This window comes from Hemiscyllium ocellatum (assembly GCF_020745735.1).
Source record: "Hemiscyllium ocellatum isolate sHemOce1 chromosome 27 unlocalized genomic scaffold, sHemOce1.pat.X.cur. SUPER_27_unloc_7, whole genome shotgun sequence".
Lineage (NCBI taxonomy): Eukaryota > Metazoa > Chordata > Chondrichthyes > Orectolobiformes > Hemiscylliidae > Hemiscyllium > Hemiscyllium ocellatum.
In genome coordinates this window covers 502,545-638,742 of record NW_026867516.1, presented here as the reverse complement: position 1 = coordinate 638,742, position 136,198 = coordinate 502,545, and the positions used below count along the sequence as shown (strand labels likewise).

The 136,198-nt window shown below is 48.5% G+C and overlaps 2 protein-coding genes, 2 long non-coding RNA genes and 2 pseudogenes across 6 annotated transcripts; 3 read left to right on the top strand and 3 right to left on the bottom strand.

The window, feature by feature from the left end:
• Positions 1 to 6,821: 6,821 nt before the first annotated feature.
• LOC132808530 (gastrula zinc finger protein XlCGF8.2DB-like) lies at positions 6,822 to 10,495 on the bottom strand. The gene is made up of 2 exons (XM_060822160.1): positions 10,432 to 10,495; positions 6,822 to 9,624 (listed from the first exon to the last, which is right to left on the bottom strand). The coding sequence occupies exon 2, from the start codon at positions 9,372 to 9,374 to the stop codon at positions 8,271 to 8,273; it is 1,104 nt and encodes a 367-aa protein (XP_060678143.1). The 5' UTR covers positions 9,375 to 9,624; positions 10,432 to 10,495; the 3' UTR covers positions 6,822 to 8,270.
• A 4,247-nt stretch (positions 10,496 to 14,742) lies between these two features.
• Positions 14,743 to 74,821, top strand: LOC132808544 (uncharacterized). Of its 3 annotated transcripts, none has more exons than XR_009642111.1 (3): positions 14,743 to 15,350; positions 36,982 to 37,087; positions 73,591 to 74,821. It is a non-coding gene; the product is annotated as an uncharacterized LOC132808544 (long non-coding RNA). The 3 variants fall into 3 exon arrangements; XR_009642110.1 differs by lacking the exon at positions 14,743 to 15,350 and adding an exon at positions 33,725 to 33,994; XR_009642109.1 differs by lacking the exons at positions 14,743 to 15,350; positions 36,982 to 37,087 and adding an exon at positions 68,273 to 68,577.
• Positions 50,000 to 64,073, bottom strand: LOC132808535 (zinc finger protein 850-like; annotated as a pseudogene).
• An 11,889-nt stretch (positions 74,822 to 86,710) lies between the features above and the next one.
• LOC132808553 (zinc finger protein 850-like) lies at positions 86,711 to 114,619 on the bottom strand. Its single transcript, XM_060822171.1, has 6 exons — positions 114,430 to 114,619; positions 108,937 to 110,185; positions 102,309 to 102,517; positions 101,381 to 101,402; positions 91,463 to 91,577; positions 86,711 to 88,399 (listed from the first exon to the last, which is right to left on the bottom strand). Exons 2-6 carry the CDS (start codon positions 109,816 to 109,818, stop codon positions 87,081 to 87,083), a joined length of 2,547 nt encoding a protein of 848 aa, XP_060678154.1. The 5' UTR covers positions 109,819 to 110,185; positions 114,430 to 114,619; the 3' UTR covers positions 86,711 to 87,080.
• On the top strand, positions 104,090 to 108,075 carry LOC132808543 (uncharacterized). The gene is made up of 2 exons (XR_009642108.1): positions 104,090 to 105,225; positions 106,445 to 108,075. It is a non-coding gene; the product is annotated as an uncharacterized LOC132808543 (long non-coding RNA).
• A 16,711-nt stretch (positions 114,620 to 131,330) lies between the features above and the next one.
• Positions 131,331 to 136,198, top strand: part of LOC132808536 (zinc finger protein 208-like) — a 45,938-nt pseudogene continuing 41,070 nt past the window's right edge.

The window sequence follows — 136,198 nt, the reverse complement described above, 5'->3', positions numbered from 1 at the left end:
GGAGGTATGGGCCTGTGTTCATTAGAAAGGAGGTGGAGGTGCTGCTGTTGGACTAGGTGGGACAAGGTTGAAAAATCACAACAGTGGGTTATAGTCCAACAGATTTATTTGGAAGCACTAGCTTTCAGTGCGCTGCCCTCAGCGGGTACTGTGGAGCAGGATCAGAAGACGCAGAGTTAAGAGCAAAAGGTCACAGTGTCATGCACCTGATATGATATATTGACAAATGTAGATTGAGTGTTAAACATTCAGCACACTTACCTTAATGTTCACACACCATTGAACAAAGGAGTGGGGACATCATGTTGAAGGTGTACAGGATGTTGGTGAAGTCACTTGTAGAGTACTGAGAAGGCATTCTGGTGGCCCTGTAATAGGAAGAATACTATTACAGAGAGTCCAGTAAAGATTTACCAGGATGTTGCCAGGACTGGAGGGTTTGAGTTATAAGGAGAAGCTGAAACTGTCTTCACTGGAGCACAGGAGGTTGAGGGGTGACCCTCATTGAGAATTGATATGATCATGAGGGTTCTAAGTAACATGAACATCAAATAGCGAGGAGCCTGCACGGTTATGTCAAGTGAGGTGGGGGAGAAATTGTGGCATTTGGACACTTTAAATCCAGCAAAAACAGCATCTCCATAGAGCATACTGTGCATGTCAGGTGAGGTGCCAGAAGACTGAGGTTGCTAACGTGGTGCCACTGTTTAAGAAGGGTGGTAAGGACAAGCCAGGGAACTATAGATCAGTGTGCCTGACATCAGTGGTGGGGCACATTGTTGGAGGGAATCCTAAGGGACAGGATTCTACCTTCATCTAGGTGGATGGGCTGGGACTTTTTCACTGGAGCATTGGAAGTGGAGATGTGACCTATCAACGTTTATAAAATCATGAGGGAGAGATGAGGTGAACAAAGGGTGTCCTTCCCCTAGGGTTGGGGTTTCAAGATTAGGGAGCAAACTTTGACGGTGACAGGAGAAGGATTTTAAAAAGACTTGAAGGGCACAATTTTTTTTTTACACAGTAGTTCACGTGAGGACTAAATGTCTAGAGGATGTGGTGGATGCAGGTACAGTAACGTCATGAATAGGAAAGGTTTGGAGGGATATGGGCCAAAACACTGCCAGGTGGGACTGGTTTAGTTTGAGAACATAGTCAGCATTGACTAGTTGTACTGAAGGGTCTGTTTCTGTGCTGTCTGACTCTGGAACTGTCTTAAAACTGGATACTGGTCTTACAACCATTTTTTTGCCTTCCCCCACAAGCATCCACATAAAAATCACGTGAACTCAGCCTTGAATATATTCTATGACCTCCTAACTGCTGGAAGACATTCCCACTTCTGAACTTAATTCCTCTTGCTAATATGCCACTTGCCTTGCTCATTGCCTGCTGCACCTGTCTGACAACTGGCACAGAAGGACGCTGATGCCCCTCTGAACATCCACGCATCATTCCTGATGAAGAGCTTGTGCCTCAAACTACGACTGTCCTACTGCTCGACCCACTGTGCTTTGCCAGTTATGGTCTTCTCTACGTCAGGAAGACCGAGCGTAAACTTGGGGAATGGTTTGCCGAGCATCACAGCCAGGTCCACAGAGGCTGAGCGGACTTCCCAGTCTCCACCCATTTTAATGCCCCTTCCCACTCCCCTTCTGACAAATTGGAGGAACAAAACCTCATCTTGTCTGAGCAGTCCACAGTCCGAAGGACTCGACACTGAGTTCTCCAATTTCAAATAATCTCCCATCCCATCCCCCAACTCACTTCCCAGCCCTTTCCACTCTTCCCTGCCAACTAGATTCCTTCCTCCCATTCACCAACCAGGTTATGGGGATAAGGCAGGAACAGGATACTGATTGAGGATGATCAGCCACGATCATAATGAATGGTGGTGCTGGCTCAAAGGGCAGAAGAGCTGACCTCCTGCATCTATTGTACCTTCTACCTGTCTCCACCTATCCTCACTTCATCACCCTGCCCCAGCACACCCTTGTTCCACAGCTCTCCCTATTCCCACCCCCAATCCTGAACAAGGGTTCCACCAGATACCTCAACTCTTCCACCTACTGATACTGCCTGGCTTGCTGCATTCGTCCAGTCTCCTGCCTGTCTATTTTGTCAATTGAGACAAAGGCTTGGACTAATTTTTCCAGAGTCTGTCCCCTCACTGGATTCACTCCCATTCCTTTCAGTTGCTCCAAGTCAACAATTGAACCCCAGAATGAAATGTAAATGGAAAAGGGGGTGAGAAAAGAGAATGCTGTACTCACAGATGTTGGACAGAGGAAGGAAGCTGCAGTCTGAGTGAAGCTCAATCTTCATTGAGAGAGGGGAGGGGCAGGAACTTCAGAACCTCATGGCCCAACTTCCGCGTTCACCAATAGGGGAGCTCCGAATGGCAGGAGGACAAATCTCCTTCCGGTCCTCCGGTGAGCCTTATTTGTCCATCAAAAGTAGGTTTTGCCCCTTTTCTGCCGACAATGAGGAACACGCACAATGTTTTGATGACATTGGCAAACATGTGCCCTGCTTGTTGACACCGAGGAGTGTACACAATATGCTCTGTAGCAATGCTGGTGTTATTGACAGATTTTCAGTTTCCAAATGTCTATTGGAGATCAAAAAGGGCAGAGCGATATTTTTTCCCCCATGTGGCTTGATATTTGATTGCTTTTGCATTTGTTTGGCTGCTCAATGTTTTTAAGTCTTTTCCTCTGTGTTGGGGGTGACCTTCACAACTAGAGGACATAGGTTTAGGGTGAGGCCACAAAGATATAAAAGATACCTGAAGGGCAATGTTTCCCTGCAGAGGGTGGTGTGTGTATGGAATGAGCTGCCAGAGGAAGTGGAGGAGGCCGGTATAATTACAGCCTTTAAAAAGTATCTGGATGGGTATATGAATAGGAATGGTGTAGAGGGATATAATGCTGGCAATGGGGACTAGATTAATGTAGGATATCTGGTTGGCGTGGACAGGTTGGACTGAGGATCTGTTTCCGTGCTGAAAATCTCTACGACTCTAAATAATAAAAAGTCAACTTTTCCAATGAACATATCCATGTTAACAAGGCTTAGTGCACAACCTGCTTTACTACCCGATCTCAACAGGTCCTGCCCCTTCAATAACTGAGGAACATATACATGCTGGTGCATAGTATCCTTCACTAGTATTTACACACTACCCTCAACAATTGCACAAGTAACAGTGAGGGGTAAACAGCACAAGGATTAAAACACAGTGAGGGGTAAACAGCACAAGCGCCAGTAAAAGCAGATGGAAAGTGAGTGTAAAATGTGACTATGACAGGACAGGCCCCACATTCCTTCCCCTCCGTCCCCCCCACAACCTGCCTCACCTTTCACCTCCCGGGCCCAGTACCTTCCAGGTGGCCCCATAGTTGACACAGGGGCCGCCCCACGACCAGTAGAACTCCACCACCCAGGCGGCCGACCAGTTCCCAAACAGGCCCTTAACCCCATCCGCCTCCAGAATGGTCACCGGCTCCTGCCTGCTGTACAGCCGGCCGGTGTGGCCGTGACACAGCAGCTGCGCCAGGAAGGCGGCGGTGACCAGTGACGGGGGTCTGCCCCGGCCGCACGGCGCCATTTTCCTAACGGCCGCCGCTTCCCCGCTCGAGCGACTTCTCCTCCCAACCGCCTTCACCCCCGCGTGACGTCTGCACGGGGGGATGGGCGGGGCCGGGGGAGCCTCACCGTCACCAAGCAACAGCCACCTCGCGCTACAACTGCTCATTCACAAAAACAAACTCTCCTGTCTCGCTCTGCAGCTGCAGGGGGGACACTGCCACGTTTCGAGGAGCCCTGTCTACATTGGGAAAGCTCACGGCTCCATTTAAACAGATATTCCGACATCTGATACAACGATGTTAACTTTCAACTGCGTTCAGGGAACATGTATTTTGCTCTGAGTAAGTCTATTGAGTTTAACTGCAGCATGGCTGTAGTTTTAAACTTGTTTGCTTTCCTGAACAGCTAGGTTTAAATGTTTTATTCGTTAGAAGAAAATTAGTGATAGTTCACATATCCACCCTGAAATGGGGTGGGTAACTGGATTGAGTGGGTAGGCGCCATACTAAGTTTAACTTTGGGGACAGCCTTTGAGCTGCATATGAACAAACTGCTTACATGTTGCACTTATCGACTGCTAAATATCGGCTCTTGTTATCTTAACACTTAGCCTTCTGATTGGACATTGCAAAGGTTCACCTCCCGCCCACACCCCGCCAGCACCCTTCCCAAGGGTCTGACCCTCCCTCTCTCCAGGCACACAGTCTGAATAATTGACGAAGCAAAATTCACTGTCAAATCCCATCAACATGGAAGATCCCAGCCCACCCTACCTCCCACTCTGTACCCAACCCATCCAAAAACCACAAAACATCATCTCATCTTTAAAAAACAAAAGAAAAACTGGACCGCATCAAAACGTTCAACAACGGTCAACGCTATGACTGTTACACAACACTTTACGGAGCTACATTTCAACTTGAGTTCGTTTGCACTCCCTCATGAGAGTTCACATTAAAAGCTCATTGTACCAAATCAACGGCATGCCACAGCTCTCTGGAATTCAGCGGAATTCTTCCTGGTATCCCTCATGTTTTCTGGTTTTTTTGAGAAAGGAGACCCTCCCGTGAGCTTCGCCTTCAGATCTCCTTGGCTACGCCCAAAGTTTCGGCTGATCAGTTCAAGCACAGGGTCGCAGCCTTTTCTTGCTAAGCTCAGCTGGCTTAAACGTTAGCAACGCCTCTGGTTCCCGTTGGGATTTACGCTCCCGAGCGCAGACCTGGCCCGCAGCCTCTAGTCCCACAGGTCCTGCTGACTGCAAACTGTCCTTCTGTCAGCAAAAATACAAACACGACGGGGACAGTGTTCATTTCGCTATTCTCAATGTCAACTCTGACCCCACGAAAGGTTCTCTTTTCAGGGGCGGGCATGTCAATTGCCTACTTGGGGTTTGGTGAAATGTCTCAACAAGTGTTTCCGTTTGTCTATATTTACAAGAATTCTAACCCCAACTAGACATTTACATGTAAAATCTAAGAATTATGCAACGTGACACATGAAAGCATGATGAGGAGCATCTCCTGTGTCCTCTCTCAGCTCAGAGAAGACTTAAACCCCGCTCCCCCCTGTCACATTCCTCCAGGTGACAAAAGGAACTTAACGCAGGCGGATTATAAGGGGTTGCTCAGTGGTCACAGCGCCAATGGACCCGGGTTCAATTCCAGCCTCAGGGGCAACTGTCCGTGTGGAGTTTACACATTTCCAGCCTGCGCCTGCGGTGCTCCGGCTTCCTCCCACAATCCAAAGATGCATAGGTGAGGGTGGATTGGCTATGCTAAATTACCCATAGTACCTAGGGATGTGTACGTGAGGGTGGATTGGCCATGCTAAATTACCCATAGTACTGTTAGGACGGAATTTGTCCTTGCATGTTCGTTTTAGGAGGAGAGACAACAGACGCTCAATTGTTTGGCACAAGCAGACTTTATTGCAGAATCGTAGGTGATACAGTGAATCACCATGCATTCACTGGAGAAGGCGCGTTCTGCCTTCCCCTCCCAAATCTGCTCCTGCTATACTCTTTGCTAAGCAGAGCTTCGCGGAGCTACTAAGCATTGCCTTATTAGGACATTTCGCGATTGCTAGGCGTTTCCTGTTATTGAGCTCATTTGGGCATTGGCAGCTGAGCTGGCCACGTAAGCAACAGTTTCAATTTCCCAATCAGCAGCTACAGCTACAGTTTCGATTCCCCAAACAGCAGCTATAGCTCCACCCTCCCTTGACCTATTTTATCCTAACAGTACCCAGGGATATGTAGGATTGGGTAATTTAGCATGGCCAATCTACCCTAACCTACACATCCCTGGGTACTATGGGTAATTTAGCATGGCCAATCCACCCTTAGTGTAGGATTGGCCAGGCTAAATTGTCCTATAGTATCCAGGGAACGTGCAGGTTTGGGGGGACTGGCCGTGCTAAATTACATAGTGTTTGGGGATGTGCAGGTTAGGGGGCATTGACCATGCTAAATTACCCATAGTGCCCAGGGATGTGTAGGCTAGGTGGGTTAGCCAATGGGAATTGCAGGGTTACGGGCAGAGGTCTGGGTGAGGGAGGGTTGGTGTGAATTGGATGGGCTGAAGGGCCTACTCCTACACTGCAGGGGTTCTAAGCGTGAGATGAGGTGCTTGACAGAAACGATGGGGAAGAGGCAGTGAAAACACAACGAGACCGTTTGAAAGTGGGAGCATGACAGGAGGGGGTGGGTAAATGGGATGTGGTGAGGGAGGGGGCTTAGGAGAGAAAGAGACACAGAAAGAGAGGGTCACACACAGATACAACTGGTGAAAGTGGGGAAGATTGTGATAGGTTCAGATAAGGTGGAGGAAGAAAAGCTGTTCCCTATTCACTGATAGTGACAAGGTCAGGGGCGGCCTGAAGGTCAGGGGTTTGAGCAGGAGAGAGAGGAGGAAAACAGAGGAAAAACAGGTTTACCCAGCAAGCAGCAATACGCTGGAATCCGCTGTCACCTCAGAGAGACAGACAGACGCAGAGAGAGAGAGAGACAGAGCCAGAGACGGGGAGGTAATCAGATGAAAGGCCTCCCTGTGCTGTGAGATCCAAAAGGAGCACGCGAGCAGCTGCCCCAGTGTTTCTGGCGGTCTGAGGCATCTCCCCCTCGCCCCATTACCGGTACCGCTCTCCCGTCCCATTGGCACCTTCCCGGTGAACGGCCCACTCTCCCAATACACTCAAGCTGCCCCTTCCCCCACCCCCCCCGGGGCTGGAAGAGGACGGAACAGCCCGTTCCGGAGCGGGGCTCGGGAACGCTGCCCATGTCCGCGACGTCCTTTCCGAGAAAGGAAACAAAAAGGACAACAGACAGGGGACCACCCGCATCAACGGGAATGACAACATTTCACCCTCAGACAAGGCTTTGTCAAGAGATGTACAGCATGGAAACAGACCCTTCGGTCTAACCCGTCCGTACCGACCAAATATCCCAACTCAAACTAGTCCCACCTGCCAATACCCGGCCCATATCCCTCCAAACCCTTCCTATTCATATACCCATCCAAATGCCTCTTAAATGTTGCAATTGTACCAGCCTCCACCACATCCTCTGGCAGCTCATTCCGTACACACACCACCTTCTGTATGAAAACGTTGCCCTGTAGGTCTCTTTTATATCTTCCCCTCTCACCCTAAACCTATGCCCTCTAGTTCTGGATTCCCCAACCCCAGGGAAAAGACTTCGCCTATTTATCCTATCCATGCCGGTCATAATTTTGTAAACCTCTATAAGGTCATCCCTCAGCCTCCGACGCTCCAGGGAAAACAGCCCCAGCCTGTTCAGCCTCTCCCTGTAGCTCAGATCCTCCAACCCTGGCAACATCCTTGTCAATCTTTTCTGAACCCTTCCAAGTTTCGCAACAGCGGGGAGACCCAGAAATGGAAAAGACTGAAGGGGGAAGTCAGCGGTTAATCTTTTGAAGAGGTTACAAAGGAGAGACCTCTGTCTGCAGCGGGAATGACCCCCACAGTAGCAGGTCGAGGTGAACGGCATTTAAAGAGAAGCTGGATACAGACGTCAGGGAGAAAGGAACTGAAGGGAATGCTGCTGTAAGGGAAATCAAGTGTGAGCGAGTGAAGGGGAGGTGCGTAGAGGCTCACATGGGTCAGAAATAGAGAGAGAGAGACCAGTTGAGCTGAAGGACCTGACTGGAGACTCAATGGGACAGAGAGTGAAATCTTGGATCCACCTGCAAGAGAAGGAGAAACACGTGATTTACCTTCCAGGATTAAGCAAGTCCCGCAGATTCTGCAGATCACTTTATTGGCCAGAGCACTGAGTATAGGGGTTGGGGTCTGGACAGGACATTGATTCGGCCACTTTTGGAATACACAGGAACCTCGATTATCCAAAGGACACATGCAGGGTGTATTTCAGTCACTTGACGATTAGATCCCTTACAGTGTGGAAACAGGCCCAACCAGTCCACACTGAGCCTCCGAAGAGTAACCCACCCAGACCCATTTCCCTCTGACTAATGTACCTAACACGACGGGCAATTTAGCATGGCCAATTCACCCTGACCTGCACATCTTTGGACTGTGGGACGGAACCGGAGCACGAGGAGGAAACCCACGCAGACGCGGGGAGAATGTGCAAACTCCACACAGTCTGTCGCTTGAGGCAGGAATGAAACCCGGGTCCCTGGTACTGTGAGGTAGCAGCGCTAACCACTGAGCCACCGTGCTGGTTCATCTAATTCTGGATAATCGAAGTTCCTCTGTATTATGTGCACTTCTGGTCTATCGGAAGGATGTTCCCCCGTGTGGACCTGCTGGTGGATCTGGAGGCCGGACGAGTGGGGGAAGCCCTTGCCGCAGACCAGGCAGGTGAAGGCCCCCTCGCCGGTGTGGACCTGCTGGTGCCGCAGCAGGTTGGACGACTGGGTGAAGCCCTTGCCGCAGAGGGAGCAGGTGAAGGGCCGCTCCCCGGTGTGGACCCGCTGGTGCCGCAGCAGGGTGGACGAGCGAGTGAAGCCCTTGCCGCACAACGAGCAGGTGAAGGGCCGCTCCCCGGTGTGGACCTGCTGGTGGGTCAGCAGGGTGGACGACTGGGTGAAGCCCTTGCCGCAGACGAAGCAGGTGAAGGCCCCCTCGCCGGTGTGGACCTGCTGGTGCCGCAGCAGGTGGGACGACTGGGTGAAGCCCTTGCCGCAGACGGAGCAGGTGAAGGGCCGCTCCCCGGTGTGGACCCGCCAGTGCTTGAGCAGGTGGGACGAGTGAGAGAAGCCCTTGCCGCAGTCGGAGCAGGTGAAGGGCCGCTCCCCGGTGTGGACCTGCCAGTGCTTGAGCAGGTAGGACGAGTGAGAGAAGCCCTTGCCGCACACCGAGCAGGTGAATGGCCTCTCCCCGGTGTGGAGCCGCTGGTGGGTCAGCAGGTGGGACGAGTGAGAGAAGCCCTTGCCGCAGACGGAGCAGCTGAACGGCCTCTCCTCGGTGTGGACCCATTGGTGCGAGAACAGGTTGGACGACTTGGTGAAGCCCTTGCCACAGACGGAACAGGTGAAGGGCCGCTCCCCGGTGTGGACACGCTGGTGGGACAGCAGGTGGGACGAGTCAGAGAAGACCTTGCCGCAGACGGAGCAGGTGAAGGGCCTCTCCCCGGTGTGGACCCGCTGGTGGGTCAGCAGGTGGGACGACTGGGTGAAGCCCTTGCCGCAAACGGAGCAGGTGAAGGGCCGCTCCCCAGTGTGGACACGGCGGTGGATCTCCAGCACGGAGGGGGAGCGGAATCCTTTCCCGCAATCCCCACACTTCCACGGTTTCTCCATGGCGCGCGGAATGCCTCCTGAGACTTCCTTTCCCCACAGTGGGCAAACTGGCTCAGGCACGTGCCCCTGTGGTTCAGGTAAAGATGATACTTTAAGAGCCTACTGAAGCAGACAAAAACGTTCAAAGAATTTTCCCCTTCTGGACTGAAAGAGGGACGTCTCTCCTGTCCCACGAATCAAGGGGCTCTGTCAGACCTTCACATGGTACTCAGTTGGGAAGCTCTACCTGCAAAGCTGCTCTTCTCATATCCTGTGAAAAGGGGATTACAAAAGTCATTGCTGCCTGCACATGACAGGAATTCAGAACAGATCATTCTAGTTTCTGTAGAACTTCCCTAAAACAATCAAGTTACAATATGCAGATGCCAGTGTTGGGCTGGGGTGTACAAAGTTAAAAAAAAATCACATCACCAGGTTGTAGTCCATTAGATTTGTTTAGAAGTTCGAGCTTTCAGAGCTCTGCACCTTCATCAGGTAGCTAGTAAAACCTCCAGGCGAAAAAGACAGCAGATGCTGGAGATCAGAGTGGTGCTGGAAAAGCTCAGCAGGTCAGGCAGCATCCGAGGAGCAGGAACAAAAAAAATCAACGTTTCGGGCAAAAGCCCTTCATCAGGAATGAGGAAAGAATGAGGACACTTTCCTCATTCCTGAAGAAGGGCTCATGCCCGAAACGTCAAATCTCCTGTTCCTTGGATGCTGCCTGACCTGCTGCGCTTTTCCAGCAACACATTTTCAGTTCTGATCTCCAGCATCTGCAGACCTCATTTTCTCCTATAACCTAGAGTTGTGTGATTTTTAACTTTAAAAAGTGTTGCAAATCTCCACCCCCTCTCTCTCTCTCTCACACACACACACACACACACACTTTTCTTCAATTCTCACTCTGCTGTCTCTGATATTACCCATCCCCCAGTATTGTCCAGAAAGGGACTTATTACCAAAAAAAGCTGTAAATCTCCATCCCACATACTCTTTAACTCTTGCTGTACCTAATATCCCACCTCCCCCCATGCTCCAGCAGGGTCTGACTGATGCTCATTGACTGAGCCACACTCACCTCTTCCTGGACACAGGGACCCTCCAGACCAACACAACATCAGCTCCCCTTAACCGCCCCCCCCGTAACGGCGCATGTGCAGGAGCATCCGGTCACGTGAATGGAGGGACCGCCGTCGTCACAAAGGCCGCGCGTTGATTGGAATGAGTGCCCGCCCGTGCGGCGTTCCAGCCTTTCCCATTGGTCCACCGCGCCGTGCGTCACGCGGCGGCGCTGGTCTTTGTGACGCCCACGCCCACGTGACCTCTCTCCTCCACCACCACCCCCAACGCGCCCCTCCCTTCACCTTGACACGGGGAGGCATGACCAATGGGGAGCCTTGGAGGACCGGAAGGAAGGTTGGTCCTCCTACCAATCAGAGCATCCCCTCATTGTCTGAATGCGGAAGTTGGAGCATGAGCTCCTGCTGCTCTCTCTCTCTCTGAATGAAGATTGAGTGTTACCCCAGACTGCACCAACCTCTGTGAGTACAGCACCCTCTCTTCTCACCCCTCCTATTCCATTTCTTTTCTCATTTTGGGATTAAACTGTTGGTTTGTAGGAAGTGAAGTGAAAGGAGGTGAACTTAGGAAAGGTGCATATGCTGGATCGCTCTCTCTGTCTCTCTCGTGTCCTTCATCAGGAATTGCGGAGGGGTTGGGGGGGTGGAAAGGGTGCTGAGAGATAAATAGGAAGGTGGGAGTGGGGCTGGGGGTAAGGTAGATGCAGGTTGGGTGGGGGGTGATGGCGACAGGGTGGAGCAGATTGGTGGGAAGGAAGATGGACAGGTGGGACAGTTCAAGAGGGTGGTGCTGAGTTGGAGGGTTGGAGCTGGGGTGGGTGGGGGGAGGGAATGTGAGGAAACTGATGATATCGATGTTGATGCCATGTGGTTGCAGGGTCCTAGGCCACCTGATACCTGGAGGAAGAATGCCTCTGCATTGGGACCCTCCAACCATACAGGATCAATATTGATTTCACCAGTTTCCTCATTTTCCCCCCCCAGCCCAATCCCAGATACAACCCTCGAACTTGGGACTGTTCTTTTCAACTGTCCCACCTGTCCATCTGCCTTCCCATCTATCTGCTCCACCCTCCTGTCTGACCTGTCACCACCTTCCCCCACTTTCATCTCCCCATAGCATTCTCAGCTCCCTTCCCCCAGTCCCACCTCCCTCCCATTTATCTCTCAGTCCATTTGGGCCCACCCCACATTCCTAATCAAGGGGTTATGCCCAAAACGTCAAACCTCCTGCTCCTCAGATGCTGGCTGACCTGCTGTACTCTTGCAGCACCAGACATTTTGGTGCTTATTTGTCTGGATGTTCTGATGTGACCCTTCGCAGATGTGAAGTCACATTCGAGATAAACTCCTTCATGGAATGTGGGCTTTTTTTTTGGCAAGGCCAACAATGTTTTCGTCCCTAACTGCCCTTCAGACAAGCAGATTGCCAGACTTTAGGGGGCATTTTAAAAGTCAAGCATGTGAGCCATCATATGCAGGCAGCACCAAGTTAATGCTAGCGGGTTTCCTTCCCTGAAGAGCGTTATTGAATCAAATGGGTTTTCAGAAAAGTTTCATTCTCTCAATGACTGAGACTAGTTTTCAATTCAGATTTTAAAAAAATAAATTTAATTTCCCCAAGGTTTTTTTCTTACTGGTATTTGAACCCATGAGCCCAGATTATTTGCCTGGGGCCTCTGGATTGCTGGTCCAGTGTTGTTGTTACAACATCACTGACTCGCCTGGACAGCATTGAGAGTCATACAGATGTATAGCACACAAAGAGACCCTATGTGCAACTGGTGCATGCCGAGCACATAGCCAAAATTAATCTAGTCCGATGTGCCAGCACGTCCCTCCAAACCCTTCCCATTCATATTCCCATCCAGATGCCTTTTAAATGTTGCAATTGTCCCAGCCTCCACCACTTCCTCTGGCAGCTCATTCCATACACGCACCACCCTCTGACTGACAAAGTTGCCCCATAGGTCCTTTTTATGTCTTTTCCCCTCTCACCTCTAGTTCTGGACTCTCCCAACCCAGGGAAAAGACCTTGTCTATTCACCCTATCCATGCCCCTCATCATTTTATAAACCTCAATAAGGTCACTCCTCAGCCTCCGATGCTCCAGGGAAAACAGCCCCAGCTTATTTAGCCACTCCCTATAGCTCAAACCCTGGCAACATCTTTGTAAACATTTTCTGAACCCTTTCAAGTTTTGTTTAACTGAACAGTAAAAGTCATACTGGACAGGGATATATCATAGTGTTACTATGCAATATGTATTTATTTACGACTGTATAAATTTGATTTACAATTATTTCTAGTTATATCATAGTGTTATAGCCATGTTATGTATTCAAAGTTTGGGAGAATATTTGTAGCTCGGCTGATCATTGTTGTGGTTCTGTTTGCCGAGCTGGGAATTTGTGTTGCAGACATTTCGTCCCCTGTCTAGGTGACATCCTCAGTGCTTGGGAGTCGCCTGTGAAACACTTCTGTGTTGTTTCCTCCGGCATTTATAGTGGTTTGTCTCTGCCGCTTCCGATGGTCAGTTCCAGCTGTCCGCTGCAGTGGCCGGTATATTGGGTCCAGGTCGATGTGTTTATTGATTGAATCTGTGGGTGAGTGCCATGCCTCTAGGAATTCCCTGGCTGTTCTCTGTTTGGCTTGTCCTGTAATAGTAGTGTTATGGATGCAGATCATTAGCTGTCTTCCTGTTTGTCCTATGTAGTGTTTTGTGCAGTCCTTATTGTGTACAAAATCCCATGCAAGGCCTGCACAAAACACTACATAGGACAAACAGGAAGACAGCTAACGACCTGCATCCATGAACACCAACTAGCCATGAAACGACACGACCAGCTATCCTTGGTAGCCATACACGCAGATGACAAGCAACATTAATTCGACTGGGACAACACTACTATTATAGGACAAGCCAAACCGAGAACAGCCAGGGAATTCCTAGAGGCATGGCACTCATCCACAGATTCAATCAATAAGCACATCGACCTGGACCCAATATACCGACCATTGCAGCGGACAGCTGGAACTGACAACCGGAAGCGGGCAGAGACAAACCACTATAAACGCCGGAGGAAAGATCACAGAAGCGCTTCACAGGAGGCTCCCAAGCACTGAGGATGTCACCTAGACAGGGGACGAAACGTCTGCAATACAAACTCCCAGCTCGGCGAACAGAACCACAACATGTCATGTATTTCCAGTCATACCCGTTACAGGACAGGAGAATACTGGGCTCAATGCTGACTCTGTGGATGAATCTAGTCAGACTCATTCCTCTCTATATCCACAGAGTCCTGTAAGTGTATTCCTCTATAGGATCCCTCCAGTCTCACTTGCGTATTGATCGACTCCACTACAGTCATCCTCAGAGCGAGTATGTTCTAGGTCTTGTTACCAAAGCAAAGTTCTTGCTCTGATTCTCTTCCCCACCCCCCCCACCCCCACCCCCATCCCCATCTTGGTCTGTCAATATGGTAGAAAGAGAGGGGGGGGCAGATAACTAGGTTAGCAAACTGCATGAGGGTGGCATGGTGGCTCAGTAGGTAGCACCGATGCCTCATAGTGCCAGGGACCTGGGTTCAATTCCAGCCTCGGGCGACTCTCCGTGTGGGTTTCCCCCGAGTGCTCCGGTTTCCTCTCACAGTCCAACCTTGTGCAGGTGAGGGTGGGTTGGCCGTGCTAAATTGCCCAGAGTGTTCAGGGATGTGTAGCTTAGGTGCACGTGTCAGGGGTAAATATAGGGGAATGGGTCTGGGTGGGATACTCATCACAGGGTCGGTCTGGACTTGTTGGGTCAGTATGGACTTGTTGGGCCGAAGGGCCTGTTTCCACACTGTAGGGGTTCTAATTCTTAACTTTTCTTGGAGCTAGATCTGCCAAATGTCAGGAATCAGAAAAATTGGGAGGGAGCGTATCAGGTACGGCAGTAGGGAGAGTGTGTGGGATGGAGACTCTCAGGTTTTGGGTTATGGGCGTGGAATGAATATTCCGTGAAATCGATCTGTTAAACTCTGAGATTCTACGTGATACTGACAGCGATGACTTTCTAATTGACAGGCTTTCACAGGAGGATTTACCTGCATATCTTGAACTAATTGCCTCAGCCAGCTTGACTCATTGGGACTGGAATTTTATCGATCTTTTGAGTGGAGAAGGAGGATTGTCCCGCCTGCTTCCAGAGATCTGACTGGTAAAGCACTGAGATGCCGCTGTTCGAGGGTGGAGGGAGCTTTACTGGAGCGGAGAGTTAGCCAGCCGGCCACCCGCAGCAGAGTAGGACGTCAGAGGGAGCGTCGAACCTGGAGGGAGCCTGCGCCGTGGGGAAACCGTGGAAGTGTGGGGAATGCGGGAAGGGTTTTCGAGTCCCCTCTGAGCTGGAGATCCACCGGCGCGGTCACACCGGGGAGAGGCCGTTCTCCTGCCCCGAGTCCGGCAAGGCCTTCATTGGGTCCTCCAAGCTGCTGAGGCACCGGCGGGTCCACACCGGGGACAGGCCGTACCCCTGCCCCGAGTGTGGCAAGGCCCTTCACCCAGCTGTCCCACCTGCAGACGCACCGGCGCCTCCACACACCAGGGAGAGGCCTCTCACCTGCCCCGAGTGCGGCAAGGCCTTCAATCGATCGCCGACCCTGCGGACGCACAGGCGCCTTCCCAACGTGATCGCACGGAGTTGAAGTCTGCAGCGAATCCCACCCAGGACTGGGGGGATCGTGCCCGTGGGGGGATTGTGCCCCGTTCGAAGACAGTGGGTGAAGCGGGAAGGGAGCGAGGCTTCCTTTCTGCCGGACTGGCCGCTCTCGCTCCCTTTGCTTCCCGTGGGACCGATGCTGTTTGAGGCTGGGACTGCACGTTCCCCGGGCCAAAGATCTGCAGGAGCTGAGGAAGTGCACTCCTTTCACACCGGATGGTAAATCATGTTTGTCCCATCTATTTCAGTCTTAAATACCCTCCGTGACCTGGCCTCCCAGCCTCCTGTGGCAGTGAATTCCCCAGATTCCCCACTCTCTGTCTGAAGAGGTTTCTCCTTATCTCCGTTCTAAAAGGTCTAAGGCTGTGCCCTCAGCTCCTGGTCTCTCCTACCAATGGAAACATCTTCCCAATGGCCACAGATAGATCAAAGTCAAATACAATAGCCTCTATTCCATCAAGTGTCCAGCACACTTTATAACACTTTGTAAAATCAGGAGGGCCATTGATGAGGTGAGTGGCAGGTGTCTTTTCCCGATAGAATAAAGAATATTCCAGCACAGGAACAGGCCCTTCGGCCCTCCAAGCCTACACCGATCCAGATCCTCTATCTAAACCTGCTGCCTATTTTCTCAGGATCTGTATCCCTCTGCTCCCTGCCCTTTCATGTATCTGTTGAGATACATCTTAAATGACGCCATTGTTCCCGTCCCTACCATCTCCGCTGGCAACACATTCCAGGTACCCAGCACCCTCTGCATAAAGAACTTTGCATACATATCTTAAATCTTTCCCCTCTCACTTTGAACTCATGACCCCAGGTAACGGAGTCCTCCACTCTGGGGAAAAACATTTCTTGCTATCCACCCTGTCGATACCTCTCATGATTTTGTTGGCCTCAATCAGGTCCCACCTCAACCTCTGTCTTTCCAATGAAAATAATCCTGATCTATTCAACCTCTCTTCATAGTTAGCATCCTCCATACCAGGTAACATCCTGGTGTACCTCCTCTGCACCCTGTCCAAAGCATCCACATCCATTTGGTAATGTGGCGACCAGAACTGTACATGGTATTCCAAATCTGGCCAAAACAAAGTCTTGTATAACTGTAACATGACCTGCCAACTCTTGTACTCAATACTCTGTCTGATGAAGGAAAGTGTGCCATATGCCGCCTTGACCACTCTACTGACCTGCATTGCCATCTTCAGGGAACAATGGGCCTGAACACACAGATCTCTCTCTACATCAGTTTTCCCCAGGACTTTTCCATTTACTGTATAGTTTGCTCTAGAATTGGATCTTCCAAAATGCATCACCTCACATTTGTCTGGATTGAACTCCATCTGCCATTTCTCTGCCCAACTTTCCAGTCTATTCTCCATTCTGCTGTATTCTCTGACATCCTCTTCACTATCTGCTACTCCACCAATCTTAGTGTCAACTGCAAACTTGCTAATGAGGCAACCTACATCTTCCTCCAAATCATTTAGATATATCACAAAGAACAGTGCTCCCAGCACGGAGCCCTGTGGAACACCACTGGTCACCTTCTCAGTTTTGAGAAACTCCCTTCCAATACTACTCCCTGTCTCCTGTTTCCCAACCAGTTCTCTATCCATCTGGCTAGAATACCCTGGACCCCATGTGATTTCACCTTTTCCATCAGCCTACCATGGGGAACCTTGTCAAATGCCCAAATAAAGTCCATGTCTATGACATCTGCAGCCCTTCCCTCATCAATCAATTTTGTCATTTCCTCGTAGAATTGTATTGAGTTGCTAAGACATGACCTTCCCTGAACAAAACCATGCTGCCTATCACTCGTAAGCTCATTTTCTTCCAAATGTAAACAGATCTTATCCCTCAGTATCTTCTCCAGCAGCTTCCCTACTACTGACATCCAGCTCACAGGTCTGTAATTACCTGGATTATCCCTGCGACCCTTCTGAAACAAGGGGAAAACATTATCAATTCTCCAGTCCTCTGGGACCTCACCTGTGTTCAAGGAAGCTGCAAAGATATCTGTTAAGGCCCAAACTATTTCCTCTCTTGCTTCCCTCAGTAACCTGGGATAGATCCCATCAGGACCTGGGGACTTTGACCACCTTAATGCCTTTTTAGAATACCCATCACTTCCTCCTCCTCATGCCGACTTGCCCTAGAGTATTCAAAGATCTATCCCTAACCTCAACATCCACCCTGTCCCTCTCCTCTGTGAATACTGACACAAAGTACTCATTAAGAATCTTGCCCATTTTTTCTGACTCCACACACATCTTTCCTCCTTCGTCCTTGAGTGGGCCCACCCTTTCTCTAGTTACCCTCTTGCTCCTTATATATGAATAAAGGGCTTTGGGGTTGTCCTTAACCTTGCTCGCTAAGGATATCTCATCGCCCCTTTTAACCCTCTTAATTCCTCATTTCAGATTGGTCCTACTTTCCCGTTATTCTTCCAAAGCTTAGTCTGTCTTCAGTCGCCTAGACCTTATGTATGCTTCCTTTTTCCTCTCAGCAAGTCTCACAATTTCACCTGTCATCCATGGTTCCTTAATCTTGCCAATTCCATCCCTCATTTTCACAGAGACATCTCTCTCCTGAACTCGAATCAATTCTCTTTAAGAGCATTCCAAATATTGAATATGGATTTTCCTTCAAAAAGTGCAATCCACACTTCCCCAGCGCCTGCTGAATTTGGGTATAGTTGGCCTTTCCCCAATAAGCACTCTTCCTTTCGGACCACTCTCGTCTTTGTCCATGAGTATTCTAAACCTTACGGAATTGTGATCCCTACCCCCAATGTAATCCCCACCTGAAACTTCACCCACCTGGCCGGGTTCATTCCCCAACACCAGGTCCAATATGGCCCCTTCCCGAGTTGAACTATTTACATACTACTCTGGAAACCCTCCTGGATTCTGCTTACAAATTCTGCTCCTCTAACAGTAAGTGAATCCCAGTCAATGTTGGGAAAATTAAAATCTCCTCTCACCACCACCTATCCTACATCTTTCCATGATCTGTTTACATATTTGTACCTCAATCTTACGCTCACTATTGGGAGGCCTGTAGTATAGCCCCAACATTGTTACTGCACCCTTCGTATTTCTGAGCTCTGCTGAAAATGTGTTGCTGGTTAAAGCACAGCAGGTTAGGCAGCATCTAAGGAATAGGAAATTCGACGTTTCGAGCATAAGCCCTTCATCAGGAATGAGGCGAGTTTGCCAAGCAGGCTAAGATAAAAGGTAGGGAGGAGGGACTTGGGGGAGGGGCGATGGAGATGTGATAGGTGGAGGGAGGTCAAGGTGAGGGTGATAGGCCAGAGCGGGGTGGGGGCGGAGAGGTCAGGAAGGAGATTGCAGGTTAGGAGGGCGGTGCTGAGTTGAGGGAACCGACTGAGACAAGGTGGGAGGAAGGGAAATGAGGAAACTGGAGAAATCTGAGTTCATTCCTTGTGGTTGGAGGGTTCCCAGGCGGAAGATGAGGCGCTCCTCCTCCAGCCGTCGTGTTGTTACGTTCTGCCGGTGCAGGAGTCCAAGGACCTGCATGTCCTCGGTGGAGTGGGAGGGAGAGTTAAAGTGTTGAGCCACGGGGTGGTTGGGTTGGTTGGTCCGGGCGTCCCAGAGGTGTTCTCTGAAGCGTTCAGCAAGTAAGCGGCCTGTCTCCCCAATATAGAGGAGGCCACATCGGGTGCAGCGGATGCAATAGATGATGTGTGTGGAGGTACAGGTGAACTTGTGGCGGATATGGAAGGATCCCTTGGGGCCTTGGAGGGAAGTGTGGGCGCACGTTTTACATTTCCTGCGGTTGCAGGGGAAGGTGTCGGGAGTGGAGGTTGGGTTGGTGGGGGGTGTGGACCTGACGAGGGAGTCACGAAGGGAGTGGTCCTTGCGGAACGCTGATAGGGGAGGGGAGGGAAATATATCCCTGGTGGTGGGGTCCGTTTGGAGGTGGCGGAAATGACGGCGGATGATACGTTGTATGCGGAGGTTGGTGGGGTGGTAGGTGAGAACCAGTGGGGTTCTGTTTTGGTGGTGGTTGGTGGAGCGGGGCTCAAGGGCGGAGGAGCAGGAAGTGGAGGAGATGCGGTGGAGGGCATCGTCAATCACGTCTGGGGGGAATCTACGGTCCTTGAAGAAGGAGGCCATCTGGACCGTGCGGTGTTGGAACTGGTCCTCCTGGGAGCAGATGCGGCAGAGACTAAGGAATTGGGAATATGGGATGGAGTTTTTACAGGGGGCAGGGTGGGAGGAGGTGTAGTCCAGGTAGCTGTGGGAGTCAGTCGGTTTATAGTAGATGTCTGTGTTGAGTCGGTCGCCCGAGATAGAGATGGAAAGGTCTAGGAAGGGGAGGGAGGAGTCTGAGACAGTCCAAGTGAATTTGAGGTCGGGATGGAAGGTGTTAGTAAAGTTGATGAACTGTTCAACCTCCTCGTGGGAGCACGAGGCAGCGCCGATACAGTCATCGATGTAGCGGAGGAAAAGGTGGGGGGTGGTGCCAGTGTAGTTGCGGAAGATGGACTGTTCCACATATCCTACGAAGAGGCAGGCATAGCTGGGGCCCATGCGGGTGCCCATGGCAACTCCTTTAGTTTGGAGGAAGTGGGAGGATTGAAAAGAGAAGTTCTTCAATACACGGAAGATAACAAATGTTCATCACATTGATTCCTGAGAGGAGAGGATTCATGGATCAGGAGGGATCGAGTCGATTGGCAATGAATTCAATAGGTCTGAACAGAATGATGGGGAATCGCATGGGAACCGATAAAATTCCAGGAGGGATGGGTTCAGATTTTTGGGACATTGGGGCCAGTTCTGGGGGTGGAGGGACTATTACAAATCAGACGAGCTACATCCGGGCCAGACTGGAACCAATATCCTTGGGGGTGCTTTTGCTAACGCTGCTGGAGAGGGTTTAAACTAATGTGGCGGGGGATGGGAAACAAATGAGGAGGTTCGTGGTCAGGAAGGAGGTAGTAACTAAAGCCTGTAAGGAGCGAGATAATAAAGTCAGTGTGACAAAGGGGAAGAGTCACAGGGAACAGATGATGAACGCAAAGGGACAGGTGGTCTGAGGTGCATTTGTTTTAATGCAATAAGTGTAGTAGGTAAGGCAGATGAACTTAGGGCTTGGAGTCGTACCTGGGAGGATGATGTTATTGCTAATACTGAGACTTGGTTGAGGAAAGAACAAGATTGGCAACTAAATATCCCAGGATATCGATGCTTCAGGTGGGATGGAGAGGGAGGTGAAGGAGTTGTATTACTGGTCAGAGAGGCTATCACAGCTGTGCTGAAGGAGGGCACTATGAAGGACTCGAGCAGTGAGGTAATATGGGAAAGGTCCTGGGGAAAACTGATGTAGAGAGAGATCTGTGTGTTCAGGCCCATTGTTCCCTGAAGATGGCAATGCAGGTCAGTAGAGTGGTCAAGGCGGCATATGGCACACTTTCCTTCAGCGGACAGAGTATTGTGTACAAGAGTTGGCAGGTCATGTTACAGTTATACAAGACTTTGTTTCGGCCAGATTTGGAATACCACGTACAGTTCTTTTTTTAGATTTAGATTTTTTTAGATTACTTACAGTGTGAAAACAGGCCCTTCGGCCCAACAAGTCCACACCGACCCACCACCCACCCATACATTAACCCCTTACCTAACACTACGGGCAATTTAGCATGGCCAATTCACCTGACCCGCACATCTTTGGACTGTGGGAGGAAACCCACACAGACACGGGGAGAAAGTGCAAACTCCACACAGACAGTCGCCTGAGTCGGGAACTGAACCCGGGTCTCAGGCGCTGTGAGGCAGCAGTGCTAACCACTGTGCCACCGTGCCGCCCACATTACCAAATGGATGTGGATGCTTTGGAGAGGGTGCACAGGAGGTTCACCAGGATGTTACCTGGTATGGAGGATGCTAACTATGAAGAGAGGTTGAATAGATCAGGATTATTTTCATTGGAAAGACGGAGGTTGAGGGGGGGGACCTGATTGAGGCCAACAAAATCATGAGGGGTAGAGACAGGGTGGATAGCAAGAAATGTTTTTCCCCAGAGTGGAGGACTCAGTTACCTGGGGTCATGAGTTCAAAGTGAGAGGGGAAAGATTTAAGATATGTATGGAATGTTCTTTACGCTGAGGGTGCTGGGTACCTGGAATGTGTTGCCAGCGGAGATGGTAGGGAGGGGAACGATGGTGTCATTTAAGATGTATCTCAACAGATACATGAAAGGGCAGGGAGCAGAGGGATACAGATCCTGAGAAAATAGGCAGCAGGTTTAGATAGAGGATCTGGATCGGTGTAGGCTTGGAGGGCCAAAGGGCCTGTTCCTGTGCTGGAATATTCTTTATTCTATCGGGAAAAGACACCTGCCACTCACCTCATCAATGGCCCTCCTGATTTTACAAAGTGTTATAAAGTGTGCTGGACACTCAATGGAATAGAGGCTATTGTATTTGACTTTGATCTATCTGTGGCCATTGGGAAGATGTTTCCATTGGTAGGAGAGACCAGGAGCCGAGGGCACAGCCTTAGACCTTTTAGAACGGAGATAAGGAGAAACCTCTTCAGACAGAGAGTGGGGAATCTGTGGAATTCACTGCCACAGGAGGCTGGGAGGCCAGGTCACGGAGGGTATTTAAGACTGAAATAGATGGGACAAACATGATTTACCATCCGGTGTGAAAGGAGTGCACTTCCTCAGCTCCTGCAGATCTTTGGCACCGGGGAACGTGCAGTCCCAGCCTCAAACAGCATCGGTCCCACGGGAAGCAAAGGGAGCGAGAGCGGCCAGTCCGGCAGAAAGGAAGCCTCGCTCCCTTCCCGCTTCACCCACTGTCTTCGAACGGGGCACAATCCCCCCACGGGCACGATCCCCCCAGTCCTGGGTGGGATTCGCTGCAGACTTCAACTCCGTGCGATCACGTTGGGAAGGCGCCTGTGCGTCCGCAGGGTCGGCGATCGATTGAAGGCCTTGCCGCCCCCGGGGCAGGTGAGAGGCCTCTCCCTGGTGTGTGGAGGCGCCGGTGCGTCTGCAGGTGGGACAGCTGGGTGAAGGCCTTGCCACACTCGGGGCAGGGGTACGGCCTGTCCCCGGTGTGGACCCGCCGGTGCATCTCCAGCTCAGAGGGGACTCGAAACCCCTTCCCGCATTCCCCACACTTCCACGGTTTCCCCACGGCGCGGCCTCCCTCCAGGTTCGACGCTCCCTCTGACGTCCCACTCTGCTGCGGGTGGCCGGCTGGCTAACTCTCCGCTCCGGTAAAGCTCCCTCCACCCTCGAACAGCGGCATCTCAGTGCTTTACCAGTCAGATCTCTGGAAGCAGGCGGGACAATCCTCCTTCTCCACTCAAAAGGTCGATAAAATTCCAGTCCCAATGAGTCAAGCTGGCTGAGGCAATTAGTTCAAGATATGCAGGTAAATCCTCCTGTGAAAGCCTGTCAATTAGAAAGTCATCGCTGTCAGTATCACGTAGAATCTCAGAGTTTAACAGATCGATTTCACGGAATATTCATTCCACGCCCATAACCCAAAACCTGTGAGTCTCCATCCCACACACTCTCCCTACTGCCGTACCTAATACGCTCCCTCCCAATTTTTCTGATTCCTGACATTTGGCAGATCTAGCTCCAAGAAAAGTTAAGAATTAGAACCCCTACAGTGTGGAAACAGGCCCTTCGGCCCAACAAGTCCAGACCGACCCAACAAGTCCAGACCGACCCTGTGATGAGTATCCCACCCAGACCCATTCCCCTATATTTACCCCTGACACGTGCACCTAAGCTACACATCCCTGAACACTCTGGGCAATTTAGCACGGCCATCCCACCCTCACCTGCACAAGGTTGGACTGTGGGAGGAAACCGGAGCACTCGGGGGAAACCCACACGGAGAGTCGCCCGAGGCTGGAATTGAACCCAGGTCCCTGGCACTATGAGGCATCGGTGCTACCTACTGAGCCACCATGCCACCCTCATGCAGTTTGCTAACCTAGTTATCTGCCCCCCCCTCTCTCTCTCTACCATATTGACAGACCAAGATGTGGGGGGAGGGGAAAGCGAATCAGAGCAAGAACTTTGCTTTGGTAACAAGACCTAGAACATGCTCGCTCTGAGGATGACTGTAGTGGAGTCGATCAATACCCAAATGAGACTATAGAGGAATACACTTACAGGACTCTGTGGATATAGAGAGGAATGAGTCTGACTAGATTCATCCAGAGTCAGCATTGAGCCCAGTATTCTCCTGTCCTGTAACGGGTATGACTGGAAATACATGACATGTTGTGGTTCTGTTCGCCGAGCTGGGAGTTTGTATTGCAGACGTTTCGTCCCCTGTCTAGGTGACATCCTCAGTGCTTGGGAGCCTCCTGTGAAGCGCTTCTGTGATCTTTCCTCCGGCGTTTATAGTGGTTTGTCTCTGCCCGCTTCCGGTTGTCAGTTCCAGCTGTCCGCTGCAGCGGTCGGTATATTGGGTCCAGGTCGATGTGCTTATTGATTGAATCTGTGGATGAGTGCCATGCCTCGAGGAATTCCCTGGCTGTTCTCGGTTTGGCTTGTCCTATAATAGTAGTATTGTTCCAGTTGAATTCATGTTGCTTGTCATCTGAGTGTATGGCTACGAAGGATAGCTGGTCGTGTCATTTCGTGGCTAGTTGGTATTCATGGATGCGGATCGTTAGCTGTCTTCCTGTTTGTCCTATGTCGTGTTTTGTGCAGGCCTTGCATGGGATTTTGCACACAATAAGGACTGCACAAAACACTACATAGGACAAACAGGAAGACAGCTAATGATCCGCATCCATAACACTACTGTTACAGGACAAGCCAAACAGAGAACAGCCAGGGAATTCCTAGAGGCATGGCACTCACCCACAGATTCAATCAATAAACACATCGACCTGGACCCAATATACCGGCCACTGCAGCGGACAGCTGGAACTGACAGTCGGAAGCGGCAGAGACAAACCACTATAAATGCCGGAGGAAAAAACACAGAAGCGCTTCACAGGAGACTCCCAAGCACTGAGGATGTCACCTAGACAGGGGACGAAATGTCTGCAACACAAATTCCCAGCTCGGCAAACAGAACCACAACAATGATCAGCCGAGCTACAAATATTCTCCCAAACTTTGAATACATAACATGGCTACAACACTATGATATAACTAGAAATAATTGTAAATCAAATTTATACAGTCGTAAATAAATACACATTGCATAGTAACACTATGATATATCCCTGTCCAGTATGACTTTCACTGTTCAGTTAAACAAAACTTGAAAGGGTTCAGAAAATGTTTACAAAGATGTTGCCAGGGTTTGAGCTATAGGGAGTGGCTAAATAAGCTGGGGCTGTTTTCCCTGGAGCATCGGAGGCTGAGGAGTGACCTTATTGAGGTTTATAAAATGATGAGGGGCATGGATAGGGTGAATAGACAAGGTCTTTTCCCAGGGGTGGGAGAATCCAGAACTAGAGGTGAGAGGGGAAAAGACATAAAAAGGACTTAAGCGGCAACTTTGTCAGTCAGAGGGTGGTGCGTGTATGGAATGAGCTGCCAGAGGAAGTGGTGGAGGCTGGGACAATTGCAACATTTAAAAGGCATCTGGATGGGAATATGAATGGGAAGGGTTTGGAGGGACGTGCTGGCACATCGGACTAGATCAATTTTGGCTATGTGCTCGGCATGCACCAGTTGCACATAGGGTCTCTTTGTGTGCTATACATCTGTATGACTCTCAATGCTGTCCAGGCGAGTCAGTGATGTTGTAACAACAACACTGGACCAGCAATCCAGAGGCCCCAGGCAAATAATCTGGGCTCATGGGTTTAAATACCATTGGGGAAATTAAATTTATTTTTTTAAAATCTGAATTGAAAACTAGTCTCAGTCATTGAGAGAATGAAACTTTTCTGAAAACCCATTTGATTCAATAACGCTCTTCAGGGAAGGAAACCCGCTAGCATTAACTTGGTGCTGCCTGCATATGATGGCTCACGTGCTTGACTTTTAAAATGCCCCCTAAAGTCTGGCAATCCTCTTGTCTGAAGGGCAGTTAGGTACAAAAACATTGTTGGCCTTGCCAAAAAAAAAGCCCACATTCCATGAAGGAGTTTTTCTCAAATGTGACTTCACATCTGCGAATGGGTCACATCAGAACATCCAGACAAATAAGCACCAAAATGTCTGGTGCTGCAAGAGTACAGCAGGTCAGCCAGCATCTGAGGAGCAGGAGGTTTGACGTTTTGGGCATAACCCCTTGATTAGGAATGTGGGGTGGGCCCAAAGGGACTGAGAGATAAATGGGAGGGAGGTGGGACTGGGGGAAGGGAGCTGAGAATGCTATGGGTAGATGAAAGCGGGGGAAGAAGGTGACAGGTCAGACAGGAGGGTGGAGCAGATAGATGGGAAGGCAGATGGACAGGTGGGACAGTTCAAAAGAACAGTCCCAAGTTCGAGGGTTGTATCTGGGATTGGGCTGGGGGGGTGGGGGGGGGAAATGAGGAAACTGGTGAAATCAATATTGATCCTGTATGGTTGGAGGGTCCCAATGCAGAGGCATTCTTCCTCCAGGTATCAGGTGGCCTAGGACCCTGCAACCACACGGCTTTAACATCGAGTTCACCAGTTTCCTCACATTCCCTCCCCCCTCCCACCCCAGCTCCAACCCTCCAACTCAGCACCACCCTCTTAAACTGTCCCACCTGTCCATCTTCCTTCCCACCAATCTGCTCCACCCTGTCGCCATCACCCCCCCAACCTGCATCTACCTTACCCCCAGCCCCACTCCCACCTTCCTATTTATCTCTCAGCACCCTTTCCACACCCCTCCACCTCCGCAATTCCTGATGAAGGACACGAGAGAGACACAGACACACACAGAGACAGCGATCTAGACCAATGCATCCAGCATATGCACCTTTCCTGAGTTCACCTCCTTTCACTTCACTTCCTACAAACCAACAGTTTAATCCCAAAATGAGAAAAGAAATGGAATAGGAGAGGTGAGAAGAGAGGGTGCTGTACTCACAGAGGTTGGTGCAGTCTGGGGTAACACTCAATCTTCATTCAGAGAGAGAGAGAGAGAGAAGCAGGAACTCATGATCCAACTTCCGCATTCAGACAATGAGGGGATGCTCTGATTGGTAGGAGGACCAGCCTTCCATCCGGTCCTCCAAGGCTTCCCATTGGTCATCCCTCCCCGTGTCAAGGTGAAGGGAGTGGCGCGTGGGGAGTGGTGGAGGAGAGAGGTCACGCGGCCTTTGTGACGACGGCGGTCCCTCCATTCACGTGACCGGTTGCTCCTGCACATGCGCCGTTGTTGGGGGGGGTGTTAAGGGGAGCTGATGTTGTGTTGGTCTGGAGGGTCCCTGTGTCCAGGAAGAGGTGAGTGTGGCTCAGTCAATGAGCATCAGTCAGACCCTGCTGGAGCATGGGGGGAGGTGGGATATTAGGTACAGCAAGAGTTAAAGAGTATGTGGGAAGGAGATTTACAGCTTTTTTTAGGTAATAAGTCCCTTTCTGGACAATACTGGGGGATGGGTAATATCAGAAACAGCAGAGTGAGAATTGAAGAAAAGTGTGTGTGTGTGTGTGGTGGAGATTTGCAACACTTTTTTTAAAGTTAAAAATCACACAACTCTAGGTTATAGGAGAAAATGAGGTCTGTAGATGCTGGAGATCAGAGTGGTGCTGGAAAAGCTCAGCAGGTCAGGCAGCATCCAAGGAACAGGAGATTCAATGTTTCGGGCATAAGCCCTTCTTCAGGAATGAGGAAAGTGTCCTCATTCTTTCCTCATTCCTGACGAAGGGCTTTTGCCTGAAACGTCTTTTTTTTCCCCTGCTCCTCGGATGCTGCCTGACCTGCTGTGCTTTTCCAGCACCACTCTGATCTCCAGCATCTGCTGTCTTTTTTGCCTGGAGGTTTTACTAGCTACCTGATGAAGGTGCAGAGCTCTCAAAGCTTGAACTTCTAAACAAATCTAATGGACTACAACCTGGTGATGTGATTTTTTTTTAACCTTTGTACACCCCAGCCCAACACTGGCATCTGCATATTGTAACTTGATTGTTTTAGGGAAGTTCTACAGAAACTAGAATGATCTGTTCTGAATTCCTGTCATGTGCAGGCAGCAATGACTTTTGTAATCCCCTTTTCACAGGATATGAGAAGAGCAGCTTTGCAGGTAGAGCTCCCCAACTGAGTACCATGTGAAGGTCTGACAGAGCCCCTTGATTCGTGGGACAGGAGAGACGTCCCTCTTTCAGTCCAGAAGGGGAAAATTCTTTGAACGTTTTTGTCTGCTTCAGTAGGCTCTTAAAGTATCGTCTTTACCTGAACCACAGGGGCACGTGCCTGAGCCAGTTTGCCCACTGTGGGGAAAGGAAGTCTCAGGAGGCATTTCGCGCACCATGGAGAAACCGTGGAAGTGTGGGGATTGCGGGAAAGGATTCCGCTACCCATCCGATCTGGAGATCCACCGCCGTGTCCACACCGGGGAGAGGCCGTTCAGCTGCTCGGTGTGCAGCAAGGGCTTCTCTGACTCGTCCACCCTGCTGGCCCACCAGCGGGTCCACACCGGGGAGCGGCCCTTCACCTGCTCCGTCTGCTGCAAGGGCTTCACCCAGTCGTCCAACCTGCTGACCCACCAGCGGGTCCACACCGGAGAGCGGCCCTTCACCTGCTCCGTCTGCGGCAAGGGCTTCACCCAGTCGTCCGCCCTGCTGACCCACCAGCAGGTCCACACTGGCGAGGGGGCCTTCACCTGCTCGGTGTGCGGCAAGGGCTTCCCTCACTCGTCCACCCTGCTGCGGCACCAGCAGATCCACACCGGGGAGCGGCCCTTCACCTGCTCAGTCTGCGGCAAGGGCTTCACCCGCTCGTCCTGCCTGTTCTCACACCAGCGGGTCCACACCGGGGAGAGGCCGTTCACCTGCCCCGAGTGCGGCAAGGGCTTCACCTGCTCCTCCAACCTGCTGTCGCACCGGCGGCTTCACAGCGGCGAGCACTCGTTCATCTGATCCGTCTGCGGCAAGGGCTTCACCCGGCTGACCAGCCTGCGGACACACCAGCGGGTCCACACCGGGGAGTGGCCATTCACCTGCCCCGTCTGCGAGTGGGGCTTCGCTCACTCCCAGCACCTGCTGCGGCACCAGCGGGGGCACAAGTGACGGGGCCAGCTGCTGTGAGTCACCGCCCAGGGCTGAACCCTGGGTGGGAGGGTGGAGGGTCACTGCAGTTGCTGTGCTGTCATCCCCTTGGCAGCCAGTGGCTCTGCGAGCCTGCGACTGTGCATTTCCTCCTGAAGTAGAGATGCACAACACAGAAACAGACCCTTAGCTCCAACTCCTCCATATCCTCAACTAATCAATCCCATTTGCCAGCAATTGGCCCTATCCCTCCAAACCCCTCCTTACACAGATACCCAAGTGGATGCCTTTTAAATGTTGCAATTGTACCAGCCTCCACCACTTCCTCTGGCAGCTCATTCCACACGCACACACACCACCCTCTGTGTGAAAAATGTTGCCCCTTAGGACCCTTTTTAAATCTTTCCCCTCTCACCCTAAACCTATGCCCTCTAGTTCTGGCAAAAGACTTTGTCTATCCCTATCCATGCCCCTCATGATTTTATAAACCTCTCTTAAAGTCAACCCTCAGCCTCCGACGTTCCAGGGAAGACAACCCCAGCCTGTTCAGCCTCTCCCTGTAGCTCAAACCCTCCAACCCTGGCAACATCCTTGTCAGTCTTTCTGAACCCTTTCAAATTTTGCAATATCCTTCCGATAGACCAGAAGTGCACATAATACAGAGGAAATTCGATTATCCAGAATTAGATGAACCAGTACGGTGGCTCAGTGGTTAGCGCTGCTACCTCGCAGGACCAGGGACCCGGGTTTCATTCCTGCCTCAGGTGACAGACTGTGTGGAGTTTGCACATTCTCCCCGCGTCTGCGTGGGTTTCCTCCTAGTGCTCCGGTTCTGTCCCACAGTCCAAAGACGTGCAGGTCAGGGTGAATTGGCTATGCTAAGTTGCCCGACGTGTTAGGTACATTAGTCAGAGGGAAATGGGTCTGGGTGGGTTACTCTTCGGAGGGTCAGTGTGGACTGGTTGGGCCTGTTTCCACACTGTAAGGGATCTAATCGTCAAGCGACTGAAATACACTCTGCATGTGTCCTTTGGATAATCGAGGTTCCTGTGTATTCCAAAAGTGGCCTAACCAACGTCCTGTCCAGACCCCAACCCCTATACTCAGTGCTCTGACCAAAAAAGTGATCTGCAGAATCTGCGGGACTTGCTTAATCCTGGGAGGTAAGTCACGTGTTTCTCCTTCTCTTGCAGGTGGATCCAAGATTTCACTTTCTGTCCCATTGAGTCTCCAGCCAGGTCCTTCAGCTCAACTGGTCTCTCTCAGTATTTCTGACCCATGTGAGCCTCTACGCACCTCCCCTTCACTTGCTCACACTTGATTTCCCTTACAGCAGCATTCCCTTCAGTTCCTTTCTCCCTGACGTCTGTATCCAGCTTCTCCTTAAATGCCGTCTACCTCGACCTGCTACTGTGGGGGTCATTCCCGCTGCAGACAGAGGTCTCTCCTTTGTAACCTCTTCAAAAGATTTACTGCTGACTTCCCCCTTCAGTCTTTTCCATTTCTGGGTCTCCCCGCTGTTGCGAAACTTGGAAGGGTTCAGAAAAGATTGACAAGGATGTTGCCAGGGTTGGAGGATCTGAGCTACAGGGAGAGGCTGAACAGGCTGGGGCTGTTTTCCCTGGAGCGTCGGAGGCTGAGGGATGACCTTATAGAGGTTTACAAAATTATGACCGGCATGGATAGGATAAATAGGCAAAGTCTTTTCCCTGGGGTTGGGGAATCCAGAACTAGAGGGCATAGGTTTAGGGTGAGAGGGGAAGATATAAAAGAGACCTACAGGGCAACGTTTTCATACAGAAGGTGGTGTGTGTACGGAATGAGCTGCCAGAGGATGTGGTGGAGGCTGGTACAATTGCAACATTTAAGAGGCATTTGGATGGGTATATGAATAGGAAGGGTTTGGAGGGATATGGGCCGGGTGCTGGCAGGTGGGACTAGTTTGGGTTGGGATATTTGGTCGGTATGGACGGGTTAGACCGAAGGGTCTGTTTCCGTGCTGTACATCTCTTGACAAAGCCTTGTCTGAGGGTGAACTGTCGTTCCCGTTGATGCGGGTGGTCCCCTGTCTGTTGTCCTTTTCCTTTCTTGGAAAGGATGTCGCGGACATGGGCAGCGTTCCCAAGCCCCGCTCCGGAACGGGCTGTTCTGTCCTCTTCCAGCCCCCGGGAGAAGGGGCAGCTTGAGTGCATTGGGAGAGTGGGCCGTTCACCGGGAAGGTGCCAATGGGACGGGAGAGCGGTACCGGTAATGGGGCGAGGGGGAGATGCCTCAGACCGCCAGAAACACTGGGGCAGCTGCTCGCGTGCTCCTTTTGGATCTCACAGCACAGGGAGGCCGTTCATCTGATTACCTCTCTGGCTCTGCGTCTGTCTGTCTCTCTGAGGTGACAGCGGATTCCAGCGTATTGCTGCTTGCTGGGTAAACCTGTTTTTCCTCTGTTTTCCCCCTCTCTCTCCTGCTCAAACCCCTGACCTTCAGGCCGCCCCTGACCTTGTCACTATCAGTGAATAGGGAACAGCTTTTCTTCCTCCACCTTATCTGAACCTATCACAATCTTCCCCACTTTCACCAGTTGTATCTGTGTGTGACCCTCTCTTTCTGTGTCTCTTTCTCTCCTAAGCCCCCTCCCTCACCACATCCCATTTACCCACCCCCTCCTGTCATGCTCCCACTTTCAAACGGTCTCGTTGTGTTTTCACTGCCTCTTCCCCATCGTTTCCGTCAAGCACCTCATCTCACGCTTAGAACCCCTGCAGTGTAGGAGCAGGCCCTTCAGCCCATCCAATTCACACCAACCCTCCCTCACCCAGACCTCTGCCCGTAACCCTGCAATTCCCATTGGCTAACCCACCTAGCCTACACATCCCTGGGCACTATGGGTAATTTAGCACAGCCAATGCTCCCTAACCTGCACAGCCCTAGGCACTATGGGTAATTTAGCATGGCCAATGCCCCCTAACCTGCACATCCCCAAACACTATGTAATTTAGCACGGCCGGTCCACCCAAACCTGCACATCCCTGGATACTATAGGACAATTTAGCCTGGCCAATCCTACACCAAGGGTGGATTGGCCATGCTAAATTACCCATAGTACCCAGGGATGTGTAGGTTAGGGTAGATTGGCCATGCTAAATTACCCAATCCTACACATCCCTGGGTACTGTTAGGATAAAATAGGTCAAGGGAGGGTAGAGCTATAGCTGCTGTTTGGGGAATCGAAACTGTAGCTATAGCTGCTGTTTGGGGAATCGAAACTGTTGCTTACATGGCCAGCTCAGCTGCCAACGCCCAAATGAGCTCAATAACAGGAACCGCCTAGCAAACGCGAAATGTCCTAATAAGGCAATGCTTAGTAGCTCCGTGAAGCTCTGCTTAGCAAAGAGTATATCAGGAGCAGATTTGGGAGGGGAAGGCAGAACGCGCCTTCTCCAGTGAATGCATGGTGATTCACTGTATCAGCTACGATTCTGCAATAAAGTCTGCTTGTGCCAAACAATTGAGCGTCTGTTGTCTCTCCTCCTAAAACAACCATGCAAGGACAAATTCCGTCCTAACAGTACTATGGGTAATTTAGCATAGCCAATCCACCCTCACCTACACATCCCTAGGTATTATGGGTAATTTAGCCTGACCAATCCACCCTAACCTACACATCTCTGAGCACTATGGGTAATTTAGCATAGCCAATCCACCCTCACCTACGCATCTTTGGATTGTGGGAGGAAGCCGGAGCACCCGGAGAAAACCCTCGCAGATGCAGGCTGGAAATGTGCAAACTCCACACGGACAGTCGCCCCTGAGGCTGGAATTGAACCCGGGTCCCTTGGCGCTGTGACCACTGAGCAAGCCCTTATAATCCGCCTGCGTTAAGATCCTTTTGTCACCTGGATGAATGTTACAGGGGGGAGCGGGGTTTAAGTCTTCTCTGAGCTGAGAGAGGACACAGGAGATGCTCCTCATCATGCTTTCATGTGTCACATTGCATAATTCTTAGAATTTACATGTAAATGTCTAGTTGGGGTTAGAATTCTTGTAAATATAGACAAACGGAAACACTTGTTGAGACATTTCACCAAACCCCAAGTAGGCAATTGACATGCCCGCCCCTGAAAAGAGAACCTTTCGTGGGGTCAGAGTTGACATTGAGAATAGCGAAATGAACACTGTCCCCATCGTGTTTGTATTTTTGCTGACAGAAGGGCAGTTTGCAGTCAGCAGGAACTGTGGGACTACAGGCTGCGGGCCAGGTCTGCGCTCGGGAGCGTAAATCCCAACGGGAACCAGAGGCGTTGCTAACGTTTAAGCCAGCTGAGTTTAGCAAGAAAAGGCTGTGACCCTGTGCTTGAACTGATCAGCCGAAACTTTGGGCGTAGCCAAGGAGATCTGAAGGCGAAGCTAACGGGAGGGTCTCCTTTCTCAAAAAAAGCAGAAAACATGAGGGATACCAGGAAGAATTCCGCTGAATTCCAGAGAGCTGTGGCATGCCGTTGATTTGGTACAATGAGCTTTTAATGTGAACTCTCATGAGGGAGTGCAAACGAACTCAAGTTGAAATGTAGCTCCGTAAAGTGTTGTGTAACAGTCATAGCGTTGACCGTTGTTGAACGTTTTGATGCGGTCCAGTTTTTCTTTTGTTTTTTAAAGATGAGATGATGTTTTGTGGTTTTTGGATGGGTTCGGTACAGAGTGGGAGGTAGGGTGGGCTGGGATCTTCCATGTTGATGGGATTTGACAGTGAATTTTGCTTCGTCAATTATTCAGACTGTGTGCCTGGAGAGAGGGAGGGTCTGACCCTTGGGAAGGGTGCTGGCGGGGTGTGGGCGGGAGGTGAACCTTTGCAATGTCCAATCAGAAGGCTAAGTGTTAAGATAACAAGAGCCGATATTTAGCAGTCGATAAGTGCAACACGTAAGCAGTTTGTTCATATGCAGCTCAAAGGCTGTCCCCAAAGTTAAACTTAGTATGGCGCCTACCCACTCGATCCAGTTACCCACCCCATTTCAGGGTGGATATGTGAACTATCACTAATTTTCTTCTAACGAATAAAACATTTAAACCGAGCTGTTCAGGAAAGCAAACAAGTTTAAAACTACAGCCATGCTGCAGTTAAACTCAATAGACTTACTCAGAGCAAAATACATGTTCCCTGAACGCAGTTGAAAGTTAACATCGTTGTATTAGATGTCGGAATATCTGTTTAAATGGAGCCGTGAGCTTTCCCAATGTAGACAGGGCTCCTCGAAACGTGGCAGTGTCCCCCCTGCAGCTGCAGAGCGAGACAGGAGAGTTTGTTTTTGTGAATGAGCAGTTGTAGCGCGAGGTGGCTGTTGCTTGGTGACGGTGAGGCTCCCCCGGCCCCGCCCATCCCCCCGTGCAGACGTCACGCGGGGGTGAAGGCGGTTGGGAGGAGAAGTCGCTCGAGCGGGGAAGCGGCGGCCGTTAGGAAAATGGCGCCGTGCGGCCCGGGGCAGACCCCCGTCACTGGTCACCGCCGCCTTCCTGGCGCAGCTGCTGTGTCACGGCCACACCGGCCGGCTGTACAGCAGGCAGGAGCCGGTGACCATTCTGGAGGCGGATGGGGTTAAGGGCCTGTTTGGGAACTGGTCGGCCGCCTGGGTGGTGGAGTTCTACTGGTCGTGGGGCGGCCCCTGTGTCAACTATGGGGCCACCTGGAAGGTACTGGGCCCGGGAGGTGAAAGGTGAGGCAGGTTGTGGGGGGGACGGAGGGGAAGGAATGTGGGGCCTGTCCTGTCATAGTCACATTTTACACTCACTTTCCATCTGCTTTTACTGGCGCTTGTGCTGTTTACCCCTCACTTTTTTAATCCTTGTGCTGTTTGCCCTTTGCTGTTACTTGTACAATTGCTGAGGGTAGTGTGTAAATACTAGTGAAGGATACTATGCACCAGCATGTATATGTTCCTCAGTTATTGAAGGGGCAGGACCTGTTGAGAACGGTTAGTAAAGCAGGTTGTGCACTAAGCCTTGTTAACATGGATATGTTCATTGGAAAAGTTGACTTTTTATTATTTAGAGTCGTAGAGATTTTCAGCACGGAAACAGATCCCCTCAGTCCAACCTGTCCACGCCAACCAGATATCCTACATTAATCTAGTCCCCATTTCAAGCACTATATCCCTCTACACCATTCCTATTCATATACCCATCCAGATACTTTTTAAAGGCTGTAATTATACCGGCCTCCACCACTTCCTCTGGCAGGTCATTCCATACACACACCACTCTCTGCAGGGAAACATTGCCCTTCAGGTACCTTTTATATCTTTGTGGCCTCACCCTAAACCTATGTCCTCTAGTTGTGAAGGTCACCCCAACACGGAGGAAAAGACTTAAAAACATTGCTTTTGCATTTGTCTGGCTGCTCAATCAAATATCGAGACACATGGGGGAAAAAATATCGCTCTGCCCTTTTTGATCTCCGATAGACATTTGGAAACAAAATCTGTTAATAACACCAGCATTGCTACAGGGCATATTGTGTACACTCCTCAGTGTCAACAAGCAGGGCACATGTTTGCCAATGTCATCAAAACATTGGGCGTGTTCCTCATTGTCGGCAGAAAAGGGGCAAAATCTACTTTGATGGATAAATAAGGATCACTGGAGGACCGGAAGGAGACTTGTCCTCCTGCCATTCGGAGCTCCCCTATTGGTGAACGCGGAAGTTGGGCCATGAGGTTCTGAAGTTCCTGCCCCTCCCCTCTCTCAATGAAGATTGAGCTTCACTCAGACTGCAGCTTCCTTCCTCTGTCCAACATCTGTGTGTACAGCATTCTCTTTTCTCACCCCCTTTTCCATTTACGTTTCATTCTGGGGTTCAATTGTTGACTTGGAGCAACTGAAAGGAATGGGAGTGAATCCACGAGGGGACAGACTCTGGAAAAGTTAGTCCAAGCCTTTATCTCAATTAGCAAAATAGACAGGCAGGAGACTGGAAGAACGCAGCAAGCCAGGCAGTATCAGGAGATGGAGAAGTTGAGGTATGTGTGTAACCCTTGTTCAGGATTGGGAGTGGGTATAGGGAGAGCTGTTGAACAAGGGTGTGCTGGGGGCAGGGGGATGAAGTGAGGATAGGTGGAGACAGATAGAGGGTACAATAAACAATAGGTGCAGGAGTCGGCTCTTCTGCCCTTTGAGCCAGCACCATCATTCATTATGATCATGGCTGATCATCCTCAATCAGTATCCTTTTCCTGCCTTATCCCCATAACCTGGTTGGTGAATAGGAGGAAGGAATCTAGTCAGCAGGGAAGAGTGGAAGGGGCTGGGAAGTGAGTTGGGGGATGGGATGGGAGATTATTTGAAATTGGAGAACTCAGTGTCGAGTCCTCCAGGCTGTGGACTGCTCAGACAAGATGTGGTTTTGTTCCTCCAATTTGTCAGAAGGGGAGTGGGAAGGGGCATTAAAATGGATGGAGACTGGGAAGTCCGCTCAGCCTCTGTGGACCCGGCTGTGATGCTCGGCAAACCATTCCCCAAGTTTACGCTTGGTCTTCATGATGTAGAGACGATCACAACTGGCAAAGCACAGTGGGTCGAGCAGTAGGACAGTCGTATTTTGGGGCACAAGCTCTTCATCAGGAATGATGCGTGGATGTTCAGAGGGGCATCAGCGTCCTTCTGTGCCAGTTGTCAGACAGGTGCAGCAGGCAATGAGCAAGGCAAGTGGTGTGTTAGCAAGAGGAATTAAGTTCAGAAGTGGGAATGTCTTCCAGCAGTTAGGGGGTCATTGAATATATTCAAGGCTGAGTTCGCATGATTTTTATGTGGATGCTTGTGGGGGAAGGCAAGAAAATGGTTTTAAGACCAGTATCCAGTTTTAAGACAGTTCCAGAGTCAGACAGCACAGAACCAGACTACAACTAGTCAATGTTGACTATGTTCTCAAACTAAACCAGTCCCACCTGCCAGTGTTTTGGCCCATATCCCTCCAAACCTTTCCTATTCATGACGTTACTGTACCTGCATCCATCACATCCTCTAGACATTTAGTCCTCACGTGAACTACTCTGTGTAAAAAAAAAATTGTGCCCTTGAAGTCTTTGTAAAATCTCTTTCTCCTGTCACCATCAAAATTTGCTCCCTAATCTTGAAACCCCAACCCAAGGGGGAAGGACACCCTTCGTTCACCTCACCTCTCCCCTCATGATTTTGTAAACGTTGATAAGGTCACATCTCCACTTCCAATGCTCCAGTGAAAAAGTCCCAGCCCATCCACCTAGATGAAGGTAGAATCCTGTCCCTCAGGATTCCCTCCAACAATGTGCCCACCACTGATGTTAGGCACACTGGTCTATAGTTCGCTGGCTTGTCCTTACCACCCTTAAACAGTGGCACCACGTTAGCCAACCTCCAGTCTTGTGGCACCTCACCTGACATGCACAGTATGCTCTATGGAGATGCTGTTTCTGATGGATTTAAAGTGTCCAAATGCCACAATTTCTCCCCCACTCACTTGACATAACCGTGCAGGCTCCTCGCTATTTGATGTTCATGTTACTTAGAACCCTCATGATTATATCAATCTCAATGAGGTCACCCCTCAACCTCCTGTGCTCCAGTGAAGAGAGTCTCAGCTTCTCCTTATAACTCAAACCCTCCAGTCCTGGCAACATCCTGGTAAATCTTTACTGAACCTTCTGTAATAGTATTCTTCCGATTACAGGGCCACCAGAAGCCTTCTCAGTACTCTACAAGTGACTTCACCAACATCCTGTACAACTTCAACATGATGTCCCAACTCCTTTTATTCAATGGTGTGAACTATTAAGGTAAGTGTGCTGAATGTTTAACATCAATCTACATTTGTCGATATATCATATCAGTTGCATGACACTGTGACCTTTTGCTCTTAACTCTGTGTCTTATGATCCTGCTCCACAGCTACCCGCTGAAGGAGCAGTACTCCGAAAGCTAGTGCTTCCAAATAAAACTGTTGGACTATAACCCGGTGTTGTGATTTTTAAACCTTGTCCCACCTCCTTTCTCATGAACACAGCCCATACCTCCCGGTGCTGCTAGTAAACTGCCGATGAAACGATGCAGTGCCTGCACTCCTGAAAAGTTTATAATTTCTAATGAAACTAGCTACTCATTCACTGCTCCATCTGATACACGACATTGGAAACTTAGTGCAGGAGGCTGCAAGAAATGAGCAGCTTTAAAACAAAAACCACTTGGAGCTTTCAATGAGAGCCTGAGCCCAGCAGTATGTTCTGGTTACCTTTATTGTGGCCCAACATTGTTACAGCTTCAGATTCAAAGGGCAGAGAAAGAGTAGTTGTTTTTTAGACAACTCAACAACAGGGGGAGGTGCAAGGGGCAGGGCAAGGCCAACAGCAGGCCCCCACATGATGCCTGCGTTGCCTGCACAGTTTACAAAAATCCCTTCCCCTTCAGAGACTCCCCACAGTGTGGAAGCTGGCCACTCGACCCAAAGACGACACACCGATCCTCCAAAGGGTAACCCACCATGCAATTCCCCTACCCCTATTGCTCAACATTTACCCCTGACTAATGCACCTAACCTGCACACCCCTGGGCACTATGGGTATTTCAGTACTGTCAATCCACCTGAACCTGGACAACTCGTATATGCCAACCAGATATTCCAACCCAATCTAGTCCCACCTGCCAGCACGGGGCCCATATCCCCCCAGTTGCCTTTTAAATGTTGCAGTTGTATCAGCCTCCACCACTTCCTCTGGCAGCTCATTCCATACACGTACCACCCTCTAAATGAGAAGGTTGCCCCTTAGGGGAAAGATATGAAAGAGACCTCTCACCCTAAACCTATGCCCTGTAGTTCTGGACTCTCCCATCCCATAGAAAAGACTTTGTCTATCTATCCTATCCATGCCCCTCATGATTTTATAAACCTCTATAAGGTCACCCCTCGGCCTCTGACGCTCCAGGGAAAACAGCCCCAGCCTGTTCTGTCTCTCCCTATAGCTCAAATCCTCCAGTCTTGGCAACATCCTTGTAAATCTTTTTAGATTAGATTAGATTACTTAGAGTGGAAACAGGCCCTCAACCCAACAAGTCCACACCGACCCGCTGATGCGTATACCACCCAGACCCATACTCCGGGGGTTTGCAAGGACTGCCACAAACACTACGTCGGACAAACAGAAAGTTAGCCACCAGGATACACGCACACCAGCTAGCCACAAAAAGACACGACCCTCTATCCCTCGTAGCCCTACATACAGATGAAGAAAACCACCACTTTGACTGGGACAACATCTGTCCTGGGACAGGCTAAGCAAAGACATGCCAGAGAATTCCGAGAGGTCTGGCACTCCAACCACAACGCCATTAGCAAACACATCGATCTAGATACCATCTATCAACCCCTCAGAAAATGAACAGGAAATGACATCACCACAAACCCCAGGAACCCTATCCAGGACAAACATTTAAATCGAAAGCAGGAAACAACAGCTTCGCTTCACTTGGAGGTCGCCACTGATGATGTTACCTAGCCAGGTTATGAAACATCTGGATATCAAACCTACAGCTCAGTGAGCAAACCTACACCCTAAACCTCAACCTGAGCTACAAACCTTGCAAAGTAGAATGTATTTGCAAACATCATGCTGCAAATACAAACCCACCCCCATGGATGATCTATCTCGTGTGTGCATGAGATAGAGAAACAGTCTATTTCCGTGCTGTTTATCTCTATTTGATAACCGTTGCTTTATTTCTGTTGGTGTAAATGTTGTTGTAATTCATAGCTGGATCCTCATAGGTGTAAGGGTGACAGAATTCCTCAAGTAGGGCACTGTAAGATTCCTGGGAGATCCCTATTTCTGGTTTACTTCCTCATGAACAAACATTAAGCACGTGCACCTATTTATTTGTGATTTTGTTTCATTTTTCTTGTTTGATTCCCTGCTATGACTACACCTTGTATTAGGATAATTGAGAGGTTGGGAGATTGTGGCTTGGGTCTTGATTGAATATTTTATCGTTCCAGAAGTTATAAAAGGCGGGGTCAAAGCTTTAGCAGAAATCCAGCAGAGCTGAGAACAGACCGACATCTTAGTCTGTGGGAACAGGGAGATCAACAGAGGATTGAGAAATCAGGTCCTGAAACCAGACCAGCCTGTGATCAGTGCTTTGATTAGCAGCATCCTTCTACATCAGTCAATGCCAGTTGTCAGACAGGTGCAGCAAGGCAAGTGGTATATTAGCAGGCTGATCTGAGATTAGAAGTGGGGATGTCTTCCTGCAGTTAGGGGGTCATTGAATTTATTCAAGGCTGAGTTTATCTGAGTTTTGAACAATAAAGTGTGGATTTTTATAGCTTACTTAGTGTGGAAACAGGCCCTTTGGCCCAACAGGTCCACACCGACCCGCCGAAGCGCAACCCACCCATACCCCTACATTGACCCCTTACCTAACACTACGGGCAATTTAGCATAGCCAATTCACCTGACCCACACATCTTTGGACTGTGGGAGGAAACCGGAGCACCCGGAGGAAACTCACGCAGACACAGGGAGAATGTGCAAACTTCACACAGTCAGTCGCCCAAGTTGGGAATTGAACCCGGGTCTCAGGCGCTGTGAGGCAGCAGTGCTAACCACCGTGCCGCCCATGTTGTGTGCATGAGGGTTTTTTTTGTGGTTTATGTGTTGGATGCAGGTACAGTAATCACATTTAAAGTGGAAGGCAAGAAAATAGTTTTAAGACCACGACAGAACAGTTACGGTCAGACAGCACAGAAACGGACCCTTCAGTCCAACTATTCCATGCTGACTATATTCTCAAACTAAACTAGTGCCACTTGCCAGTGTTTGGCCCATAAACCTCCACACCTTCCCTATTCATGTACTTATCCACATGTCTTTTAAATGTTGCATCTGAACATGCATCCACCACATCCTCTTTACATTCACTCAATACATGAAACATACTGTTTATAAACAAACTTTTCCTGATCTGTCCATTCCATGGATTCATTCTCTTTCCTTTCAGTTGCTGTAAGTCATAAATTGAAGCCCAGAATGAAAAAAATGGAATAGGAGTTGTGAAGAGAGTACCTTACTCACAGATGGTTGACACAGTAAGGAGGGTGCAGACTGGAACAAACCTGAAATGTCGATTTTCCTGCTCCTCGGACGCTGCCTGACCTGCAGTACTTTGCCAGCACCACTCTAATCTTGACCCTGATCTCCAGCATCTGCAGTTCTCACTTTCTCCTGTGAGAAATCAGCAGTTTTAAACCAAAAACCTGTTGCAGTTTAAAGCTCTCATTGAGAATCTGAGCTCAGTGTGAAGTTCAGGTAATCTTTATTGTGACCCAACTTTGTTACAGCTTCAGAATCTCCCAGCAGAAAGGTGTAGAAAATGTAGCAATTTTTTAAAAACAGCTCAAGGTCAAAGTGCAACCCCTCACTTTCTTCATTATTGGTCACCACTGAGTTGTCCCTTTGTAATTGGATCCTTGATATCGCCTTAACCTGGAGGAAGTATTGCCTCACTCAGCAATTTCAACCTGTATCCAAGTAAGTTGGATGAGCAGCGTAGCGTCAACCAGACTATTGTGGGTCTGGAGTCACGTGTAGGCCAGACTGGGTAAAGGATGCAGCTGGGACGACTGCTCTAATAACTGCTCAAGTCTTCCCTAAAAAAGAACTGAGTGAATCAGATGGGGGTTTTTTTCCACCCCCACCCCACTGACAATGGTTTCACCATTAGATGCTAAACTCCAGATTTCTGACCAAATTCCAATTCCACCATCTGTCGCAGTGGGAATCGAACTCGGGAGTCACTGGAACTGGGTTGATAGTCCAGTCGGTAAAGGCACTCGGCCGTCTTTCTTTCAATCCCCCTGCAATGCCACGTGATCCCGCTGGTAGGTCAGCAAGGAGACGGCCTGGGTAAAGGCCTTCCCGCACTGTGTGGATCCACTGGTGGGTCTGGAGGTAGGAGGAATCGCTGAAGCCCTTCCCGCAGTCAGGGCAGGGGAACGGCCTCTCCCCAGTGTGACTGCGCCAATGAGTCTCCAAGGCAGACGGGAAACAAGCCTTTCCCACAATCGCCACACTTCCATGGTTTCTCCACGGGGCGGGATTCCTCGGGTTTCTGCATGGCTGAAGCTTCAGCCGCACACAAACGCATGTGGAGCTTCTGTCCACCGTGAATTCCTCTTTCCAAACTGTAGAGCTGTTACACGCTCCTCACTCACTGCATTACAACGGTAGGGTCTCTCATCGAGTCCCACTGACGCTGAAAACGTACCCAAATAGGAACCAAAAAGCTTTGCTCCTTCTCACAGAATCATAGTTGAAAACTGTTGCGGTCCCGATGGATTGAATGACTGTCAGACATGAATGTCAAAGTAAGGACTGCAGATGCTGGAGAGTCAGAATCAGTAAGTGCAGTGCTGGAAAAGTACAGCAGGTCAGGCAGCATCCGAGGAGCAGGAGAGTCGACGTTTTGGGCATAAGGCCTTCATCTGTTGATTTTGAAACTTCCATCCTCAGATCCTGAAATGTTAAAAGAGATTACAAAAGTCATCACTGTCAGTGCAGAGTAGAAATTCTGAACAAGGAATTCTGCGGAATATTTTCTTTTGTTATTCCACAAAATTGAAAGCACCATCCCACTCTCTCTCCCCCTCTCTTCTCACTCTGATCTAACTAATTCCCCTGAAGGTGCTGATTCAGGATCTTCCAGGGGCAGAAAGGCAAAAACGTCAAGACTGACATCTCTCTGAATTTTGGATAACTCCACCTGAAAGTTAATATCTTTCACAACATTGGGATACTGCTGAGAGGTGAGGAAGTCTGATTTTGGGAAGCCAAAAAAAAATAATGAGTTTGTGCCAATCCCTTCTCTTCAGAGAATCCCCAGAGCGGTGAAAGCAGGCCACTCAGCCCCACAAATCCACACCGACCCTCTGAAGGGTAACAGACCCACACCTATTCCCCTACCTCTATTGCTCTACATTTACCCCCTGATTAATGCACCTAACCTGCACATCTCTGGGCACTGTCAATCCATCCTAACCTGGACAAAGTGAAAAATCACACCACCAGGTGAGTATTCAACAGGTTTATTTGGAAGCACTCGCTTTCAGAGCCCTGATCCTTCAGGTGGTTGTGGAGAATAAGATCATAAGACACAATTTATAGAAAAACATTATAGTGTCCTGCCACCAAAATGATATATTGAACAAACCTGGATTGTCAAGTCTTTCATCTTTTAGACTGGGTTGCAGCTATCATTCACATGTAAATCCCAGACCTTCCTGCAAGGCACCATATCAAGATAACTCGAGGTTTTATAGCAAAATGTGACATCTCAGTTCACATAATGCATTAAAGGTGTGAGGTCAGAGTCTGTCTGTGTCCCAGTCTTGAGTCAGACTGGTTCTACTTCCAAAGTGGAATTTACAAAATCTTACATGGATTGACTGCTTACAGATTGTGTATTTTTTGAGCAAAATAGAATGTATCTGCAAATATCATTCTGCAAATACAAATTTAACCCCATGGACTTGTTATGTGCGTCTGTGCATGAGAGAGAGAAAAAGTCAATGTCCGTGCTGTATAGCTCTATGCCAATTTGATAACAGGTGCTTTAGTCCTGTTGATGTAAATGTTGTTGTAAATCAGAGCTGCATACTAACAGTTCGATGTAAGACAGAAAGAATTCCTCAAATAGGACACCATACCAATCCTTGGGAGAGCCCTATTTCTGGGGGGGGTCAAAGCTTCAACAGAAATCCAGCAGAGCTGAGAACAGACCGACATCCACATGCCTTTTAAATGTTGTAATTGTGCCAGTCTCCACCACTTCCTCTGGCAGTTCGTGTTCATGCCAGACATGCACCACCCTCTGTGTGAAAAGGTTGCCTCTCAGACCCCTGTTAAATCATTCTGCTCTCACCTCAAACATACGCCTTCTAGTTTTCTTGGACTCCCCTACCCTGGGGAAAAGGTAGGGTTTCCCCCCCTATCCATACCCATTACAAAGGTCTATAAATTTACCCCTCAGCCTCTGATGCTCCATGGAAAATGTCCCTGGCCTATTCAGCCTCTCCCTATAGGTCAAATCTTTTCTGACCCCTTTCAAAGTTTCATAACATCTTTCCTACAGCAGGGATACCAGAACTGAACGCAGTATTCCAAAATTGGCTTAACCAACATCCTGGACAGCCACAACATGAGCTCCCAACTCATCTACTCGATGCTCTGACCAATAAAGGCCATCCTACCAAATGCCTCATTCATTATCCTGTCTACCTAAGACTCCACTTTCAAGGAACTATGGAACCTGCACTCCAAGGTCTCTTTGTTTTGCAACACTCCCCTTAACTGTGTCAGTCCTGCCTGGATTGCTTGACCAAAATGCAACAACTCACATTTCTCAAAATTTAATTCCATCTACCACATTTTGGCCCATCCGATCAATTCTAATTTATAGCAAACTCACTTTTCTCTCTCATTCTCTAGAAGCTGAAAATCTCCATCCCACACATTCTCTCTCCAGTCTCAGTTTACTGAACCTAATCCCTGCTGTACCTCATCCTGAAGGGTCTGGTTCATGCTGATTAATAGGCCCACACTCGGAAGGGGGCGGGGGTGGGTCTAAATGAAACCTACATAATCCTGAACAGCCCAGACAGAGTGGATGTTGCGAAGATGTTTCCATTGGTAGGACAGACTCAGACGAGAGGCACAGCCTTAGAGTAAAGGGAAGTCCTTTTAGAAAGGAGAAACTTCTTCAGCCAGAGAGCGGTGAATCTGTGGAATCTATTTCCAGAGAAGGCTGTGGAGGCCAGGTCACTGGGGATATTTAAAACTGAGACAGATAGGTTCTTGAGTATCAAGGGGATCGAGGGTTATGGGGAGAATGGGGTTGAGAAACCTAGCAGCCACGATTGAATGGGGTGATTAGACCTGATGGACTGAATGGTCTAATTTCTGCTCCTCTGACTTAGGGCCTCTTGCTGTCCTGGACACAGAGCAAGAGAGTTGGGAGCAAGACTAGGCCATTCGGTCTTTCGAGTCAGCATCAGCATTGAACAATTCATAACTGGATATGAATATACCTACAGCTAGGTGGATAGGCTGGGACTTTTTTCACTGGAACACATGAGGTTGAGAGGTGACTTTAAAAGAGGTTCATAAAATCATGAGGAGGGTAGATGAGGTGAACCGCAGGTGTCCTTTCCCTAGGGTGGGGGTTTCAAGATTAGGGAGCAAATGAAGAAGGTGAGTGGAGAAAGATTTTCAAAAGACTGGAATAGTGCCTTTTTTTGATTCCACACACAAACTACTCTCAATGTCCAGACACGGTGGTGGATGCAGGTACAGTAACAAGGTTTAAAAGACATTTGGGTAAGTACATGAATAGGAAAGGTTCAGAGGGATATGGGCCAAATACACACAGGTGGGACTAGTTTAGTTTGTGAACACAGTCAGCACGGTCTAGTTGGACTGAAGGGTCTGTTTCTGTGTTGTCTGACTCTGGAACTGTTCTAAACTGGTCTTAAAACCATTTTCTTGCCTTCCGCAATAAACATCCACTTCTTTCTTGTTCAAAAATCAGATTAACTCAGCCTTGAATTTATTCAAATGACCCCCTGACTGCAGGAAGACATCCCCATTTCTGAACTCAATTCCTCTTACTAATTCTTGATGAAGGGCTTCTGCCCGAAACGTCGAATTTCCTGTTCCTTGGATGCTGCCTGACCTGCTGCGCTTTTCCAGCAACACATTTTCAGCTCCTCTTACTAACACACCACTTGCCTTGCTCATTGCCTGCTGCACCTGTCTGACAACTGGCACAGAAGGACGCTGATGCCCCTCTGAACATCCACGCATCATTCCTGATGAAGGGCTTGTGCCCGAAACTTCGACTGTCCTACTGCTCGGATGCACCTTGAATGAATCTACCGTCCCTACCTCTGCTGGCAATGCGTTCCAGGCACCTATCACCGTCTGAGTAATGTACTTTCTGTGTGCATCTCCAAAATAATGTCCCAACTCCTGTACTCAGCATGTGAACAATGAAGGCAAGTGTGCTGAACACCTTCTTCACCCCCCTCTATCTACCAGTGATGTAACTTTCAAGAACAATGAACCTGAACACCCCCCAGGTCTCTGTTCTACAACATGACCCAGAGCCCTACCATTACCTGTTCAAGTCTTGCCCTCCTTTATTTTAGCAAAATGCAACCCCTCACTTATATCCATACCTCTCTCATACACACACGCTCTCTCTCAGACATACACATACACCACCCCCTCAAAACTCTCACCCTCTCGCAGACTCATACTCCATCACAATCTCACTTTATCAAGCAGGCACAAATGCAAATAGACACTCACAGTGCACAAACAAACACACACACACACACACACACACACACACACACACACACTTCCCTGAAAGGAGTTTCCCTGAAACGTCAATTTTCCTGCTCCTCGGATGCTGCCCGACTTGCTGCAGCACCACATGCTCGATTCTAAACTTATTACCCTCTAGTTCTGGATTGCTACATCCAAAGGAAAATACCACGTCTATTTACCCTATCCATGCCCCTCATGATGATATAAAAGTGTATAAGGTCACTCCTCAGACTCTGGCAAGCTACGGAAAACAGTCTAGCCTGTCCTTCTGTCTCTCCTCACCCAGGTAACCAAGACACATACCTGAGGTCCCAAAGTCTGCTCCCTCTCTGGATTCACTCCAGTTGCTACAAGTGAGCCTGCTCCGTCATTCATTAAGATCATGGCTGATCTATCCATCGTTTCATCTTCTCCTCCCTGCACTGTCACAAGGAACCCCTTAATTCCCCAACCAGACCAAATCCCACCCAACTGTGTCTTGAATAGACTTAATGAAGCTGCCTCTATTGCTTCCTTGGCCAGAGTATTCCCTAGATTTTGATGAAGGGCTTTTGCCCGAAACATCGATTTTCCTGCTCTCCGGATGCTGCCTGACCTGCTGTGCTTTTCCAGCACCACTCTCATCTAGACTATTCCATAGATTCACGACCCTCTGGGAAAAGCAGTTCCTCCTCATCTCTGTCTGAAAGCTACTCCCTCTAACCTTGAGGCCTAGTCTCACCCACCAGAAATTACTGGACAGGCTAGGGCTTCATCCCCACAGTGCAATGACATTGGGAAGATGTTTCCATTGGTAGGAGAGACTAGGACCAGAGGACACAGCTTTAAGAATAAAGGGAAGACCTTTAGGAACAGAGATAAGCGATGTCTCCTTTTCTGCCGACAGCGAGGAGCATGGACAATGTACTGGTGACACCAGCGAGCAGGTGCGCTGTTGTTCACACCGAGGAGCAGACACAATGTGCTCTGTGGCGATGCTGGTGTTATTGACAGATGTTAAATGTTCAAATGCCAAGAGGAGAAATAAAGGGTAGAGCCACAGTTCTTTTTCCCCACGTGGCTCAACATTTTATAGCTTTTGTCTGGCTGCTCAACTTTTTTTTTGATGTCTTTTCCCCAGAGTAGGGGTGAGGTTCACAACTACAGGGCATAGGTTTAGGGTGAGAGCAGAAAGATATTAAAGGTACCTAAGGGGCAACTTTTCCATGCAGAGGATGGTGCACGTATGGAATGAGCTGTGAGAGGAAGTAATGGAGGCTGTATAATTGCAGAGTTTAAAAGGCATCTGGATGGGTATATGAATAGGAAGGGTTTAGAGGGATATGAACCAAGTGCTGACCAATGGGACTAGATTAATTTAGGATATCTGGTTGGCATGGGCAGGTTGGACCAAATGGGTGTGTTCATGTGCTGTACATCTTTATGACTGTAAATAATAAAAAAGTATATTTTTCCAAATCCCAAACTATCTCCATGTTAACAAGGCTTAGTTCACCACATACTTTACTAACCATTCTCAACAGGTCCTGCCCCTTGAATGACTAAGAACATACAATGCTGGTGCATAATCTCCTTCACTACTTTTTACACACTACCCTCAACAATTGTACAAGTAACAGCAAAGGGCAAACAGCACAAGGATTAAAAAAAACAGTGAGGGATAAACAGCACAAGTGCCAGTAAAAGCAGATGGAAAATGAGTGTAAAATGTCACTATGACAGGACAGGCCGCGCCCCAATGTTTCTCCCGTTTCCCCCGTCCCCCCACCCCCCCCATTCAACATGCAAATCACCCTCTTTCAAAATGTTGCCCCTCCGGTTCCTTTTGAATCTCTCTCCTTACATTAAACAAAATGGCCCCCTAGTTTTGAGTTCCCCTACGCTAAGCAAGAGCCATTTTCTATTCACCTTACCTCCACTCCTCATGATTTTATCAATCTCAATAATGTCACCCCCCAACTTCCTGTGCTGCAGTGAATAAAGTCCCAGCCTCTCCTTATAACTTCAACCCTCCAGTCCTTACAACATCCTGGTAACTCTTTATTAAACCCTCTCTAACAGTATTCTTCCTATTACAGGGCCACCAGAACTGTACTCAGTACTCTGAAAATGGCCTCACCAACATCCTGTACAACCTCAACATGATGTCCCAACCCCTATCCTCAATGGTGTGAACAATGAAGGCGATGTTGCAAAATGCCTTCTTAATCACCCTGTCTACCAATGATGCAACTTCCATTGAACTCAGTACCTGAACACCACCATCCCCCACCTCCCCCATGTCTGTCTGTTCTAGAAGTGACTCATGGCCCGACCATTATCTGCACAACCCCCTGCGTTTATTAAGCCTCTCCCTCACACCTCTCAGAGAGGCGCACATTCCTCAACACTCTCTCAGACACTTGCAGTCTCATACTCCATCTCACACACACACTTTCCCAAGCATGCACATACTCTCACATGCACATACTCTCACATGCACATACACACACACTACTCTTTGGGGTGAAATTGTATTGGCAGAATTATATTTGCAGATACATTCAATTTTGTTCAAAAAGCACACAATCTGCAGGCAGTCAATGCATGTAATATTTTACAAATTCCGACTTTGGAAACAGAACCAGTCTGATTCAAGATTGGAACACTGACAGACTCAAATCTCACACCTTTAATGTATTGTCTGAGCGGAGATGTCTTTTTTTATAAGACCTTATGTCATTTCAAGAACATTGTTACATATTAATGAACCAAAGCCCACACCCATTCTAAGAGATGAAGACTATTTAAGTTTGTTCAATATATTCTATCAGTTGCATGACACTGATCTTTTGACATAAGTTCTGTGTCTTATGATGCTGTTCCATGAGGCTTATGTATTGATGAAGCAAGATGGTACAAGAGATAAAATTTATAATCATCCAGCAAGTAACAATTTGACTTCAGATGGTCAACATGATTTCGTCAAGGGCAGGTCGTGTCTCACAAACCTCACTGAGTTTTTTGAGAAGGTGACTAAGCATGTAGATGAGGGTAGGGCAGTTGATGTGGTATACTTGGACTTCAGTAAAGCCTTTGATAAGGTTCCACATGGTAGACTGATGGAGAAAATGCAGAGGCATGGAATTGAGGGTGATTTAACAGTTTGGATTAGAAACTGGAAGAAGGCAGCAAGTGGTGGTTGATGGAAAATATTCAGTCTGGAGTCCAGTTCCTATTGGTGTTCCACAAGGATGTTTTGGGACCACTGCTGTTTGTCATTTTTATAACTGACTTAGATGCAGGCATAGGTGGATGGATTAGAAAATTTGCAGACAACACTAAAGTCGGTGGAGTACTGGACAGTTTGGAAGAATGTTACAGATTGCAGGGGGAATTGGATAAACTGCAGAATTGGGCTGAGAGGTGGCAAATGGAGTTCAATGCAGCTAAATGTGAGGTGATGCACTTCGGGAAGAATAACAGGATGGCAGGGTAGTTGGGCAATGGAAAGATCCTTGGTCGTGTGGATGTGCAGAGTCCATGTACAGAGAATCCTGAAAGTTGCCACCCAGGTGGATAGTGCTGTTAAGAAGGCATACGGTGTGTGAGGTTTCATTGGGAGAGGGATTGAGTTCCGGAACCACAATATCATGCTGCAACTATACAAAATACTGGTGCGGCCACACTTGGAATATTGTGTACGGTTCTGGTTGCCCCATCATAGAAAGGATGTGGAAGCATTGGCAAAGGTGCAGAGGAGATTTACCAGGATGTTGCCTGGTCTGGAGGGAAGGTCTTATGAGGAAAGGCTGAGAGACTTGGGTCTTTTCTCATTGGAAAGAAGACGGCTAAGGGGGGATTTGATGGAGACATACAAGATGATCAGAGGATTAAATAGTTTAGACAGAGAAAGACGTTTTCCCAGGATGATGATGTTAGCTTGTACGAGAGGGCATAACTACAAATTGAGGAGTGATAGATTTAAGATGTCAGAGGCAAGTTCTTTACCCAGGGAGTGGTAAGGGCGTGGAATGTCCTACCTGCTAACGTAGTCAACTCAGCCACATTAGGGAGATTTAAACAATCCTTAGATAAGCGCATGGATGATTTTGGGATAGTGTCGGGGAATGAGCTGAGAATAGTTCACAGGTCGGCGCAACATCGAGGGTCGAAGGGCCTGTTCTGCGCTGGATTGTTCTATGTTCTAAACTTAGTGCAGGAGGCTGAAAGAAATGAGTAGCTTTAAAACAAAAACCTCTTGGCGCTCAAAGCTTTCAATGAGAGTCTGAGCCCGGTGGTAAGTTCAGGTAACCTTTATTGCAACCCAACTTTGTTACAGCTTCAGATCCCCCCAACAAAAAGGCAGAGAAAAAGTAGTTGCTTTTTGAACAGCTCAAGGTGAAAGTGCACACACCACACCTCCCCTGTCCCCTCCTCACTGTCTTTACTATTGGTCAGCACCAAGTTGTCCCTTTGTAATTGGATCCTTGGTACAGCCGTAACCCGGAGGAAGTATTGCCTCACTCAACAATTTCAACCCATACCCTGTCTCCAAGTAAGTTTCTCCCCGCTCCTTTGCCAGTGGGGCGAGGGTAGTGTAGAGTCAACCAGACTGCTGTGGGTCTGGAGTCACGTGTAGGCCAGACCGGGTAAAGGATGCAGCTGGAACGACTGAGTGTATCCTTTCCCACAATGGCGGTTCCCTTCCCTAACAAGGGAGAGAGAGAATCAGATGGGGGCTTTCTCCCCTGCACCACCCCCTCCCTGAAATGGTCTCATCGTTAGATTCCAAAATCCACATTTCTGACCGTATACCAATTCTGCCATCTGTCGTGGCGGGATTCAAACCCGGGAGTCCCCGGAACTGGGTTGATATTCCAATCGATAATGGGACTCGGCCGTCACTCCTTCAATCCCCCTGTGAAGGCACGTGAACTCGCTGGTGGCTCCGCAGTTGGGAGGAGTAGGTGAAGCCCTTCCCGCACTGAGAGCAGATGAACGGCCTCTCCCCGGTGTGGATCCGCTGGTGCCTCAGCAGGGAGGAAGATGTGCTGAAGGCCTTCCCACACTCGGGGCAGCTGAAGGGCTTCTCCCCCGTGTGGACCCTCCGGTGGGTCAGCAAGTGGGAGGAATACCTGAAGCCCTTCCCACACTGAGAGCAGGTGAATGGCCTCTCCCCGGTGTGGACCCGCCGGTGGGTCAGCAGGGTGGAGGAATCACTGAAGGCCTTCCCACCTCCGGGGCAGCTGAAGGACATCTCCCTGGTGTGGACACGCTGATGCCTCAGCAGGGTGGAGACCTGGGTAAAAGCCTTCCTGCACTCTGAGCAGCTGAACGGCCTCTCCCCCGTGTGGATCCGCTGGTGGGTCTGCAGGGTGGAGGAGGAGGTAAAGCCCTTCCCGCACTGAGAGCAGGTGAATGGCCTCTCCCCCGTGTGGACCCGCCGGTGGGTCAGCAGATGGGAGGAGCAGGTGAAGCCCTTCCCACACTGACCACAGCTGAAGGGCCTCTTCCCCCGTGTGGATCCGCTGGTGGCTCCGCAGGGTGGAGGAGCAGGTGAAGCCCTTCCCACACTGAGAGCAGGTGAACGGCCTCTCCCCAGTGTGGACCCGCTGGTGGGTCAGCAGGGCGGAGGAATTGCTGAAGGCCTTCCCACACTCGGGGCAGCTGAAGGGCTTCTCCCCCGTGTGGACATGCCGATGTCTCCGCAGGTTGGAAGAGCAGATGAAGCCCTTCCCACACTGAGAGCAGGTGAACGGCCTCTCCCCGGTGTGGACCCGCTGGTGACTCCGCAGGGTGGAGGAATCGCTGAAGGCCTTCCTACACTCAGGGCAGCTGAAGGGCCTTTCCCCCGTGTGGACACGCTGGTGCCTCAGCAGGGTGGAGGCCTGGGTAAAGGCCTTCCCGCACTCTGGGCAGCTGAAGGGGCTCTCCCCCGTGTGGACATGCTGGTGGGTAAGCAGGGCGGAGGAATTGCTGAAGGCCTTCCCGCACCCGGGGCAGCTGAAGGGCCTCTCCCCGGTGTGGACCTGCTGGTGCCTCAGCAGGGTGGAGACCTGAGTAAAGGCCTTCCCGCACTCTGGGCAGCTGAAGGGCCTCTCACCGGTGTGGACCCGCTGGTGGGTCTGGAGGTTGAAGGAGTGGGTGAAGCCCTTCCCGCACTGAGAGCAGGTGAATGGCCTCTCCCCCGTGTGGATACGCTGGTGGGTCAGCAGGGAGGAGACGTGGGTAAAAGCCTTCCCGCACTGAGAGCAGCTGAAGGGCCTCTGCCCTGTGTGGACATGCTGGTGGCTCCGCAGGGTGGAGGAATCGCTGAAGGCCTTCCCGCACTCAGGGCAACTGAAGGGCCTTGCCCCCGTGTGGACACGCTGGTGCCTCAGCAGGGTGGAGGCCTGGGTAAAGGCCTTCCCGCACTCTGGGCAGCTGAAGGGCCTCTCCCCCGTGTGGATCCGCCGATGGGCCAACAGGGCGGAGAAAAACATGAAGGCCTTCCCACAATCGGGGCAGCTGAAGGGTCTTTTCCCCGTGTGGTCCTGCTGGTGGGCCAGCAGGTGGGAGGAATGTCTAAAGGCCTTCCCACAGTCGGTGCAGGGGAATGGCTTCTCCCCGCTGTGACTGCGCCGATGAGTCTCCAGGGTAGACGGGACACGGAAGCCTTTCCCACAGTCACCACACTTCCACGGTTTCTCCACGTGGCGGGATTCCTCCGGTTTCTCCATGGCCACAGCTTCAGCTGCTCACAAACACATGTGGAGCCCCTTTCTGCCTTGAAATCCCCTTCCCAGGCCATATAACTGTTTCAGGCTCCACACACAATGCGCTGCAACAGTGGGGTCTCTCGTCCAGTCCCACTAATGCTGAAAACATACTCAGACAGGAACCAAAAAGCGTTGATCCCTCTCACAGAAATCACAGTCAAAAACTGTCCCGATGGATTGAGTGACTGACAGACATTGACATCAAAGTGAGGACTGCTGACCCTGGACAGTCAGTCGAAAAATTTGGCGCTGGAAAAGCACAGCAGGTCAGGCAGCATCCGAGGAGCAGGAGAGTCAATGTTTCGGGCATAAGCCCTTTATCCGTTGATTTTGAAACTTCAGTCTTCAGATTTTCAAATACTCTGCAAAAAGAGATTACAAAAGTCATCACTATCAGTGCAGGGTAGAAATTCAGAACAAGCAATTCTACTTTCTGTGGAATATTCTTTTACTGTTCCACAAAATTGAAAGCACCATCCCACTCTCCCTTCCCCTCTGTTCTCACTCCGCTCTAACTAATTCCCCTGAAGGTGCTGATTCAGGATCTTACAGGGACAGAAAAATCAAAAACATCAAGACTGACATCTCTCTGAATTTTGGATAACTCCACCTGAAAGTTACTATCTTTCACAACACTGGGATCCTGCTGAGAGTGAGCAGGTCTGATTTTGGGAAGCAAAAAAAAAGTGTCAATTCAGGGTGAACCTGCAATGCAGCTTCTTGAGGAAGGACCAGACACAAAATGGTTAACGACCCCGGGAAGGTGGGAGCAAAATGAGACATCAAGGCATTAACACCAACACACTTCAGTCAAACTCTTCTGCTTCCCAGTCAGGGTAAAATATGCTCTGAAAGTCCAGCCTTCACAACCACACTTTGCTTTCACCGAGGACAATTAGAATCTCACAGCACGGAAACAGACCCTTTGGCCCAACCTGCCCAGATATCCTAAATTAATCTAGTCATGTTTGCCATCACTTGGCCCCTATATGGGCCGGGTGCTGGCAGCTGGGACTAAATTGGGTTGGCTATCTTGTCAGCAAGAACGAGTTGGATCGCAGGGTCTATTTCCGTGCTGTACATCTCGATTACTATAGTCGCATTTGCCATCACTTGGCCCTGACCCATCTGAACCCTTCATATTCAGATGTCCGTCCAGGAGCCTTGTAACTTGTCATCTTACCAGCACCCACCACTTTCTCTGGCAGCTCACGCCATCGCTCAAACGACTCCACGTTGAAAGCGTCTGGTCTGGTACACCAGATGACATCAGGATAATCTCAGATCGTTCCAGATCGCATCGATACTCAGTCAGTGGCTTTCCCGATCAGGATGTTGTACGTGATCATACAGGTCAGTGGGTAGGCGATCCCCCACCTCTTAGTTCAAGTATCTCTACGAGAACTCCCTTGCTGGAGGGTCCCTTGGAGACACTTCAACTGGACTTCATCGAGTTGTAGAAATGAGTTGAGTTGCTATAAATATGTTGTGCTTATTATCGATGTCTTTTCGAAGTGGACTGAAGCCTACCCTCCTCCTAATGCGACTGCTGAGACTGTGGTGAAGATTTTATTTAAGGAAATAATTCCTTCAGTATACCTGCGTGCATTAGCTCGGACAATGGACCACACTTTGTAGGTAATATTAACGGAGAACTCTGTTCCCAGCTTTGTATTTGTCGGCAACTGCATGGTGCTAATCCTCAGGTGGCTGGCCTTGGTGAATGTTTTAACCAGACTCAAGACTAAACTTGCCAAATTAATAGCCGAGTCTGGCCTCTCCTGGTTATGCTAATCCCTGTGACCTTATTCCAGATGGGATCCATGTCTGCGGGCAAGACACGACTATCTCCAGCAGAGAGTCTCTCTGGTCACCCTCTCCGTACCCCTTGGAACGATTCGGCTCCCTTCTCAGTCCACGTCCACCACATGACTGAAGCAATGATTGGTTATGTTCTTGCTCTAACTAGCATTATGCGTGCCTGTCACTCCCAGGAGCGTGCAGCCTCCAGTGATGTTCCCTCCCTTTCAGCCTTGTTACGGGTAGAGCCTGGTTCGTTGGAGCTCGTCAGAAATTGGACTGGCAAAGGTCTCCAACCTCGTTGGGATGGCCCCTTCCAGGTTTTACTTCCCACCCCTACGGTGGTCAAAGTCGCTGGGCGCTCAGCTTGGGTCCAACTGCACCATTGTAATTTGATTGCTCGCACCAATCAAAAGTGAGGAAGAGGAGGAGAGAATCCTGGAATCCCAACAAAAGGAGTGGACCCTGTCCATTTGGGTTTTTGAATTTTGCTGTTCTAATGTTAATCTTTTTACAGATACTTGAACTAAGAGGAGGGACATGTGGGAGATCGCCTATCTCCTCACCTTTCTGATCACGTACAACATCCTGATGGGGAAAGGCACTAAGTGTAAAAAATGAGGTCTGCAGATGCTGGAGATCACAGCTGAAAATGTGTTGCTGGTAAAAGCACAGCAGGTTAGGCAGCATCTCAGGAATAGGAAATTTGACGTTTCGAGCATAAGCCCTTCATCCGCTTATGCTCGAAACGTCGAATTTCCTATTCCTGAGATGCTGCCTAACCTGCTGTGCTTTTACCAGCAACACATTTTCAGCGGGGAAAGGCACTAAGTTTGGATGCAACCAGGAATGATCAGAGATTATCCACCTCCCATGCTGAGGAGATGCCGTCCAGTGCACCGGACCAGACGCCTTTGACGTGTGGGACGTGATGAAGATTGATTATTGCAATGGACTCATATCAGAAAGACCAGATGGTCCATCTGGACAGTAGAAATCAGTGGGAGTTACCATGTCGTTACTATGTTTTTTTGATTTTACCTGCAGACACAAGCCTAGTGAAGATAAAAATGATCAACCCCGTTATTATGGTAAATATTTTAAGAGCGCCCAGGAACACCTTCCCTTTTTGCAAGACGGGCCGACTCGAGAAAAGGGAAGCCTGATAGGGGAAACTCCACAATCCACAAACAACTTATTTATACAGGCCCACAGAACACTCTTCACCCCAGAGGCAGTAGTATGTTACTCCTCTCTATCGGGAGATGACTTACTTGCCTCGTCCCCAATTACATTCTATTCGTCAGACCTCCTACTGCTGACCCTGCAAAGTGAAATATCACTTTCCAACAGCTCCGGTCTGTGTATACACACAGCTGGTGTAACACTGGCTGGGGTACAGCAGGCCTTATGCGGCACATGGATCTGGAACGGAACCCTTCCCTTGCGCATTTATAGGCCTTTTCTCTTTTCAGAATCTGATATTGTCACCAAGACCATGTACAATAGAGTTAAGGGAGAGCCCAATGGCAACAGCATTCTGAGGACCATTGTCTCCCATACAGTGCGAGTGCTTGAGTCACTTGGCCCATTTTTATAGCGCTCAAGTGACTCCACTTGCAAATCGTCGACCCTTTACTCCTGTAGACCTGACCAGACTCCCTGCTGGAACATTTCAGTCACCTATTTTAACAAACTCTCCCTAATATACATCAAACCAGACTATTATTTCTTCAGCTAAGGTAAATCTACCAATTTCCTTGTCCTGGATGGCAAAGATGTCCCTCTTAAGGTCACTATCGGAGACCTTGTTCCCACAATAGTACCTTGTCCTGGCCAGTGGACAAATTGATGAAACCTTTATCTGAGGAGGATGCAACGGTCGGTCTTAGCCAACCTTACTCCAACTGGAAGGATCCCAAGGGATTGGGTGACAATACAGGACACCCACTAGGCTGGGGAATCCAAAGTACCCTGAGGTTGGAAGGATCGGCATGGGTGACAAGTCAAAAGAACCGCAATTCCCTCTTTTGCGGCCTGACCATTCGAGGAAATAAGACTAAAGAGGCTCTGGAACAGAGTAAACTGGGATTATCAGACCTGTGTCTTTACTCTGTGCAGAATCGGGATGCCTTAGACTATATACTCGCCTGGGAGGATGAGGTCTGCACCATTGTCCAAGATAAATGCACTATGGGCATTCCTGATCTCACTGGCAATATTACTAAGATACAAGAAGAGATCCAGGTATTCCTTGACAGAATGACTGAAGGGACCAGTTGGGGAAACTGCAGGTCGGGCTGATGGTACAATTGGTTGATCAATTTAGCTATTTATGTTAGAATACTTTTCCTCTGTGTAGGTATTGGTATTGTTAGATATTTAATTGCTAGGCTTATGAGGTCCCTTAGTCATAGAGATTTGCCCCAGAAGATGCTCCTTTTGCGTTCTGATGACTCACCCACACGTGTCGATGGCGATGATAAATATGACCAGATGAGCTGCGAAGATGGTGGTGCCGCTCTACAGGATGTTGATGGCTGGACCACCTTGAAGGGCATTCGTTTGGACTAGCCTTCTCTTTCAGTGATCGCGGTGCAATCAAAGGGAGGAATGAGGGTGTGGGCATTTGCATGATAAAGTCTCCAGCCTTAAAACTTGTCATTAAACATTTAGACTAAAATGTAATGCTGAATTATTGAATACATTTACTGCACTAGAAAATAAACAGGCAAGAAGGCTCAGAAAGAGGAGAGAACTTAAAGATAGGGACACCTGGGCTCACCAAGTGATAACAGGATGCTGTAAGGCAATTAAGAAGGTTTGCCTCAGCATCGGTGAATCTGTGTGAACAGGACACCAGCCGTTCCCTTGTGAGACCATTTTAGTGCTGAGGCTGTTGAATCCCATTGAAAATTAACTCTTAGTGCTTATCTGCAATGGATTGAAATGAATGGCATTTTGGGACGTTATGATGATATTGAGTAGCCATTACTGGTTATTAAATACAAACTCTGTAAAAGGAAATATTGATAAAGCTTTACCTTACTTGCTGCAGCCGAGACTCCAGCGGAGGCAATAGGCTGCGGACACAGTTCCGTCTTCGGGACGGCCCCGCCCCCTCCGGCGCCAATGCGACACGTAAACCCCGCCCCTTCCGAACAAAGCTCATAATATCCGCTCCTTCCGAACGCAGATAGTGAATCTCGCCCCTTCCGAACAAAGCTCATAATATCCGCTCCTTCCGAACGCAGATAGTGAATCTCGCCCCTTCCGAACAAAGCTCGTAATACCCGCCCCTTCGAGACAAAGCCCCGCCTCTTGGAGCCACACCTCTTTCCCCCTCCCGCACCAAAACCCACCCCTTCCCTGGTCCCCGCGCGAATAAAAACCACGCCCCCTTCCCCACGAGCAACCGCCCACAAAGCCGCGCGCCTCCAGGCTCAACGCGCCGCATCGCCCGCTGAGCCTCGCCCCGCCTACTAGCGCGCGTTCCTTTCACGAGACACGCCCCGCCAATGAGCAACGCCCTCCCGCTAAAACCCGCCCCCAGACTAAACCCCGCCCACCCAGGTATATTTGGAAGCACTAGCTTCTGCAGCGCTGCTCCTTACGCGGGTAGCTGTGCTGCAGGATCATAAGAGACAGAATTAATAGCAAAACATCACAGTGTCATGCAACCGACGCAATATTTGGAACAAATCTGGATCACTGCTGAGTCCTTCATCTTTTAAAATAGGTTGCAGGTTTTAGTTCATCAATATATAAATTCCAGAACATTAGATCAGAATCCCTACAGTGTGGAAACAAGCCCTTCGGCCCAACAAGTCCACACCGACCTGCCGAAGAGCAAAACACCCAGCCCAATTCCCCGTCAACCAAAACACGGGGCAATTTAGCGTGGCCAATTCACCCTAACCCGCACGTCTTTGGACTGTGGGAGGATACCCACGCAGATGTGGAAGGGGAATTGAACCCGGGGCTCTGGCGCTGTGAGGCAGCAGTGCTAACCACAAATAAAGGTGACATTTTCTGTTTTTCAGTGGCAGCAGCAACCCAGGAGTGGGGAGTCACTGATTTGAGGTTTTAAATTTGCAGTCGGAGAGCAGAGGTTCCTGGGAGAGGAGGGACGACTTATTTTTATTTCCTTCCTGAGTATAAGTCAGTGTGTACTGTTGAGGCGGGAAAATGACCTACCAGGGGTATGCACTGGGGCCCAGGTCTCTGGCACAGAGCCTGTCCCCTGTTGCACCAGAAGGGAAGGAGGGAAAGCAGGAGAGGGTTAGTCATTAGGGACTCGATAGTTAGAGGGTCAGATGGAAGGTATGTTGGGAACGGACAAGACTCGCAGTTGGTGTGTTGCCTCCCAGGTGCCAGGGTGCCTGATGTCTCAAATCGTATCTTTGAGGTCCTGAAGGGAGAGGGTTTCCAGCCCCAAGTAATGGTCCATGTAGGTATCAATGACAAAGGTAGAAATGTGAGAAACTGAACTCACTCATAAATCAATCAGCCTGAGACAAAGCCTTGGAAACAAAAACAATTTATTACAGTCTTGCAGGTACCGGACGCTTCTGCAATCAAGCAGAAATGCTCACCAAACAGAGCACGTTAGCTTTCTTATTCAATTTACAAGTTGCGGAATCACGCCTCCTTTTTCCCATCCTATCATAAGCCGATTACCTCACTTGTTAGTTGTTTTTTTATCTGGCCAACCTGCTGTCCTTGTCTGCATTTTTTGTTCCTTGTTTGTTACGGCTTGTTCTTTTGTCCACTTTCTCTTATCATACTATAAGCTTTATTGTGAAATGCCCCTGTTCCTTCTTTTTCTGGTCAACTACAACACTTTAAAGTTATTTCCTAGCTTAAAACTGTTTTCTTTAAAAGTCCCTCTATATTCATTAAAGTCTTAACCTGGAGTATGCTACATGCTACAAGAATTCCGCGACCGTTTGGATAATGTTCCCCTTCCCTTCCCCCACTACACCCCGTCACCCATCTGCAAAAACATTTCTAATCTCCCACAGAATGAGGGAGAGGGAAGTAAGGCAGGATTTCAGGGAGCTAAGGTGGAAACTGAGGGCTAAAACAAACAGATTGGTTATCTCTGGTTTGTTACCCGTGCCACGTGACAGCAAGGCAAGGAATAAAGAGAGATATCAGCTGAACACGTGGCTGCAAGGATGGTGCAGGAGGGAGGGTTTCAGACTTTTGGATAATTGGGGCTCATTCTGGGGAAGGTGGGACTTGTACAAACAGGGCAGTCTTCACTTGAACCAGGTGGGAAATATCCTTGGTGGGAAATTTGCTGGTGCTATTCGGCTGGGGTTTAAACCAGCCCAGCAGGGGAATGGGAACCAGGAGTGTAGCTGCAGTCCACAGGAGGATGAGTGTAGAGAGGACAGGGACAGGATTTCAGAGTCACAGGAATGTGCTGGCAGACAGCGAAGTGGTTTGAACTGTGTCTACTTCAATGCCCGAGTATCCGCAATAAGGTAGGTGAGTTTGCAGCACGGCTAGGTACCTGGGACTTGGATGTTGTGGCCATTTCGGAGACATGGATAGAGCAGGGTGAGGAATGGATTTTGCAGGTTCCAGGGTTTTGATCTTTCATTAAGAACAGGCAAGGTGACAAAAGAGGGAGTGGCGTGGCCTTGTTAGTCAAGGATAGGAAAACGGTGGCTGACAGAACTTTTGATGAGGACTTGTCCACTGAGGTAACGTGGGCTGAGGTTAGAAACAGGAGAGGAGAGGTCACACTGCTTGGAGTTTTTTTTTAAATAGGACTCTGCAGAGTTCCAGGGAAATGGAAGAGAGGATTAGCAAAATTATTCTGGGTAGGAGTGAATGGAACAGGGTGGGCATTATGGGGTCTTTAACTACCCCAACATTGACTGGAAATGCTTTCACTCTAGTACATCGTATGGATCAGTTTTTGTCCAGTGTGTGCAGGAGGGTTTTCTGACACAGTATGTCGAAGGGCTGACAAGAGGGGAGGTCACACTGGATCTGGTGCTTGGTAATGAACCAGGCCAGGTGTTTGATTGAGTGGTAGGTGAGCACATTGGAGAGAGTGACCATAATTTAGTTAGATTTCATTTAGCGATGTAAAGGGATAGGAACATGCCACAGGTCAAGAGTTATCGATAGGGCAAGGGCAATTATAATGCAATTAGGCAAGACTTAGGATGCATAGAATAGGGTAGCACAATGCAGGGGATGGGGATAATTGAAATGTGGAGTTGGTTTAAGGAACAGATATTGTGTGTCCTTGATAGATATGTGCCTGTCAGGCAGGGAGGAAGTGATAAGATAAGGGAACTGCAGTTTACAACAGAAATTGCATCTCTTGTTACAAAGAAGCAGGAGGCTTATGTGTTGATGAGGCAAGATGGTTCAGATGAGGCGATGGAGAGCTACAGATCAGCTAGGAAGGATTTAGAAGAGAGAGTTAAGAGCAAAGAGAGGACATGAGCAGTCTTTAACACATAGAATAAAGGAGAACCCGAAAGCTTTGTGTAGGTATCTGATGTATAAAAGGACGATTAGGGTAGGAAGAGAGCCAATCAAAGACAGAAGTGGGAAGTTGAGTGTGGGCCCTGTGGAGATTGGAGAGGTGGTAATGAATCTCTCTCATCGGTCTTCACTCAAGGAAAAGGAGAATATTGTAGAGGAGAAGAATGAGGTACGAGATATTAGACTCAAAAGGATCGAGGTTAGTTGCACACAGGTGTTATCAATTCTAGAAGAGTGAAAGTAGACAAGTGCCCTGGGCCAGATGAGATTTATCCGAGGATTCTCTGGGAAGCTAGGGAGGAGATAGCAGAGCCTTTGGCTTTGATATTTGAGTCGTCATTGTCTATGGGTTTAGTACCAGAGAGGAGGATTGCAAATGTTGTGCCCCTGTTCAAGAAGGGCAGCAGAGATGACCCAGGTAATTATAGACCAGTGAGCCTTACTTGTATTATAGGAAAGCTTTTGGAAAGGAATATTAGAGATAGGATTTATAATCATCTAGCAAGCAACAATTTGATTTCAGAGAGTCAACATAGTTTTGTCAAGGGCAGGTCATGTCTCACAAACCCCTGAGTTTTTTGAGAAGGTGACCAAGCATGTAGATGAGGGTAGGGCAGTTGACGTGGTACATGGACCTCAGTAAAGCCTTTGATAAGGTTCCACATGACAGGCTGTTGAAGAAAATGCAGAGGCATGGGATTGAGGGTGATTTAGCAGTTTGTATTAGAAACTGGCTTTCTGAAAGAAGGCAGCAAGTGGTGGTTTTTGGAAAATATTCAGCCTGGAGTCCGGTTACTAGTGGTGTGCCACAAGGATTTGTTTTGGGACTATTGCGGTTTATCATTTTGATAAATGGCTTAGATGCAGGCATTAGTGGATGGATTAGTAAATTTGCAGACGACACTAAAGTCGGTGGAGAACCGGACAGTTTGGAAGAATGTTACAGGTTGCAGGGGGACTTGGATAAACTGCAGAATTGGGCTGAGAGGTGGCAAATGGAGTTCAATGCAGCTATATGTGAGGTGATTCACTTTGGGAAGAATAACAGGATGGCAGTGATCTAGGAGTCCACGTGCATAGATCCCTGAAAGTTGCCACCCAGGTGGATAGTGCTGTAAAGAAGGCATACGGTGTGATCGGTTTCATTCGTAGAGGGATTGAGTTCCAGAACTGCAATATCATGCTGCAACTATACAAAACGCTGGTGCAGCCACACTTGGAATATTGTGTATAGTTCTGGACCCCATATTTCAGGAAGGATGTGGAAAACATTGGAAAAGGAGCAGAGGAGATTTATCAGTTTGTTGCCTGGTCTGGAGGGAGGGTCTTATGAGGAAAGGCTGAGAGACTTGGGTCTGTTCTCATTGGAAAGAAGAAGAACCCCTTACCTAACACTACGGGCAATTTAGCATGGCCAATTCACCTGACCCGCACATCTTTGGACTGTGGGAGGAAACCGGAGCACCTGGAGGAAACCCACGCAGGCACGGGGAGAATGTGCAAACTCCACACAGTCAGTCGCCTGAGTCGGGAATTGAACCCGGGTCTCAGGCACTGTGAGACAGCAGTGCTAACCACTGTGCCACCGTGCCGCCCACAAATTGATTTTGGGATAGTGTAGGGGGACGAGCTGAGAATAATTCATAGGTCGGCGCAACATCGAGGGCCGAATGGCCTGTTCTGCGCTGGATTTTTCTATGTTCTAAACTTAGTGCAGGAGGCTGAAAGAAATGAGCAGCTTTAAAACAAAATCTCTTGGAGCTCAAAGCTTTCAATGAGAGTCTGAGCCCGCTGGTAAGTTCAGGTAACCTTTATTGCAACCCAACTTTGTTACAGCTTCAGATCCCCCCAGCAAAAAGGCAGAGAAAAAGTAGTTGCTTTTTGAACAGCTCAGGGTCAAAGTGCACACACCACACCTACCCTGTCGATAATGGGACTCGGCCGCCACTCCTTCAATCCCCCTGCGATGGCACATGAACTCGCTGGTGGCTCTGCAGGTGGGAGGAGCGGGTGAAGCCCTTCCCGCACTCTGGACAGCTGAAGGGCCTCTCCCCGGTGTGGATCCGCTGGTGGCTCCGCAGGTTGGAGGAGCAGGTAAAGCCCTTCCCGCACTGAGGACAGGTGTACGGTCTCTCCCTGGTGTGGACCCGCTGGTGGGTCAGCAGCGTGGAGGAACTGCTGAAGGCCTTCCCGCACTGAGAGCAGGTAAAGGGCCTCTCCCTGGTGTGGATCCGCTGGTGCCTCATCAGGGAGGAGGTGTTGCTAAAGGCCTTCCCACACTCGGGGCAGGTGAAGGGCTTTTCTCCGGTGTGGACTCGCTGGTGCCTCATCAGGGAGGAGATGTCGGTAAAGGCCTTCCCGCACTCAGGGCAGCTAAAGGGTCTCTCCCCGGTGTGAACCCGCTGGTGGCTCCGCAGGGCGGAGACGTGGGTAAAGGCCTTCCCGCACTTGGGGCAGCTGAAGGGCCTCTCCCCTGTGTGGACACGACAGTGGCTCCGCAGGTTGTAGGAATAGCTGAAGGCCTTCCCACACTCAGAGCAGCTGAAGGGCCTTTCCCCGGTGTGGATCCGCTGGTGCCTCATCAGGGAGGAGGTGTTGGTAAAGGCCTTTCCGCAGTCGGGACAGCTGAAGGGCTTCTCCCCGGTGTGGATCCGCTGGTGCCTCAGCAGGGTGGAGACGTCGGTAAAGGCCTTCCCGCACTCAGGGCAGCTGAAGGGCCTCTCCCCGTGTGGACACGCTGGTGGCTCAGCAGGGTGGAGGAATACCTGAAGGCCTTCCCGCACTCGGTGCAGCTGAACGGCCTTTCCCCCGTGTGGAAACGCCGGTGGGTCCGCAGGGTGGCGGAAGACCTGAAGGCCTTCCCACACTCAGGGCAGCTGAAAGGCCTCTCTCCTGTGTGGATCCGCCGATGGGCCAACAGGGCAGAGAAATATATGAAGGCCTTCCCACAATCTGGGCAGCTGATGGGTTTTTCCCCCATGTGGCCCCGCTGGTGGGCCAGCAGGTGGGAGGAATGTCTGAAGGCTTTCCCGCACTCGGTGCAGGGGAATGGCCTCTCCCCGGTGTGACTGCGTCGATGAGTCTCCAGGGCAGACGGGACACGGAAGCCTTTCCCACAGTCACCACACTTCCACGGTTTCTCCACAGGGCGGGATTCCTCAGCTTTCTCCATGGCCACAGCTTCAGCTGCACACAAACACGTGTAGAGCCCCTCCCTGCCGTGAAATCCCCTTCCCAGGCCGTATAACTGTTTCAGGCTCCACACACACTGCGCTGCAACAGTGGGGTCTCTCGTCCAGTCCCACCTGATGCTGAAAATGTCCTCAAACAGGAACCAAAAAGCGTTGATCCCTCTCACAGAAATCACAGTCATAAATTGTTGTGGTCCCAATGGATTGAGTGACTGTCAGACATTGACATCAAAGTGAGGACTGCAGACACTGGAGAATCAGTCAAAAAAATGTGGCGCTGGAAAAGCACAGCAGGTCAGGCAGCATCCGAGGAGCAGGAAGAGTCAATGTTTCGGGCATAAGCCCTTCATCTGTTGATTTTGAAACTTCAGTCTTCAGATTTTCAAATACTCTGCAAAAAGTGATTACAAAAGTCATCACTATCAGTGCAGGGTAGAAATTCAGAACAAACAACTCTACTTTCTGTGGAATATTCTTTTGCTGTTCCACAAAATTAAAAGCACCATCCCACTATCCCTTCCCCTCTGTTCTCACTCCGCTCTAACACACTTTGGTCAAAGTCTTCTGCTTCCCAGTCAGAAGAAAGTGAGGATTGCAGGGCCCTTCAGGGCTCACGCCTGAAACATCGATTCTCCTGCTCCTTGGATGCTGTCTGACCTGCTGCGCTTTTCCAGCAACACATTTTCAGCTACTTCCAGTCAGGGCAAAACATGCTCTAAAAGTCCAGCCTTCACAACACACTTCTGCTTTCACTGAAGACAATTAGAGTCACACAGCACAGAAACAGACCCTTTAGCTCAATCTGTCTGAGTTGACCAGATATCCTGAATTAACCTAGTCACGTTTGCCATCACTTGGCCCCTATATGGGCCGGGTGCTGGCAACTGGGACTAAATTGCGTCGGCTATCATGTGCAATAGAGCTAAGGGAGAGCCTACTGGGAACAGAATTTTGAGGACCATTGTCTACCAGATGTACAGCACAGAAATAGTCCCTTCGGTCCAACTCATCCATGCTGATCAGATATCCTAAATCAATCTAGTCCCATTTGACAGCACATGGCCCATATCCCTCTAAACCCTTTCTATTCATATACCCAGCGAGATGCCTTTTAAATGCTGTAATTGTACCAGCCTACACCACTTCCTCTGGCAGCTCATTCTTTACATACACCACCCTCTGAATATAAGGGACCTTTTAAATCTCCCCCAACCCTAAATCTATTACCCTCTAGTTCTGGACTCCCCCATTCCAGGGAAATGCCTTGTCTATTTATCCTATCCATGCCACTCATGATTTTATAGAAATCTGTAGGGTCACCCCTCAGCCTCTGGTACTCAAGGGAAAACAGCCCCATCCTGATCAGCTCAAACCCTGACAACATCCTTGCCAATCTTTTCTGAACCCTTTCAAGTTTCACAACATCCATGACATCCTTCCTACATCAGAGAGACCAGTACTGCACACAATATTCCAAATGTGGCCTAACCAATGTCCTGGACAGCTACAACGTAATCTCCCAAATCCTGTACTCAGACGATTGGGAAAGTTTTCAAAACCCACAAAAGACAACCGGGAAAACATTGAGGTATCAACACGGGGGGAGGGGGTGGTGGTGGAGTGGAGAAGGGAAAGGAAGCCAAAAGTGCTGGAGCCAAGGCAGAGGAAGAACACAGGATGCACAGCCGGCTTGAAGCTGCATGTGCTGTTGCATTTACTTGTGGAAATCGGGTGCATTTTGAAAAGGAAAACAGAAAAGATATCTCCTCCTCCCAATCTGTCCTCCTCACCTGGTAATTAAGTCCCATACCTGAGCTGACAGAGTCTGCTCCCTCCCTGGATTCACTCCCGTTGCTACAAGTAAACAGATTTTCCCGCGCCAGGATTTGCCCAGACGAGGGATTTTCATTCATTGTCACTTCCGTGTTGTGACGTCACGGAAGGGACGGGTGGGCGTGGCCAAGCGCCTGCGTTGTCCTGCGCTGTTTGTTAATATTCATTCGCTTCAGAGAATCCCCACAGATTGGGAACAGGCCACTCGGCCCAACGAGTCCACACCGACCCTCTGAAGGGGAACCCACCCATCCCGCTCTACATTACCCTGACAAATACACTTAACCTGCACATCTCTTTGCTCTTCTTAACTCTCTCTTTAAATCCTTCCTAGCTGATCTGTATCCTTCTCTATCGCCTACTATGTACCATTTTGCTTCATCAATACATAAGCCTCATGGAACAGCATCATAAGACACAGAACTGATGTCAAAAGATCAGTGTCATGCAACTGATAGAATATATTGAACAAACTTAAATAGTCTTCATCTCTTAGAATGGGTGCGGGATTTGGTTCATTAATATGTAACAATGTTCTTGAGATGACTTAAGGTTTTATAAAAAAAAAGACGTCCCCGCTCAGACAATGCATTAAAGGTGTGAGATTTGAGTCTGTCAGTATTATAATCTTGAATCAGACCGGTTCTGTTTCCAAAGTCGGAATTTGTAGAATATTACATGCATTGACTGCCTGCAGATTGTGTGCTTTTTGAACAAAATTGAATGTATCTGCAAATATAATTCTGCCAATACAATTTCAACCCATAGAGTAGTGTGTGTGTATGCATGAGAAAGTGAGTGTGTGTGCATGTGAGTTTGTGTGTGAGAGTGCGCAGAAGTGTGTGTGTGCATGCTTGGGAAAGTGAGTGTGCTGGAGTATGAGGCTGCGAGTGTGATAGAGTGTTGAGGGGTGTGTGCCTGTCTGTCTGAGATAGAGTATGTGTGTGAGAGAGACGCTTAATAAACGCAGGGGGTTGTACAGATAATGGTTGGGCCATGAGTCGTGTTGTAGAACAGACAGTCGTTGGGCGGGGGGTGGGGGTGCAGGGGGTTCAGGTACCTAGTTCTTTGGAAGTTGCATCACTGCTAGACAGGATGGTTTTCAGACGGCATCTAGCAACATTGCCTTCATTGTTCACACCATTGAGTATAGGGGTTGGGACATCATGTTGAGGTTGTACAGGATGTTAGTGAGGCCACTTTCAGAGTACTGAGTACAGTTCTGGTGGCCCTGTAATAGGAAGAATACTGTTAGAGAGGGTTTAATAAAGATTTAACAGGATGTTGTAAGGACTGGAGGGTTTGAGTTATAAGGAGAGGCTGGGACTTGAGGAGCACATGAGGTTGGGGGTGACCTCATTGACATTGATAAAATCATGAGTGGAGGTAAGGTGAATAGAAAATGGCTCTTGCTTCGCGGCGGGGAGCTCAAAACTCGGAGGGTATTTTTTTAAATGTGAGGAGAGAGATTTAAAAGGAAGCGGAGGGGCAACATTTTGAAAAAGAGTGATTTGCATGTGGAATGAACTTGCTGAGGATGTGGTAGTTGCAGGTACAGTTACAACATTGAAACAGCATTTGGATGGGTACATGAATAGAAAGGTTTAGAGGGAAATGGGCCAAATGCAGGCAAGTGGGACTGGTTTAGTTTGGAATCTTGGTCGGCATGGACGAATTGGACCGAAGTGTCTGTTTCTGTGCTGTATACCTCTATTGAAACCAGTCGAATTCTGAAAGGGGCTTGACAAGATAGATGCAGATAAAATGCCCCTTTGTGGGGAGGGTCTCGAATTCCGACAATGTGGAAGCAGGCCATTCAGCCCAAATATTTCACTCTGGCCTCTGAACAGTATCCCACCCATACCCAACCCCTTTCTCAGTATTTCCCATGGCCAATCCACCCTAACCTATACATCCCTGGTCACTATGGGTAACTTAGCACGGCCAATTCTCCCTAACCTACACTCTAATCTGTAAATTACCTTCTCAAGAATGTAATTTAAGTGCAGAGCTTTTCTAAGTAAAATGTCAGTTTGACTCAACATTGGGACACAGACAGAATTCACACCTATTGTCTCTACTTATAAATAGGGCAACGTCTCTTCGAAATGTAGATTCATTTAGATATAACTGCGTTAGCTTACATATTAAGATATCCCTTTGAATGTGTCTCATCCCTTTGAAATGTAATCTCGTCCATCTACATCTCTGTATTTGCGGAAATACCCGTTAAAATGTCCATGTCCCTTTAAAATACAGATTTCCCCCTTTAGATATGAGGCCGTTCCGTTAGATGTCGGAATATCTGTTTAAATGGAGCCGTGAGCTTTCCCAATGTAGACAGGGCTCCTCGAAACGTGGCAGTGTCCCCCCCTGCAGCTGCAGAGCGAGACAGGAGAGTTTGTTTTTGTGAATGAGCAGTTGTAGCGCGAGGTGGCTGTTGCTTGGTGACGGTGAGGCTCCCCCGGCCCCGCCCATCCCCCCGTGCAGACGTCACGCGGGGGCGAAGGCGGTTGGGAGGAGAAGTCGCTCGAGCGGGGAAGCGGCGGCCGTTAGGAAAATGGCGCCGTGCGGCCCGGGGCAGACCCCCGTCACTGGTCACCGCCGCCTTCCTGGCGCAGCTGCTGTGTCACGGCCACACCGGCCGGTTGTACAGCAGGCAGGAGCCGGTGACCATTCTGGAGGCGGATGGGGTTAAGGGCCTGTTTGGGAACTGGTCGGCCGCCTGGGTGGTGGAGTTCTACTGGTCGTGGGGCGGCCCCTGTGTCAACTATGGGGCCACCTGGAAGGTACTGGGCCCGGGAGGTGAAAGGTGAGGCAGGTTGTGGGGGGGACGGAGGGGAAGGAATGTGGGGCCTGTCCTGTCATAGTCACATTTTACACTCACTTTCCATCTGCTTTTACTGGCGCTTGTGCTGTTTACCCCTCACTGTTTTATTTAATCCTTGTGCTGTTTGCCCTTTGCTGTTACTTGTGCAATTGCTGAGGGTAGTGTGTAAAAAGTAGTGAAGGAGATTATGCACCAGCATGTATATGTTCTTAGTCATTGAAGGGGCAGGACCTGTTGAGAATGGTTAATAAAGTATGTGGTGAACTAAGCCTTGTTAACATGGAGATAGTTTGGTATTTGGAAAAATATACTTTTTTTTATTATTTAGAATCATAAAGATGTACAGCACATGAACACACCCATTTGGTCCAACCTGTCCATACCAACCAGATATCCTAAATTAATCTAGTCTCATTTGTCAGCACTTGGTACATATCCCTCTAAACCCTTCCTATTCATATACCCATCCAGATGCCTTTTAAATGCTGTAATTATACGGCCCCCACTACTTCCTCTCGCAGCTCATTCCATACGTGCACCATCCTCTGCATGGAAAAGTTGCCCCTTAGGAACCTTTAATATCTTTCTGCTCTCACCCTAAACCTATGCCCTTTAGTCGTGAACCTCACCCCTACTCTAGGGAAAAGACATTAAAAAAAAGTTGAGCAGCCAGACAAAAGCGATAAAATGTTGAGCCACATGGGGAAAAAGAACTGTGGCTTTATCCTTTATTTCTCCTCTTGGCATTTGAACATTTTAACATCTGTCAATAACACCAGCATCGCCACAGAGCACATTGTGTCTGCTCCTCGGTGTGAACAACAGCGCACCTGCTCGCTGGTGTCACCAGTACATTGTCCATGCTCCTCGCTGTCGGCAGAAAAGGAGACATCGCTTATCTCTGTTCCTAAAGGTCTTCCCTTTATTCTTAAAGCTGTGTCCTCTAGTCCTAGTCTCTCCTACCAATGGAAACATCTTCCCAATGTCATTGCACTGTGGGGATGAAGTCCTAACCTGTCCAGTAATTTCTGGTGGGTGAGACTAGGCCTCAAGGTTAGAGGGAGTAGCTTTCAGACAGAGATGAGGAGGAACTGCTTTTCCCAGAGGGTCGTGAATCTATGGAATAGTCTAGATTAGAGTGGTGCTGGAAAAGCGCAGCAGGTCAGGCAGCATCTGGAGAGCAGGAAAATCGATGTTTCGGGCAAAAGCCCTTAATCAAAATCTAGGGAATACTCTGGCCAAAGAAGCAATAGAGGCAGCTTCATTAAGTATATTCAAGACACAGTTGGGTGGGATTTGGCCTGGTTGGGGAATTAAGGAGTTCCTTGTGACAGTGCAGGGAGGAGAAGATGAAACGATGGATAGATCAGCCATGATCTTAATGAATGACGGAGCAGGCTCACTTGTAGCAACTGGAGTGAATCCAGAGAGGGAGCAGACTTTGCGACCTCAGGTATGTGTCTTGGTTACCTGGGTGAGGAGAGACAGAAGTTCAGGTTGGGACTGTTTTCCGTAGTTTGCCAGAGTCTGAGGAGTGACCTTATACACTTGTATATCATCATGAGGGGCATGGATAGGGTAAATAGACGTATTTTCCTTTGGATGGGGCAGTCCAGTACTAGAGGGTAATAAATTTAGGATTGAGCATGTGGTGCTTCAGCAAGTCAGGCAGCATCCGAGGAGCAGGAAAATTGACGTTTCAGGGAAACTCCCTTCAGGGAAGTGTGTGTGTGTGAGTTTGTGTATAAGACTGTGTGCTGTGAGTGTGTATTTGCATGTGTGCCTGCTTGATAAAGTATGATTGTGATGGAGTATGAGTCTGTGAGAGTTTTGAGGGGCTGGTGTATGTGTATGTCTGAGAGAGAGCATGTGTGTATGAGAGGGGTATGGATATCAGTGAGGGATTGCGTTTTGCTAAAATAAAGGAGGGCAAGACTTGAACAGGTAATGGTAGGGCCCTGGGTCATGTTGTAGAACAGAGACCTGGAGGTGTTCAGGTTCAGTGTTCTTGGAAGTTAAATCACTGGTAGACGGGGGTGAAGAAGGTGCTCAGCATACTTGCCTTCATTGTTCACATGCTGAGTACAGGAGTTGGGACATCATTAGATTAGATTATTTGGCCCATATTCCTCTGAACCTTTACTATTCATGTACTTATCCAAATGTCTTTTAAACCTTGTTACTGTACCTACATCCACCACCGTGTCTGGACATTAATTCCACACACAAACTACTCTTTAAAAAAAAAGGCGCTACTCCAGTCTTTTGAAAATCTTTCTCCACTCACCTTCCTCATTTGCTCCCTAATCCTGAAACCCCCATCCTAGGGAAAGGACACCTGCGGTTCACCTCATCTACCCTCCATGATTTTATGAACCTCTTTTAAGGTCACCTCTCAACCTCGTGTTCCAGTGAAAAAAGTCCCAGCCTATCCACCTAGCTGTAGGTATATTCATATCCAGTTATGAATTGTTCAATGCTGGTGCAGACTCGAAAGACCGAATGGCCTGCGTCTTGCTCCCAACTCTCTCCCTCTGTGTCCAGAACAGCAAGAGGCCCTAAGTCAGAGGAGCAGAAATTAGGCCATTCAGTCCATCACCCCATTCAATCGTGGCTGCTAGGTTTCTCAACCCCATTCTCCCCGTAACCCTCAATCCTCTTGATACTCAAGAACCTATCTGTCTCAGTTTTAAATATCCCCAGTGACCTGGCCTCCACAGCCTTCTATGGAAATAGATTCCACAGATTCACCGCTCTCTGGCTGAAGAAGTTTCTCCTTTCTAAAAGGACTTCCCTTTACTCTAAGGCTGTGCCCCCTGGTCTGAGTCTGTCCTACCAATGGAAACATCTTCATAATGTCCACTCTGTCCGGGCTGTTCAGGATTATGTATGTTTCATTTAGAACCCCCCACCCCTCCCGAGTGTGGGCCTATTAATCAGCATGAACCAGACCCTTCAGGATGAGGTACAGCAGGGATTAGGTTCAGTAAACTGAGACTGGAGGGAGAGTGTGTGGGATGGAGATTTTCAGCTTCTAGAGAATGAGAGAGAAAAGTGAGTTTGCTATAAATTAGAATTGATCGGATGGGCCAAAGTGTGGTAGATGGAATTAAATTTTGAGAAATGTGAGTTGTTGCATTTTGGTCAAGCAATCCAGGCAGGACTGACACAGTTAAGGGGAGTGTTGCAGAACAAAGAGACCTTGGAGTGCAGGTTCCATAGTTCCTTGAAAGTGGAGTCTCAGGTGGACAGGATAGTGAATGAGGCATTTGGTAGGATGGCCTTTATTGGTCAGAGCATTGAGTAGATGAGTTGGGAGCTCATGTTGTGGCTGTCCAGGATGTTGGTTAAGCCAATTTTGGAATACTGCGTTCAGTTCTGGTCTCCCTGCTGTAGAAAAGCTGTTATGAAACTTTGAAAGGGATCAGAAAAGATTTGAGCTATAGGGAGAGGCTGAATAGGCCAGGGACATTTTCCATGGAGCATCAGAGGCTGAGGGGTAAACTTATAGACCTTTGTAATGGGCATGGATAGTGGGGGGGAAACCTAGGTCTTTTCCCCAGAGTAGGGGAGTCCAAGAAAACTAGAAGACATATGTTTGAGGTGAAGGCAGAATGATTTAACTGGGGTCTGAGGGGCAACCTTTTCACACAGAGGGTGGTGCATGTATGGCACGAACTGCCAGAGGAAGTGGTGGAGACTGGCACAATTACAACATTTAAAAGGCATGTGGATGTCGGTCTGTTCTCAGCTCTGCTGGATTTCTGTTGAAGCTTTGATTTCCCCCCCCCCCCACCCCCAAAAAAATAGGGCTCTCCCAAGGATTGGTATGGTGTCCTACTTGAGGAATTCTTTCTCTCTTACATCGAACTGTCAGTATGCAGCTCTGATTTACAACAATATTTACGTCAACAGGATTAAAGCATCTGTTATCAAATTGGCATAGAGCTATACAGCACGGACATTGACTTTTTCTCTCTTTCATGCACAGACGCACATGACAAGTCCATGGGGGTGAATTTGTATTTGCAGAATGATATTTGCAGATGCATTCTATTTTGCTCAAAAAGTACACCATCTGTAAGCAGTCAATCCATGTAATATTTTGTAAATTCCACTTTGGAAATAGAACCAGTCTGACTCAAGACTGAGACACAGACAGACTCTGACCTCACACCTTTTATGCGTTGTGTGAACTGAGATGTCACATTTTGCGATAAAACCTCGAGTTATCTTGATAAGGTGCCTTGCAGGAAGGTCTGGGACTTACATGTGAATGATAGCTGCAACCCAGTCTAAAAGATGAAAAACTTGACAATCCAGGTTTGTTCAATATATCATTTTGGTGGCAGGACACTATAATGTTTTTCTATAAGTTGTGTCTTATGATCTTATTCTCCACAACCACCTGAAGGATCAGCGCTCTGAAAGCGAGTGCTTCCAAATAAACCTGTTGAACACTCACCTGGTGTTGTGATTTTTAACTTTTGTCCAGGTTAGGATGGATTGACCATGCAGAGATGTGCAGGTTAGGTGCATTAATCAGGGGTTAAATGTAGAGGAATAGGTGTGGGTCTGATACCCTTCAGAGGGTTGGTGTGGATTTGTGGGGCTGAGTGGCCTGCTTTCACACTCTGGGGATTCTCTGAAGGGATTGGCACAAACTCATTTTTTTTTTTGGCTTCCCAAAATCAGACCTCCTCACCTCTCAGCAGTATCCCAATGTTGTGAAAGATATTAACGTTCAGGTGGCGTTATCCAAAATTCAAAGAGATGTCAGTCTTGAATTTTTTGCTTTTCTGCCCCTGGAAGATCCTGAATCAGCACCTTCAGGGGAATTAGTTAGATCAGAGTGAGAACAGAGGGGGAGAGAGAGTGGGATGGTGCTTTCAATTTTGTGGAATAACAAAAGAAAATATTCCGCAGAATTCCTTGTTCAGAATTTCTACCCTGCACTGACAGTGATGACTTTTGTAATCTCTTTTTACATTTCAGGATCTGAAGATGGAAGTTTCAAAATCAACAGATGAAGGCCTTATGCCCAAAACGTTGACACTCCTGCTCCTCGGATGCTGCCTGACCTGCTGTGCTTTTCCAGAGCCGCACTTTCTGACTCTGACTGACTCTCCAGCGTCTGCAGTCCTTACTTTGACGTCCATGTCTGAGAGTCATTCAATCTATCGGGACCGCAACAGTTTTCAACTATGATTCTGTGAGAAGGAGCAAAGCTTTTTGGTTCCTGTTTGGGTACGTTTTCAGCATCAGTGGGACTGGATGAGAGACCCTACCGTTGTAATGCACTGAGTGAGGAGCGTGTAACAGCTCTACGGTTTGGAAAGAGGAATTCACGGTGGAGAGAAGCTCCACATGCGTTTGTGCAGCTGAAGCTTCGGCCATGGAGAAACCCGAGGAATCCCGCCCCATGGAGAAACCATGGAAGTGTGGCGACTGTGGGAAAGGCTTGTTTCCCGTCTGCCCTGGAGACTCATCGGCGCAGTCACACTGGGGAGATGCCGTTCCCCTGCCCTGACTGCAGGAAGGGCTTCAGCGATTCCTCCAACCTCCAGACCCACCAGTGGATCCACATGGGGGAGAGGCCCTTAAGCTGCCCCGAGTGCGGGAAGGCCTTTACCCAGGCCGCCTCCTTGCTGACCTACCAGCATTGCAGGGGGATTGAAAGAAAGACGGCCGAGTGCCTTTACCAACTGGACTATTAACCCAGTTCCAGTGGCTCTCGAGTTCGATTCCCACCGCGACAGATGGTGGAATTGGAATTTGGTCAGAAATCTGGAGTTCAGAATCTAACGGTGAAACTATTGTCGGTGGGGTGGGGGTGGAAGAAAACCCCCATCTGATTCGCTCAGTTCTTTTTGAGGGAAGACTTGAGCAGTTATTAGAGCAGTCATCCCAGCTGCATCCTTTACCCGGTCTGGCCTACACGTGACCCCAGACCCACAGTAGTCTGGTTGACTCTACGCTGCTCATCCAACTTACTTGGATACAGGTTGAAATTGCTGAGTGAGGCAATACTTCCTCCAGGTTAAGGCTATACCAAGGATCCAATTACAAAGGGACAATTCAGTAGTGACCCATAATGAAGAAAGTGAGGGGTTGCACTTTGACCTTGAGCTGTTTTTAAAAAGTTGCTACTTTTTTTACGCCTTTCTGCTGGGAGATTCTGAAGCTGTAACAAAGTTGGGTCACAATAAAGATTACCTGAACTTCACACTGAGCTCAGACTCTCAATGAGAGCTTTAAACTGCAACAGGTTTTTGGTTTAAAACTGCTGATTTCTTACAGGAGAAAGTGAGAACTGCAGATGCTGGAGATCAGGGTTAAGATTAGAGTGGTGCTGGCAAAGTATTGCAGGTCAGGCAGCATCCGAGGAGCAGGAAAATCGACATTTCGGGTTTGCTCCAGACTCCACCCTCCTTACTGTGTCAACCATCTGTGAGTAGGGTACTCTCTTCACAACTCCTTTTCCATTTTTTTCATTCTGGGCTTCAATTTATGACTTGCAGCAACTGAAAGGAAAGAGAATGAATCCATGGAATGGACAGAATTGGGAAAAGTTTGTTTATAACAGAGTGTTTCATGTATTGAGTGAATGTAAAGAGGAAGTGGTGGATACATGTTATGATGCAACGTTTAAAAGACATGTGGATAAGTACATGAATAGGGAAGGTGTGGAGGTATATGGGCCAAACACTGGCAAGTGGCACTAGTTTAGTTTGAGAACATAGTCAGCATGGAATAGTTGGACTGAAGGGTCTGTTTCTGTGCTGTCTGACCGTAACTGTTCTGTCGTGGTCTTAAAACCATTTTCTTGCCTTCCACTTTAAATGTGGTTACTGTACCTGCATCCAACACATAAACCACAAAAAACCCTCATGCACACAACATAAAATCCACACTTTATTGTTCAAATATCAGATGAACTCAGCCTTGAATAAATTCAATGACTCCCTAACTGCAGGAAAACATCCCCACTTCTAATCTCAGTTCAGCCTGCTAATATACCAATTGCCTTGCTGCACCTGTCTGACAACTGGCATTGACTGATGTAGAAGGATGCCTCTAATCAAAGCACTGATCACAGGGTGGTCTGGTTTCAGGACCTGATTTCTCAATCCTCTGTTGATCTCCCTGTTCCCACAGACTAAGATGTTGGTCTGTTCTCAGCTCTGCTGGATTTCTGCTAAAGCTTTGACCCCGCCTTTTATAACTTCTGGAACGATAAAATATTCAATCAAGACCCAAGCCACAATCTCCCAGCCTGTCAATTATCCTAATACAAGGTGTAGTCATAGCAGGGAATCAAACAAGAAAAATGAAACAAAATCATAAAGAGGTGCACGTGCTTAATGTTTGTTCATGAGGAAGTTAACCAGAAATAGGGGTCTCCCAGGAATCTTCCAGTGCCCTACTTGAGGAATTCTGTCACCCTTACACCTATTAGGATCCAGCAATGAATTACAACAACATTTACACCAACAGAAATAAAGCATCGGTTATCAAATAGAGATAAACAGCACGGAAATAGACTGTTTCTCTATCTCATGCACACACGAGATAGCTCATCCATGGGGGTGAGTTTGTGTTTGCAGCATGATGTTTGCAAATACATTCTACTTTGCAAGGTTTGTGAAGGTTTGTAGCTCAGGTTGAGGTTTAGGGTGTAGGCTTGCTCGCTGAGCTGTAGGTTTGATATCCAGACGTTTCATTACCTGGCTAGGTAACATCATCAGTGGCGACCTCCAAGTGAAGCGAAGCTGTTGTCTCCTGCTTTCTATTTGTTTGTCCTGGATAGGGTTCCTGGGGTTTGTGGTGATGTCATTTCCTGTTCATTTTCTGAGGGGTTGATAGATGGTATCTAGATCTATGTGTTTGTTTATGATGTTGTGGTTGGAGTGCCAGGCCTCTAGGAATTCTCTGGCATGTCTTTGCTTAGCCTGTCCCAGGATGGATGTTGTCCCAGTCGAAGTGGTGGTTTTTTTCATCTGTATGTAGGGCTACAAGGGATAGAGGGTCGTGTCTTTTTGTGGCTAGCTGGTGTTCGTGTATCCTGGTGGCTAACTTTCTTCCTGTTTGTCCTACGTAGTGTTTGTGGCAGTCCTTGCAAACCCCTGGAACCCCATTCAGGACAAACATAAATAGAAAGCAGGTGACAACAGCTTCGCTTCACTTGGAGGTCGCCACTGATGATGTTACCTAGCCAGGTAATGAAATGTCTCGATATCAAACCTACAGCTCAGCGAGCAAACCTGCACCCTAAACATTCTACTTTTGCTGAAAGACTGCACAATCTGCAGCAGTCAATACGTGTAATATATTGTAAATTCCATTTGGAAAATAGATAATGGGCCCCCTACTTTTTGGGTGTGAGCATAAGTGGTATAGTTAGTAAGTTTGCTGATGTCACCAAAATTGGAGGTGTAGTGGACAGCAAAGGAGGTTACCTCAGATTACAATGAGATCTTGATCAGATGGGCCAATGGGCTGAGAAGTGGCAAATGGAGTTTAACTTAGATAAATGTGAGGTGCTGCATTTTGGGAAAGCAAATCTTAGCAGGACTTATACATTTAATGGTAAGGTCTTAGGGAGTGTTGCTGAACAAAGAGACCTTGGATTGCAAGATCATAGCTCCTTGAAAGTGGAGTCGCAGGTAGATAGGATAGTGAAGATGGTGTTTTGTATGCTTTCCTTTATTCGTCAGAATATTGAGTACAGGAGTTGGGAAGTCATGTTACTGCTGTACAGTTGGAATATTGCGTGCAATTCTGGTTTCCTTCCTATGAGAAAGATATGAAACTTAAGGGTTCAGAAAAGATTTACAAGGATGTTGCCAAGACTGGAGGATTTGAGCTATAGGGAGAGACAACAGGCTGGGACTGTTTTCCCTGGAGCGTCATAGGCCTAGTGGTGACCTTATAGAGGTTTATAAAATCATGAGGGGCATGGATAGAATAGATAGACAAAGTCTTTTCCTGGGATGGGAGAGTCCAGAACTAGAGGTCATAGGTTTAGGGTGAGAGGGGAAAGATATGAAAGAGACCTAAGGGGCAACCTTTTCATTTAGAGGGTGGTACGTATATGGAATGAGCTGCCAGAGGAAGTGGTGGAGGCTGCTACAATTGCAACAATTAAAAGGCAAATGGGGGGATATGGGCCCCATGCAGGTGGGACTAGATTGGGTTGGGATATCTGGTTGGCATATGCGAGTTGTCCAGGTTCAGGTGGATTGACAGTACTGAAATACCCATAGTGCTCAAGGATGTGCAGGTTAGGTGCATTAGTCAGGGGTAAATGTTGAGCAATAGGGGTAGGGGAATTGCATGGTGGGTTACCCTTTGGAGGATCGGTGTGTAGCCTTTGGGTCGAGTGGCCTGCTTCCACGCTGTGGGGAGCCTCTGAAGGGGAAGGGGTTTTTGTAAACTGTGCAAGGCAACGTAGGCGTCGTGCCCTGCCCCTTGCTCCTCCCTCTGTTGTTGAGCTGTCTAAAACACAGCTACTCTTTCTCTGCCCTTTTGCTGGGGGCATCTGAAGCTGTAACAATGTTGGGCCACAAAAAGGTAACCAGAACGTACTGCTGGGCTTAGGCTCTCATTGAAAGCTCCAAGCGGTTTTTGTTTTAAAGCTGCTCATTTCTTGCAGCCTCCTGCAATAAGTTTCCAAAGTAGTGTGTCAGATGGAGCAGTGAATGAGTAGCTGGTTTTGTTAGAAATTATAAACTTCTTTTCAGGAGTGCAGGCACTGCATCGTTTCATCGGCAGTTTACTGGCAGCACCGGGAGGTATGGGCTGTGTTCATTAGAAAGAAGGTGGAGGTGCTGCTGTTGGACTAGGTGGGACATGGTTTAAAAATCACAACACCGGGTTATAGTCCAACAGTTTTATTTGGGAGCACTAGATTTTGGAGTGCTGCTCCTTCATCGGGTAGCTGTGGAGCAGGATCATAAGATGCAGAGTTAAGAGCAAAAGGTCACTGTCATGCAACTGATATGATATATTGACAAATGTAGATTGATGGTAAGTCTTTCATCTTTTAGAATGGGTTGCAGGTTTTAGTTCATTAATGTGTACATCGCAATACTACTATTAAGTCATGCTCAAGGTAACTTAAGGTTTTTTTTAAAAACAACAGATGACAGCTCAGCTCAGACAATGCATGAAAGGTGTGTCAGTATCCCAATCTTAAATCGGACTGGTTCTATTTCCAAACTAGGAATTTATAAGATATTACATGGATTGAATACCTGCATGTTGTATGCTTTTTGTGCGACATTGAATATATCTGCAAATACAATTCTGCAAATGCACCCTATCGTTGTGTGTGTGCACGTAAGGGTATGTGTGCACATGCTTTGTAAAGTGAGTGTGATGGAAGAGAGGCCTGAGAGACTCTGTGTATGTCTGAGAGAGAACGTGTGTATGAGAGAAGTATAGATAAAAGTGAGGGATTGCATTTTCCTAAAATAAGGAAGGGCAGGGCTTGTACAGAGGGATATGGGGGGCGGGGTTCAGGTACATACTTCATTGAAAGTTGCATCACTGGTTGAAAGGGTGCTTCAGAAGGCATTCAGCACACTTACCTTAATTGTTCACACCATTGAATAAAGGAGTTGGGACATCATGTTGAAGTTGTACAGGATGTTGGTGAAGTCACTTGTAGAGTACTGAGAAGGCTTCTGGTGGCCCTGTAATATGAAGAATTCTACTAGAGAGGGTTCAGTAAAGGTTTACCAGGATGTTGTCAGGACTGGAGGGTTTGAGTTATAAGGAGAAGCTGAGGCTGTCTTCACTGGAGCACAGGAGGTTGAGGGGTAACCTCATTGATATAATCATGAGGGTTCTAAGTAACATGAACATCAAATAGCGAGGAGCCTGCACGGTTGTGTCAAGTGGGTGGGGGGGGGGGAGAAATTGTGTCATTTGGACACTTTAAATCCATCAGGAACAGCATCTCCATGGAGCATATTGTGCATGTCAGGTAAGGTGCCAGAAGATTGGAGATTGGCTAACGTGGTGCCACTGTTTAAGAAGGGTGGTACGGACAAGCCAGGGAACTATAGACCAGTGTGCCTGACATCAGTGGTGGGCACATTGTTGGAGAGAATCCTGAGGGACAGAATGTACATGTATTTGAAAAAGCAAGGACTGATTAGGGATAGCCAACATGGCTTTGTGCTGGGAGATCATGTCTCTCAAACTTGATTGAGTTTTTTATGGAAGTAACGAAGAGGATTGAGGAAGGTAGAGCAATAATGTGATCTATATAGACTTCAATAAGGCGTTCGACAAGGTTCCCCATGGGAGACTGATAAGCAAGGTTAGATCTCAAAGAATACAGAGAGAACTAGCCATTTGGATACAGAACTGACTGAAAAGTAGAAGACAGAGGGTGGTGTGGAGGGTTATTTTTCAGACTGGAGGCCTGTGACCACTGGAGTGCCACAAGGATCGGTGCTGGGTCCTCTACTTTGTCATTTACATAAATGATTTGGATGCGAGCATAAGAGGTACAGTTAGTAAGTTTGCAGATGACACCAAAATTGGAGGTGTAGTGGACAGCGAAGGGGGTTACCTCAGATTATAACAGGACCGTGACCAGATAGGCCAATGGGCTGAGAAGTGGCAAACGGAGTTTAATTCAGATAAATGCGAGGTGCTGCATTTTGGGAAAGCAAATCTTAGTAGGACTTATACACTTCATGGTAAGGTCCTTGGGAGCGTTGCTGAACAAAGAGACCTTGGAGTGCAGGTTCATACTTCCTTGAAAGTGGAGTCATAGGTAGATAAGATAGTGAAGGTGGCGTTTGGTATGCTTTCTTTTACTGGTCAGAATATTGAGTATAGGCATTGGGAGGTCATGTGGCGGCTGTACAGGACATTGGTTAGACCACCGTTGGAATATTGCGTGCAATTCTGTCTCCTTTCTATTGGAAACTTAGGAAACTTGAAAGGGTTCAGAAAAGATTTACAAAGATGTTGCCAGAGTTGGAGGATTTGCAGTAGAGGGAGAGGCTGAACAGGCTGGGGCTGTTTTCTCTGGAGTGTCAGAGGCCGAGGGGTGATCTTATAGTGGTTTACAATATTGAGGGGCATGGACAAGATAAATAGACACAGATTTTTCACTTGGGTCGGGGAGTCCAGAACTAGAGGGCATAGGTTTAGAGTGAGGGAGGAAAGATATAAAAGAGACCTATGGGGCAATTTTTTCACACAGATGGTGGTACATGTATGGAATGAGCTGCCAGTGGAAGTGGTGGAGGCTGGTGCAAATGCAACATTTAAGGAGGCATTTGGATGGGTATATGAATAGGAAGGGTATGGAGGGATGTGGGCCAGATGTTGAGGGGCGGAACTAGATTGGGTTGGGATATCTGGTCAGCATGGACGGGTTGGACTGAAGGGTCTGTTTCCATGCTGTACATTTCTATTGCTCTGTGCTGGTTCAGCAAAAGCCGCGCATGCTCTTCGCTGTATGCAAATCCTTCTTCAAATGGACCAATGAGAAGCCAGACAAGGAGCCTGGTCCTCCTGCCAATCAGAGCTCCCCAATTGTCTGAATGCGGAAGATGGACCATCAGGTTCTGAAGCTGCTGCTCCTCTCCAAATGAAGATCGAGCTTCACTTCAGACTGCAACTTCCTTCCTCTATCCACCATCTGTGAGTACGGCACTCTCTTCCATTTCATCTTTTTCATTCTGGGGTTAAATTGTTGACTTGCAACAACTGAAAAGAAAGCGAGTGAATCCGGGGAGGGGACAGAGTCGGGAAACGTTGGTCCAGGTCTGTGTCTCAATTGGCAAACACATGGCAAATGCAGTCCCACAGTGTGAAGTGATAGCCTCTAATGAAAAAAATAACTGCCAAAAGGAGGTACGTTGTTTAAATGGTGATATATTGGGATGTGAAGAAAGTGAGGACTGCAGATGCTGGAGATGAGTGTCGAAAAGTGTGGCACTGGAAAAGAACAAGAGGTCAGACAGCATCCGAGGAGCAGGTGAATCGACGTTTCAGGCACGAGCCCTTCCTCAGGAATGATGTGTGGATGTAAAAAGTGGCCTCAGCATCCATCCACACCAGTCACTGCCAGTTGTCAGACGGGTGCAGCAAGTAATCAGTAAGGCAAGAGGAATTGATTTCAGAAGTGGGGATGTCTTCCTGCAGTTAGGGGGTCATTGAATGTATTCAAGGCTGAGTTCATCTGATTTTAGAACAACAATGAAGTGGATGTTGATGGGGGAAGGCAAGTAAAATGATTTTAAGACCAGTACAGAACAATTAGTCATACAGCACAGAAACAGACCCTTCAGCCCAACTAAATTGGACTCCTCGGATGCTGCCTGAACTGCTGTGCTCTTCCATCACCACTAATCCAAAATCTGGTTTCCAGCATCTGCAGTCATTGTTTTTACCTTCAGCCCAACTGATCCATGCTGACTATATTCACAAACTAAACTCGTCCCACCTGCCTGCGTTTGGCCCATATTCCTCCGAACCTTTCCTATTCAGGTACTTATCCAAATGTCTTTTAAACGTTGTTACTCAACTTGCATCCACCATTTCCTCTGGACGTTCATTCCACACACAAACCACTTTTTTTAAAAAAAAAGTGCTCCTCGTATGTTTTTTAAATCTTTCTCCTCTCATCGTAATTTGCTCCCTAATCTTGAAACAACGCATGCTGTTCACCTTATCTTTGCCCCTCATGGTTTTGTCAACCTCTATAAAAGAGAACAAAGAACCTTACAGCACAGGAACAGGCCCTTCAGCCCTCCAAGGCTCTGCTGATCGAGATATTCGATCTAAACTTGTCACCTATTTTCTAAGGATCTGTATTCCTTTGCTCCTTGCCCATTCATGTATCTGTCTAGATACATCTTAAATGATGCTGTCGATCCCACCCCTACCGCCTCCGCTGGCGATGCATTCGAGGCACCCACCACCCTCTGCGTAAAAAACTTTCTACGTATATCTCCCTCAAACCTTTCCCCTCTCACTTTGACCTTGTGAGCCTGAGTAATTAAGTCTCCCCCTCTGGGAAAATAATTCTTCCTATCCACCCCTGTCTACATCTCTCATGGTTTATAGGCCTCAGTCAGAACCCCCCCCCCCCCCCCCCCCCACCTTTACCTCCTTATTTCCAATGAAAATAATCCTAATCTACTCAACCTCTCCTCATAGCTAGCGCTCTCGATAACAGGCAACATCCTGGCGAACCTCCTCTGCACTCTCTCCAAAGTATCCACATCCTTTTGGAAATCTGGCGACTGGAATTGTATGCAGTATTCCAAATGTGGCCAAACCAAAATCTTTTATATCTTTAACATGACCTGCTAGCTCTTTTACTCAATCTGTCTGATGATGTGTGTTGTATGCTGCCTTGACCACTCTGACATGCATTGCCACCTTCAGAGAACAATAGACATGAACACCCAGATCTCTCTCTACATCAATTTCCCCCAGGACCTTTCCATTTACTGTATAGCTTGCTCTTGAATTGCATCTTCCAAAATGCATCATCTCGCATTTGTCTGGATTGAACTCCATCTGCCATTTCTCTTCCCAACTCTCCAATCTATATATTCTGCTGTATCGTCTGACAGTCCCCTTCACTATCTGATATTCCATCAATCTAAATGTCATCTACAAACTCGCTAATGAGGCACCCGACACCTTCACCTTTCAATCTCTTGTGCTCCAGTGAATAAAAGTCCCAGCCTACTCTTCAATAGGTGTGAATTCTGTCTGGGTCCCAACGTCGAGTCAGCCTGACATTTTTGATAGAAAAGCTCTGCATTTAAATTACATTCTTGAGAAAATTACTTGAAACAGGTTCTGGGATTAACATACCAAAGAACAGAACCCCATTCTAAAAGATGAACGATTTAATCTAAATTGTTGAATGTATCACATCTCCATGACACTGGATTCCTTTGGCTGTAAATCGTCTAATCATCGTATTCTCCACAACCACCTGAAGCAGCAGCAGCAGCACTGTTGGTTAGCACTGCTGCCTTACAGCGCCAGAGATCTGGGTTCAATTCCCTCCTTGGGCAACTGTCTGGGTGGAGTTTGCACATTCTCTCCGTGTCTGCATGGGTTTCCTCCAGTGGTCCGGTTTCCTCCCACAATCCAAAGATGCGCAGGTTAGGTGAATTGGCCATGCTAAATTGCCCGTATTGTGAGGTGAAGGGGTAAATGTAGGGGAATGGGTCTGGGTGGTTTGCTCTTCGAAGGGTCGGTTTGGGCTGAAGGGCCTGTTTTCACACTAAGTAATAAAATCTAAAGTAAATCTAATCACTCTGAAAGCTAGGGCTTCCAAACAAACCACGTTATGGCAGCAGCGGGAGGTGTGGACTATACTCACTAAAAACAGTTAAGCAGTTAGATAGCACACATTCGAGTGGGAAGGGTGAATAACATGATCTCGCAACTCCTATAGTCAATGCCATGAGCAATGAAGGAAAGCAAACCAAACGCTGCCTTCACTACTCTGTCCACCTGAGACTCCAGCATTCCAAGGTCTCTTTATTCTGGAATACTCCCCTTAACTGTGTCAGTCCTGCCTGGATTGCTTGACCAAAATGCAAACCTCTGATTTCTCTAAATTAAACTCAAATGACTCTCCTTGGCTCATGAGCTGATCCCATAAATTCTAATTTATAGTGAACTCTTTCTCTCATTCCCTGGAAGCTGAAAATCTCCATCCCACACTCGCTCCATTTTCACTTTGCTTATCGCGGAAGAATGTAAATGAGAAACTTATCAGCCATGATTGAATAGAATGAGCAGACCTGGTGGCCTAATTTCTGCTCCTATGTCTTGTGGTCTCTTGCTGTCCTGGACACCGAGAGAGAATTGGGACCAGCATTGAACCAATCATGACTGGATATGGATCTACCTTCATCTAGGTGGATGGGCTGGGACTTTTCCACTGGAGCATTGGAGGTGGAGATGTGACCTTATCAAGATTTATAAAATCATGAGGGGAGAGATGAGGTGAACGACAGTGTCCTTCCCCTAGGGTTGGGGTTTCAGATTAGGGAGCAAATTTTGACGGTGACAGGAGAAAGAGATTTTAAAAAGACTTGAAGGGCACAATTTTTTATACAGAGTGGTTCACGTGAGGACTAAATGTCCAGAGGCAGTGGTGGATGCACGTACAGTAACGACGTTAAAAAGACATTTGGATAAGTTCATGAATAGGAAAGGTTTGGAGGGATACGGGCCACAACACTGACAGGTGGGACTGGTTTAGTTTGAGAACATAGTCAGCATTGACTAGTTGTACTGAAGAATCTGTTTCTGTGCTGTCTGACTCTGGAACTGTCTTAAAACTGGATACTGGTCTTAAAACCATTTTCTTGCCTTCCCCCACAAGCATCCACATTAAAATCATGTGAACTCAGCCTTGAATATATTCAATGACCCCTAACTGCTGGAAGACATTCCCACTTCTGAACTTAATTCCTCTTGCTAATACACCACTTGCCTTGCTCATTGCCTGCTGCACCTGTCTGACAACTGGCACAGAAGGACGCTGATGCCCCTCTGAACATCCACGCATCATTCCTGATGAAGGGCTTGTGCCCCAAACTACGACTGTCCTACTGCTCGACCCACTGTGCTTTGCCAGTTGTGGTCGTCTCTACATCAGGAAGACCGAGCGTAAACTTGGAATGGTTTGCCGAGCGTCACAGCCGGGTCCACAGAGGCTTTGCGGACTTCCCAGTCTCCACCCATTTTAATGCCCCTTCCCACCCCTTTTCTGACAAATTGGAGGAACAAAACCTCATCTTGTCTGAACAGTCCGCAGCCTGGAGGACTCAACACTGAATTCTACAATTTCAAATAATCTCACTTCCCAGCCCCTTCCACTCTTCCCTGCCAACTAGATTCCTTCCTCCCATTCACCAACCAGATTATGGGGATAAGGCAGGAACAGAATACTGATTGAGGATGATCAGCCATGATCATAATGAATGGTGGTGCTGGCTCGAAGGGCAGAAGAGCCGACTCCTGCACCTATTGTACCTTCTACCTGTCTCCACCTATCCTCACTTCATCACCCTTGATCCACAGCTCTCCCTATACCCACCTCCAATCCTGAACAAAGATTACACCAGATACCTCGACTTCTCCACCTCCTGATACTGCCTGGCTTGCTGCGTTCTTCCAGTCTCCTGCCTGTCTATTTTGCCAATTGAGAGAAAGGCCTGGACTAACTTTTCCAGAGTCTGTGCCCTCGCTGGATTCACTCCCATTCCTTTCAGTTGCTACAAGTCAACAATTGAACCCCAGAATGAAACGTTAATGGAAAAGGGGGTGAGAAAAGAGAGTGCTGTACTCACAGATGATGGACAGAGGAAGGAAGCTGCAGTCTGAGTGAAGCTCAATCTTCATTGAGAGAGGGGAAGGGCAGGAACTTCAGAACCTCATGGCCCAACTTCCGCATTCACCAATAGGGGAGCTCCGAATGGCAGGAGGACAAGTCTCCTTCCGGTCCTCCAGTGATCCTTATTTGTTCATCAAAAGTAGGTTTTGCCCCTTTTCTGCTGACAGCGAGGAACACGCCCAGTGTTTTGGTTACACTGGCAAACATGTGCCCTGCTTGTTGACACCGAGGAGTGTACACAATATGCTCTGTAGCAATGCTGGTGTTTTTGACAGATTTTAAGTTTCCAAATGCCTATCGGAGATCAAAAAGGGCAGAGCAATATTTTTTCCCCCATGTGGCTCGATATTTGATTGCTTTTGCATTTGGCTGGCTACTCAATGTTTTTAAGTCATTTCCTCTGTGTTGGGGTGACCTTCACAACTAGAGGACATAGTTGGTACCAAAAGGTACCTGAAGGGCAATGTTTCCATGCAGAGGGTGGTGCAGGGATGGAATGAGCTGCCAGAGGAAGTGGTGGAGGCTGGTACAATTACAGCCTTTAAAAGGTATCTGGATGGGTATATGAATAGGAATGGTTTAGAGGGATATAGTACTGGCAAAGGAGATGAGAGTAATGTAGGATATCTGGTTGGCGTGGACAGGTTCGACTCAATGGGTCTGTTTATGTGCTGCACATCTCTATGACTCGAAATAATAAAAAGTCTACTTTTCCAATGAACAAACTATATCGATGTTAACAAGGCTTAGTGCACAACCTGCTTTACTAATCATTCTCAACAAGTCCTGCCCCTTCAATGACTGAGAACATAAAATGCTGGTGCATAATCTCCTTCACTAGTGTTTACACGTTACTATAAACAGTTGCACAGGTAAAAGCAAGAATAAAAGACACAAGGATTAAAAAAATAGTGAGGGTAAACAGCACAAGGATTAAAAAAACGCTCTCATCATTAGATTCCAAACTCCACATTTCTGACCGAATACCAATTCTGCCATCTGTCGTGGCGGGATTCAAACCCGGGAGTCCCTGGAACCGGGTTGATAGTCCAATCGATAATAGCACTTGGCCGTCACTCCTTCAATCCCCCTGCGACGGCACGTGAACTCGCTGGTGCTTCCGCAGGTTGCAGGAGTAGGTGAAGCCCTTCCCGCACTGAGAGCAGATGAACGGCCTCTCCCCGGTGTGGATCCGCTGGTGCCTCAGCAGGATGGTGGATGTGCTAAAGCCCTTCCCGCACTCGGGGCAGCTGAAGGGCCTCTCCCCCGTGTGGACCCGCTGGTGGATCAGCAGGTGGGAGGAATACCTGAAGCCCTTCCCGCACTGAGAGCAGGTGAATGGCCTCTCCCCGGTGTGGACCCGCTGGTGGGTCAGCAGGTTGGAGGCCTGGGTAAAGGCCTTCCCACACTCTGGGCAGCTGAAGGGCCTCTCCCCCGTGTGGATCCGCTGGTGGGTCAGCAGGGTGGAGGCCTGGGTAAAGGCCTTCCCGCACTCTGCGCAGCTGAAAGGCCTCTCCCCTGTGTGGATCCGCTGGTGCCTCATCAGGGAGAAGACATGGGTAAAGGCCTTCCCGCACTGAGAGCAGCTGAAGGGCCTCTCCCCCATGTGGACACGCTGGTGGGTCTGGAGGGTGGAGGAGCAGGTGAAGCCCTTCCCACACTCGGGGCAGCTGAAGGGCTTCTCCCCCATGTGGACACGTTGGTGGTTCCGCAGGGTGGAGGAGTAAGTGAAGCCCTTCCCGCACTGAGAGCAGGTGAACGGCCTCTCCCCGGTGTGGACACGCTGGTGGTTCCGCAGGGTGGAGGAGCAAGTGAAGCCTTTCCCACACGCGGTGCAGCTGAAGGGCCTCTCCCTTGTGTGCACATGCTGGTGGCTTCGCAGGCGGGAGGAGCAGGTGAAGCCCTTCCCGCACTGAGAGCAGGTGAATGGCCTTTCCCCGGTGTGGACCCGCTGGTGGGCCAGCAGGTTGGAGGAAGTGCTGAAGGCCTTCCTGCACTCGGGGCAGCTGAAGGGCCTCTCCCCCGTGTGGACCCGTTGGTGGCTCTGCAGGGTGGAGGAGCAGGTGAAGCCCTTCCCGCATCGAGAGCAGGTGAACGGCCTCTCCCCGGTGTGGACATGCTGGTGGGTCAGCAGATTGGAGGAAGTACTGAAGCCCTTCCCGCACTGAGAGCAGGTGAAGGGCCTTTCCCCCGTGTGGACCCGCTTGTGGGTCCGCAGGTGGGAGGATGTGCTGAAGGCCTTCCCGCAGTCGGTGCAGGGGAATGGCCTCTCCCCGGTGTGACTATGCTGATGAGTCTCCAGGGCAGACGGGACACGGAAGCCTTTCCCACAGTCACCACCCTTCCACGGTTTCTCCACAGGGCGGGCTTCTTCAGGTTTCTCCATGGCCAGAGCTTCAGCTGCTCACGGACACGTGTAGAGCCCCTCCCTACCGTGAAATCCACTTCCTAGGCTTTATAACTGTTTCAGGCTCCACACACAGTGCGCTGCAACAGTGGGGTCTCTCGTCCAGTCCCACTGATGCTGAAAACGTCCTTAAACAGGAACCAAAAGGTGTTGATCCCTCTCACAGAAATCACAGTCAAAAATTGTTGTGGTCCCAATGGATTGAGTGACTGTCAGAAATTGACATCAAAGTGAGGACTGCAGACGCTGGAGAGTCAGTCAAAAAATGTGGCGCTGGAAAAGCACAGCAGGTCAGGCAGCATCCGAGGAGCAGGAGAGTGAATGTTCCGGGCGTCAGCCCTTCATCCATTGATTTTGAAACTTCAGTCTTCAGATTTTCAAATACTCTGCAAAAAGAGATTACAAAAGTCATCACTATCAGTGCAGGGTAGAAATTCAGAACAAGCAATTCTACTTTCTGTGGAATATTCTTCTGTTATTATATTATTGTGTACATTTCCTGCACTAGGAAATAAACAGGCAGGAAGGCTCAGAAAGAAGAAAGAACTTAAAGATAGGGACACCTGGGCTCACCAAGTGATAACAGGATGCTGTAAGGCAATGAAGAAGGTTTGCCTGAGCATCGGTGAATCGGAAGAGTAACCCACCCAGACCCATTTTCCCTCCGACTAATACACCTAACACTATGGGCAATTTAGCATGGCCAATCCACCTGACCTGCGCATCTTTGGACTCTGGGAGGAAGTCGGCAGATTCTTCTGGCACTGTGGGGATACTCATTGGTGGCCCAGTGGTTAGCACTGCTGCCTCACAGCACCAGGGTCCCCCTTGGGGCGGCTGGCTGTGTGGAGTTTGCACATTCTCCCCATGTGTGCGTGGGTTTCCTCCCACAATAACTACAGTGTTACTTCTGCAACCATAATTGCTTCTGCAAGGTAAATGAACTAACGCCAGGGTATAATTGTTTCAGCCAAGAGTGGAGTTAACAAGAGTTAAAATTATGTGAAGGAAATATATAATTGCTTTTGTATTAGCTAAAATGTGCATACAAGAATGAAATGTGCCTGCAAACAATGGTAGATATTACAGACAAACAGATAGGAATAACGTGATCAGGGATAGCCAGCATGGTTTTGTGAAGGCAGGTCGTGCCTCACAAACCTTATTGAGTTCTTTGAGAAGGTGACTAAGGAAGTGGATGAGGGTAAAGCAGTAGATGTTGTGTATATGGATTTTAGTAAGGCGTTCGATAAGGTTCCCCATGGTAGGCTAATGTTAAAACTACGGAGGTATGGCATTGAGGATACATTAGAGGTTTGGATTAGGAATTGGCTGGCTGGAAGGAGACAGAGGGTAGTAATTGATGGATTATGTTCATCTTGGAGTGCAGTTACTAGCGGTGTACCACAAGGATCTGTTTTGGGACCATTGCTTTTTGTTATCTTTATAAATGATCTAGAGGAAGGACTTGAAAGCTGGGTAAGCAAGTTTGCGGATGACACAAAAGTCGGTGGAGTTGTGGATAGTGAGGAAGGAAGTGGTAGGTTACAGCAGGATATAGATAAGTTGCAGAGCTGGGCGGAAATGTGGCAAATGGAATTCAATGTAGCTAAGTGCGAAGTCGTTCACTTTGGTAGGAATAACAAGATGATGGATTACTGGGCTAATGGTAGGCTACTTGGTAGTGTGGATGAGCAGAGGGATCTTGGTGTCCATGTACACAGATCTCTGAAAGTTGCCACCCAGGTAAATAGTGCTGTGAGGAAGGCATATGGTGTACTGGGCTTTATTGGCAGAGGAATTGAGTTCCGGAGTCCAGAGGTCATGTTGCAGTTGTATAAGACTCTGGTGAGGCCTCATCTGGAGTATTGTGTGCAGTTTTGGTCGCCATACTATAGGAAGGATGTGGAAGCTTTAGAACGAGTGCAGAGGAGGTTTACCAGGATGTTGCCTGGAATGGTAGGAAAATCTTATGAGGAAAGGCTGAGGCACTTGGGGCTGTTCTCATTGGAGAAAAGAAGGTTTAGGGGAGATCTGATAGAAGTGTATAAGATGATTAGGGGTTTAGATAGGGTAGATACTAAGAACCTTTTACCGCTAATGGAGTCAGGTGTTACTAGGGGTCATAGCTTTAAATTAAGGGGTGGTAGGTATAGGACAGATGTTAGGGGTAGATTCTTCACACAGCGGGTTGTGAGTTCATGGAATGCCCTGCCCGTATCAGTGGTGAACTCTCCTTCTTTATGGTCATTTAAGCGGGCATTGGATAGGCATTTGGAAGTTATTGGGCTAGTATAGGTTAGGTAGGATTCGGTCGGCGCAACATCGAGGGCCGAAGGGCCTGTACTGCGCTGTATCCTTCTATGTTCTATGTTCTATAAAGGTGCTGTGAGGTGGGGGTTGTAGGTTAAACTAGATATGCTCGTACAAACAGTTATAAGCATCTGTTTCCTGCTTCTGCAAAAACAAAATAAAACGCAATCAAGGAGGACAGAAGGCTCAGTGTCGGCGAAAAATGGGAGGAAATGTTGCTTTCGCAAACAAGGAAGCACCTGGCAGTGAAAGAGGATATACGCTAACACTTTGTTCACGCACATGGCAGGATAAGGCAAGATGTAGACAAGAGTAATGGGCGACACCGGGAAAGAATGGAAGGACCAACCGATCTTTTGCGAGTCAGCTTGGAACATCAGGGCGGGGGAAAGGGAATGAGGGAAGGAAGCTGAACGTGCTGGAGCCAAAGTGGAGGAAGAACAGAGGATGCAAAACCGGCTTGAAGCTGCAATGAGGAATATTGCATGTGCTATACTTGTACCTGTTGCAGTTAATGGTGGGAATCGGGTGCATTTTAAACATCAAAACATCCCTTCCCAATTTCTATCCTTCCGTCCCTCCTCACCCGGGTAACTAAGACACATACCTGAGTTTGCGGAGTCTGCTCCCTCCCTGCATTCACTCCAGTTGCTACAAGTGAACAGTTTCCCCTCCTCCCATCTCTGTCTCCCTCCCAGGATGAAGAGTTACCCAGAGGGAGGGAGATTCACTTTGAAACTGACAGGGCCACTTCCGCGTTGTGACGTCACAAGGGAACGGGGCGGGGCGAGGAAAAGGAACGGTGCAGGGGGCGGGGCAAGACCGACAGCGGGACGCCGCACTGCGCATGCGCTGCGCCTGCAGCAGAACGGGAGGAGAACACGCTTTCTAAAACCCCCTCCCTTCAGAGAATCCCCACAGTGTGGAAGCAGGCCACTCGGCCTCACCGACCCTCGCAAGGGTCACCCACCCACACTCATTACCCTACATTTAACCCTGAGTCATGCGTCTTTCCTGCACATTATGCCTAATTTAGCATAGCCATCCACCCTAACCTGCACATCCCTGGGCACTATGGGGAATTCAACATGGCCAATCCACTTTTGATGAGAATGGTGCTGGAAAAGCACAGCAGTTCAGGCAGCATCCAAGGAGCAGGAAAATCGACGTTTAGGGCAAAAGCCCTTCATCATGAATAGAGCCTGCAGGGTGGAGAGATAAATGAGAGGAGGGTGTGGGTGGGGAAAAAGTAGCATAGAGTACAATAGGTAAATGGGGGTGTGAATGGAGGGGATAGGTCAGGGAGGAGGGTGGGGGATGGTAGCAAAGACTACAATGGGTGAATGGGGGTGGGGATGAAGGTGATAGGCCAGATAGGAGGGTGGATTGGCCTATTCGGATCTGAACTCTACTGGTTTAAAGATGGTCTGGAATCTGTGTAGGATGAGTTGGTTACGGAGGCAGGCACTGAGGAAGCAAATGTGGCTGTGGTAGTGAGTCTGTTTCAGGACATGGTTGAAGAGCTTCAGGGCAGAGGAAATGATCTGAGAGTTGCAGCGGGAGAGGGACTCCCTGAGATTCTTGTAGAGAGAGGAGGAAAACTTCTTCAAGGCAGGCATCCTTGCAAGGGTTAAATCAACTAGGTAAAAACAAGGACTGCAGATGCTGGGAACCAGATTCTTGAATCACACAACTCCAGGTTGTAGTCCAACAGGCTTCTTTGGAAGCAGTAACTTTTGGAGTGCTGCCTCTTCATCAGGTGGCTGTGGAGGATAAGATCCTAAGACACAATTTAGAGCAAAACATTCCAGTGTCCTGCCATTGAAATGGTATATTGAACAAGCCTGGATTGTTAAGTCTTCCACCTTTTCAAATAGGTTGCAGGTCTCATTACAATGTAAATCCCAGAACTTCTTGTTGTCACCTTCTCGAGATAACAAGGTTTTATAGCAAAAGCTCACATCTCAGCTCAGACAATGCATTAAAGGTGTGAGATCAGAGTCTGCCTGTATCCCAATCTTGTGTCAGACTGGTTCTGTTTCCAAAGTCGAATTTACAAACTATTACATGTATTGACTGCCTGCAGATTTTTTCTTAAAAAAATGCACATAGAATGTATCTGCAAATATACATCCCCACACACATACAAACAAATTTGTTGGGTGAATTTGTACTTGCAGAATTATGTCTTACTTTGCTCAAAAACTGCATGAATCCATGTAAGATTCTATAAGTCAGTTTAACCATTGTGGCACAGACAGTCTCACACAGGGGAGCTCACACCTTCAATACATTATCTGGGCTGACGTGACACCAATTGGTAAAGTTCACTTGAGGATTTAATTATTTAAAAAAGTTTTGTGATTTACATTTGAAAGAACTGAAACTATCATGGTAATTCGAACAGATGAGAGACTTAACAAACAATCCAGGTCATTTTCAATATATAATTTCAGTTACATCACACTATAAACTGTTGCTATAAATTCTGTGTCTTACAATCTTATATTCCACAATCCCCTGATGAAGGAACTGCACTCCGAAAGATACTGCTTCCAATTAAACTTGTTGGACAGAATTCCTCAAGTAGGGCACCCTAAGAATCCTGGGAGACCCCTAATTCTTGTTTACTTCGTAATGAACAAACATTAAGGATGATCACCTATTTATTTCTCATTTGTTTCATTTTTCTTGTTTTATTCCCTGCGATGATGTGGGAGAATTGTTAGATTTGGGTCAGCCATTTTGTCACATATTAAACCTGGAAACCATTTCGAATCTCAGCTTAGTGCCTGTTTGCTGCTGCAAATGTGTTGCTGGTCAAAGCACAGCAGGTTAGGCAGCATCTCAGGAATTTCGACGTTTCGAGCATAAGCCCTTCATCAGGAATAAGAGAGAGAGAGCCAAGCCGCTGAGATAAAAGGTAGGGAGGAGGGACTAGGGGGAGGGGCGATGGAGGGGCCCCTCCCCCTAGTCCCTCCTCCCTACCTTTTATCTCAGCCGGCTTGGCTCTCTCTCTATTCCTGATGAAGGGCTTATGCTCGAAACGTCGAATTCTCTATTCCTGAGATGCTGCCTAACCTGCTGTGCTTTGACCAGCAACACATTTGCAGCTGTGATCTCCAGCATCTGCAGACCTCATTTTTTATTCGAAGATTAGTGCCTGTTTGCTAAAGCTTGTGTTTCCCAGGCTCAGCAGAGACAGTTGGCCTTGCAGCTGTACTGCTTCCTGATAAACAAATGCTTTCCTGACATGGGGCTTTATTTCCATCCCCCACAGTTGGCGAGTCAGGCAGGAGATACCCTGGTCCTCTCAGGTCACTGGCTGATATCCTTTGAGAGATGAAATAAAGAGGGTGGTTGCTACTTTTGTTGTGTCCAAAATAAAGAGGAAAGCTGGCCATGGACAAAAGTGCTGTTAGAAATGTTGATACAATTCTCCCCACTCAGCCACAAGATACTAGTGAGAGAACTCAACAGGGTCCTAGTGTCTGGATGTAATGTTGCTGAGAGCACTTGTGCTTTCCAAAGTTAGTAATAATGAATTGGCTTGCCCCAGGGTTACGAGAGGTGAAACCCTATTTGATAACTCCTGGACCCACACTGAGGACCGTGGCATGCTTCAAGATGCCTCCGATCTGTTTGAGTGCCCAACATTAGTTTTAATTGGCGAGTAGAAATCTGAAGTATAATTGCTCGCTTCAGGACGTCCAGACTTGAATGAATTTGGTATACAGGACACATTGGGCAACTATTAAAGACTCCGTTGTATTTCCCCGGGTTGTGGACTAATGCAGAGACATGAACAACTTGCCTTGAATTCAGTGTTCGATTTGCAAATGGAACAGCTGAGAGGTATTTAGAGTTTGCACACTTGGTTAAGCAGCAATGTGTCACAGCCAGGATTTAGGAGGCTCAACTCCCTAACTTGGGCTGTTCTGGAATGTGAGTGCCTCATTACCCTTGGAAGGAAGGAAGGAAGGAATAAACAAAAGCTGACAAACTGAGATATGAAGAAAGTTGGAAAATGTTACAGAGACACACACACAGGCAGAAGTTTGCAGAAAGGTTAAAACTTTATAATCTGGTTTCAATGCAGATTAGCCTGGGTATGGTACTGATATCATAGGGGCCTCAAAAAGGGTACTCCCTCAATACTCAAACCAAAATGTGGGTGCCCCCTGCTGGACGGGTTTGTGTTCATTCTTTGCTGCTGCCTATTTCTGTTGATTACGTACATTATTGGACACACTCACAAAACTGGTGGCACCCAGATTTTCGTAAAGCAGCTCGGAAAAGATCTGAAGTGTGTTTAATTTGTAAACAAACATGATGCATACTCTAAGAGAGATGCCCTGGGTTTGTTAACCACCTCCTTGCTTGGTCGGCCTTTTTTAATTGTCTACAACTTGCATATATAGTATCACCTCGCGTACATTGTCATGAATATTGTCTCATAGGAATAGATTTTCTTAGTAGATGAATCAAAACCATCTTAATGACTGAAACAGCTGGCACTGGATTGTTGAACAAGTGGAAATATTTGCATCAGTTAACCAAAACACTTCAGAGTTTACATTCACGGGTATGTCAAGTCGAAGAGTTAGGACCGGGGCATTTTGGAGCTTGCTTCTTCGGGCAGAGAATTCCGCAGATACACTACTCTCTGGGAAAAGCAACTGCCCTCACTTCCTCCTCCTCATCTCTGTCCTAAACCTACTCCCCCAAAGCTTGAGGCCTCGTCTCAGCCACTAGCAGAAATGACTGGATAGGATTGGGCTTCATCCTCAAAGTGCAATGAATTCCCACTTGCCACCAAAATCCCGGATGTACTCACTTAGTTGCTCGCTGTCTCCCATATGAAAGATTTCATTGTAACTTCTTCTCGTCCCAGTAAGGGCAAATCATCTTTGAAAGCTGCTCTGAAAGTCCCATCTTCTCAACCACACTTCTGTTTTCACCGAAGACAGTTAGAGTCATACATCACAGAAACAGATCCTTCAGCCCACCTCGTCTCTGCCAACCATATATCCGAAATCAATCTATTCCATTTGCCAGCATCTGGCCCATATTCCTCAAAACCCTTCGTATTCATGTACCCATCCAGATGCAGAGGGATGTGGACCTAATGCTAGTAAATGGGACAAGATTAATTTTGGATATCTGGTCAGAATGGATGAGTTGTACCAAAGGGTCTGCTTCCGTGCTGTATGACTCTAATCTTCTTCAGTGAAAGCAGAAGTGTGATTGTGAAGGCTGGAGTTTCAGAGCAGCTTTCAAAGATGTTTTGCCCTTAATGGGAGCAGAAGAAGTTACAATGAAATCTTGCATTTGTGAGACAGCAACTGAGTGAGTAACTACATCCGGGATTTTGATGGAAGATGGGAATTTGTTGCACGGTGGGGATGAAGCCCTACGCTATCAAGTTATTTCTGCTGCTGGATAAGACCTCAAGATTAGGAGGAGCAGATTTAGGACCGAGATGAGGAAGAACCGCTTTTCCCAAAGAGTAGTGAATCTATGGAATTGTCTGCCCATGGAAGCAGGAGAGGCATCTTCACTAAGAGAGACCTTGGAATGCAGGTTCATAGCTCCTTGAGAGTGGAGTGACAGGTTGATAGGATAGTGAAGATGGCATTTGGTATGCTTTCTTTTATTCGTCAGAGTACTGAGTACAGGAGTTGGGAGGTCATGTTGCGGCTGTAGAGGACGTTGGTTAGGCCACTGTTGGAATATTGCGTGCAATTCTGGTCTCCTTCATATCAGAAAGATGTTGTGAAACTTGAAAGGGTTCAGAAAAGATGTACAAGAATGATGCCAGGGTTGGAGGATTTGAGCTATAAGGAGAGACTGAACAGGCTGGGGCTGTTTTCCCTCGAGCGTCAGAGGCTGAAGGGTGACCGTATAGTGGTTTATAAAATCATAAGGGGCATGGATAGGATAAATAGACAAAATCTTTACTCTGGGGTGGAGAGTCCAGAATTAGAGGACGTAGGTTTAGGGTGAGAAGGGAAAGATATAAAAGACTAAAGGGGCAACTTTTTCACACAGAGGCTGGTGTGTGTATGGAATGACCTGCCAGAGGAAGTTGTGGAGACTGGTGCAATTGCAACATTTAAGAGGCATTTGGATGGGTATATGAATAGGAAGGGTTTGGAGAGATATGGTTCGGGTGCTGGCAGGTGGGACAAGATTGGGTTGGGATATCTGGTCAGCATGGACGGGTTGGACCAAAGGGTCTGTTTCCATGCTGAACATTGCTATGACTCTAAACTCAACACAGAGTTGAATGGGTATTTGCAATGGTAGGGGAATGAAGGGTAGTTGGGACAATGCAGGGAGGAGGAGCTGAGTCGATGGATAGATCAGCCATGATCTTAATGAATGGTGGAGCAGGCTGGATGGGCCAAATGGCCAACTCCTGCTTCTATTACTATCAAACTATAACCCTTCATTTCCCATGGCTAACCCACCTAATCTGCACATCCCTGGACATTCTGGGCAATTTAGCATGGCCAATCCAAATCAAGGCATGTGAGCAGTATAGTGATGTGGAAAATGAACATCAGAGAACGATAGAAAGGTACAAGGGGAGTAAATGTACCAGCAATCAAAACTGGATTTTAAAGGTCACAAAACTTGAATCTAAAAACAGTGTGTCTGAATGTGTGCTGCATTGTAACAAAAGTGAATGAATTAACTGCACACATTGAAGAGAATAATTATGATCTGAGACTCCTAACAGAGACATGGCTTCAGGATGACAAGGATTGGATCCTGAATATCGAGGGGGTAGTCAGATGGGAAGTGAGGTAAAGGCAGAGGGTTGGCAAAGGTCATCAAAGCCCTGAGCACAGGGTACACTGGTGTCACCTCGGATTTCAGGGCCTGATTTCTCTGTCCTCTGTCGATCTCCCTGTTCCCTATTACACCTTCTGGAACAATAAAACATTCAGTAATCAAGCCCCAACCCACAATCTCCCAGCCTGTCAACCATCCAGGCACAGAGTGTAGTCATAACAGAGAATTAAACAAGAAAAATGAAACAAAATTAGAAATAAATAGGTGTTCGTGCTTAATGTTTGTTCATTCAGAAGTAAACCAGAAATGGGGCTCTCCCAGGATTCTCATGGTGCCCTACTTGGGGAATTTTGTCTCCCTTCCATCTAACTGTTAGCACCCAGCTATGAATTACAACAATATTTACACCAACAGAAATAAAGCACCTGTTAGCAAATAGGCAGAGATATACTGATGTAGATTTTTTTTCTCTCTCATGCAAACACATACACACACACACACACACAAATTCACCCCCATAGATGTGTGTGTGTATGTGCAGGTCCGGGGGAATTGGCCATGCCAAATTACCCATAGTGCCCAGAGATGTGCAGGTTAGCTGGGGTAAATGTAGAGCAACAGGTGTAGGGGAATGGGTGTGGGTGGGTTAACCTTCAGAGGGTCGGTATGGAGTTTTTGGGCCGAGTGGCCTGCTTCCACACTGTGGGGATTCTCTGAAGGGAAGGGGTTTTGCAAACTGTGACTCGCCTCTTGATATGTTGATGTCACAGCAGGGAAGTGGCCCTGTCCGTTTAAGTGAATCTCACTCTGTCTGGGCAATTCTTCATCCCGGGAGGGAGACAGAGATGGGAGGAGGGGAAATCTATTCACTTGTAGCAACTGGAGTAAATCCAGGGAGGGAGGAGACTCCACAAACTCAGGTATGTGTCTTAGTTACCCAGGTGAGGAGGGACGGAAGGATCGACGTTGGGAAGGCGGAGGGGTAGATAGTTTTCTGTTTCGATGTTTAAAATGAACCCGATTCCCACCAGTAACTGCAACAGGTACAAGTCTAGCACATGCAGTATTCCTCAAGTATTCCTTCAAGCCGGTTTTGCATCCTCTGTTCTTCCTCTGCCTTGGCTCCAGCACATTCAGCTTCCATCCCTCATTCCCATCCGCCACCCCCCCTTCCCACCCTGATGTCCAAGATCGGTTTGTCCCTCCATTCTTTCCCGGTTGTCTTTTGTGGGTTTTGAAAACTTTCCCAGTCCTCTGAGTATCGGAGTTGGGAGGTTACGTTGTGCACTCTCCAGGACATTTGTTTGGCTACTTTTGGAGTATTGTGTGCAGTTCTGGTCTCTCTGCTAGAGGAAGGATGTTGTGAAACCTGAAAGGATTCAGGTAAGATTGACAAGGATGTTGTCAGGGTTTGAGCTGAACAGGGTGGGGCTGTTTTCTGTCGAGCGCCAAAGGCTGAGGGTGACCCTACAAACTTTTATAATATCATGTGGGGCATGGATAGGGTAAATAGACAAGGTCTTTTCCCTGGATGGGTCTTAGGTTCAGGGTGAGGGTGAGATTTAAAAGGAACCTAAAGGGCAACTCCTATATTCAGAGGGTGGTGCGTGTAAGGAATGAGCTGCCAAAAAACGTGGTGATGGCTGGTACAATTACAGTATTTAAAAGGCATCTGGATGGGTATACGAATAGGAAGGGTTTAGAGGACATAGGCCAAGTGCTGACAAATGGGACTGGATTAATTTAGAATATCTGGTTGGTACTGATGAGTTGGACCAAAGGGTCTGTTTCTGTGCTGTACATCTCTATGACTCTGGCTTTCCACTAACATTTGCCACGTCAATAGGTTCTCTTTCTCTCTAATGTCGGTGTTAATGCCTTGATGTCTCATTTTGCTCCCACCTTCCTGGGGACGTTAACCATTTCGTGTCTGGTTCTTCCTCAAGAAGCTGTATTCCCGATTCACCCCAAATTGACACACTTTTTTTGCTTCCAAAAATCAGACCTGCTCACTCTCAGTGGTATCCCAGTGTTGTGAAAGATATTAACTTCCAGGTGGAACTATTCAAAATTCAGAGAGATGTCAGTCTTGATATTTTTGCTTTTCTATCCCTGTAAGATCCTGAATCAGCACCTTCAGGGGAATTAGTTAGAGCGGAGTGAGAACAGAGGGGAAGGGAGAGTGGGATGATGCTTTCAATTTTGTGGAATAATAAAGAAAAGAATATTCCACAGAAAGTAGAATTGCTTGTTCAGAATTTCTACCCTGCACCGACAGTGATGACCTTTGTAATCTCTCTTTATAGAGTATTTGAAGATCTGAAGACGGAAGTTTCAAAATCAACAGATGAAGGCCTTATGCCTGAAACATTGACTCTCCTGCTCCTCGGAAGCTGCCTGACCTGCTGAGCTTTTCCAGCGCTGCACTTTTCGACTGACTCTCCAGCGTCTACAGTCTTCACTTTGATGTCAATGTCTGACAGTCACTCAGTCCATTGGGACTGCAACAGTTTTCAACTATGAGTCTGTGAGAAGGAGCAAAGCTTTTTGGTTCCTGTTTGAGTAGGTTTTCAGCATCAGTGGGACTGGATGAGAGACCCTACTGTTACAGCACATTGAGTGTGGAGCCTGAAACAGTTATAGGGCCTGGGAAGAGGAATTCTGGGTGGGGAGGGGCTCCACACACGTTTGTGTGTAACTGAAGCTTCAGCCATGGAATCCCGCCCCGTGGAGAAACCGTGGAAGTGTGGCAACTGTGGGAAAGGCTTCCATTTCCCATCTGCCTCGGGTGGATTCCTCGGGTTGGGATTTTTGCAAATGGTGTATGGACTGCTTTCAGCTTGGCCCCACCCCATTACCCAGACACCTTACCCCACCCCCTCACTCCATTGTTGATGTCACTGCACAGAACTGGTCTTGTGAGGTTCAGAGTGAAACCCCCTCCCTCTGGGCAACTCTTTATCCTGTGGGGGGAGTAAATGAACTTTTGTATCTCTTTTCCCCAGAGTTGGGGGTAGGGGGGAAGTCCAGAACTAGAGGGCATAGAGTTGGGGGGAGGGGGTGGAAGATTTGTGAGGGACCTAAGGGGCAACCTTTTCACGCAGAGGGTGGTGCGTTTATGGCGTTTATGGAATGAGCTGCCAGAGGAAGTGGTGGAGGCTGATAGAATTACAGCATTTAAAAGGCATCTGGATGGGGATATGAATAGGAAGGGTTTAGAGGGACATTGGCCAAATTCTGGCAAATGGGTCACTCGGTTCATTTAGAATATCTGGTCAGCGTGGACTGAAGGGTTTGTTTCCATGCTGTACAACTCTATGACTCTATTTCTACATAGTCAGAACCAATTTCACAAGACTAGGAACAGGCCATTCACCCCTTCCAACCTGTCCTGAGCTGTGGTTAAACTGCATATAATTCAGTGCAAGTTTCAGAAAGGTTTCAACAGCTCTTTTAAAAAATTTAAAATGCTTTCAGACTTCAACTATGTTTCTGAATATATCATTTTAGGTATTCTTAATTGTAAAGATACACGTATCTAGTGAACACAACCCACAACTCCTGGTGCTGCCAGTAAACTTTACAATTCTGATGAAACGATGCAGTACCTGCACTCACAAAAAATTTACAATTTCTAACGATGCTAGCTCCTCATTCACTGCTCCACCTGATACACGACATTGGAAACTCAGTGCAGGAGGCTGCAAAAAAAATGAGTAGCTTTAAAACAAAAACCTCTTGGAGCTCAAAGCTTTCAATGAGAGTCTGAGCCCGGCAGTAAGTTCAGGTAACCTTTATTGTGACCCAACTTTGTTACAGCTTCAGATTCCCCCCCCGCACCCCCCCCCCCCCCAGCTCACCAAAAAGGCGTAGAAAAAGTTGCTGTTTTTTAAATAAGCAGCTCAAGGTCAAAGTGCACACATTGCCACCCCCCTCTCTTCCTTTACTATTGGTCAGCACCGAGTTGTCCCTTTGTAATTGGGTCCTTGCTACAGCCGTAACCCATAGGAAATACTGCCTCACTCACCAATTTCAACCCATACCTTGTCTCCAAGTAAGTTTCTCTCCACGCATTTGCCAGGGGGGGGGGCAGTGTAGAGTCAACCAGACTGTTGTGGGTCTGGAGTCACGTGTAGGCCAGACCGGGTAAAGGATGCAGCTGGGATGACCAAGTGAATCCTCTCCCACAACGACAGTTTCCTTCCCTAAAAAGGACGTGAGTGAATCAGATGGGGGTTTCTCCACCCCCAACCCCCGAAAATGGTTTCACCGTTAGATTCTGAACTCCAGATTTCTGACCAAATTCCAAATCCACCATCTGCTGCGTGGAATTCAAACCTGGGTGTCCCTGGAACTGGGTTGATAGTCCAGTCGATAATGGCACTTGGCCGTCGCTCCTTCAATCCCCCTGCAATGGCACGTGAACTCGCTGGTGCCTCCGCAGGCGGGAGGAGCAGGTGAAGGCAACTGAAGGGCCTTTACTGTGTGTGGACCCACTGGTGGGTCAGCAAGTTGGAGGCCTGGGTAAATCTCTTCCCACACTCAGGACAGCTGAAGGGCCTCTGCCCCGTGTGGACCCGCTGGTGGGTCAGGAGGTGGGAGGCCCGGACAAAGGCCTTCCCGCACTCGGGACAGCTGAAGGGCCTTTCCCCAGTGTGGAGCCGCTGGTGCCTGAGCAGGTTTGAAGAATTCCTGAAGATTTTCCCACACTCGGGCACTGGAAGGGCCGTTCCCCTGTGTGGATACGCCAGTGGATCAGCATGATAGAGTCCTGGGTAAAGCCCTTACAGCATTCGGGGCAGGAGAACGGCTTCTCCCGTGTGGATGTGCCGATGAACCTCCAGGGCAGACGGAGCACGGAAGCCTTTCCCGCAGTCGCCACACTTCCACTGTTTCTCCACAGGGCAGGATTTCTCGGGTTTTTCCATGGCCGAAGCTTTAGCTGCACACGTGTGGAGACCCTCCCCAACATGAATTCCTCTTCCCAGGCCGTATAGCTGTTACACGATCCTCACTGAGAGCACTGCAACAGTAGGGTCTCTCATCCAGTCCCACTGATGCTGAAAATGTACCCAAACAGGAACCAAAATGCTTTGCTCCTTCTCACAGAATCAGAGTTGAAAACCGTTGCGTTCCCAATGGACTGAGTGACTGTCAGACATTGACATCAAAGTGAGGACTGCAGTCACTGAAGAGTCAGTGTTGAAAAGTGCAGAGCTGGAAAAGCGCAGGAGGTCAGGCAGCATCCGAGGAGGAGAATCAACGTTTCGGGCATCAGGTCTTCACCTGTTGATTTTGAAACTTCTGTCTTCAGATCTTCAAATTCTCTGTAAAAAGTGATTACAAACGTCATCACTGTCAGTGCAGGGTAGAAATTCCGAACAAGCAATTAATTCTACTTTCTGTGGAACATTCTTTTCTTTTGTTATTCCACAAAATTGAAAGCACCATCCCAATCTCACCCCCCCCGCCCCCCGATCTCACTCCACTCTAATTCTCCTGAAAGTGCTGATTCAGGATCTTACAGGGGCAGAAAAGCAAAAACGTCAAAACTGACATCTCTCTGAATTTTGGATACCTCCACCTGAAAGTGAATATCTTTCATAACACTGGGATACTGCTAAGAGTGAGCAGGTCTGATTTGGGAAGAGTGTCAATTCAGGGTGAACCTGCAATACAGCTTCTTGAAGAAGAACTAGACGCAAAATGGTTAACGTCCCCGGGAAGCGGGGGAGCAAAATGAGACATCAAGGAATTAACAGACACCAGAGAGAAACTGAAGGTAAAGATGTCGCAAATGTTTGTGGAAAGCCAGAGTCACAGACATACAGACACTTGGATCAAACTCTTCGGCGCTGACCAGATATCCAAAATTAATCTAGTCCCATTTGCCAGCACTTGGCCCAAATCCCTCTGAGTCCTTCCTATTCACATCCCCAACCAGATGACTTTTAAAATACTGCAACTGTACCAGCCTGAGCCACTTCCTCTGGCAGCTCATTCCATAAATGCACCACCCTCTGCGTAAAAAGAATACCCCTTTAGGCCGCTTAAATCACAAACGCCCCCACCCCTGTCCACACCCTTAACTCATTAACCTCCAGGCCTGGACTCCCCCATCCCAAGGAAAAGACCTTGTCTAATTACCCTCTCCCCGCCCCTCTTCATTTTATAAAAGTCTTTCAGGTCACCCCCCCCCCCCCCCCCCCGCAATTTATCCGTCTCCCCTCACCTTTAGTTTGCAGAGTCTGCTCCCTCCCTGGATTCACTCCAGTTGCTACAAGTGAACAGATTCCCCCTCCCTCCCTGGATGCAGAGTTCCCCAGAGGGAAGGAGTTGCACTCTGAAACTGACATGGCCACTTCCGCGTTGTGACGTCACCAATGGAGCAAGGCCGGCAGCGGGAGCCCCCACACTGCGCCTGCTCCGGGCGGCGGCCGTCTGGTCCGCAGTGCGCCTGCGCAGTTTGCAAAACCTCTTCCCTTCGGAGAAGTTCCATAGTATGGAAGCAGGCCACTCGGCCCAGGGAGTCCACACCGACCCTCCGAAGGGTAACCCATCCACACCCATTCTCCAACTCCTATTGCTCAGCATTTAACCCTTACTAATGCACCTAACCTGCACATCCTATGGTTAATCCACCCTAACCTAGACAGACGCCAGCCAGACATCATAAATTAACGCAGTTCCATTTGCCAGCATTTGGCCCACATTCTTCCAAACCTTTGCTATTCACATATGCAGATGCCTTTTAGATTGTGTCATTATTTCAGCCTCCACCACTTCCTCTGGCAGCAGGTTCCACACCTCCACTACCCTCTGTGAGAAAAAAATTCTGCTCATTTCCCTTTCCCCATTCACCTCAGACCTATGTTCTTCTAGTTCTGGACTCCCCTACCCTGGTGAAAACACCTTGCCCTGATCCATGCCCCTTATATACTTTTATAAGGTCACCCTTCAGCCTCTGATGCTCCAGTGAAAATATCCCTGGCCTATCAGCCTCTCCCTGTACCTCAAACATTCCAACTCTGTCAACAAGCCTTATAAAGTTTTCCCACCCCTTTCAAAGTTTCACAACACCTTTCCTATTGCAGGAAGACCAGAACTGAATGCAGTATTCCAAAAGTGGCCTAACCACATGTCCTGCACAGCCGCAACAGCCTCCCAAATCCCGTACTCAATGCTCTGACCCATAAAGGAAAGCATACCAAGGTCTCTTTGTTTTGCAACACTCCCCTTAACTGTTCAAGTCCTGCCTGGATTGATTGACCAAAACGCAAACCTCACATTTCTCTAAATTAAACTCAACCTGCCACTCTTTGGCCGATCAGCCCATCCGATCAATTCTCATTTATATCTCTTTCCACCCTTATTCCAGAGAAGCTGAAGATCTCCATCCCACACACTCTCCCTCCATTTTCAGTTTGCTGAACCTAATCCCAGCTGTACCACATCCTGAAGGGTCTGGTTCATGCTGATTAACAGGGCCATACTCACCAGGAGGGGGATCTAATTGAAACATACCAAATACTGAACGACCTGGACATTGGGAAGATATTTCAATTGGTAAGAGAGACTAGGACCAGAAGACCTTTTAGAATGGAGAAAAGGAAAAACTTCAGCCAGAGAGTGGTGAATCTATGGAATTCCTTGACACAGAAGGCTGTGGAGGCCAGGTCACTGGGTATATTTAAAACTGAGACAGGTAGGTTCTTGAGTATCAAGGGGATCGAGACGTATTGGGAGAAAGCAGGTGAATGGGGTTGACAAACCGATCAGCCACGATTGAATGGTATGAGCAGACCCGATGTGGTGAATGGCCAAATATCTGCTCCTGTCTTATGGTCTCTTATCTTCCTGGACAAAGTGAGAGAGTTGGGAGCAGGAGTAGGTCATTTGGTTTTTCGAGCCTGCACCAGCTTTGAACAGATCATAACTGGATATTAATCTACCTACATCTAGGTGGATAGGCTGGGATGTTTTCAATGGAACACAGGAAGTGGAGATGCGACATTATAGGAGAATTATAAAATCATGAGGGGCATAGATGAGGTGAATGGCAGGAGTTGTTTCAAGATTAGGAGCAAATTTTAAAGGTGCGAGGTGAAAAGATTTTAAAAGAGATATGAGGAGCACCTTTTTCCTTTGAGAGAGTGGTTTGTGTGTGGAATGAATGTCCAGAGGAAATGGTGGATGCAGGTACAGTAACAGCGTTTAAAAGATGTTTGGATAAGGACATGAATAGGAAAGGTTCAGAGGGAGGTAAAAACAATGACTGCAGATGCTGGAAACCAGATTCTGGATTCGTGGTGCTGGAAGAGCACAGCAGTTCAGGCAGCATCCAAGGAGCAGCAAAAGCCGGAAGGTTCGGAGGGATATGGACCAAACACAGGCAGGTGGAATGAGTTTAGTTTGTAAACATAGTCAGCACGGACTAGTTGGACTGAAGGGTCTGTTTCTGTGCCGTCCGACTTGTAATTGTTCTATACTGGCCTTGAAACCATTTTCTTGTGTTCCCCCAGAAACATCCACCTCTTTGTTGTTCAAAAATCAGATGAGTTCAGCCTTGAATATATTTAATGACCCCCGAACTGCAGGAAGACATCCCCACTTCTGAACTTAATTCCTCTTGCTAATATACCACTTGCCTTGCTGATTGCTTGCTGCACCTGTCTGACAACAGGCAGTGACTGGTGTAGGAGGACGCTGAGGCCCCTTTGTCCATCCACACATCATTCCTGATGAAGGGCTCGGGCCTGAAACTTCAACTCTCCTGCTCCTTGGAAGCTGCCTGAATGCTGTGCTTTTCCAGTGCTACACTTTTTGACTCTGATCTTCAACACCTGCAGTCCTCCCCTTCCCCACATTCCCATATATCACCAATTAAACAATGCACTTCCTTTCTGCTGTTTTCTTCCCCACAGCAAAGGCTATAACTTCACACTGTGGGACTGTTTGCCAATTGAGACGCAGACCTGGATCAACATTTCCTGAGACTGCTCCTCCCTGGATTCACTGCCTTTACATTCAGTTGCTGCGAGTCAACAATTGAAGCCCACAATGAAATAAGAAATTGAAAAGAGAGTGCCGTACTCCCAGATGTTAAACAGAGGAAGGAGGTTGCACTCTGGAGTGAAGCTCAATCTTCATTCAAAGAGAGAGGTGCAGCAGCAGCTTCAGAAGCTCATGGGACAACTTCCGCATTCAGACAATAGGGGATGTTCTCATTGGCAGGAGGACTACTCTCCGTTCGGTCCTCCAAGGCTCCCCATTGGCTTCTAAAGAAGATCGCCCCCGTTGCAGCGGACAGCTAGGAGCATGCGCCGTTCTTGCTGACACGGAGGAGCATGCGCCGTACACTCGGTGGCAATGCTGCGATTACTGACAAATTTAAGTCTCCAAATGCCAATAGGAGAAAAAGAAACGGTAGAACCAATATTTCTTTTCCCCCGTGACTCGACCTAACCAAACATGCTCCTCACTATTTTTGCTAGTCACCTTGCCTGCACCCCTCATTATTTTACAAATCTCAATAAGGTCACCCCTCAACCTCCTCCACTCCAGAGAATAAAGTCTCAGCCTCTCCTTATAACTCAAACCCTTCAGTCCTGGCAACATCCTGGTAACTCTTTACCGAACCCTCTCTAATAGTATTCTTCCCATAACAGAGCCACCAGAACTGTACTCTGTTGTAAAAGTGGCCTCACCAACATCCTGTACAATTTCAAAACGATGTCCCAACTCCAACATTCAACGGTGTGTACAATGAAGGCAAGTGGGCTAAACAACTCTTAACCACTTAGTCTACCAGTGATGCAACTTTCAAAGAACTATGTACCTGAACCATACCTCCATGTCTCTGTTCTACAACATAACCCAGGGCCCTGCCAGTAACTGCAATTCCTCCCCTTCTTTTTTTAAGCAAAATACAATTCCTCACTTTTATCTATACCTCTCTCCCGTACACATGCTCTCTCTCAAACACAGACACACACCACTCAACACTCTCACAGGTTTATACTCCTCATACATTACCATGCATGCACACAGGCAAACATATACTCTTAGGCAAACTCTCACACACAAAGTCACACACACACACACACTCTGATGCATGCACAGACACACACAGGTCAATGGGGTAAATTTGCATTTGCAGATACATTCAATTTTGATCAAAAAAAGCACACAATCGGCAGGCAGTCAATCCATGTAATATTTTGTACATTCCTACTTTGGAAATTCAAGATTGGGATACAGACAGAGTCAAACCTCACATTCTTCATTTACTGAGCTGAGATGTCACTGATTTTTATAAAACCTTAAGTCATCTCAAGAATGTGACTCAAAAGTACTTCTGAGCTTTACATATTAATTACAAAACCCACAACCCATTCTAGAAGATGAAAGACTAAACCACAATCTTGATTTGTTCAATATATCCTATCAGTAGTATGACACTGATCGGTTGCGATATGTTCCTGCTCCATAGCTACCCGATGAAAGAGCAGCACTAGGAAAGCTACTGCTTCCAAATAAATCTGTTGGATGATAATCTGGTGCTGTGTAATTTTTTCCACTTTATCCACTCCAGTCCAACACCGGCACTTCCACATCGTTCCCAGTGAATACAGCCCACAGCTCCTGGTGCTGCCAGGAAACCTTACAATGCCGATGACACGGTGCACTCTGTACTCCTGAAAAAATTCTAACGATACTGGCTCCTCATTCACTGCTCCATCTGATACACGACATTGGAAACTCTGCATGAGGCTGAAAGAAATGAGCAGCTTTAAAACCAAAACCTCTTGGAGCTCAAAGCCTTCAATGAGAGTCTGAGCCAGGGGGTAAGTTCAGGTAACCCTTTATTGTGACCCAACTTTGTTACAGCTTCAGATTCTCTCCAGCAAAAAGGCAGAGAAAGCATAGCAGATTTTTAAAAAACAAAACACCTTAAGATCAAAGTGCACACAGACCCCCGCCTCCCCTTTCTTTAATATTGGCCAGCACGAAATTGTCTCTTTGTAATTGGATCCTCATTACAACCATAACCCGGAGGAAGTATTGCCTCACTCAGCAATTTCAACCCATATCCTGTGTCCAAGTAAGTTTCTCCTCGCCCATTTGCCAGGGGCTTTTGGGGGGGCTGGGGGCGGGGGGAATAAGCCACACTGCTGTGGGTCTGGAGTCACATACAGGCCAGACCGGGTAAAGGGTGCAGCTGGGGCGACTGAGTGAATCAGATGGGGGTTTCTCCACCCCCACACCCCTAAAATGGTTTCACCGTTAGATTCTGAACTCCAGATTTCTGACCAAATTCCAATTCCACCATCTGTCGCGGTGGGAATTGAACCCGGAATCCCTGGAACTGGGTTGATCATCCAGTCGATAATGGCACTTGGCCGTCACTCCTTCAATCCCCCTGCGATGGCACGTGAACTCGCTGGTGGCTCCGGAGGTGGGAAGAGCGGGTGAAGCCTTTCCCGCATTCGAGGCAACTGAAGGGCCTCTCCCCCGTGTGGATCCGCCGGTGGGTCAGCAGGTTGGAGGACCGGGCAAAGCTTTTCCCGCACTCGGGGCAGTCGAAGGGCCTTTCCCCCGTGTGGACTCGCCGATGCTTCACCAGGGCAGAGGAATCGCTGAAGGCCTTCCCGCACTCGGGGCAGCTGAAGGGCTTCTGCCCTGTGTGGACCCTTTGGTGCTTCAGCAGGTCGGAGGAATCGCTGAAGCCTTTCCCGCACTCGGGGCAACTGAAGGGCCTCTCCCCGGTGTGGACGCGCTGATGCTTCAGCAGGTCGGAGGAATAGCTGAAGGCCTTCCCACATTCGGGGCAGCTGAAGGGCTTCTCCCCAGTGTGGACCCTCTGGTGCGTACGCAAGTTGCCCACCTGACTGAATCCCTTCCCACACTCGGGGCAGGAGAACGGCCTCTCCCCAGTGTGGATCCGCCGGTGGGTCAGCAGGATGGACGCCTGTGTAAAGGCCTTCCCGCACTCAGGGCAGCTGAAGGGCCTCTCCCCCGTGTGGACCCGCCGGTGCTTCAGCAGGATGGAGGAATTGCTAAAGATCTTGCCGCACTCAGTGCAGGGGAACGGCCTCTCCCCTGTGTGGACCTGCTGGTGGGCCTGCAGGGCGGAGGAATTGCTGAAGGCCTTCCTGCACTCAGGGCAGAAGAACGGCCTCTCTCCGGTGTGACTGCGCCGATGAATCTCCAGGGCAGACGGAGCACGGAAGCCTTTCCCACAGTCACCACACTTCCATGGTTTCTCCAAGGGGCGGGATTCCTCGGGTTTCTCCATGGCCAAAGCTTCAGTCGCGCACAAACACGTCGAGAATTCCTCTTTCCAGGCCGTATAGCTGCTACACACTCCTCATTCAGTGCGCTGCAACAGTTGGGTCTCTCATCCAATCCCACTGATGCTGAAAATGTACTCAAATGGGAACCAAAAAGCTTTCCTCCTTCTCACAGACTCATAGTTGAAAACTGTTGCGTTCCTGATGGACTGAGTGACTGTCAGACAGTGACATCAAAGTGAAAACTGTAGATGCTGGAGAGTCAGAGTCGAAAAGTCAGGCAGCATCCGAGGAGCAGGAGAGTCAACGTTTCGGGCATAAGCCCTTCATCTGTTGATCTTGAAACTTCCCGTCTTCAAATCTTCAAATACTCTGTAAAAAGAAAGAGATTACAAAGGTAGAAATTCTAAACAAGCAATTCTACTTTCTGCAGAATACTTTTTTTTATTCCACAAAACTGAAAGCACCATCTCACTCCGCTCTAACTAATTCTCCTGAAGGATCTTCCAGGGGCTGAAAAGCAAAAAAGCCAAGACTGACATCTCCGTATTTTGGATAACTCCACCTGGAAGTTAATATCTTTCACAACACTGGGATATTGCTGAGAGTGAGCAGGTCTGATTTTGGGAAGCAAAAAAAAGTGCCAATTCAGGGTGAACCTGCAATGCAGCTTCTTGAGGAAGGACCAGACACAAAATGGTTAACGACCCGGGAAGGGGGGAACAAAATGAGACATCGAGGCATTAACACCGACACCAGAGAAAAACTGAACATACAGACGTGGCAAACTTCGTTGGAAAGCCAGGGTCATAGAGACATAGAGACATACAGCACAGAAACACCCTGTGGTCCAACACGCCTGTACCAAACAGTAAAAAGACATCTGGGTGTTGTTGTACACCAGTCAATGAAGGTAAGCATGCAGGTACAGCAGGTAGTAAAGAAGGCTAATAGCATGCTGGCCTTCATAACAAGAGGGATTGAGTATAGAAGCAAAGAGGTTCTTCTGCAGCTGTACAGGGCCCTGGTGAGACCACACCTGGAGTACTGTGTGCAGTTCTGGTCTCCAAATTTGAGGAAAGACATTCTGGCTATTGAGGAAGTGCAGCATAGGTTCACGAGGTCAATTCCTGGAATGGCGGGACTACCTTACGCTGAAAGACTGGAGCGACTGAGCTTGTATACCCTAGAGTTTAGAAAACTGAGAGGGGATCTGATTGAGACATATAAGAATATTAAAGGATTGGACACGCTAGAGCCAGGAAACATGCTTCCGCTGATGGGTGAGTGCCAAACCAGAGGACATAGCTTAAAAATACAGTGTAGACCATTTAGGACAGAGATGAGGAGAAACTTCTTCAGCAGGGAGTGGTGGCTGTGTGGAATGCTCTGCCCTAGAGGGCAGTGGAGGTCCAGTCTTTGGATTCATTTGAGAAAGAGTTGGATAGAGCTCTCAAGGATAGTGGAATCAAGGGTTATTGAGATAAGGCAGGAACAGGATACTGATTAAGGATGATCAGCCATGATCATATTGAATGGTGGTGCAGGCTCAAAGGGCAGAATGGCCTACTCCTGCACCTATTGTCTATGTTCCAAATCATTCAAATCCCATTTGCCAGCATTAGCCATTTTCCATTTAAACCCTTCCTATTCATATCCCCATTCAGATGCCTTTTTAAATGTTGTAATTGTACTTTCCTCCACCACTTGTGCCATCCTCTGGGTTAATAAATTGCCCTTTTGGTCAGTTTTACACCTGCCCCTCTCCCCCACCCTGAACCAATTACCCTCCCATTCTGGACTCCCCCACCCCAGGGAAAAGACCTTGCCTATTTACCCTATCCATGCTCTTCATGATTTTATAAACCTCTATAAGGTCACACTTCAGCCTACGACGCTCCAGGGAAAACAGCCCCAGCCTGTTGAGCCTCTTTCTATAGCACAAATCCTCCAACCCTGGCAACATCCTAGCAAATCGTTTCTGAACCCTTTCATGTTTACAACATCCTTCCAATAGGAGGGAGACACAATATTGCAGAAGTGGCTGTGGTTCTGTTGGATAATGGTGGTTTAATTCCAAAGTGTTAATTCCTCCATGAGAAGGGAATAATCAGCAATGTAGCTGTGAGAGGCCCCTTGTAGAAGAGTGAAGAACTGAGTGAGAGAACATTCCATTCAGATGAAGAGGAACAGAGTTGATTCAGAGACTGGGGACTTCAATCTAAAGCAATGGCAGAAACAAGAACAGGCTGCAACAAATGAGGGAACATTATTGAAAGAAATGACAAACATTTAAATAGCACCAGAAGGAACAGTTGTTCCATCCTGTCTGACAAAATAAAACACGATAAGTGGCCTAGCCACAGCTTACAAGGGACATTAAGGATCGCATTTAGAGGGCGGCACGGTGGCACAGTGGTTAGCACTGCTGCCTCACAGCGCCTGTAGACCCGGGTTCAATTCCCACTCAGGCGACTGACTGTGTGGAGTTTGCACGTTCTCCCCGTGTCTGCGTGGGTTTCCTCCGGGTGCTCCGGTTTCCTCCCACAGTCCAAAGATGTGTGGGTCAGGTGAATTGGCCAAGCTAAATTGCCCGTAGTGTTAGGTAAGGGGTAAATGTAGGGGTAAGGGTGGGTTGCGCTTCGGCGGGTCGGTGTGGACTTGTTGGGCCGAAGGGCCTGTTTCCACACTGTAAGTCTAATCTAATCTAATCTAATCAAAGAAGTGGCGTACGAATTGGCTAAAAATAAAGTAGCAGATCTGAAGACTGGGAGCAGTTCAGGTTTCAGCAAAAGGATTGATGAAAAGGGGAAATGGGGTAAGTGAAGAGGCAAAAAAGCATTAGTGAAAACAATTACACTTAGAAACAGGCAAAGGTCTCATGTGGAATAAAGAGATGGCAGACCAATTCACCACATACGTTGCTCTGATCCTCACAAAGGAGGACACAAGTAACATCCCCAAAATGTTGGGGAACACATGGTCCATTGAGAGCAGAACTGAAGGAAATGAGCAGTTGTGTATAAATGGTGTTGGGGGAAATTGATGGGATTAAAAGTTTACAAATCCCCAGCATCTGGTGATCCAAACGCCAGACTATGGCCCAAGTCATCCAATTGTCAAATCTTGAGCTGACCTTAGCAGGACTTATACACTTAATGGTAAGGTCCCAGGGAGTGTTGCTGAACAAAGTGACCTTGGAGTGCAGGTGTATAGCTCCTTGAAAGTGGAGTTGCAGGTAGATAGGATAGTGAAGGTGTTTGACATGCTTTCCTTTATTAGTTGGAGTATTAATTAATGGAGTTAGGATGTCAGGTTGTGGCTGTACAGGACATTGGTTAGGCCACTTTTGGAATATTGCATGCAATTCTGGTCTCCTTCCTATCGGAAGGATGTTGTGAAACTTGAAAGGGTTCAGAAAAGGTTTACAAAAATGTTGCTACGTTTGGAGGATTTGAGCTATAGGGTGAAGTTGAATAGGCTGGGGCTGTTTTCCCTGAAGCATTGGAGACTGACCTTATAGAGAGGTTTATAAAATCATAATCATGGATAGGATAAATAGACAAAGTCTTTTCCCTGGGGTGGGGACATCCAGAACTAAAGGGCATAGGCTTAGGGTGAGAGGGGAAAGATATAAAAGAGACCCAAGGGACAACTTTTTCACTCAGAGGATGGTGCATGTGTGGAATGAGCTGCCAGAGGAAGTGGTAGAGGCTAGTACAATTGCAACATGTAAAAGGCATCTGGATGGGTATATGACTAGGAAGGGTTCAGAGGGATATGGGCTAGCTGCTGGCAAGTGGATTTAGATTAGGTTGGGATATATGGTTAGCATGGATGAGTTGGACTGAAGGGTCTGTTTCCATGCTATGATGTTTGTCTTGAGTTTCCCATCTGAAACTTGCATCATCCTATAAAAGAAATGTCCAAAAGACATCACTGTGCGCACAAGATGGAAAAAAGACTGAGGGGACAGTTCAACTTTCTACAGAACACTTTTCCTATCCACTTGCTAAATGTATTAAATTCGAATCCTACATATTATCCCTCCCCCTGCATTGAAATTCAAATCCATCCTCATGTCTTTCCTCCACTCCTGGTGTTCGCCCTTTTCTCTTGTCTACAAACTGAAACTAACATCAACACGTCAATGCCCTCCTGGTCATTGCCATCTCGGAAACACCCACATCCTGTTCCAGTGGCACAAATTATCACATTAATTCACCTCAAATTCACAACCCATCTAAGTATTGTTTTTTTCTGGACCTGTCTCCCACTTCCTTTTCCTGTTTTAAGGGCACACAGACCGAGCTCAGGGCCAGGTCTCCCAGAGAGTGAGATGAGGAAATTCTCATTGACACAAAGGATGCCCCGAGGTTGGAATTACCTCCCGGAAATGACGGCGAACGGTGCCTTCACCAAGATGGCCGCCCGCCAGCCCGGCCCAAAGACAACTTCCGCCTGACCCTCACAAAGATGGCCGTCGGTTGCCCGGGCAACCCGAGGGGTCCTTCGCCGGTGAAGTAAACAGTGGGCCTGGGCGGCTTTTATTGGAGACCCGAGGAGTTTATAAATCCCACCCCCCTCCCCCGGTTCCCAATCCTACCCTGTCTCACCATCTCTCCCCGGGGGCAGGAGCCAGGTCTTGGCGCTTGGGCCTGGTGACCTCCCCCGGGATGTCTCTGAGACCTGTCCGTGTTCTGAAGAAGGATCCCCGGACCCGGAACGCGCTGCTGGACCCAGCGGTTTCGGTCCTTGTTCCTTCGGCCGCCGTCCGGCTGCGGGAGCTACACTGCACATGCGCCAGCTCGTATAGGGGCGGGGTCATAAAGAGTGACGTCTTCGCCAGTTTAGGGGGCGTGGTTGGAGGAGTCCTCCAAGAATTCGGACACAATAGGGGGCGGGGCGATAGTTGTGCCCGCCCCCGCCCCTAAAAGTTGGGTTTCTTTTGGGTTCGAAGGTAGTTTTTTTTATTCAATTTTCAGCCTGTTCAGAAGTGAGCAGAATGGATTCTTTCTTGATTACAATGTTTTATTAAAATGCCTATTAAATTTTAAAATTTATTAAAAGTGATAAGTGCTAACTTAGCCTGGAGTGCGTCTTTTTAAGAGCAAAAAGAAATTGTTGTTATCTGGGTCTGCAGATTTTGGATGAGCAAAAATGGCCTTTAGTATAGCGATATATTCTTCCTGTCGGAAATGAGAGATTAGGGAGAGTTTCCATGTTACTGAGGATTGTCTGCAGCAAGTGTCCTTGGTCACGAATCCTATCAGATCGACTGGATCTGTTGGAGCAAAAGTTCGAGGCAATGAGGAATTCACAAGAGCTAGGGGGTGTAATAGATACTTATAGGAAGGGAGAAAAGCTGCAGATACAGTCAGATAGATGGAGTAACACCAGGAAAGGTAGGAGAGGTAAACAGTTAGTGCAGGAATCTTCTGTGGCTATACCCGTTTCAAACAAGTATACTGGTTTGGAAAATGTATGGGGTGATGGACTCCCAGCGGAACGTGGCATGAACAGCCAAGTTTCTGGTATTGAGACAGGCTCTAATGTAATGAGGGGCATGCTGGGGTCCAAGTGTTCGATTGTGACAGGGGACCCTCTAGTCAGATGCACAGACAGACATTTCTGCAGCCAGCAGCGAATAATCGAATGGTGTGTTGCCTCCCTCGTGCCAGGATCAAGGATGTCTCGGAGAGGGTGCAGAATATTCCAAAAGGGGAGAGGGACAAGCAGGTCGTCATTGTACACACTGGAACCAATGACATCGGAAGGGAAAAAGATGAGATTCTGAAGGGTCAAAGAAAATTAGGCAGGAATTGAAATAAGAAGGTCCTCGAGGGTCGTAATACCTGGGTTACTCTCGGTGCTATAAGCTAGTGAGGGTAGGAATAGGAGAATAGAGAAGATGAATATATGATTGAGGACCTTGTTCAGGGGAGAAGGGCTCACATTTTTGGATTGTTGGATTCTCTTCTGGGGTAGAAGTGATGTGTACAAGAAGGACAGATTGCACCTGAATTGGAAGGGGACTAATATACTGACAGGGAGATTTGTGAGAGCTGCTCATGAGGTTTTAAACTAGTTAGGTGGGAATAGTGAGGAAAGAGATCAATCTGAGACTGGTACAATTGGGAAAAGGAGTGAGTCAAGCAGTCAGGGTAGGTAGGGACAAAGCAGAGAACAAGTTAGGATTGGTAAATTGAACTGAATTTACTTCAATGCAAGAGGCCTAACATGAAATGCAGATGAAGTCAGGGCATGGGATATGACAGCAATCACAGAAACGTGGCTCAGTGATGGACAGGACTGGCAGCTTAATGTTCCACAATACAAATGCTATAGGAAGGGTAGAAAAGGGGGCAAGCGAGGTGGGGAGTGGTGTTTTTGATAAGGGTTGGTATTACAGCTGTATTTAAGCAGAATATTCTTGGGAATACATCCAGGAAAGTTATTTGGGTGGAACTGAAATGAGAGGGATAATCACCTTATTGGGATGGTATTATATACCCCCCTAAGAGTCAGCGGGAAATTGAGAAACAGATTTGTAAGGAGATTTCAGTTATCAGTAAGAATAATACGGTGGTTATGGTGGGGGACTTTACATCTTTGTCCCCTCACATTAAACTAATGTCCTCTAGTTCTTGACTCCCCCGCCCCAGGAAAATACTTTGTCTAATTTACCCTGTCCATGATTTTATAAACTTCTACACAGTTACCCCTTAGCCTCTGATGCTCCAGAGAAAATAGCTCCATCCTCTTCAGCCTCTCCCTATAGCTCAAACCTTGTTCATCTTTTCTGAACCCTTTCAAGTTTCACAACATCCTTCCAAAAGGAAGGAGACCAGAATTGCATGCAATATTCCACAAGTGACTTAACCGAGGTGTGATACAGCTGAAACATGACCTCCCAACTCCTATACTCAACACTCTGACCAATAAAGGAAAGCATACCTTCTTCACTATCCTATCTACCTGCAACTCCACTTTTAAGGAGCTATGAACCTGCACTCCAAGATCTCTTTGTTCAGTAACACTCCCCTGAACCTTACCATTAAATGTATAAGTCCTGCTCTGATTTGCTTTTCCAAAAATGCAGCCCCTCACATTTATCTAAATTGAACTCCATCTGCCACTCCTCAGCCATTGGCCCATCTGATCAAGATCCCGTTGTAAATTTGAGGTAACCTTGCTCGCTGTCCACTATACCTCCAATTTTGGTGTCATCTGCAAACTCACTAACTATACCTCCTATGTTCACATCAAAATAATTTACGTAAATTATGAAAAGTAGTGAATCCAGCACCGATCCTTGTGGCACTCCACTGGTCACAGTCCTCAAGTCTGAAAACCTACCCTCCACCACCACCCTCTGCCTTTTACCTTTGAGCAAGTTCTCCTTGTGTTCCATGAGATCTAACCTCGAACACCTTACTGAAGTCCACATAGATCACATCCACCACTCTATCCTCATCAATCCTCTTTGTTACTTCTTCAAAAAACTCAATCAAGTTCATGAGACATGATTTCCCATGCACAAAGCCATGTTGACTATCCCTAATCAGTCCTTGCCTTTCCAAATGTGTAAATACTGTCCCTCAGGATTCCTTCCAACAACTTGTCCACCACCGACATCAGTCTTATTGGTCTATAGTTCCCTGGCTTGTCCTTACTGCCCTTCTTAAACAGTGGCACCATGTTAGCCAACCTAAGTCTTCTGGCACCTCACCTGTGACTATCAATGATACAAATATCTCAGCAACTTCCCTCGCTTCCCACAGAGTTCTCGGGTACACATGATCAGGTCCTGGGGATTTATGCATTTCAAGACATCCAGCACCACATCCTTTCTAATATGAACATTTTTCAAGATGTCACCATCTATTTGACTACATTCTATATCTTCCATGTCCTTCTCCACAGTAAACACTGATGCAAAATACTCATTTATTATCTCCCCCATCTCCTGCGGATCCACAGAAAGGCCACCTTGCTGATCTTGGAGGGGGCCTATTCTCTCCCTAGTTACCCTTTTGCCCTTAATGTATTTGTAAAACCCTTTGGATTCTCCTTCACCATATGCGCCAAAGCTGTGTCTTTTTGCCCTCCAGGAGTACAGGAGTTGGGAGATTGTGTTTCTGCTCCTATGTCTGATGGTCTCTTGCTGTCCTGGACACAGAGTGAGAATTGGGAGCAGTAGTAGGCTATTTGGTCTTTCAAGCCTGCACCAGCATTGAACAGATGATAAATGGATATGGATCTCCCTACATAGCGGTGCAGAGGCTGGGACTACTTTCACTTGAGCACAGGTAACCTTACAGAGGTTTATAAAATCATGAGGGGTGTAGATGAGGTGAACATTTAAAAGATATTTGGATAAGTACATGAATAGGAAAGGTTCAGAAGGGATACGGGTCAAACACAGGCAGCTGGGACTAGTTTAGTTTGTGAATATAGTCAGCATGGACTAGTTGGGCTGAAGGGGTCTGTTTCTGTGCTCGGCGAAAGTGAGGACTGCAGATGTGGGAGATCAGAGCCATGATTAGAGTGGTGCTGGAAAAGCACAACAAGTCAGGCAGCATCCGAGGAGCAGGAAAATCAACATTTCGGGCAGGAGGGGCTGCCTCATTGAATGACCCCCTAACGTGGGTGGCAAGGTGGCACAGTGGTTTGCACTGCTGCCTCACAGCGCCAGAGAGCTGGGTTCAATTCCTGCCTCAGGTGACTCTCTATGTGGAGTTTGCACGTTCTCCCCGTGTCTGCGTGGGTTTCTTCGCACAATCCAAAAATGTGCTGGTTAGGTGAATTGGCCATGCCTGAAGAAGGGCTCGTGGCTGAAACATCAACTCTCTTGCTCCTCGGATGCTGCCTGACCTGCTGTACTTTTCCAGCACCACTCTTTTCGACTGAACTGCACTGGGAAACATTGGGCGAGATAGAAGGATATTGTATGGAGGAAAAAAGTTGAGAGAAAGAGAGAGAGAAGGAAAGAGAGAGACTCAAGGTCCAACTTTCGCATTCAGACAATAAGGCGACTCTGATTGGCAGGAGGACCCATCCCCTTCCGGTCCTCCAGGTCGTCCTATTGGTTCGTCAAAAGAAGGTCGCGCGCCCTTTCTGCGGTCAGCGAGAAGCATGTGCAGTGCTTGCTGACACCGAAGATCATGCGCAGTATTCCCTGTGGAGATGCTAGTGTTACTGACAGATTTTAAGTGTCCAAATGCTAATAGGAGTTCAAAAGTCATTTTTTTTTATTCCCCCATTGGCTCAACATTGTATTCTTTTCGCATTTTAATGGCTACTCAACTTTTGTATGTCTTTTCCCCAGGGTAGGGAGAGTTCAGAACTAGAGGGCATAGATTTAGGGTGAGACCAGAAAGATTTATGAGACACCTAAGGGACAACCTTTTAACACAGAGGGTTTACTTCTGTTGATGTAAATATTGTTGTAAATCTTAGCTGGGTAATTTAACCTGAAGTTTATCTATTCAAAATGCTATTTATTTTTATTTTGAAACTTATTTTACAATTCCAAACCTATTTTAATATTCTAAAAGGAAGCCCAGCCAGTTCTGAAGAGGAGTAACACTGGACTCAAACTCTCTCTCTCCCCACAGAACAGTTCTTCCTAGCCCTATCAGAGATTAAAGACAGTAAGTACCAAAAACCCCCACACTCGTGGCCCCTCAACTATTCCAGAATCTTCCACAGGCCTGTCGGACGCCATTACACATGTGGCCTCCACAGCGCCCGCGGCACCAAAGGCCGCCGCCGACCGTGATGTCACTTCCGCCCCCACCGACCTCGGAGCCCCCGCGATCGCCGCCCCTACAACTGCCCCGGTGACCACCACACACACAACCGCTTCCACGATCGCCGACGGACCCGCAACCCACGCGGCCACCGGGAATGACCACCACTCCTCCGTCGCCGCAACCATTTCCGCCCCTCCGGTTGCCGTCGACGCAGCCACTTCCGCCCCCACTGACATCACTAACCTGCAGGAGCACAAATCCTCAGGTTTCCCCGCCCCCACGCCGTCTTTCGTCACTACGCATAACCCCGCCCCCACGCCATCTCCCGTCGCTTCACGTAACCCCGCCCCCACGCTTATTTCCGTCACGACGCATGACCCCGCCCCCACGTCGAGCAACGTCACCACGTCCAACTCCGCCCCTACTTCGATCTCTGTCCCCGCCCCTAACCCCGCCCCCAGCTCCAGCTCCAGCTCCAGTCCCACACCAGGTCCTAGCTCCCAGCCTTGCCGGATTTTCACCATCCCTCCAGATCTCCCCCTCTCTGAGGATGAAAGATCAGTCCTCAGCAGGGGCCTCACCTTCGTTCCCCTACGCCCTCGGATTAATGAGTTCAACACGCGGCGAGATATTGAACAATTCTTCCGCCGCCTTCGCCTCCGTGCCTACTTTCACAACCAAGACTCCCGCCCACCCTCTGACGACCCCTTCTCCCGCCTCCAACACACCCCATCCACCAGGACACCCCGTGCAGGCCTCCTACCCGCCCTCGACCTCTTTATAGCCAACTGCCGCCGTGACATCAACCGACTCAACCTGTCCACCCCTCTCACCCACTCCAACCTCTCACCCTCAGAACGTGCAGCCCTCCACTCCCTCCGCTCCAATCCCAACCTCACCATCAAACCCGCAGACAAGGGAGGCGCGGTGGTAGTTTGGCGCACTGACCTGTATACCGCTGAAGCCAAACGCCAGCTCGCGGACACCTCCTCTTATCGCCCCCTTGACCATGACCCCACCTCCCACCACCAAACCATCATCTCCCAGACCATCCAGGACCTCATCACCTCAGGGGATCTCCCATCCACCGCCTCCAACCTCATAGTCCCACAACCCCGCACCGCCCGTTTCTACCTCCTGCCCAAAATCCACAAACCTGCCTGCCCCGGCCGACCCATTGTCTCAGCCTGCTCCTGCCCCACCGAACTCATCTCCCAATACCTCGACACGGTCCTGTCCCCTTTAGTCCCAGAACTCCCCACCTACGTTCGGGACACCACCCACGCCCTCCACCTCCTCCAGGATTTTCGCTTCCCCGGTCCCCAACGCCTTATTTTCACTATGGACATCCAGTCCCTGTACACCTCCATCCCCCATCACGAAGGACTCAAAGCCCTCCGCTTCTTCCTTTCCCGCCGCACCAACCAGTACCCTTCCACTGACACCCTCCTTCGACTGACTGAACTGGTCCTCACCCTGAATAACTTCTCTTTTCAATCCTCCCACTTCCTCCAAACTAAAGGAGTTGCCATGGGCACCCGCATGGGCCCCAGCTATGCCTGCCTCTTCGTAGGATATGTGGAACAGTCCATCTTCCGCAACTACACTGGCACCACCCCCCACCTTTTCCTCCGCTACATCGATGACTGTATCGGCGCTGCCTCGTGCTCCCACGAGGAGGTTGAACAGTTCATCAACTTTACTAACACCTTCCATCCCGACCTGAAATTCACCTGGACTGTCTCAGCCTCCTCCCTCCCCTTCCTAGACCTTTCCATTTCTATCTCGGGCGACCGACTCAACACAGACGTCTATTATAAACCGACTGACTCCCACAGCTACCTGGACTACACCTCCTCCCACCCTGCCCCCTGTAAAAACGCCATCCCATATTCCCAATTCCTTCGTCTCCGCCGCATCTGCTCCCAGGAGGACCAATTCCAACACCGCACAGCCCAGATGGCCTCCTTCTTCAAGGACCGCAGATTCCCCCCAGACGTGATCGACGATGCCCTCCACCGCATCTCCTCCACTTCCCGCTCCTCCGCCCTTGAGCCCCGCTCCTCCAACCGCCACCAAGACAGAACCCCACTGGTTCTCACCTACCACCCCCACCAACCTGCGCATACAACGTATTATCCGCCGCCATTTCCGCCACCTCCAAACGGACCCCACCACCAAGGATATATTTCCCTCCCCTCCCCTATCAGCGTTCCGCAAGGACCACTCCCTTCGTGACTCCCTTGTCAGATCCACACCCCCCACCAACCCAACCTCCACCCCCGGCACCTTCCCCTGCAACCGCAGGAAATGTAAAACTTGCGCCCACACCTCCACACTCACTTCCCTCCAAGGCCCCAAGGGATCCTTCCATATCCGCCACAAGTTCACCTGTACCTCCACACACATCATCTATTGCATCCGCTGCACCCGATGTGGCCTCCTCTATATTGGTGAGACAGGCCGCTTACTTGCGGAACGCTTCAGAGAACACCTCTGGGCCGCCCGAACCAACCAACCCAATCACCCCGTGGCTCAACACTTTAACTCCCCCTCCCACTCCACCGAGGACATGCAGGTCCTTGGACTCCTCCACCGGCAGAACACAACTACACGACGGCTGGAGGAGGAGCGCCTCATCTTCCGCCTGGGAACCCTCCAACGACAAGGTATGAATTCAGATTTCTCCAGCTTCCTCATTTCCCCTCCCCCCACCTTGTCTCAGTCGGTTCCCTCAACTCAGCACCGCCCTCCTAACCTGCAATCCTCTTCCTGACCTCTCCGCCCCCACCCCACTCCGGCCTATCACCCTCACCTTGACCTCCTTCCACCTATCCCACCTCCATCGCCCCTCCCCCTAGTCCCTCCTCCCTACCTTTTATCTCAGCCTGCTTGGCTCTCTCTCTTATTCCTGATGAAGGGCTTATGCTCGAAACGTCGAATTCTCTATTCCTGAGATGCTGCCTAACCTGCTGTGCTTTGACCAGCAACACATTTGCAACTAATAGTTAGATGGCAGGGAGAGAGAATTCCTCAAGTAGGGCACCATAAGAATCCTGAGAGTGTCCTATTTCTGGTTTACTTCTTCATGAACAAACATTAAACACGAGCACCTATTTATTTTGAATTTGGTTTCATTTTTCTTGTTTGATTCCCTGCTATGACTACACTCTGTGTCTGGATGGTTGACAGGCTGGGAGATTGTGGGTTGGGTCTCAATGTTTTACTCTTCTGGAAGGTGTAAAAGGGGGGTCAAAACTTCAGCAGAGTTGAGAACAGACCAACATCATACTCCGGGGGAACAGGGAGGTCAACAGAGGACAAAGAAATCAGGACCTGAAACCTGAGCTGACACCAGACTATCCTGTGATCAGTGTTTGGATTTGCAATGCCAACCCTCTACCTTTACCTCGCTTCCCATTTGACTACCCCCTCGCTATTGAGGATCCAATCCTTGTCATCCTGAAGCCGTGTCTCTGTAAGGAGTCTCAGATCATAATTATTCACTTCAATGTGTGCAGACAATTTATTCACTTTTGTTACAATGCAGCACACATTCAGACACCATTTTTAGTTTCAATTTTGGTGATCTTTAAAGTCCAGTTTTGATTGCTGGTACATTTACTCTCCTTGTCCCTTTTCTATCACTCTCTGATGTTCATTTTCCACATCACCTCACTGCTCACCAGGCCTGATTTGGATTGGCCGTGCTAAATTGACCAGAGCGTCCAGGGATGTACAGGTTAGGTGGGTTAGCCATGGGAAATGCAGGGTTATAGTTTCATAGTAATAGAAGCAGGAGTAGGCCATTTGGCCCATCCAGCCTGCTCCGCCATTCATTAAGGTCATGGTTGATCGATCCATTGTCTAAGCTCCTCCTCCCTGCATTGTCCCAACCACCCTTCATTCCCCTACCATTGCAAATACCCATTCAACTGTGTCTTGAATATATTTAATGAAGCTGCCTCTACTGCTTCCTTGACCAGAGAATTCCATAGATTCACTACTCTCCGGGATAAGCAAATTGTCCTCATCTCTGTCCGAAATCCACTCCCTCTGACCTTGAGGCCTAGTTTCACCCACCAGCAGAAATGACTCGATAGGGTAGGGCTTCATCTCCACAGTGCAATCAATTCCCACTTTCCAACAAAATCCCAGATGTCCTCACTCACTCAGTTGCTGGCTCACAAATGAAAGATTTCATTTTAACTTCTTCTGATCCCATTAAAGGCAAAATATCCTTGAAAGCTGCTCTGCAAGTCCAGTCTTCACAACCACATTTCTGCTTTCACCAAAGATGATTAGAGTCATATGGCACAGAAACAGATCAGTCATCCCAACTCGTCTATGCCGACCAAATATCCTAAATTAATCGCGTCCCATTTGCCAGCATTTGGCCCACATCCCTCTTAACCCTTCCTAGTCACGGACCCAGCCAGGTGCCTTTTAAATGTTGTCATTGCACCAGCCTCCACCACTTCCTCTGGCAGCTTGTTCCATACATTCACCACCCTCTGTGTGAAGAAGTTGCCCCTCACTTCCCTTTCCCCATTTACCTTAAACCTGTGCCCATCTTAGTTCTGGACTCCCATAAGCTGGGGAAAAGACCTTGGGTGTTCACCCCATAAACCTGTTAGGTCACCATTCAGCCTCCGATGTGCCAAGAATATATCCTGGTCTATTCAGATTCTTCCTGTAGCTCAAACCCTCCTACTCTGGCAACAGACTCACAAATCTTTACCAATCCCTTTCAAAGTTGCACAACACATTTCCTGTAGCAGGGAGACCAGAACTGAATGCAGTATTCCAAAGATGGTCCAAATAATGACCTGTACAGCCGCAACATGAGCACCCAACTCATCTACTCAATGCTTTGACTAATAAAAGAAAGCATCCCAAATGCCTTCTTCACTATCCTGTCTACCTGTGACTCCACTCTCAAGGAACTATGAACCTGCACTCCAAGGTCTCTGTGTTCTGCCACACTCCCCTTAACGGTGTCAGTTCTGCCTGGATTGTTTGACCAAAATGCAAACCTGACATTTCTCCAAATTCAACTCCATCTGTCACTCCTTGGCCCATCAGCCCATCCAGTCAATTCTAATTTATAGTGAACTCACTTTCCTCTCTTATTCCCCAGAAGCTGAAAATCTCCATCCCACACACACTCCGTCCATTCTCACTTTGCTGACCCTAATCCCTGCTGTACCTCATCCTGAAGGGTCTGGTTCATGCTGATTAACAGGCCCACACTCAGGAGGGGGGAGGGTCTAATTGAAACATACAGAATCTTGAACAGCCTGGACAGAGTGGAAGTTGGGAAGATATTTCCATTGGTTGGAGGGACTAGAACCAGTGGGCACAGCCTTAGAGTAAAGGGAAGATCTTTCAGAATGGACGTAAGGAGAAACTTCTGCAGCCAGAGAGTGGTGAATCTATGGAATTCACTGCCACAGAAGGCTGTGGAGGCCAGGTCACTGAGGATATTTAAGACTGAGATAGAGATGTTCTTGAGTATCAAGGCAATGGAGGGTTACGGGGACAAAGTGGGAGAATGTGATTGAGAAACTTATCAGTCATGATTGAATGATGGAGCAGACCTGATGGGCTGAATGGCCTAAATTTCTGCTCCGATGTCTTATGTTCTCTTGCTGTTCTGGACAGTGAGAGAGAATTGGAAGCAGGAGTAGGCCATCTGGTCTTACAAATCTGCACCAACATTCAAAGGATTAGTTGTGATTCTGCCAACATCTATATGAATAGGTTGGGACTTGTTCAATGGACCACAGGAGGTTGAAAGGTGACCGTACAGAGGTTTATAAAATCATGAGGGGGATAGATGAGGTGACCGCCAGGTATTGTTTCCCTAGGGTGGGTGGTTCAAGATTAGGCAGCAGATTTGAAGGCGAGAGGAGAAAGATTTCAAAAAGGCAGGAGGGGCACCTTTTTTTCAACAGAGAGTAGTTAGTGTGTGGAGTAAATGTCCAAAGGAAGTGGTGGATGCAGGTACAGTAACAATATTTAAAAGACATTTGGATAAGTACATGAATAGGAAAGGTTCAAAGGGAATTGGGCCAATCTAGGTGGGACTAGTTTAGTTTGTGAATAAGGTCAGCATTGGCTAGATGGGCTGAATGGTCTGTTTCTGTGCTGTATGACCCTATAACTGTTCTGTACTGGTCTTAAAATCATTTTAGATTAGATTAAGATTAATTACAGTGTGGAAACAGGCCGTTCGGCCCAACATGTCCACACCGACCCGCCAAAGCGCAACCCACCCATTCCCCTACATTTACCCCTTATCTAACACTACGGGCAATTTAGCATGGCCAATTCACCTGACCTGCACATTTTTGGACTGTGGGAGGAAACCGGAGCACCCGGAGGAAACCCACGCTGACACGGGGAGAATGTGCAAACTCCACACAGTCAGTCACCTGAGTCAGGAACTGAACCCGGGTCTCTGGCGCTGTGAGGCAGCAGTGCTAACCACTGTGCCACCATGCCGCCCACTTTTCTTGCTTTCCCCCCATAAACATCCACTTCTTTGTTGTTCTAAAATCAGATGAATTCAGCCTTGAATATATTCAATGACCCCCAAACTGCAGAGAGACATTCTCACTTCTGAGCTCAAGTCCTTTTGCTAATATAACACTTGCCGTGCTGATTGCTTGCTGCACCTGTCTGACAACTGGCAGTGACTGGTGTAGGAGGACGCTGAGGCCCCTTGGTATGTCCACACATCATTCCTAATAAAGGGCTCGTGCCCGAAATGTCAACTCTGCTGCTCCTTGGATACTACCTGACCTACTGTGCTTTTCCAGTACCACACTTTGACTCTGGTCTCCACCATCTGCAGTTCTCACTTTCTCCACATCCCACTCCATCACCAATTAAACAATATACCGCCTTTCTGCTTTTATTTCCACAGAAAGGCTCTAACTTCACATTGTGGTACTGCATTTGCCATGTGTTTGTCAATGGTGGTCTTCTCTACATCGGGGAGACTGAGCATAAACTCGGGGAACGGTTCACCGAGCATCGCAGCTGGGTCCACAGAGTCCAACCGGACCTCCCAGTCACCATCCATTTTAATTCCCCTTCCCACTCCATTCCTGACATGACCATCTTTGGCCTCCTCCGTTGCCACACCAGACCAAACCACAACTTGGAGGAACAACACCTCATCTCCCGCCTGTGCAACCTACAGCTCGAAGGACTCAACATTGAGTTCTCCAATTTCAAATAACTTCACTTCCCATCCCCAACTACCTTCAAAGCCCCGACCCCTCATTTCCAATCCTCCCTGCCACCAACCAGTTTCCTTCATCCCCTTGACCAACCAGGTCATACCCTCGGCCTGTCTTCACCTATCCTCACTTCACCACACTGCCCCTTACACCCCCTTTATCTGCATCTCCCCCTACACCCATTCCCAGTCCTGAAGAAGGGTTACAGCCGAAACGTCGACTTCTCCATCTCCTGATGCTGCCTGGCTTGCTGTGTTCTTCCAGCCTCCTGCCTGTCTATTTTGCCAATTGAGTCACAGACTCAGACCAATGTTTCCAGACTCTGTCTCCTCCCGGTTTCACTCCCTTTGCTTTCAGTTGCTGCAAGTCAACAATTGAACACCACAGTGGAAAAAGAAATGGAAAAGGGGGCAAGAAAAGAGAGTGCCGTGCTCACAGATCTTGGACAGAGGAAGGAATTTACAGTCAGGGTGAAGCTCAATCTTCATTCAGAGACAGGAGCAGAAATAGCAGCTTCAGAAGCTCATGGTCCAACCTCCGCATTGAGACAATAGGAGGGCTCTGATTGGCAGGAGGACCAGGCTCCTTCCGGTCCTTCAGGGTTTCCCAAAGGTTCGTCTCCCTGTCCATCAGAGCGACGAGGGGCGGGGCCCCAAATCGATTTCACACATGCGCACCATCAACACTGCTCACGGCCAATAGAACGGTTTAATGATCGCATGGGATTGTGGGTGCTACATCAGCCATTAAAGAGATGAACTCAAGTGTCCCATATGCCCTCTTAACCGTCCTTTTTCGTATGTTGGTGACGTATACGTCAGGAACTAATCTTTAATCGATATTAGATTGATACACTGAGTGAAACACTGTAGGCATTCAACTCTAAACACTATTTCCAATTTGGTGTCAGTGCAGCACTCTTTATTTGTCCTCACATCAGGACAGAATCAAAGCCCTATATCTGTTCCACCTGAACCTCGATTTTTGTTTAGTTTGTGGGTTCCAAATCTCTGTTTCAATCATTTATTAAAAGTTACTCATGGTACATGTACATCGCTGGCTGGCCAGCATTTAGTTCCCTTGAGAAGGTGGTGGTGACCCGCCTTCTTCAACTGCTGTGATCCATAATGGAACGGTGAACCACAATGTCCTTGGGTGGGAATTCCAAGATATAGACCCAGGGACACTGAAGGAACAGCAATATGTTTCCCAAGTCAAGATGGTGAGTGGATTGGAGGGGTACTTGCAAGAGGTTGTGTTCCCAAGTATTTGTGGGCGGCACGGTGGTTAGCACTGCTGCCTCACAGCGTCAGAGACCCGCGTTCAATTCCCGCCTCAGGCGACCCACTCTGTGGAGTCTCCCCGTGTCTGCGTGGGTTTCCTTCGGGTGCTCCGGTTTCCTCTCACAGTCCAAAGATATGCTGGTCATGCTAAATTGCCCGTAGTGTTAGGTAAGGGGTAAACGTAGGAGTACGGGTGGGTTGCGCTTCGGTGTGGACTTGTTGGGCCAAAGGGCCTGTTTCCACCCTGTAAGTAATCTAATCTATCTGTTATCTGTTCTTTGGTGAATTTCCATGGTACATCTTGTACACCGTACATATTCCTGCTTCTTAACAGTGGGCAGAGGGAGTGGATGTATGTGGAGATGGTGCCAATCAAGCAGGAAACTTTGTTCTGGATGGTATCAAGCTTTTTGAATGTTGTTGAAGCTGCACCCATCCAAGCTGGTGGGAGAGTAGTCCATTACACTGCTGACTTGTGTTTTGTAGAAGATGGACAGGGTTTGGGGAGTCAGAAGGTGAGTGACTCGCCACAGTATTCCTGACCTGTTGCCTGTTCTTGTTGCCATTGTGTCTGTGATTAGTCTAGTTGAGTTTCTGGTCAATGGCAAACCCCAAGGATGTTGATAGTGGGGTGTTTAGTGACAGTAACACTGTTGAATATCACGGGGCAGTGGTCAGATTATCTCTTTTGGGGATGAGTCATTGTTTGGCATTGGGGTGGCATTCATGTTACTTGCCATTCATCAGCCCATTGGATATTGTTAAGATCTTGTTGCATTTCAAACTGAACTGCTTCAGTTTGTGAGGAGTTGTGAACTGTGCTGCACATTGTGCAATTATTGGCGAATATCTCCATCTCTGACCTTATGATGGAGGAAGGTCATTGATGAAGATGGTTGAGCCTAAGACACTACCCTATGAATTCCTGCAGAGTTGTCCTGGAACTGAGATGACTGACCTCCAACAACCAAAGCCATCTCTCTATATGCCAGATATACCTTAACACTTAAGATACACAATAATATCCCCCATTCTCTCTCCTATCCCCCATTCTCTCTCCCCTCCCCCATTCTCTCTCCCCTTCCCCATTCTCTCCCATTCCCCCATTCTCTCTCCCCTTCCCCCTTTCTCTCTCCCCTTCCCCCATTCTCCCTCCTCTTTCCCCCATTCTCTTTCCCTTTCCCCCATTCACTCTCCCCTCCCTATTCTCTCTCCCCCTCCCATCTCTCCCCCCTCTCCCCATTCTCTCTCCCCTCTCCCCATTCTCTCTCCCCTCCCCATTCTCTCTCCCCGTTCCCCATTCTCTCCACCCTCTCCCCCCATTCTCTCTCCCCTCCCCCATTCTCTCCCCCTCTCCCCATTCTCTCTCCCCTCTCCCCATTCTCTCTCCCCTCCCCATTCTCACTCCCCTTTCCCCCATTCTCTGCACCCTCTCCCCCATTCTCTCTCCCCGCCCCCATTCTCTTTCCCTTTCCCCCATTCTCTCTCCCCTCTCCCCATTCTCTCTCAACATGGATAGGGTGAATACCCAAGTTACTTTCACCAAAGTAGAAAAGTCCAAAACTAGAAAGCACATGTTTGAGGTGAGGGGGAATTTTAAAAGGCATTTGGATGGGTACATGAAAAGGAAGGTTTTGAGAGACATGAGCCACATGCAGGCAAATTGGAAGTAGATTAATTTAGGATATCTGTTTGGCCGAACAACTTGGATCAAACAGTCTGTTACTGTGCTGTATGACTCTAATCTTCTTCGGTGAAAGCAGAGGTGTGATTGTGAAGGCTAGAGTTTCAGAGCAGCTTTCAAAGATGTTTTGCCCTTAATGGGAGCAGAAGACGTTACAATGAAATCCTGCATTTGGCGCGCATTTCTGCTTGATTGCAAAAGTGTCCGGTACTTGCAAGATTGTAATAAATTGTTCTTGTTTCCAAGGCTTTGTCTCAGGCTGATTGATTTGGGAGTGAGTTCTGTTTCTCACATTTTTACCTATGTCGTTGGTACCTATGTGGACCATGACTTGGAGCTGGAAACCCTCTCCCTTCAGGACCCCAAAGATACGATCCAAGACATCACGCACCCTGACACCTGGGAGGCAACACACCAACCGCGAGTCGTGTTCGTTCCCAACAAACCCTCTACCTGACCCTCTAACTATCAAGTCCCCAATGACTAACATTCTCCTCCTTTCCCTCCTTCCCTTCTGGTGCAACAGGGACAGGCTCTGTGCCAGAGCCCTGGGCCCCAGTGCATACCCCTGGTAGGTCGTTTTCCCCCCTCAACAGTACACACTGATTTATACAGCAGGAAGGAAATAAAAATAAGTCGTCCCTCCTCTCCCAGGAACCTCTGCTCTCCGACTACAAATTTAAAACCTCAAATCAGTGACTCCCCGCTCCTGGGTTGCTGCTGCTGCTGCTGCCGCTGAAAAACAGAAAATGTCACCTTTTTTTGTGGTTAGCACTGCTGCCTCACAGCGCCAGAGATCCGGGTTCAATTCCCCTCCCACGTCCGTGTATGTTTCCACCCACAGTCCAAAGACCTGCAGGTTAGGGAGAATTGGCCACGCTAAGTTACCCCGTAGTGTTAGGTGACAGGGAATGGGGCTGGGTGTTTTGCTCTTCGGCGGGTCGGTGTGGACGTGTTGGGCCGAAGGGCCTGTTTCCACACTGTAGGGAATCTGATCTAAAGTTCTGGAATTGATATATTGATGAACTGAAACCCGCAACCATTCTAAAAGACTCAGCAGCGGTCCAGGTTTGTTCACAATATTGCAATTTGCAATTAATTCTGTGTCTTATGATCTTGCAGCACAGCTCCCGGCAGAAGGAGCAGCGCTGCAGGAGCTAGTGCTTCCAAATACACCTGGGGAGGCGGGGTTTACCAGGAGGGGCGGGGTTTAGCCTGGGTCGGTTTTTAGCGGGAGGGCGGGGCGTGTCTCGTGAGAGGGTCGCGCGCTAGTTGGCGGGGCGAGGCTCAGCGGGCAGTGCGGTGCGTGTAGCCTGAAGGTGCGTGACTTTGTGGGCGGTTGCGCGAGGGGGAAGGGGGCGTGGTTTTGACTCGCGGGGGGATCGCGGCGAAGTGGCGGGGTTTGGTGCTCGGAGGGAGAAAAAGGTTTGTTTCCATGAGGCGGGACTTTGTCCCGAAGGGGGGGGGCTTACGTGCAGCGTTTGGAAGGGGCGGGGCTTACGTGCCGCGTTAGGAAGGGGCGGGGTTTATGTGTCGCGGCGGAGGGGGCGTGGCCATCCCCGAAACCGGAAGTGTGCCCGCGGCCTGTTTCCTCAGCAAGTAAGGTAAAGCTTTATCAATATTTCCTTTTACAGAGTTGGTATTCAATAACCAGTAATGGCTACTCAATATCATCATAACGTCCCAAAATGTAATTCATTTCAATCCATTGCAGATAAGCACTAAGGGTTAATTTTCAATGGGATTCAACAGCCTCAGCACTAAAATGGTCTCACAAGGGAACGGCTGTGAATGTTATTACTTGGTGTCCTGTTCACACAGATTCACCGATGCTGAGGCAAACCTTCTTAATTACCTTACAGCATCCTGTTATCACTTGTGAGCCCAGGTGTCCCTATCTTTAAGTTCTCTCCTCTTTCTGAGCCTTCCTGCCTGTTTATTTTCTGGTGCAGTAAATGTATTCAACAATTGAGCATTACATTTTAGTCTGAATGTTTAATGACAAGTTTTAAGGCTATAGACTTTATCACCCAGATACCCACACCCTCATTCCTCCCTTTGATTGCATCGTGATCACTTAAAGAGAAGGCTAGTCCAAACAAATGCCCTTCAAGGTGGTCCAGCCATCAACATCCTGTAGAGCGGCACCACCATCTTCGCAGCTAATCTGGTCATATTTATCATCGCCATCAACACATGTGGGTGAGCCATCGGATTGCAAAAGGAACATCTTCTGGGGCAAATCTATATCACTAAGGGACCTCATAATCTTAGCAATTAAACACCTAGCAAGAGCAATACCGACAAACAGAAGAAAAGTATTCTACCATACATAGCTAAATTGATCAGCCAATTGGACCATGAGCCCAACTGCAGTTTCCCCAACCGGTCCCTTCAGTAATTCTGTCAAGGAATACCTGGATCTCCTTCTTGTATCTTGTTGTGGTTCTGTTCGCCGAGCTGGGAATTTGTGTTGCAAACGTTTCGTCCCCCTTCTAGGTGACATCCTCAGTGCTTGGGAGCCTCCACATCGCTTCTGTGATGTTTCCTCCGGCATTTATAGTGGTTTGTCTCTGCTGCTTCCGGTTGTCAGTTCCAGCTGTCTGCTGCAGTGGCCGGTATATTGGGTCCAGGTCAATGTGTTTGTTGATAGAATCTGTGGATGAGTGGCATAAATGATATCTGGGCAGGTTGAGACAAAGGGTCTGTTTTCGTGCTGTGTGACTCTAATTGTCTTCAGTGAAAGCAGAAGTGTGGTTGTGAAGGCTGGACTTTCAGAGCATGTTTTGCCCTGACTGGTAGCAGAAGAGTTTGACTGAAGTGTGTTGGTGTTAATGCCTTGTTGTTTCATTTTGCTCCCACCTTCCTGGGGTCGTTAACCATTTTGTGTCTGGTCCTTCCTCAAGAAGCTACATTGCAGGTTTACCCTGAATTGACACACTTTTTTTTGCTTCTCAGAATCAGACCTGCTCACTCTCAGCAGGATCCCAGTGTTGTGGAAGATACTAACTTTCAGGTGGAGGTATCCAAAATTCAGAGAGTTGTCAGTTTTGATCTTTTTGCTTTTTCTGCCCCTGTAAGATCCTGAATCAGCACCTTCAGGGGAATTAGTTAGAGCGGAGTGAGAACAGAGGGAGAGAGAGAGGGATGGTGCTTTCAATTTTGTGGAACAACAAAAGAATATTCCACAGAAAATAGAGTTGCTTGTTCTGAATTTCTACCCTGCACTGATAGTGATGACTTTTGTAATCTCTTTTTGCAGAGTATTTGAAAATCTGAAGACTGAAGTTTCAAAATCAATGGATGAAGGGCTTATGCCCGAAACATTGACTCTCCTGCTCCTCGGATGCTGCCTGACCTGCTGTGCTTTGCCAGTGCCACATTTTTCGACTGACTCTCCAGTGTCTGCAGTCCTCACTTTGATGTCAATATCTGACAGTCACTCAATCCATCGGGACAGTAACGATTTTTGATTGTGATTTCTGTGAGAGGGATCAACGCTTTTTGGTATCTGTTTGAGGACATTTTCAGCATCAGTGGGACTGGACGAGAGACCCCACTTTTGCAGCGCACTGTGTGTGGAGCCTGAAACAGTTATACGGCCTGGAAAGGTGATTTCACGGCAGGGAGGGGCTCTACACATGTTTGTATGCAGCTGAAGCTGTAGCCATGGAGAAACCTGAGGATTCCCGCCCTGTGGAGGAACCGTGGAAACGTGGTGACTGTGGGAAAGGCTTCCGTGTCCCGTCTGCCCTGGAGATTCATCGGCGCAGTCACACCGGGGAGAGGCCATTCTCCTGTCCTGTCTGCGGGAAGGCCTTCAAACATTCCTCCCACCTGTTGGCCCACCAGCAGAACCACACGGGGGAAAGGCCCTTCAGCTGCCCAGAGTGCGGGAAGGCCTTCAGCACATCCTCCCATCTGCTGACCCACCAGCGGGTCCACATGGGGGAAGAGGCCCTTCAGCTGCCCCGAGTGCGGGAAGGCCTTTACCCAGGCTTCCACCCTGCTGACCCACCAGCGGGTCCACACGGGGGAGAGGCCCTTCAGCTGCCCCGAGTGCGGGAAGGCCTTTACCCAGGCTTCCTCCCTGCTGAGGCACCAGCGTGTCCACACGGGGGAAAGGCCCTTCAGCTGCCCTGAGTGTGGGAAGGGCTTCAGACATTCCTCCACCCTACTGACCCACCAACGGGTCCACACGGGGAGAGGCCGTTTACTTGCTCTCAGTGCGGGAAGGGTTTCACCTGCTCCTCCCATCTGCTGACCCACCAGCAGGTCCACATGGGGGAGACGCCCTTCACCTGCTCTCAGTGCGGGAAGGGCTTCAGGTATTCCTCCCACCTGCTGAGGCACCAGCGAGTCCACACAGGGGAGAGACCATTCAGCTGCCCCGAGTGTGGGAAGGCCTTCAGCAATTTCTCCACCCTGTTGGCCCACCAGCGGGTCCAAATGGGGGAGAGACCATTCACCTGCTCTCAGTGCGGGAAAGGCTTCACCTGCTCCTCCGCCCTGCGGAGCCACCAGCATGTCCACACGGGGGAGAGACCCTTCAGCTGCCCAGAGTGTGGGAAGGCCTTCAGCAATTCCTCCCACCTGCTGACCCACCGACGGGTCCACACAGGGGAAAGGCCCTTAAGCTGCCCTGAGTGTGGGAGGGCTTTTAGCGATTCCTCCTCCCTGCGGAGGCACCAGCGGGTCCACATGGGGGAGAGGCCGTTCACCTGCTCTCAGTGTGGGAAGGCCTTCAGTGATTCCTCCCACCTGCTGACCCACCAGCGGGTCCACACCGGGGAGAGGCCCTTCAGCTGCCCTGAGTGTGGGAAGGCCTTCAGGAATTCCTCCACCCTGTTGACCCACCAGCAGATCCACACGGGGGAGAGGCCATTCACCTGCTCTCAGTGCGGGAAGGGCTTCACCTGCTCCTCCGCCCTGCTGAGGCACCAGCGGGTCCACACGGGGAGAGGCCCTTCAGCTGCCCTGATTGTGGGAAGGCCTTTACACAGGCCTCCACCCTGCTGAGGCACCAGCGTATCCACATGGGGGAGAGGCAGTTCAGCTGCTCTCAATGCAGGAAGAGCTTCAACTGCTCCTCCCACCTGCTGACCCACCAGCAGGTCCACAAGGGGGAGAGGCCCTTCACCTGCTCTCAGTGCGGGAAGGACTTTAGGTATTCCTCCCATCTGCTGACCCACCGGCGGGTCCACACGGAGAGAGGCCCTTCAGCTGCCCCGAGTGCGGGAAGGCCTTCAGGTATTCCTCCCATCTGCTGACCCATCAGCGGATCCACACGGGAGAGAGGCCCTTCAGCTGCCCCAAGTGCGGAAAGGGCTTCAGCACATCCTCCACCCTGCTGAGGCATCAATGGATCCACACCGGGGAGAGGCCGTTCACCTGCTCTCAGTGCGGGAAGGGCTTCACCTACTCCTCCCAGCTGCGGAAGCACCAGCGAGTTCACGTGCCATCGCAGGGGGATTGAAGGAGTGAAGGCTGAGTGCCATTATCGATTGGACTACCAACCCATTTCCGGGGACTCCCGGGTTTGAATCCCGCCATGACAGATGGCAGAATTGGTATTCAGTCAGAAATGTGGAGTTCGAAATTTAACAATGAGACCGTTTCAGGGAGGGGGTGGTGCAGGGGAGAAAGCCCCATCTGATTCCGTCTCTCCCTTGTTAGGGAAGGGAACCGCCATTGTGGGAAAGGATTCACTCAGTCGTTCCAGGGGAGAAACTTACTTGGAGACAGAGTATGCGTTGAAATTGCTGAGTGAGGCAATACTTCCTCCGGGTTACGGCGGTACCAAGGATCCAGTTACAAAGGGACAACTTGGTGCTGGCCAATATTAAAGACAGTGGGGGGACGGGGGAAACAGGGGAGGTGTGGTGTGTGCACTTTCACCTTGAGCTCAAAAAGCAACTTCTTTTTCTCTGCCTTTTTGCTGGGGGGATCCAAAGCTGTAACAAAGTTGGGTTGCAATAAAGGATACCTGAACTTACCACCGGCTCAGACTCTCATTGGAAGCTTTGAGCTCCAAGAGGTTTTTGTTTTAAAGCTGCTTATTTCTTTCAGCCTCCTGCAGTAAGTTTAGAACATAGAACAATCCAGCGCAGAACAGGCCTTTCGGCCCTCGATGTTACGCCGACCTGTGAACTATTCTCAGCTCGTTCCCCTACACTATCCCAAAATCATCCATGCGCTTATCTAAGGATTGTTTAAATCTCCCTAATGTGGCTGAGTTGACTACCTTAGCAGGTAGGGCATTCCACTCCCTTACCACCTCCGTGTAAAGAACTTGCCTCTGACATCTGTCTGAAAGCTATCACCCCTCAATTTGTAGTTATGCCCTCTCTTGAACAAGGGCACAACATTTGCAATCCTCCAGTTCTCAGTATACTAAACCCGTCGATAAT

Excerpts from the sequence above, each read along its gene's own strand:
- LOC132808553 (XM_060822171.1), bottom strand. The coding sequence starts at position 109,818 with ATGGAGAAACCCGAGGAATCCCGCCCCTTGGAGAAACCATGGAAGTGT. Across the intron at positions 101,403-102,308 it reads GTTCTCCTGCCCCGAATGCT|CAACTTTTTCTACGCCTTTT; the intron begins GTAAGGGCTTTA and ends TTTAAAAAACAG. Across the intron at positions 88,400-91,462 it reads CACAACGCGGAAGTGGCCCT|CTGAAGCTCTGGCCATGGAG; the intron begins GTCAGTTTCAAA and ends GTCCGTGAGCAG.
- LOC132808530 (XM_060822160.1), bottom strand. The coding sequence starts at position 9,374 with ATGGAGAAACCGTGGAAGTGTGGGGATTGCGGGAAAGGATTCCGCTCC.